Here is a 144,179-nt window from a genome sequence, read left to right on the forward strand (position 1 = left end):
TTTAGCACCAAGCACTGATATATTTGTAATTTTCAAAAAAAAGAGTGAAATCATTTTATATGTGAGATACCAAGGACACCATTTTACACATTCTTTCTTTTCACATCTATAATTTTCCCTTGGCTCTATCTGTACAAAACCACAAGGAAAAAAAAAACACAAGGATTTACTCCCTCTTCTCCCATACAAAATTCTTTTTCTCCTCTTATTTTTTCCCTAAAATAATTCATGAAATTATTTTATGTTTTATCCTTGTAGTGATAGGTCAGCAAGTGCTGAGGACTGAGGAAGGAGTTGTAAGGAGGGAAATATTGATATGTGTCCTTAAGAAGGATGCCTTCAAGTGAAAGAGGCAGGATTTAACACAACTGGAAGGACACTCAACAATGCTGGATTGCTTGTATTTGTAGAAGAGTAAAGTGTCAATTTATGCATGGGGCTAGATTGATTTTATTTACATTCATGAGAAAATATTTATGTGTAGTTTTCTTAGATTTTCTTTGTATGATTTTGGTATCAGGGTAATGCTAATCTCATAGAATGGGTTAGGAAGTATTCCTTCCTCTTCAATTTTATGAAGAAGTTTGTTAAGAATTTTTTTTCTTTAAATATCTAGTGGAATTGAAGCCATCTGGATCTAGAGTTTTCATTATGGGGTGGGGGCTAAGTGCAGTTTCAATTCTTTTAATAGCTATGTAGCTGTTCAGTTTATCTGTTTCTTTGTAGGTGATCTTTGTATCTTTCAGATAATTTGTTATTATTTAAGTTGTTTAACTTACTCATAAAATTGTTCATAATAGTCCCTCATTATCTGTGAGGTCTGTAGTGATGCTCCCTCTCTTTTTTGATATTGTGTCTTCTTTCTTTTAACTTGTGTTTTTTTTTTTCTCAATGAATCTGGCCAGAGTTGTATTAATCTTTCTCTTCTCAAAGAACTAGCTTGTCAATTTTTCTCTATATATTTTTTTGCTTTCTAGTGCATTGATCTATGCTTTTATCTTATTTTCTTTCTTTTGCTTGCTTTGGGTTTAATTTGTTCAACTTTTTCTAGTTTTCTAAGGTGTAGGCTGAGGTCATTGATTTGAGACCTTTTTTTTCTATTATTTTCTATATCTTCTATATTGTTTTATGTTATTCATTTCCCTTTAAGCACTATTTTAGCTGCATCCCACAGATAGATCACAACATAGAGTAAAACAAAAAACTAATTAAAAGCAAAGAAATACTACCCTTGAAAATCCTCAGGAAGACTAAAAGAAAAGGATTTTTTTTGTCTCTGCTCACACTTCAAATAAAGGAAAACCCTGTTTCCTCTTCCCATGGAATACTTCTCACACCAAATGTATGGGAGTTTTTCCCACACCAACCAATTCTCCAGTACTCTCTGGATATCTTGGTGTCCTACAACCCAGTTCTGATGCTACCTGGAATTAGCGTAGACCCCACAGGTTAAGGGCTCAGTCCATTAGACTGCTTCCACTTCAGATACTAACTGCAAATTGTGTTCAATAATTTGCTAGTACAGCTCATACAACTTTGGAAAATGAATTACTTGCTAGATTACTGGTTAATTATAAAAGGATACAACCCAGGAGCAGCCAGATGACAGAAATGCATGGAGCAAGGTATGGGGGGGAGGGATGTGGAGATTCCATGTCCTCTCGGGATGTGCCATCCTCCCAGCAGCTCAATGTATTCACCAATTTGGAAGCTCTCCAAACTCCTTTGGTTAGGGTTTTTAAGGAGACTTTCTTATATAGGCATGGTTGATTAGAACATTGGCTATTGGTGATTGAAATCAATCTCCAGCCCCTCTCTGATCCCAGGAGTTGAGGTGTGAAGGAGAACAGAGAGGATATGTAGAGGGTTGGACAAAAAGTTCCAACCTTCTAATCTAGGGAATCATGATTGGTTCCCTGGCAACCATCACCTCATCCTTAGAGGTTTTCCAAAAGTCACCTCATTACCATAAACTCAGGTGCGGTTGAAAGGAGTTTGTTATGAATAACAAAAATACTCCTTTCAGCTTTCTCATTCCTGTGCTATTTCAGGAACTGGGAACAAAAATCAAATGTTATAATGAAAGATATCTTCTTATCTTTCTTATCACTTAGGAAATTACAAGGGGTTTAGGATCCCTGGCCAGAAGCCAGGAAGAAGATCAAACATCTATATTCTTATTATATCACAATATGACTGAGGGCAAACTGAACAATTTGTTGGGAAATGCAACATTCAGGAACTCTGAGAATGATTGTGTGGTTGGGGTGCTACTGGAAGTTGAAATACAGCCCTGCCTCTGCTCATCAAGCTGAATGCCAACTGTGGCTCATTAGAAGAAATAGCTTTTTCTAATTTGCCTGAAGGTGCTAGCTAGCTGCTCCACCAATATTTTCCTTCACTATTGGAACAGATCTTTTTTATTTTTATTTTTATTTTTATTTTTATTTTCAGCTTTGCTCAAAATGAAGCAGTTGGTTTGCTTTGAGGATCCATGTGGGACAAATTAAAGAGGCATCTTTATGTTGAGGTGTTCTTATCATATGAGGCTGGATAATAATCTTCAGTCTATTAAACGAACATTTTCTTCTGCTCTATTGCCTTTTAAATGGATTTATTGTGTCTGACTGTTTTCCTTTATTACTATGATTTTATGTTTTTGTTAGTAAGGCCTTCTGTACCCTAAAGGAATAAAAATATTCTATATTTTTTCAAGTACTTACAGAGTTTTATTTCATACATTTCTATATTTAAGCTGTCTATATTTTTTCTTTTTCTTCTTAAAGATTGTATTTATTTATTTATGAGAGACACAGAGAGGCAGAGACATAGGCAGAGGGAGAAGCAGGCTCCCTGTAGGGATCCCGGTGGGGGACTCCATCCCAGGACTCTGGGATCACACCCTGAGCCAAAGGCAGAGAGGCTCAACTGCTTAGCCACCCAGGCATCCCTGGAATTTGTTTCTTATATATTGTATGGAGAGTTGAACTATTTCTTTCCAATGTATAACAAGTTTTCCCAACACCACTTATTAAATAACCCATCTCTTCTTGACTAATTTGAAATACTCCTCTTAGTATATATTAAATCTCTATATACATGTAAGTTTGTTTTGACTATTTCATTTCATTTGTTTGCCTACTTCTGCACCGGTATCCCCCATTTTCATTATTTGTCACGAGCACACTAGAAAGGTGCCTACACAAGTTGTGACTTTACAACATCAGCTTTATTCACTCATAAAGTAAGTTTAGCTTAACTGTTAAGCAGGTTCAGGATTGTCATTTCAAGCTCAATGACATTTCACTAGGCATTTAACTTGGCTTCATACATGTCACACAAAAGAAAGTACACTACAAAGTCACACAACAAACAAGGTACAACAGTAAGTAAGAACTTCATGAGCAAAAAAAAAAAAAAAAAAAAGAACTTCATGAGCAAACTTGAAGTCAGCCCCTGAAGGCCCTATGATAGGGAGGCCTTGGTCTAGTCCAGGTCGGCTCTCACTCTAGGTGCCTACAGCTTATGATGTTCAAGCAATGGAGGGTCTCTTATGTTTGGAGATCAGTCAGAGCCTTTGGTGTGATTGCCTATTTATTTATTTATTTATTTATTTATTTATTTTTGAGAGAAAGAGAGCATGAGCAAGTGATAAAGCACGAGGTGAGTGAGAGGCAGAGAGAGAGGAAGAAGCAGACTTCTGATTGAGCAGGGAGCTAATATGGGGCTTGATCCCGGGACCCTGGGCACACAACTTGAGCCAAAGGCAGACACTTAACTGACTGAGCTGCCCAGGCACCCAGTATTCTCATTTTAAACATAAGAAACTTAAGGCTCAGATAGTTTTGTAGTTTGTCTGAGGCAAATACTACAAGAAGTAAGCTCTATCAGATATCAATACCTTTTCTATTATACCTCGTTATCAGTCTTTTGTTCTTCATATTAAAAATATTGATCAGATACTTTACTGAATAGCCTAACACAGATTGCTTTCATTTTTCTGTTTTTGTGCAATTCTTGTTTATAATTCTCATTCAAAATATACATAAGCACATCTAACTTTGCAACTGAACACACAGAATAGGAAATAATTAATCTTATGTTTTTATCGTGTACTGTAAGATCTTTTCCTGTTGCTATATTGTCTTTAGAATAACACCCCTTCCTTTTAAAACTTCCTTTTTAAAAGCTGCACAATGTGGTTGACATACATATCAAATTACTAAATATTATCATTGTTGTTGAACCTTCATCTCCTGGTTTTTCCTATTATAAATAGTGCTGTCATAAGTCTTTTTGTATTTAACATTTTCCTCTTTTTAGATATTTTTATGAAATTCATACTCATAAACTATTTTTTGCAGGATAAAGTCCTAGGAATGGAGTTACTGTGTCAAAGAGGAAAAATAGTTTGTGAGTATTGAAACATTTGTTCAGTAACTTTCCAATGATGTTTATGAATTTTCAGTGAAATATGAATTTCATAAAAATTTATGAAATATGAATGGGTCATGTTTACTACAAACTCATAAACATTAGCTATTACTACATTTGATGTTTTGAGAGGTTAGTTCTTATGCCTCTAAAACCAGATTTTACATTTATTTATTCCAATTACAGTTTATCCTCTTAGTTTTAACTAGTTATTTCAGGCTGTCAAGATGTTTTTTGAAATCTGTTTCTGTTACTTAACTCATTAGCTATCATTCCCAACTGTGCCAATTGTCACTCCAATAAGGCACAGCTTTAGTGTCCTCATTCAAGTAACTGACAAATCACTGACTAGGAAATAGTTCAATATGATGCATTTTAACTTACCCTTAAAGACCTTCTTTGAGGGTAAGATTAGCCCATTAATCAACTACTATTAGAGACCAGTGTCGAACCAGTCAGTCTTCATTCACCTTTAAGCTATCCCATAGGCTCTACTCAATCCAATCCAATGCAATTAAATTTATTTTGTCAAGATTTAAGCCTCAAATGCCAAAATACATACTAAGCAGCAGGAAGTCTGCCAAATAACTTGTTGGCACTGAGGTTCATCAGGCATTCCTGGATTTACCAATTGAGTAACTTCGTTAAAAAAGGGAAATGTGGTTGGTGTGGTGTGAACTGTTGTTAGGGGATTTATGTTGTCTTATGGTGGAGGAGCTGGTTGCTCTGCCAAAGGAGGGGAGTGGCAATAGGCCAAGGGATTAAGCAACAACAAAACCAGAGGTGGGCAAGTGGGGTGGAACTGAGAAGCTATTGCTTAAGCACGTACAAGAGGGGCTAAACCAGAGAGTTCATAAGAATGGTGGAATCATTGCAAGGAAGTTTAGGCCAGAGATTGGAGGTGGAAATTAAAAAATGATATCCAAGTTATGATATTCACAAACTTACAGTCTGGTCTTACAGTCTAGCTGTGGGAAAAAGACATAAAAGTATACAAACAGAAACTTCCAAGGAGTTGAAGCAAGAGTATTTTTTCCCTATTCCTCACACTAAGTATGACTAAACCCCAATGATCATCATATAAAAAACAAACATAAGGAAACTCTCAAAGGTGGAGAGAAAGCAGACCAGCTTGAGACCTCAGGATTTGCAAGGAACAATACAGTGGTGAGTTCTCTGGCTTTTTCTTGTGTCTCATATATCCCCAGGTGCTGGAGAAGCTAGAAACCTGGAAATGATAACAGACACAGACAAAAAATAACTCCAACAAAAGCTGACTCTCTCTAGCCAAAGGACTACAAAGACAAAAAAATTTTAGGCATTAAATGCTCTACTCCAGCCAAACACCACATAAAAAGCTATGTCCCAACCCCACCCATGCTATTAAAGGCCACTGGGGACCAGAGACTTTCATCTTCCACAGGGTATAAGGAGACTGCCCAAACCTCCCCTCCTCCCATGGTGGTATTGTGTCAGAGAAGGCCAGCTAAAAAGCAAGGACTTTCATCCCAGCCAGGTGGTAATGAGGTTCATCTCCTCCTTCCTGCAGGGTCAGCAGAGACTGTGTGAGGAGCCTGGACTTCAACTCCCACCCAGCAGTAAAATAAAACCATTCGGGATCCCTGGGTGGCGCAGCGGTTTGGCGCCTGCCTTTGGCCCAGGGCGCGATCCTGGAGACCCGGGATCGAGTCCCACGTCGGGCTCCCGGTGCATGGAGCCTGCTTCTCCCTCTGCCTGAGTCTCTGCCTCTCTCTCTCTCTCTCTGTGACTATCATAAATAAATAAAAATTAAAAAATAAAAAATAAAACCATTCCTCTCACTCCCCATTGGGGTGGTGTCAGAGGATAGCTAGTGGGAAGGCAGGACTTTTATCACCACTCATCAGTAACAAGGTCCGGTGGTAATGTGGTGTCAGCAGAGACTGCATGGGAGAACAGTAATGAGCCACACCCAACCCTCCCATCCAGAATGGTATTAACTGAAACCCAGTAGGAACTCCCAGTTCCACCTAGCAATACAAGAGCCCCTCTTCCGCCTTGGGTGTCAATGGAAACCAGAAAAATCTCCTACCCCTACCTGACAGTAACAAAGCAGCACTCTTTGCCACTAGACTAGTGTCAAAGGAAAACAGCTAAAACGGAGGGTTTAAATAAGATTCAGTCTTATATTATGCTACTCAAAATGTCCAGCTTTCATTAGATGGTCATTTGTCATACCACAAACCAGTAAAATCTCAACTTGAATGAAAAAAAGATAATCAATGGCTTCCAACACCAAAATGGAAGTGGTGTTAGAAATACAAATATTTATAAGTAGCCATCATATAAAGGCTTCAAAGAGCACTTATGAACACACTAGAAGCATATGAATAAATCAAATAACTCAGCAAAGAAACAGAAAGTCTCAGCAAAGAAGGGCACCTGGGTGGTTCAGTTGGTTAAGTGTCTGCCTTTGGCTCTGGTTCAGGTCAATATCTCAGGGTCCTGGAATAGAGCCCTGCATCGGGTTCCTTGCTGAGCAGGAAGTCTGCTTCTCCCTCCCCACCACCCATCTCCCTTGCTTATGCTCTCTTTCTCAAATAAATAAAATCCTTTTTGAAAAATCCTTCAGCAAAGAAATAGAATATATAGAGAAGAATCACAGGATAATTACAGAATTCAAAATTACAACAAAAATCTTGCTAGAAGGACTCAACAGCATAAAGATAGTAACAAAGAAAATAAAGTGAACCTGAAGAATGAACAAAGAAATGACCTATGTTGAACAACAAAGAGAAAAAAGATTGAGAAAAAAAGAACAGACCTTCATGACTTGGCAGCAGATCTAACATTCACAGCATCAAAGTCCCAAAAGAAGATAAAGAGGAGGAGGCTGAAAAAGGTACTCAAAGAAATAACAGGTGAAAGTTTTATAAACTTAGCAAAAAACCTAGTTTGAAACTCACAGATTCAAGAAGCTGAGAAAATTACAACAAGATATACCCCCCAAAATCCACACCAAGACACATCATTGTCAAACTTCTGAAAATTAAAGATGAAGAAAATATTTTGAAAGCAACTTTATCTATAGGGGCAAACAATTAGGATGATAGTAAATTTCTCATCAGAAATCATAAAGGTCCAAGTGAGTGGCACAACATTTTCAAGTGCTAAATACAAAAACAAACAAATAAATAAACTGGAGAATCCCTGGGTGGCTCAGCGGTTTAGTGCCTGCCTTTGGCCCAGGACGTGATCCTGGAGTCCTGGGATCGAGTCCCACATCAGGCTCCCTGCATGGAGCCTGCTTCTCCCTCTGCCTGTGTCTCTGCCTCTCTCTCTCTCTCTCTCTCTCTCTGTCTTTCATGAATAAATAAATAAATAAAATCTTTTTTTAAAGAAAAGTATAAAAATAAAATAAAAACAAATAAACTCCCCTATTAATCTGGAATCCTATGTCCAGTGGAAATATCCTTCAGGGGTGAAGAAAAAAATCAAGACATCAGATGAGAGAAAAGAGAGAAAAGAGAGAGAAAAGAAAAGAAAAGGTCTGTTACCAGCAGACCACCATAAGAGGATGACTAAAGGAAATTCTCTAAACATAAAGGAAATAATGAAATAAGAAATCTTAGAACATTAAAAAGGGGGTGGGAACAATGAAAAGAGTGAAAATATGGGTCAAAACAATACATTTTCCTTCTGAGTTTCCTAAATGATGTTTGACACTCACAGCAGAAATTGTAACACTATTTGATGTGGTTTGAAATAATATGTAGAGGAAATATTTAAGATAATTTAAATATAAATAGGGAAGGATAAAGGGAAGTAAAAGGAAGTTTCTACATGTCATTTGAACTGGTGAAATGTCAGTACCAGTAAGCTGTGCTGTGATGCATATATCATGTAGTAACTGGAATGACCACCAAAAACAAAACAAAACAAAACAAAACAAAACACCCTATACAAAAAGAAATGCTTTCAAAAACATTGTAGTGAAATTCGAGAAAAATGTACAAAGGCCTCACAGAAAGGCAGAATAAGAAAATAAAGAAATGAAAAAAAAAGAAAATAAAGAAATGAGAGGCAGATTGAAAAAAAACAGGAAAAAAAATAAATTGCATGCATAACACGCTAATAATTACATTAAATGTCAATGGTGTAAATATACCTATTAAAGCACAAAGATTGGCATGATGGATTAAAAATATGACCCAACTATCTGGTCTTCTAAGAATCTCACTTCAAATATAACAATATGTGTAGATTGAAAATAAAGGGATGGAAAAAATATATGGCATGCAAACATCAGTCAAAAGAAGTAATAATGGGCTATCTTAATATCAGTTGAAGCAAAGTTCAGAGAAAGAAAATTAACAAGGACCGAGAGGGACAGAGAGGACAGAATGAGAAAAGGGACACTTCACCAAGAAGACACAGAAATCCTAAAGATGTATGTACCAAATCAGTGCCACAAAATAAATGAAGCAAAGACAGAAAGAACTGAAAGGAGAAATAGATCTATCCACAATTATAGCTGGACACTTCAACATCCTTCTCTCAACAATGGATAGAACAACCAGACCAAAAATCAGCAAGTTTACAGAAGGACTTAATAACAGCCTCACAGGGTGCCTGGAGGGCTCAGCAGTTGAGCATCTGCCTTCAGCTCAGGGCATGATCCTGGGACCCTGAGATCCTGCATTGGGCTCCTATAGGGAGCCTGCTTCTCCCTCTGCCTATGTCTCTGCCTCCAACTCTGTATCTCTCATGAATAAATAAATAAAGAAAATCTTTTTAAAAAAATCCTTTATAAAAAAAAATCCTTTATAAAAAAAAATAAATAAAAAAAATAAAATAAAATAAAAAATCCTTTATAAAAATACTATTCATTACCAGGATCTAATTTCGTTTAAAGTACACTCTACTGAACAACTGTAGGTACATATTTTTTTTTAAAGCATCCACAGGGCACATGTGAAGGTTGACTATGTCCTGGGCCATAAAACAAACCTCGACAAATTTAAAAGAGTTGAAATAATACAGAATGTGTTCTCAGACTACAGTGGAATCAAAATAGGAAGATAACAGGAAAATCAACAAATATATGGACCCTAAGCAATCTACTTTCAGAAAGTCCATGCATCAAAAAGGAAGACTCAAAGAAAATAAAAAAATACATTAAACAGAATGAAAAAGGGAACACAACATATCAAAATCTTTGGGACACTGCTTAAGGAGTGCCAAGAGGGAAATCTACAGCACTAAATGTTTATATTAGAAGAGAAATCTCCTATCAATTATCTAAGCATCCACCACAAGAAGCTAGAAAAAGAAGAGCTAAAAAACTCAAAACAAGAAGAGATAAGTAAAAATAAAAGTAGATATCAAGGAAATTGAAAAGAGAAAAACATAAAATCATCAAGACAAAAAAAATCAAGACAAAAGCTAGTTCTGAAAGATCAATAATATTGACAACCTCCAGGAAGACTAACAAAGAGCAAAATAGTACAGACAATTCTACAAACATCAATTTCATAGCATAGATAAAATGAACCAATTCTTTCAAAATCACAAACTATCACAATTCGCCCAATATGAAATTGATAATTTAAATATCCATATTACTATTAAGGAAATTAATTTAGTTTAAATTAATTTAAAATTTGAAAACTTCCCCAGGGGGGTAACTGGATGGCTCAGCGGGTTAAGTGTCTGCCTTCAGCTCAGGTTATGATCCCAGGGTTCTGGGATCAAACCCACATCAGGCTTCCTGATGAGCAGGGAGCCTGCTTCTCTCTTTCCTCCCCTGCTCACGCTCTCTTTTGCTATCTCTGTTGCTATCTCTGTCTTTCTCTTTCAAGTAAATAAATAAAATATTTATTATTTTTACAAAGTTTTTATTTATTTATTCATGAGAGATACAGAGAGTCAGAAACATAGGCAGAGGGAGAAGCAGGCTTCCTGCAGGGAGCCTGATGTGGGACTTGACCCGGATCATGACCTGAGCCAAAGGCAGATCTTCAACCACTTAGCCATCCAGGTGCCCCTAAATAAAATCTTAAAAATAAGTAAATTAAAAAAAAATAATTCCCCCTGAAAGAAATTTTCAGGTCCACATGATTTCAGTGGAGAATTAAACCAATTCTATGCACTTTCTGTCAAAAAATAGGAAAGGTGGAAACAGCTATAATCTTATATTGCTAGAATTACCTTTATAAAAAAAACAGAAAAAATCAATATAATTAAAGATAACTATAGACCAATATCTCTATGGATTATGGAATTCAAAAAACCCTTTAAAAATATTAACAAATAGAATTCAATAATATTTGAAAACAATTATACATCATGAGTACGTGGTTTATTCCAGGGATGCAAAATTAATCAATGTAACCCATTATATTAACAGGATAAAAAATAAAAATCACATGACTATATCAATAGATTCAGAAAAGCATTTAACAAAATTCAAAATGCACATGTGGAAAAAATCTCAGAAAACCAGAAATAGGGCAAAACTTCCTCAACTGATGAAGAGCTACTGCAAAAAAACCCTAAAACTAGCATCATATTTAACAGTAAATGGGTTAATGCTTTTCCAATAAAGTCAGGAACAAAGGCAAGAATGTCAACTTTTTCCACTCTTATTCAGCATTGCACTGGATCTTTTACCTAATGAATAAGACAAGAAAAAGAAATTTTTAAAACTGTGGATCTGAAAGTAAGAAATAAACTGTCCTTATTTGCTGATGATTTGATTGTCTACATAAGAAATCTGAAAAAATATACAAGAGAACACATAGAAGTAATAAGTGAGTTCAACAAGGTTGCAGGATACCAGATAAACAAATAAAATTCAACTCTGTTTCTATATACTAACCATGAACATGTGGACACAAAAACTGAAAGTTCAATACAATTTTACAATTCTTCAAAAATGAAATATTTAAGTATAAGTATCCTAAAACATGCATAGGATGCATATATTAATACTATAAAATGCTGATGAAGAGATCAAAAAAAGATCTTCATAAATGAAAAGACTTACTAGGTTCATGGATTAAAGGCTCAATGTAGTAATGATCTCAATTATCTCCAAAATTATACACAAGCTTAATGCAATTACATTCAAAATCCCAGTCGGATTATTTGTAGATATGAGCAAGATAAAGGAACTAGAATAGCTATAATGATTTTGAAAATGAAGAATAAAATGGGAGGAATTAGTCTACTAGATTTCAAGACTTACTATATTACTACAGTATCAATGTTGTATGGAATTAGCAGAGAAATAGATATCTAAGGTATAGATAAATGACACGGACTACAGAATCCAGAAATAGACCCATTACAAATATAAAGACATAAATATAACCAACTGATTATTGACAAAGGCACAAAAACAATTCAATGGAGGAAGAATTAACTTTTTAAGAAATAATAGTCAAATAGTCCCCCTCAAAAAAGATCCTTACACCTTATACAAAAATCAACTCAAAATGGATTATAGACTTAAATATTAAACATAAAACAATATAGCTTTTATATATATATAAAAATCTTATATTTATATAAGATTTTATATAAAATATATATTTATATATAAATATATCTTATCTTATATCTTATATATATCTTATATATTATATATAAATATATATATATATATATATATCTTTGGGATCTAGGGTTAAGTGGAGTTCTTAGACTTGACATTGAAAGCATGATCCATAAAAGGAAAAAATGGATAAATTGAACTTTATGTAAATGAAAAACTTTTGGTCTGCAAATGATTCTCTTAAGAGGATGAAAAGATAAGTTACAGAGTGGAGAAAATATTTGCAACTTACATACCTGACAAAGGCCTAGCATCTAAAATATACAAAGAATTCTCAAAACTTGACAGTAGAAAACCAAACAATCCAATTTTTAAAAGAACAAAAGACATTAACAGGCATTTCACCCAAGAGGATATATAGATGGCAAAAAAAGCTCATGAAAAGATGTTCAGTGTTGCTTCCTGTTAAGCCATGATGAACTATATCACTAAATACCTATCAAATTGGCCAAAATCAAATGCTGGTGACAATGCAGGAAAAGTGCTCATACCCTGCATTGCTGGTGAGAATGTAAAATCTCACAGCCATCCTGAAAAAACAGTTTGGAAGTTTCTTTAAAAATTAAACATGTGCAATTGCTGGGTCATAGGGCAGGTATATTTTTAACTGTTTGCGGAACCTCCACACAGTTTTCCAGAGTGGCTGCACCAGTTCACATTCCCACCAACAGTGTATGAGGGTTCCCTTTTCTCCATATCCTCTCCAGCATTTGTTGTTTCCTGCCTTGTTAATTTTCCCCATTCTCACTGGTGTGAGGTGGTATCTCATTGTGGTTTTGATTTGTATTTCCCTGATGGCAAGTGATGCAGAGCATTTTCTACCCACCATTTGCTTCAACGTGGATGGAACTGGAGGGTATTATGCTGAGTGAAGTAAGTCAGTCGGAGAAGGACAAACATTATATGTTCTCATTCATTTGGGGAATATAAATAATAGTGAAAGGGAATATAAGGGAAGGGAGAAGAAATGTGTGGGAAATATCAGAAAGGGAGACAGAACGTAAAGACTGCTAACTCTGGGAAACGAACTAGGAGTGGTAGAAGGGGAGGAGGGCGGGGGGTGGGAGTGAATGGGTGACGGGCACTGGGGGTTATTCTGTATGTTAGTAAATTGAACACCAATAAAAAAAAATAAAAAAATAAAAAATTAAACATGTAAGGATCTCTGGGTGGCGCAGCGGTTTGGCGCCTGCCTTTGGCCCAGGGAGCAATCCTGGAAACCCGGAATCGAATCCCACATCGGGCTCCCGGTGCGTGGAGCCTGCTTCTCCCTCTGCCTGTGTCTCTGCGCCTCTCTCTCTCTCTGTGACTATCATAAATAAATAAAAATTTTAAAAAAATCTTTTAAAAAAATTAAACATGTAAATACCATGTGTTGCAGCTTTGAAGACAAATGAAAACTTATCTTCATACTAAAACCTGTACATAAATATTCTTAGTAGCTTTATTCATAAGAGCAAAAAACTGGAAGCCATTCAGATGGCCTTCAGTGGTTGAATGGGGAAACACACTGTTGTTCTGTACCTTGACTGTATCCAAGTCAATATCCTGGCTGTAATACTGTATTTGACTTTCCTAGATGTTACCATAAAGGAAATGAGGTAAAGGGCACGTAAAATCTTTCTGCATTATTTCTTATAACTGCCTGTGAATCTACAATTATCTTGAAATAAAAAACTCTAATTTTAAAAAACCACACAAATGAATGAGTGATTGCACTGTGTGATTGAGGGTATGTAAATAAAGAAGTGTGTTTTATTAGAATAGCAACTGACACAAAGTTGGGAATGATAGCTGGTGATTTAAAAAACAAGATCAAAATTCAAACGCACATAATAGGCTGGAATAATGGGCCAAAACCAATGGGATAAAATATAGTGGATTTTAAGGTAAAGCCCTCTTTTTAGTCACATAAAGACTGTGTGCTCAGAAATTGAAGTAATGATAGGCCTGTCCTTAACCTTGAGAATTTAGGTCCTTTTAGTTATCAATTCCAAGTTTCGTTATCAATTCTGAAAATTGTCCAAGAAAAATTAGACTTAAGGAAGTCCTTCTCCCTTTCTCTTTCTCTACCAACCCCACTGTTCAGCAGCTGTAGAAGGCAAAGTTCTGAACCATAAAGATAGTTCAAGAGTCAGTTCTAAGTAATGTATTAAGTTGGAAACATTCACAAGAATATTGGTCCTACTCCTTTGTCTGTTAAGAAATAGAAAATTCGTTAACTTCGATCACCTTTTACACCTATCATAAAAAGTCATTCTTACTTTGCACTTCTAACAGATATTCATCTAGACATAACCATTGACATTACAATAGACAGTAGACATTATACTATTATCACTATCACTATCAAATGCAGCTTTAAGTATCTAAATGTCTGATTTGTGAATTGATTCTTTGCTTGATCATTTGTTGCCCTTGGTAATAATATTCATGGCTCTTATGATTTTGTAAAGTATAAATACTTATAATGAAAAAGGCATGTATAATTTCTTTATGAAGTAGAAGAATGTAGAAGGTAAAAGAAACTAATGATACAGGTAGATTTATCTTAAAGCATTGTGCATGGTTGGTTACTGTCAGGTCATTATCTTAGCTCTGGACCTCTAAAAGTATGAAATAATAACCCTCCTTATTGTTGAAGCTGTTATTTTGGTTGGCTTTTCTGTTAGTTGTGTCTAAAATTATGCTGCTTCAAATGTACTCTGGATGAAATTATTAATTAATTGAAAAAGACTTTAAAATAACTATATTTAGTAATTTACAGCAATATGTCTAGGCACATCTTGAATGGAACCAAAATATGTCCAATCATATTATTATGAAAGTGTAGCACATCAAGAGTCCAGAGGAACTCTTCCAAGGTGTCAGAGAGAAAAGATGGGTTTTAAGCCAGATGACAAAAGAATAATAACATCCAAGTGTTTACAGAAAATGACTGTCAACCTAGAGGTTTGATACCCTGCTAATTTATCATTCAAGACAAATTTAAAAGATCCCAAGACATACAAGGATTAAGGAATTTTACTATCTACAAACAATAAAAGGACTATCCGATAAAAATCTATCAGCAAATTTAAATTCTGATGGAAGAAAATTTGGTTGTTGTTTATAAATGAAAAACAAACATAGAAACAACACTCAAGGCAGTGATGATTACATAGTACAGAGGGGATAGATACTTGGTGAGTGAAAAGATTGTACAAAAACTATGTTGTGTTTAGGAGGAAGATAAAAATATTAAATAACTTTAGAATCTGTTGGAAAAATCTATAATTAAATATGCACGTTTAGGGGTACCTGGATGGCTCAGTCTGTTGGGCATCTATCTGCCTTTCAGCTGTCATGATCTTGGAGTCCTGGGATGGAGCCCCTGCTTTGGGCTTCTTGCTCAGTGGGGAGTCTGCTTCTCTCTCTTCCTTTGTCCTTCCTTCCTGTTCATGCTCTCTCTGTCTCTCTCAAATAAATAAAATCTTTTAAAAAACTATGCATATTTAAAAACATAAAAGGAACTTCAAAGAGAATTGAGTATGATCTCTAGCTTCCAAAATAACACAAGAGAAACAAACACTAAAGATGGGGAAAGAGATTTAAGGATGAGCTAAAAGGGAAAAGCTGGTAAACAAACAAAATAAGATGGCTTTGGTCAGTCTGATTATATTGGTAATCACAAAAAAAGATAAAAAGTAAATGAATTGACATCATTTGTCAAATGTCATAAATCATCAGGCACTGCTTACACAGAACTATAAGAAAACTACATAAGTTGAAAATAGAAGGAAAGAGATATTCTGGGATCCCTGGGTGGCTCAGCTGTTTAGTGCCTGCCTTCCGCCCAGGGCGTGATCCTGGAGATCTGGAATCGAGTCCCGTGTGGGGCTCCCTACAAGGAGCCTGCTTCTCCCTCTGCCTGTGTCTCTGCCTCTCTCTCTCTCTCTCTCTGTGTCTCTCACGAATAAATAAATTAAATCTTTAAATAAAAAAAAAAAAGGAAAGAGACATTCTGGAAAAAATTTAACCAAAAAACTCCACAAATGCTGAGGTAGAATGTTAAAATAGAACTTAAAGCAAAATCTTTAAGAAAAGCATAAAATTATATAATATTAAAAGAATGATCTATTAGGAAAGTAATACTCAATTTGTTAATATTGTAGTTATAAACAATGTAAAATTCACAATTATCATCTAATTAATTAGAAATTATTGTAACTTTATCTTCTTTTATAATTTTATTTGACTTTTAAATTTATTTTTATAACTGTATTATAAATATTATAAAATATAAAATATTGACTTTTTATCAGTTTTACAAATAGGGTATTTTCCCATTTTTAAACGAGAAATGAGGTTGCCCCTACAGACATAAGCCTTAATCATATTTTATGCTTGAGATTGGTGGACACATTGCAGATCAAGACTTTTTTTTTTTTTTTTTTTTTGCAGATCAAGACTTTTGATGAAATAATTTCAAATCCTTGATCATCAGCATCAATGAGAAATTCTATTCACTTAAGCAAGTGATAAAAATTAAAGCAAAATGGTTATAACCATACAAACTTTTGCAACAATTGAAATTATATTTGAGAAATCTGGTAGTTCTTTCACTTTCATTAACACATGTAATGTTGAAATTTCTTGTAATACTGAAATACAATGACTATCAGAGGCAACCAAATGTCATATACTAAGAGTTTGAAAAATGCTGCAGCTCTACTTTACAAATCATACATACATGGTGAGAACAGTCACCCCTGTGGCCAGTTTGGATGCCAGTAAAACAGCACATCAGCCACAAATGAGCAGAAGTGACCGAAAAAACGTAAAACAGAGAGTTGGTGCTATTGCCTAAAGCTGTGTCTGCCAGGGGCCCCAGCAAAGACTCTCTTGCCCCCTGACCTCTACCAACCATGAGGCTTTGGCTGTGCTCCACCTCCTGGGCACCTGGAACATGAATGAACTCTCCTATAATTCTGTAGACCCTTTGTCTTTGATGGGCAGCCATGAGCTCTGCAGCTGGCGGGCGATGTGGATGTCCACCGAGGGATGCCTCCTTGCCCAGGCTCAGCTCCTGACCTTAGAGTACAAAGGCTGCAGGGAGGTCGTGTGCTTGCTGCCCACGCGGGGCTGCCAGGTGAGCTTCTAGATGAGAGGCTGCCTGCCAGGAACCCCAGATGAGATTGCTTAGAATAAGGCCCCACCCATCTGTCCCCAGTGCTGAAGAAATCCATATGTTGCGACACACCCATAGCCCGTTCATGGCTCACTGGCTGGGAAGTTCTGAAACAGAATATATATGGAATTTTGATAAAAGCTGACCTTTTGCAAGTTCATAATAGACTTATTAGCAAATATGAACAAAATGGTATCACACAGACTGCATTCCCTGACTGTAATTTATTAAATTAAAAACCCTCCTTATATAAATCCTAAAAAAACCACATGTTTTTGAAAACGGGAAAATACATTTTTAAATGCATTATGAGTTCAAAATAAAAGCAGAACAAAAATCACCAAGAAATGAGAGCTGAATGAAAATGAAAGCAAAGATCTGTAATCCATGCAGTCTGCAATTTTGAAATCCAAAAGATTCTGAAAACTGAAACTTTAGTTCATAACTCGCCTGGTGGCAAAATCTGACCTGAGCCTACTCAGTCTTCATTTTCTCACCTCTAGCAAGACAATGAAGGGAAAAAAATAGAATAGGTACAAATAAGCCATATTAGCAACTACAACAACAAAATACATAACTACATAGGAGAGAGAATAGTCACCTTACGAGAATACCTGGCATGACTTTACGCCAAAACATTTGGAAATTCAGACAAAATGAGCAATTGTCTAGAAAATTATACATTGTCAGAATTAACCCCTGAAAATAGAAAAACAGAATAAACTTTTAAGAAACTGAATTGTTAAAATTTCCTCCCTACCCCAGCAGATTTCCAGAGTATTTGCTATCAACGGTCAGTAAACATGAAAATACACTAAACTTCCATCATAATGAAGAAAATATAAATTGAAACAGTATTGAGCTAACATTTCCCACCCATGTGATTAGTAAAATCTTTAATACCAAGTGCTACAGATGATGTGGAGAGCCAGTTCCCTCGATAACTTGGGTAAGAGAGCAATTTGGTAATATCTAGAAAATGTACAGATGCTCTGATTCGGCACTTCCATTTTTAGGTATGCCTCTGGCCTGGAGAAATGCAACACTGGTCCACAAGAAACAGCCAGGAGACCAGGGTAGCTGGAGCAGAGGGGAGCAAGGGGGAGCGTGGGGGGATCCACATTGGCAGAAGGGGAGGTGGAAGCTAGGTCAAGAGGAGCTGTTGGGCCCTGCGTGGGCGCTTTGCCCTTTACTGGGCACCAGCTGGGGGGCTACTGGAGGCGCTGGGTAGAGGAGGGACTGATGTTGTTACGGGATTGCTCTGGAAGCAGCACTGGACATAGCCTGATCAAGCACACAGAGAAACAAGTCCTACCCACGGTGGCAGTGGGGGCGTGGTGGCTTGGCAATGGAGGTGGGGGAGACGGGGTCAGATCCTGGATGACTGATGCTGAGCGCATGCAAATCCCTGGCCTCACTCCCACGCACTGTCCAGTTGGGTGGGTGAGAAATTTTCAAACAGCCAACAAGCCTCCTCCCTTCAGTATGTCCTTGTGGGAGGCCAGTTTCTCCCAAGGGGAGCAGCCTTCCCCTCCCACTCCCTGTGGAAGTGAGGAGGCCACTACTATTTCTGGTTGCTGGATTTCGATCATGGAGAGGGGACGTTCGAGAAGGATTTCCAAGAGTTGAAATGGTCTGACAACTCCTAGTCGCGTAAAGCATGGAGATGTCCTGGAAAGACATAAGAAAGCAAGTCCCCAAATCATCAAAATCCCTGAGATCTTGAAAATATTAGTTGCAGAAATAAACAAGATGACATTTTAAAAAATAATAATAATAGTAAGGAGAGTTTTGACTCTGGCTCCAGAAGCAGAAGGGCACCATCCTGTAGTTGGTGCCCCTTCCCTAGAGCAGATCTGGTCACTCACAGTGTTCTATCATTTTGTTCCGGCCCCAAGATATTGACTTGCTTAAATGGTTGCTTATATCTCCTGAGTTTGGGACTTTATAAAGAAAATACAGGTATTCTATGAAAAGAACCCAAATCATGTTTTGTTTATTTGTTCTTAGGTGAATGGGTTGCCGAGCAGTCACTTTGAACATACATACATCAAATTACAAATCTCAAAAAGGCAACCCAGCAGTGTTCAGGGTGCAACCTGCACAACTGTCCTTGCCCACCCCTCCTCTAGTCTGCATCTTGGTAAAACCCATTGCTAAGAGCTAACAGATATTTCTTGGTTTGGATTCAGTCTGCTTCCTCTTTTATCCTTGTTAAATTTTTTTTTCTTTTGTCTGCTCCTGTCTTTCTGCATCCCACACATGCCACACTGACCTACTGTAATTCGGACTGGACTTGCCACTTCCTTTTATTAAAGATGACACAATAACTGTCAAGAGTATTTTTCTTCTTATAGTTTCCCAAAGGTCAGATTTTTAAAGTAGATCATTTTCACTGCTCTGTCCACTGTGTTTCAGCTACTTGCCCCTGTGGAATATTTCCCAGATCCATTTAAATCTGAGAACTTAAAAATAATAATAATAATAACTGAGAACTTAGAAGCTTAGTTTTCTTTTGCTCTGCAAAATGCCTCTTCCTTTCTCTCTTTCCTCTCCTCTTCTCCTTCCCGTTCTTATAAAAGCTTTATGAATATTCTAATTTCGAGGTAGCCCTGGGTTTAGGCTTGCCCAATTTATGAAAAACTCTTAAACACAATGGTGGGATCTGAGGCTTGATAATGGATGTTGGTTGATCGCTTTGGCTAGGGATTCTACAAAATGACACTGTAGATGCAACCCTTACGCCAGCTCCACTGGCTGGTTCTGCGTGGCTCTTCATTATTCATGAAGGTCTCACGGGATTCTGTTCTGATCTACTTTCTCCGTGACTTTTCTCTCTGACCAAGAAAAATTCCATTGTTCATCATGATAAGTTGAAGCCAAGAGGCCTGAGCTTCAGTCCTCCTCTGTCGATGAATGAGAGACGTAGGGCGTGGCCTGTGACCTCTTAGAACCTCAGTTTCCCCAACAGTGCTGAAAGAACATCAGGCTCCATCCCAGCCCTGCCGGGTCCGTGGCATTGAGAAGCCAGCTCGGGCGATGCACGCTGCATTGGAGCAAGAAAAGTAAGGGGAAGCCTCCCCCGCCCCTGCCAGATGGTTTTTTTCTTCTGATGTCCTTTCTGCCTATTTCACTATGACTTTAAGGAAGTGGGGTGAGAGACAGATGAGGTTATAGATAGAGGTGATTCGTCCCTCTGATCAAATAGGGTTTTTGCACCCTTTCTGAGCCTGCCCTGAGAGTGGTTCTCTGACTCGTCCTTGCTAAGCACAGACTTTCAAGCCCACTGGAAAGTTTCTGGTTCCGTAGGTCTGGGGTGGTGGCTGACACCATTGCTCTGTTGGACTGAGCCCAAAGCTTGTAACTCTTAAATTTCATTCCCTCACCTTGACCTCTTTCCCACGCATGTGGCTGGCATTCCAAGCACAGGAGACTCACACTCCTTTCCATCCACTTAGGGGGGCTGGCGGTGGGGAGGTAACTGTGCTCAGATCAAGTGACTCAGTCTATCTCTGGCAGGGCCAGTGAGTCGCCTCCAAAATGACTTGTGTAAGAGTGGAGCCTCCTGGTCTGGCCACTCTGTGGCAGAAACCCCCGGCCTGTGGAAGGAGACTCAGAGGAAGCTCCTCTGCAGCTGCAGGAAGAGTGGGGCCCGAGGGTAAGAGAAGGGAGAGGAGGCTCCTGTTGCCTTGGGCTCCCATCTTGGCCGTCCATCTTTGAGGTCCTGTTGCATTTCTGTCCTTGGATCCCCTGACAAGCCCCCATATCCTTCAAATATATTCCTCTGTTGGCTGAAACCAGCAGTGCTGAGTTTTAATGCACCTCGGCTTCCCCAGAGGGCTGGTGAAGAGCATACTATGGGGTGCTGCCTCCAGAATTTCTGGTTGAATAGGGTGAAGGTGGGACCCTGAGAATCTGTCTCTCTAACCAGCTCCCAGGTAACAAGGTGCTGCTGGTCTGCAAACCTAACTTTGAGAACCCCTAGTTTAAATAGCCATGTCCTTAGTATTTCTTCTTGTGTGACAGTCAGTTTAGTCTCATGCTATTTCAGGCATCTCTGCAGTGCTTTACATATTGTAACTGCTTGACACGCCCCCCCCCAAACCCCTTGGGAAAAGGGGACGTGTCACTGCTGTTTTACAAAGTCCTGGTTGTGAATTAGAAACGACAAATACCCACCATTTGCTTCGACGTGGATGGAGCTGGAGGGTATTATGCTGAGCGAAATAAGTCATCAGAGAAGGACAAACATTCTATGGTCTCATTCATTTGGGGAATATAAAAAATAGTGAAAGGGAATAAAGGGGAAATAAGAGAAAATGAGTGGGAAATATCAGAGAGGGAGACAGAACATGAGACTCCTAACTCTGGGAAACGAACAAGGGGTGGTGGAAAGGGAGGTGGGCGGCAGGTGGGGGTGACTGGGTGACGGGCGCTGAGAGGGGCACTTGATGGGATGAGCACTGGGTGTTATGCTATATGTTGGCAAATTGAACTCCAATAAAATAAAAAAAAAAATTTAAAAAAACCAAGTCCACTCTTAGAGGACACAGAGCTGGGAGGCAAGCCCCCAGCTGTCTGACTCACTTGGAGCCTGGTGTTCTTAACTAGTACTCAATTTCACTTCCCACTCTGGCCAAACTGGATGTGTTGCTACCCTCTGGGCAGGGCCCTGCCTGGAGTGCTGCTTTGCCCTGTCATCCTCAGAGGCCATTTCAAAGGCTCCCTCTCCCGGGACGCTCCTCTGGATTTCCTAATCTCTGCCGATTTACGGTCCAAACTTGATAGCAACATCTGCAATTTAATTAGTTAACATATAGTGTCTTATTAGTTTCAGAGGTAGACTTCAGTGATTCATCAGTTGCACATAACACCCAGTGCTCATCACATCGTGTGCCCTCCTTATTGCCTGTCACCCAGCAACACCCATCCCTCTACCCAACCTCCCCCCCACCCCAGTAACCCTCAGTTTGTGTCCTATGGTTATGAGTCTTATGGTTTGTCTCTCCCTATTTTCCCCTCCCTTCCCCACCACCTCTTACCAGTCAGAAAGGCTAAAATTAACAAGTCAGGAAATGACAGATGTTGACGAGGATGCAGAGAAAGGGGAACTCTCCTACACTGTTGGTGGGAGTGCAAACCGGACAGCCACTCTGGAAAACAGTATGGAGGTTCCTCAAAAAAATAAAAAATAGAGCTACCCTATCCTATGACCCAGTAACTGCACTACTAGGTGTTTACCCAAAGGATATAAACCTAGTGATCCCAAGGAGCTCCTGCACCCCAATGTTTATAGCAGCAATATCCACAATAGCCAAACTATGGAGAGAGCCTAGATGTCCACCGACAGATGAACGGATAAAGGAGACGTGGTATCTTTACACAGTGGAATATGACTCAACCATCAACAAGGATGAAATCTTATCATCTGCAACGACATGGATGGAACTAGAGGGTATTATGCTTATGCAAAATAAGTCAACCAAAGAAAGACAAGCATCATATGATTTCATCCTCTGCACCTTACATTCGTCTTACGGTATTTTGTCTTGTGTCTTAGTTGCTTGTTTTCCCAGCTCCGTTGCATGAGCTTGAGCCTGTGAGCTCCTTGAAGAGGGCTGGTGGTGATGCTTCTTCAAGTTTGTGTTCACGGGTGCCTGCACTCCCAGCCCCGGCTCCAGGCTTCAGACATACCCTGCCTTCAGCAGATGTCTGTTAGGTGAACTAGAGAAAGAAAGAAGTGGCTCGTCCTTAGTGTGGGCTGTGCCCCTGCAGGTGTTTATCAGGAAAGCCTGGGGATGACCCTGGGGGTGGAGGAAGGGCCGGAGGCAGGACTGGGAAGAGGGAGCGGCCACAGAATCTGGGACTCTCGGCAAACCGCAGAGACTCAGCTGGAGCTGGCAGGCCTGGCAAAACCATGAAGCTCCAAGGCAGTGGAGGAGTGTTGTCCTGGGAAGAGGGTGGGACTCCTTTCAGCCAAGGATGTGCCAAGAAGTCTGACAGCTGAGCCTGCATTGGTAGAACTCCCCACAACAGGGGGCACGAGTCTTTCAGCTCTGCAGGGAGCTCGGGAAGCAGCATCCCCGTAGGTGACTCTGCCACCTTCTGGACCCTGGTGCTCTCCTTCCAGTCCCTGCCACCTGCTTTCTGTGTCTTGGACTCATCACAGGCATTTGAAGTGGTCTCAATTGGGGGGTGATCTCAAGTGTGCAGAGCACCCCACCTGACTGCCCCAACCCACCTCTCCTTCTTCCTTGCGAACTGTGATTATGTTCAGGACAGCCTCCCTTGCAGCTAGAGGTGGCTCCGGGCAGATTCCTGGCCCATGAGGCCAAAGTGGAGTCTTCTGGGGACCCCCTCCTGGGAAACTCATCTGTCCTCATGTTGTCACTGCCCAGTCCTTCTCTTGTAGCTGATTTCTTCTTCTTCCCTCCTGCTCAGAATGCAAATATGAGGCTGCCAGTGGACCGGCCATCTGCAGCCCATGTGGCAGCCAGGGCATGAAAACACTCCAGCGGTGCAGAGAGGAGAGCTGGCTGCAGCAGCTAGGGGGCCTGAATGAGTAAGACAAGACCATAACCAGCCAAGCTACCTGTGTGGCTGGGATTCTGTTGTGTGCAATTGGGAGAGACTCATTGGAATACACTGGAATGTTCTTCCTTGTTATGACCTGTGTCTGTGCTGAATGCTCAACACATTGGTACATCCGGTTATCCAGAAACACAAGGGCTGGATCTGTGGGGTCACAGATTATGGGTCTTGGACTTGGGGAGCTGATGAAAAGTTTTGGAAGATAGGGAAGGGGTTCTACAGGGTGGCTGTGGAGAGGGCTAGGCAGTGTGAAAGGAGCTAGGGAGAGGGAACGATTAAGTTCAGTCATTGTGGTTCAATCATGGTTGTTTCCAAGGGCTCCAGACAGGACTAGGGAGGAGGCATGGGAGAGTGTGGGCCTCACAGATGGGCAGAGCTGAGTCTGAATCTTGGATTCCTCACTGGCGAGCTGTGTGACCTTGGACAAGTCACATGGTCTCTCCGAGTCTTTGCTTGGAAAAAAGATTTAAGGTGATTTGCAGACAGAAGTAAAGCCCAGAAAAATACCTCAAGTAAATGAACAAGGAAATGGAGGGGAACAAGTAGATATCAGTGAGTCAGGCCACAGAGGGTGTACTCTGATGCACCACATGCTTGCTAGAGGACCGGCAAGCTGGGTCTCAGTCCAGCAGCCAATTAAAAGAGCCAAATGCATGTAGTTGCAGATTCGTTGCAGATTCTCAGGACTCACAAAATCGATCAAGGTGATACTGGATTCAAGGAGGGAAATGTCTCCATGGGGCTTCTTTGAGAAGATGTGGGCACTGGGGAAGCCTGTTCTGAAGTATTTTACACAAGAGCATCTTTAAAAAAGTGGCCAAGTAAGTTTGGAAAGCCCCATCTATCAGCCCTCCTCTTTGGAGAGTCCCACATCAATGTATTAAAGGCCCTGTAAATCTCACAGCAAACAAACTAGCTTCCAGAGCTTCTACAGCACAGGAGGGTGCCTTTGTCTTCTTTGTCCTGTCCTTGTTTTTCTGCAGCACCTGCTAACTGGGGCATCATAGCGCACACCACAGCAATGACTGGGGCAATGTAATCAACATCCTTAACAAAACCTACTGAGTACATATGGCAACGTACTGGAAGGAGCTATTTTAAAATGAGATGCTCCCCAGTGTAGGTCAGCGATGATGACACGCAGCAGCACGATTTAGGACTAGATGTTCCAAGTCGGGGAGATAGGGATGAAGGGCAGCACCTGCCTCACATCTGCCTCGTTATATGTATGCAGATTAATCTCCTCTTTCTGGGCCCAGAGGACAGGCTCCTGCTAAGGGATTAGGGCCATTCTTAGTGTATGAGCTATTCCTCTCTTTCTGTATTACGTGAGTTGAAATTTGTCTTTTATAGGTTTTCTCAAAGCAAAAGTAACAGTCTGGGACTCCTTAATGAAGAGGAAGTGTACCACTTACAACTACATATGGTTTTACCCTACAGGAAGATCACTCAATTAGGAGAAAGAGGCCTGGTGTGGCGGGCTCATGGCTGGGGCCTCCTGCAGGGACCCTGGGCACACTTCAGGAGTGTGGCTAGTGTGGAATGGCAGTCTGAAGCCTTAACCTTGGCAGCCCAGGCTGGTTTCTTTGGGTGGATCAGTTTGGGAGCTTCCACAGATGCAAGAGGCTGTCTCTCAAGCCTATTGTCTTACCGGGCTGGGGCTAACTAAGGCTCTTCTTCCCTTTAATCCCCAGAGGGTGAGGATGGAGTGCAAGTCATGTGGCCCTCAGGTAGGAGAGAAGCCTGGCAGGCATCTCCTGGGGGAAGGCGGGCGCTTGGTGAGGCACTCGATGCCCTGTCTCATCCAAGGAATGAACCAAAGGTTTAAAACAGTGGTGCCCAAAAGTATGAAACTCAGCGGTTGACAAAAAGTCAGATGTCCAGGCTTCACGTCAAACCTCTCTGAATCTGAATTTTCAGAGGGAAGATCCTGGGTATCTGTATTTTTGCAAGTCCCAGGTGGTTCTTGCTGACTGGGCAGGGCTGGGGCCTCATAGCTATCCAGCCCCTCATCTCTGCTGTGAAGATGGATCCCCATTATTGCCTCACATATGATAACCAGAGTCATTTCCTGGCTGAAAACATCCCAGGGAAGTTTGCTGGGTGGGGCGAGGGCAGGTGTCCTCCTGAGCTCTTACGTGTGCAGCGCTACCTCCACTCTTCCATCCCAGCCCTTCTCAGTTTATTCGACCATCTGCATCTGAGGTCTGCCCAGACCCAACGTGTCCACAGACCTTTCAGTAGGACCTGGACCCCAGGCACCCTCTCCCTTCCGCCTTACTGCCTAGCAGTGTGTCAAACTTGATCGCGACTTCCTGCCATCTGGGGATCTTGCTAGAATGCAGATTCTAATTCAGTCGGTGTGGGGTGGGGTTTGACAATCAGCCTTTCTGATTAGCTCCCAGGCGATGTGGATGATGTGGGTCCACCGACCTCAAGACCTCACGCTCAAGAGGGAGACCCTGGCCAGGTAGCACTGTTGTTTATTGCCTTCTGGTTGTGCCCTGTGAGAGTAGGTCTTCCATTACCCCCTCTTCCCGTGCCCCCCCACCCCCCCGGCACATCCCATATGCTTAGCTCGGTACTGCCTCCTTGGACATCTTCCTCGAGTTGATGGGAACCTGGGAAGCTATCAGAAAATCATAAACCCGCCTCAGTTGATCTTCAGGGTTCAATGGCCCAGAGTCAGGGCAGAGGGGAATTAGACGAAAGCTTCTTTGCTCCTATCTCAGCCCTAGGCTGCCTCAATTTTGATTCCTGTCTCTAAATCCCACGCCCCAGTCACGTATTCTTGGCCTTCCTGTCTTAACTTCTATAGAAGGATTGAAACTAACAATCTTCAATTTTCACTGCTTCATTTCCTTCTTGCAGGTTTTGAATTATCTATGCGATTCATCTCTCTCCCTCTGCTTTTTGAAAGTCTACCTCTCCCTGTCCCCTGCCCATGCCCACGCCCACTCAATCCCAGGTTGTGTCACCTTGCTTTGTCATGTCAACCTCTTCTCCAGAACACAGAGGCTGCTGTTGCTTCCCACACTCACCCCTTGTTAAACCCCACTCTGGGCTGTTTCCATGCCTGGCCTCAGCTGTCACTTTTCTGTCACTTGCTGTGCTTTCTGCAGAAGACCCACACAACCTCAGGAGAAAGGGGACAGAGGGTCCCCACACGGGCTGGGACCAGAATGCAGCTTAGAAACCCATGGATTCTTACCATTTTGTTGCTATTCACCTCACCTCATGTCACCGGGCAATGTCCAGGTCATCCTAACTGGCATCTGTGGATCAGCCCATAATGGGAGGAAGTGGGGACTGGCCCGGAGCAGGGGTCTAGGAAGTGGCTGTGCTGCCCAACTGCACCTGGAGAAAGGTCATGTGAAGTATCCTACCCAATGTCCATGAGAATGTCCTGACCTTGGTTCTGGATTCCACCCAAACAGCGCAGTGCAATGGTTGGTACCTGGTGGCTAAAGTCACAGACACCACCTAAATATGTATCCCAAACCCAGAGGATCTGTCCTGTAGGGCCACACTGTGGATCAGGAGCGTGAAGAAGGCTGGGGCATCCAGGGCAAGGGGAAAACACCTCCATAGCTCAGCAGGATTTCACATAGATGAACTACATAGATGAACTAGAATTTACAAGGTGTACTCTCAAGCCAGAGCCAGAAAACACTGCTCCAGAGACTTAAGGAGTAGAGGCCAGTGTTTCTCTTTTCTCTGCAGTGAAGACAGCCTGGTGCAGGATATGCGACTAGCATTTGAGGGCACACTATTTCAGGTGGTGTTGGTTGAATTTGAAAGGAGGTACATATGCTTTCCCCTTTATGCTATTATTTCCAGTATTATTTATTTACTATTTATGATATTATTATTTTTTTCTTATATTATTATTTTTTAAGTGTGTTAAAAGCAGAGTTGTAATCTGACTGATGATCTAGCACAGTTTGCTTTGCGAGAAGCCACCATCTGGGGGGAACCTGCTGTCTGTGGTGGAAAGACAAGCTCCTTATCTCATCAAGGTGTGACTTTCAGCACATGTTTCTGTTGGGGTGTTTATGCTTTTCTTGCAAATTTTTTAGACCACTCTACATTGTAGATTTCAACACTTTATTGGCATGTTAATGCATGTTTTTTTCCAATTATTTTTACACTGAGTTTGCTATGGCCTATGGTTTTCTGTAAAAATTTGAAAAACTTATACCATCAGATATGTTTATCTTTCTTCTATAGCTTCTGAATTCCTGGGCCACTATGGGTAGTCTAAGGAAAAGCTATTGATTTTTATGTGTTCCAGAAATTGCTTTCTCTTGGATTTTCTAGGTATCTCAACATGCAAAGTTTTATCAATGTTTTTACTTGTTGTACTCATAATATTTGTTACTCTCTAAGATAATATTAATTATAATGATGGTGGCAGGCATCTATATGTGGTTTCTGAACCTAATTGGCTTAGTTTTAATATTTTACCATTTGGAGGGATATTTTTGAGGATTTTTGGTAACAGATTTCATCACAAATAGTTTCATGATTTCCCCTATTTTGGAACTAGTTGCTACACTTTTATCAAATAATTTCTCAATTATTACAATCATTTGGGTCTTGCTCTTTAATTGTTTTTAAGTTTTTACTTATTTATTCCTTAATGCAATCTCTACATCCAATGTGGGGCTTGAACTCACAACCTCAAGGTCAAGGGTAACATGCTCTCCCGACTGAGCCAGCCAGGCACCCCTTGTTTTGATTCTTTAATTTGTCAAATACCTTAATACCTTGTCAAAGGTATTAAGAAAATGGAGCTCCTAATTTGTACCACTTTTCCATGTTTACGTAATATTACTTGATCTAGATTATTATTATTTAAAGATTTTATTTTATTATTTATTTTATTTTATTTTTAGTATTTAAAGATTTTATTTGTTTATTCTTGAGAGACACAGAGAGAGAGGCAGAGACACAGGCAGAGGGAGAAGCAGGCTCCTCGCAGGGAACCTGATGTGGGACTCCATCCCGGAACAGGATCATGCCCTGAGCTGAAGGCAGATAGATGCTCAACTGGTGAGCCACTCAGGAGCTCCATTGACCATAGATTATTATTCTTTTGACGAACTGCTGAATTTTATTCAATCATGTTTGGATTTCTACAAACTTAAAAGTAACATCGATATATAGTTGATTTTATCTGTACAACAGATTTACCCAGGGCAGCCCGGGTGGCTCAGTGGTTTAGCGCTGTCTTAACCCCAGGATGTGATCCTGGGGTCCCAGGACTGAGTCCCACGTCGGGCTCCCTGCATGGAGCCTGCTTCTCCCTCTGCCTGTGTCTCTGTCTCTCTCTCTCTCTTTCTCTCTGTGTCTGTCATGAATAAATAAATAAAATCTTAAGAACAAACAAACAAACAACAGACTGACCTCACAAAACTAAGTAGGAAGTCTTCTATCTTTTTCTATGGCTGCAAATATTGAAATATCATAAAAAATCTATTTTTTAAAGGTTAGGTTGAACTTGGCTGTGAAACCATCTGGTTCTTGTAGATTTTTTTAAAGTAGATATTACTTTACCTTCCAAATTTTCTATCATTAATTGATCTATTCATATTTCCCTCTTCTTGGCTGAATTTTGATAATTTAAAACTTTCTAGGTAGTTTTTCTACATCCTCAAGATTTTCAAATGTGTTACCATGGTGCTGTATATAGAATTCACCTGTAACTGTGCAATCCCCTTCCCAATTGTGGGTGTGTCTCTTTTCTTAGCACAGAACGGCAAATTCAAATGGCTAAAAATAAATACTGAAACATGTGCAAACACACAAAACGTTACATTAAAAGCAAAACACCATTTTATACCTATCAGCCTAAACACACTGGAAGGGGTAGAAATGTCTGGGGTAAGGAGAGTATGAAAGGGAGTCAGAAGTGGGAGCTTTCCTCATACACCATCGGTAGAAAAAGTAAATTATTGCAATGGTTTCAGAAAATAATGGGGCAGGGTCTTTCAAATTTAGAACACATATCCTGTGTCCTTTCCCCACCCCCAATCCCACTCCTGGAATTGATGCCACAGAAATAAAAGTACCAGTAATTTGTGTAAGGTTAGTTAAGTAGGGGAAAAAAAAAAAAGCCTGGAAAGTGATTAATTCTAAATTCTAGAAAGGTTTAATAAATTATGGCCCATCCACCCCAGAAGTATTATTATGCCATTAAAAAGAAGGAATTCAAGCTAAACCAGATGATTTGGAAAAATTTTCTGCAAGGTATTATTGGATGAAGAAGTTAGTTGCAAATAACTATGTATTATGGTTTTAAACAATGGCAACAAAACAAAACAAACAACCCTGTGTATGGAAGTGGGGCATTGAGACAGAGAACGTGGTCCTCCGTGAGACGTGAGGACTCTAGGTGCAAAGATAGGGGATGGAGAAACTGGTAGGAAAAAGAGAGAAGCAAAAACTATGCTTAAAAGGAAAACACACCCTCACTCTGCATGTATAATGTGAAACCATAAATGTAAAATTACATGTGCAAACGTGTATTTTTTTTTTTACAAAGAAACTAGGAGAAAGATGGAGAGTTAAATATCTATCTGTTGAATGGAGAGATCCCCGTAATTTACAATAAAGTGAAAAATTAGAAAGTTGAAGCAAAATAAGTACCATACAATGGTATATCCGTGAAAGCAGGCAAAGAGAATGCTGTATGTGTGCATATGGTTGTGCCTTTTTTTGTATGAGCAAGGGGAGGGCAGAAGGAGAGATGATCACCTTTGCTATTATTGTCCTTATACATCATTATATATTAAGATTTCACTTGCTACAGCATGTATGTATTATTTTTGTGATCTGTAAACCATCAAAAATGGAAAAGAAAAGCACAAAAAGAGAAAGAAAAATTAATCTGTAATTATTATTAATATTTTAAAATATACGCTTCTGGTCCTTTATTATAAAAGACTGTTGGATACTTTTTGATAGGAGTAGGTTGTCCCTCTTCTTGTGATGTTAGCAGCCACTGATGATTATTGCCTGCATGTACTGATTCATTATGGGTTACAAAGTGGTGAGATTATCATCCTATTGTTTCTTCTTTATCTATTAGCTGGACTAATAAATAGAAAGAGAAATGCCCTCTCCTCTACTATTTGATTGCAATAGTAATTTTAAGGACTCTACTGGTTAGGTCATCTTGCTGTGGCAGAAATCAGTATTTGTTTCTTTTTAATTTATTTATTCATAGAGACACAGCTAGAGAGAGAGGCAGAGACACAGGCAGAGGGAGAAGCAGGCACCATGCAGGGAGCCTGATGTGGGACTCGATCCCGGGTCTCCAGGATCATGCCCTTGGCTGCAGGCGGCGCTAAACCGCTACGCCATCGGGGCTGCCCCAGAAGTCAGTATTTAGTCTTTACACACACACACACACACACACACACACACACACACAAACATAAGCACACACAAACATACAAACATGCAAACACTCATGAACAAACATGCAAACATACACATAAATACACCCAAATATACAAACACGTATAAACATACAAACACACTTACAAACATACATATGCACACATACTGGGAAACATGCACAAACACACAGAGACACACACAAACACACCATGGCAGGTAAGGTAGCTGCAGATTCTTTGGCATTTTTCCCACTGAGACGTGAGTTCTATGTCCCCCCCCCTCCCCCGAGTCTGAATGGGCTCTGTCATTGCCTTGACCATTATTCTATGGCAGAAGTAATGCCGTGCCAGTTCCTGGGCCTCGGCCTCAGGAACTGGAGGCTTATCTCTTGGAACATTTGCTCTCAGAGCTGTGGGAAGTTATATAAGAAGTCTGGCTGCCCCGCTGAAGATGCCATGCACAGAAGCCCAGGAAACTGCCTGGGAAGAGAAAGCCCAGCTGAACCTGGCCTCTTGGCCATCCCTACTAAGAGGCCAGGCTAGGAGTGAAACTATCCTGGGTCCTCCAGACCAGCCTCACCACCAGCTGAACATCACCAGGTAATCCCAGTCAGTGCCACATGGGGAAGAATTGCTCAGCCAAGACTTTACCAAATTCCTGACCCACAAAATTGTGAGATACGACAGTGTTCGTTGTCTTAATCCACTCAGGAAAAAAAATCCACTCAGGTTTGGAGTTTTGTTGTGGAGCCCTGAAACACATCACAGACACACACACACACACACACACACACACCCCACTCAACACTTGTTCCTCAGAAGTTACATGTCCTGAAATCACTCTAGTCTGAGCACCATGCTTGACCACGTCCTTGTTTCTTATCCTACAAAAACTCTACAGTTTCTCTGAATCTACTACCGCCAGTCCAATCTGGTATCCTCTGTTATCAGCTCAAACTTCCTGAAATAACTCGCATCAGTTAAGTGTCTTCAGAAACCTACTGATACTGACATTTCTCCTCCAAATGGATTTGTTGGAAGAATGCACAGGAAGTTTACAGCATGGAAGCATGAGCTGAGCAGCCTGGTGTTGGGAAGAACAGCAACTGGGAAAACTCTGGAGTCCTCAGTAGCTGGAGTTCATGGACATGCTCTCCAGAGCCTTGAGATCACTCACTTCTACCCGCTTATGGTAAACCAGAATGGTTTCATTTGAAGGTTTAAAACAATTTTGTTTGAAATTCTCAAATCTGGTCATGCAGCATGGGTCAGTTCCATGGCCAGCAAGTAGAGTTGGCTGGCATGCCCACAGTCACTGTGGGAATTTTTTGTGAGCTGACTGACCCCTCTCTGGGAGGTCTTTATAGTCCACTCATTGGCTACATGCAGACACACACTTGGCCTTTCTTCCTGATTATCCAGAGGTGACCCTGGGTGATAGGTCAACCTCAAAAGCACTCAGCTCCTCCATGGCGGTGGCAGGGTACTGCCCAAAGTTGCCACCCACTACTGTACTTAGAAATACGTTCTTGAGTTCACTGTCCGTGCTGTCCCAGTGATGCCAGTTTCTACTGGAGTTTCACTGTGATCCTGTTGATAATCTGCAGCCTGGAAAACAGGTGTTAACCATAACCAACATAACTGATATACAATACAGTGAGTAGTAAAGAAAGAAGAGGAGCATAGGCAGAAACAAGACTTATTTTTGAAGCCGGTATTTAAGACCCTCCTCCACAAATGCTTCATGTTCCCCTTTCCTTTGGCCACCACCTCTTCCTTTGGAGTGGCCTAATGTGCCATTCCTCAGTCAGGGAGGATCTGAGACATCCCTAGACTGTGTATAGAACTATAGTAGTTTTGGTTAACTCTTTTTGGGGGATATAATAATGCAAGATATATAAAATGTTCCCCCAGATTTCGCAAATATAATCTTCCAGAATGCATATCTTTTTAGGGGGTGGGGCATTTTTCTAATTGTGCAAGGAAATGATGACAAGGTCAGGTGGCATTCTCAGTTTCCAATGAAGGGGAACTTTTTTGGGTCATTTGGGCACTAACACCTTGAGACCAGCAGGGCCTGGAGGTGTGAGGACAGGAAGTCACATTTATGAGTGGATCATTAGGTGAAAACATGAGATGTGTCACCATCTCCCACCTCTCTCCACCCATCTCCACCTTGTGGTTCCTGGACCTCTGCCTTCTGGCTTTGGTTCTGAGGTTAGACTATCTCAATCATCAAGATATTGTCTCAGCTGCGAACTCAGTTGAATGTTTATCCAAGTTTTAAAAATCTAGTGATTTTTCAGGCATAGTGAGGAAAAGAAAGGCATTCTACCAATGCATCTTTTAGGACTTCCTGATACATCTATAGTTCTTGAAATAACCACACAGATGGTACTCTCCTTTTTTCTATTTTAACTCCTTCTGAGTCACAAGAAACAAAACAGCACATAGAGATTTTTGACGAGTACCCAGGATGGATATGGTTTAGGTGAGAATTCAATGCCATTCAAAAATGTAGTTGAGGTACTACAGGGTGGGTAAAAAGCCTGGTTAAAAGAACCTAATTTTGACTTCAACTTTGACCTTAGTTACCGGAAGGGCAAAAATCTGGATGCCTGCCTCAGTGTCATTTTGGGGATTTCTGAACTTATGGCTGCTTAGTGGCCATGTGATCATGCCAGTTCCCATTGGAGCAATAAATGCAGTAGAAACACAAGTTCATTGTAAATAATAGGACATTCACTTCCAATATAAGGGAGCATTTGGGTGTCACTGACAGTGAAAAATCTCATCTGCTTTATGTGTTGAAGTCCTATTAACCAATTGAAATATGGACGTATGTTGACTATTGCAAGAGTAAAATGTGGCAAAAACTAATGATAATACCAGCTGTCAATTTTAAGTAAAAAATTAAGATGTTTCAAATGGTTAAACAAATGGGCACTGGGGGGGACACTTGACGGGATGAGCACTGGGTGTTATGCTATATGTTGGCAAATCGAACTTCAATAAAAAAAAATACAAAAATAAATAAATAAACACCTGGGTTCTAGAGTAAAAAAAAAAAAAAACCCAAATAGGCAAAATAAAATGCAGTTAAAACAAGTAATGAGTATATGTCCTTTGGACAATATAGTAAGCACACTGTCAGCTTTAGGCAGAGAGATATTTATTAGCATACAAATAACATTAAAAGGCAGATGAGAAAGAATGGAAGTCATGGAGATTCAGTGGAATCACGCTGAAGTCTCTTATGCTTTTATTTTGTTTGCTTGTCAAGAGATTTCCGGGTCTTGTACAGATAATAAAAAAGTGAATCTGAAGGAAAAAGTACATATTTAATGGAAAACTTTTATTGATGCCAAGTGTTAAGTAACTGTCAGTGGTAACAAAACATGAGGTAGTGCTATGAGTGGTTTAGGGATCACAAGCATATCATGTTTTGTTCACACCTTTCACCGAGTAACCACAACGCAGCATAATGCAGCAGAATCCTGGGCATAAACAAAATGATAGAAGACTGCTTGTATTATTCAGTTTTTTTAAAAAGATTTTATTTATTCATTCATGAAAGACACATAGAGGCAGAGACATAGGCAAAGGGAGAAGCAGGCTCCCTGTGGGGAACCTGATGCAGAACTCAATCCCAGGACCCCAGGATCATGACCTAAGTCAAAGGCAGACACTCAACTACTGAGCCACCCAGGCATCCCATATTATTCAGTTTTTAGCCAAAAGTAAATTATATGGCATCTCCAAAACAGTGAAATTGCTTTGATACACATTTATCCCAAATGCTCAAACAAATAGCATAGCATCCATAACGTGTTAGAAAGGCTGCTTGATCAAAAGACGTGTAATCAGGGGGTGTCTGGATGGCTCAGTCCATTAAGTGTCTGATTCTTGATTTTGGCCCAGGTCATGATCTTGGGACTGTGAGATTGAGGCCCACACTGGGCTCCTTGATGGGCATGGAGTCTGCTTAGGATTCTCTCTCTCAAAAAAAGAAAAAAAAGTGTAATCATATACTTGACAGATAACAGTACCGACATAGTAGAACTTGCTAACAATCAGTTGCTTGTGGAAAAATAACTGATTTACTGGAAGCCACTGAAGAAGTCATCTTGAAAGCACGAGTATTTTGGACTCAACATGTTGTAAAGTCCTATCCTTCCACTCCAGAGCTGTGTTTGCAAATGAGAGCTGAGATGCAAATAGAATCTGAGACAATTTTTTAAAATATTGAATAGTGGTCACATCGTTTCAGGGCACATTATTAGATTCAAGATTTAAGAACAAAGTCTTCTCAAGTGCTCATATGTAACTCCAAGTGCATGGGAAAATATTAGAAACTTAAAAATGAAAGTGAAGGTAATCACATTCCTGTGTCTTCACTTGGGTTCGCCAGAAGGCAGAGCCCGAGGTCCAGGCTTTTGAGCCAGAACTTCATCAGAGTACATGATCTCAGGTGACAGAGGTGAGGGACAGAGGTAAAGCAGGGAGGGAGCAATTAGTACAAGGATGCACCGTGGCCACTGCCATGGGTGCTGGAATTCAAGGTGCTTCTCAGGATTGTCCATCTGGGGGATAGAAGCAGACACATTTCTCTACCAAATTCTTTCTCCCATTGTTCAAAGCTCTTCCTGCTGGACCCCAAGTCCCCTGCACTTCCAGCTTGCACGTGTGTGGGTGCCTTGTGTGATGGACATGTCCTGGGATAGGTGGGGAGAGGCATGGCCTTGGCCTGGACCAGGTGCCACCAGGCTGCACCTGTTGTGAGGTAGACTGGAGCCCCCAGCAGAAAAAGCTGAGAAGATTGGAATTGGTTCTTACAAGGTATTCAGGTAGTCGGCTTCTGAGAATACTGTTCCAAAAGCATCTTCTTCAAACAGTGCTTGATGAAATTACATTATCACCAGTGATGGTATCTTTAATTCCAGGAATTGAAGAAGAGATAAACCTTGGTTGATAACCACGAGAGATAAAGAAAGGAAAGCTTAGTAATTTGGTGATGACGGCACTTCCATGGGCACTTCCCCCAAATGGAACAGCAAACACAAAATCTTGCTCCTCTACAAACCTCAGTTGGAGGCGGTAACTGTGTAGTACATGTGCCACATATTGACCACAGGGGCCATGGAACACTGATGGTGCAGAGGAGTGATTATCTCTGAACCATGATGTCAAACTTTAAGAATTAGAGCACTCACTTTGAAGAATACAACTGCAGTTATAATTACATGTTTCAATTAGTTCTTCAATCTCAGCAACTTTTTTCCTTCAGTGGTGCCCATCTACTTGGGCCTTGGATGTGGCTAACACTTGGAGTCTTAGCTAACATTGGACAGTTTGTTTGGTATTTGGGTTACTGAGAAGCATGTGGTCAAGTTTGTGTTCATATCTGTCAGTTGTCAGGGCCTTACAGTGCACAATAAGGAATTTTGTTATGGTTTAATCTCCCTCTCCTGCTTTTATTTTCTTTTTGCTCTTATTTCCTCATCTAATAACATGAAATATTTTTAAGATACTTTTCTTGAAAGTTGGAACAAATAGTTACAGAAATAACCTCTATCTACCCCTGCACATGTCTCCGAGGTGACCACTGACATTCCTACTGGCCATTTCTCCTGGAGCTTACTTATGTCATGTATCATGCTCTATCAATTTTAGACATTTTTTATCAATTTCCTGTTCTTGTAGGTGAGTTTCGCTCCCTTGCACTTCCTTTCCCTCCCTGTGTCTTCTCAGTAGGGTTATTTTCCAGTTTCTGGTTGAGTCGATACTTAATGTTCAAGTTATTATGACTACATTAATATTATTCACTATGGAGCCAATGTGTTGTATTCCTGGAATTGATAGCAGATTCTTTCCTACTCCTCCTTGAGCTGCTTGGGTTTTTTTTTTTTTTTTTTTTTGTACCTATCACCAATTTTCCACAATGCTCCAATTTGATCTGTTGATTATTGCCTAACAATAATTTTTCAGAATGCTCAAACCCCACAAATTCTACATTCTTTCTCAAGGCCGATCCAGATTGATTGCTCTGGGGGTCCTGAAGTTCTCTTTGCTGCTCTCCTATGTCGAATCTTGTTTCCAGGATCTGGGGATCCCCTCTTTCTTACCTACTCCTTCATTTTGCCAAAGCATTTATGCTGTCTCTTCTTGAGAAGGGGTAAACTGGAAGCAAATGTTAAAGTCCTTGCATGTCTCAAAGTATCTGTTCTCTCCCTTCATACTTGATCTTTACTTTGGCCCCAAATAGATTCCCAGGTTGAACTGGAAACTGCACAGTTGCTGCCCCACCATCTTTCATTGGTCAGCGTTGTCGAGTGCCTGACACTAGGTCCATTTCAATTCCTTTTATTGCCTCCCTTTTTATTCTCCTTGAAACTTCTCAATAGACTTGTCTACCCTGCTGTTCTAAAAGTTCCTAAGGGTGTGATTTGCAGAGAGTCCACATCCATTTATTGAGCTGGGCACCTGGAGTCCCCTTTATTCAAGAGAGCACTGTGCTTCCATTCTGGGAACTTCTTCTGGCTCACTAGTGCCCTGATGACATGATAATATGCTTTCCACCATTTTCCCCTCCTATTCCAAAATCTTTGGGTCAAATTTTGGACACCATCCTATATGCCACCCCCCTTCTTTCCTATGACTAGCCCCTGATTTTTCCCTTTTCTCTCACATTGCACAGTGGCTAAGCATGTGGTCTCTAAAGCCAGGCCTTTATTCTGATTATTACTATTGTCTGTTCACAGTTTATTTTTCTACTCAGCTTTATCTTCCAAGCCTTTAGTTAACTTTTATTATACAATTTCTGATATTATTGTTTTAATTTCCAAGAATGTTTTCCTATTGCTTTTTTTCTTAAAGATTTATTTATTTATTTGAGGGAGAGAGAGAATGCACATGTGCAGAGGGAGAAGGAACAGAGGAAGACTGAGATAATCTCAAGCAGACTCCACGCTGAGTGCAGAACCCAATGAGAGACTCAATCTCATGACCCTGCAATCATGACCTGAGCCAAAACCAAGAGTCAGCTGCTTAACTGAGTCACCCATGCACCCCATGTTTTCCAATTTCTACCTACCTGCTTACCTATTTATCTCTCTCTTACCCCCATTTCTCTTTGCTTTAGAGATCCACACTTTTCTTTTGTTTTTCTGAGAATGTATAATGGTTTTGTTTTTGTTTTTATGCCCTCATATTTCTCTCTCCTTTGAGTTCCTTTTCCCCCAGATGTTATTCCAGTTGCTATCTTCCATGTAGGTGGTTCTCCTCAAATGTTAGGCAATGCCTAACATTCTATTTATATTTAAGATAAGGCAACCACTGCTGACTGGAAGAAATGAGTGGGTGGGACTCCTCCCCTGCTGGGCTTTACATGAGTGATGGGGAGCTGGTCTTTATGTTGGGGGACCCTTTGAACATCAGTACCTATTGGTGTCTTCCTCTGGGGCCATTTGTTTCCACAGAGAAGACTCCTCTAATCTCTTTGTTGAGGGGCTTCTGCTTGACTGCAGAGTTTTTGAAGGTGGGGCTTAAGAAGGGGGCTGGCAGGCTCAACATTTGGCATAAGGCCCATTTGGGAAAGGCTGGGGCTGAGTGGCAATACAGTAATGCTCTTCCTCAAAGATGTGTGGTTTCAAGAGGCCCTGGCTTTATGAAATGACTCACTTCTGAGAATTTGGAGAGGCCATATTCCCTAGTGGGTGTTTTGTATTGTTGGTTTGTTTTTGTTTTTTTTTCCAGACCTGAAAATTTCTTGAATCAGACAGGATTTAATTTCTGGAGTTCCCATGATAAATGAACACAGTCAGAGGTTTCTGGATGTCAGATCACTCCTTTAGGTCTGATTACCATCTTTTTCCAGACAGCTTTTGTATTGGTCACACCTGCTGTTTCTGACAGGTAAAACATGCAGGCTTTGTAAGCTTTCTATCTCAAGGTCAAAGACTATATTTCAACTATAGTCCCTCCCACTACCATTCTAGATGACATTTCCTGTCTAATCTTGTATTCTGGGCTCTAGAGAGAACAAGAGTGAGGTAGATTGGTCAGAACCCACATGGTGGACATAATATAATGTTCTAGTCTTCCTCTAGGTTATTCCAAGGGATCCCTGACCTTTCACACTCACCTAACATGTACCAGCATTTGGTTCAAGTCTGTGTTAGTCCAATCAGCAAACTCTTAGAACCCTAGACATGGAGTTCAATATTTCTGATGAGTGCACATACCCATAAATCCAGCCCAAACCAAAATTCTGCTCTGCCCACTTTTACTAAGCACTTTCAAAATCCAAACCCAAACTTTTGATAATTAAACAATTAACTCAAACAATTTCTGTCATTTCTTCTGGAGTTTTCTTCCCTACTCTAATTCTGCATTTTATCTTCTGGCCCATGTGAAATTGAAACCCTACTTATTAGGAGAAACAACCGTGAGGAGTGGGCTGTGGGTTGAACTGTTAACTTTATCACGTTAAGGAAAAATGGTTTCCTGAGGAGAGAATGGTGTAGGAGGCAGTATGCCAGAGGGCAATGGAAGATCAGAGTTTCCCAAGTCCTCTGCATCCTTCCAAATACCCTCATTCCCACAGGTTCTCCGTCTGTCTCACTTCATGCTCTAATACTCACACATGCTATTTGGCAAATATGTGTATTCAACTCATATTATAATTAAGACATCTGACAATTTAGAGTGAATTGGTTTCCAATATTCTTAACCTGGCAGCTGCAAGTACTTGTTTCTTTCCAACACGGTCACAGAAAGGCTCTAAGTTTTACTCTAACTTGAAGATAAAAATTTCAGTATTTGGGTCCCCCCCCCCCTTATTTAAGTTGCTTGGTGCCTTCAGGAGCATCCATCCTACCTTCGGGCTCTGCCGGAACTCATCCTCTTTAGACTGGCGAATAACGGCATCTTCCTGCCACCCATCATCCACTGCTGGCCTGGCTCTGTCATCACTGGACAACTAATTGGTTCATTACCAGATCACAGGGGCTGCCATCTATCTACTCCGGAACATGGATGTGAGCCTCACCTCCACGGAAGTCTGTGTCTGCAATCTGCTCCCTAGCATTCACTTCCACCTCAGTTAGTTTTCTTGATTTACAAACAACCCCAGCTTCAGCTAAGAATGACTTCATGGGCGTGGTCTGGACAGCTCCCAGAATGGAAGAAGGAAGCGCCACCTAGCCTCAGGAGATCATGCAGCCTCTCCCTAAGCCATGGCCATGATAGGATCCATGCCTTCTGCCCATCTCCTTGTATCTTCATTGGAGTCTCTGAATTCCAAGTGGCCTAGCTTATGTAGGTTAGGATCAAAAGCTCTAGGATCAAACAAGTCGAGGGGACCTGGGAGGGACCTAGTGATGGTCACTGTGGGAATCATTATAAGCTAGGCAAACCCTTCAGGTTGTGCCTGGATCAATGTCACTTACTCCCCATCACTCACTCCACATTCAAATCTGTCACTTGAAGGTTCTTAATTCAGACCTCACAGTGCCCTTGCTTCAGAACTCCTACTCCTAATCTTCCCTATTTCTCCATTCCACACCCACTGTTTGTCTCTGCTTCTGGAACATTCCCCCTCATGCCAAGGCTGCCTTGCTTAGCCCCAGCTCTCCTCAGGGGTGTAGCTTCCTGCCTTTAAGATCCAGCCTCCTGCCTCCTTCTCCAGGAAGTCTTCCTAGAACTCTTACCTGACACCCTATTTTTCCTTTTTTTTGCCAACTTCTTCTGTTGTGCTATATATTGTCTCCTCATTGCTCAGGGTCTCTATGGGAAACAGGTGAAGCACTCAAATTGGGCAATTTGAGAAGAGTTTAATAAAGGGGGACATTTACAATAGTGATAGCAGAGTGAAGGGAGACGTTAGCCCCCTGCATGAAACTAGTAGCAGCGGGGCTCATTAGCAGCCGTGATGGGGTGAAGGGTGAGGGAAACAGTGTGGAGAGGTCCACCGCGGTCAGTTGGGGTGCACCTGGCCTAGCGCTGCCTCAGGAGGAACTGGGGAAATAAACACTCAGACCTTACTCTTTCCCTTTCTTCCAACCTCCTGCAGGTGCTCCCTATGGGCTCCATCTAGAGAGCAAGAGAGAATGCTGGCAGCATCCATGCAGGGCAGCTTCTCGGGCACAGGGCAGGGTAGAGAAGCACACAGAGTGCATCTAAGCGCATTGGCCAAGATGTCCGATACACTCTTTAATTAGGTAAAGTGTCCTCTTGTGGCCAGCAACCAACGTTTTATCTTTCCCTCCACTGCCCCCTCCACCCCAACCCCCACCCCCATAAAGACTAGGACAATGTAGCTGTCTATACATGTGACCAACTGGGATTTGACAGATGAGCAGCCTCTTGACTGAACAACAGAGGCTGGGCTCCTCCATTCCCCCTTGTCCTGGGCCAGAGAAGTTGCCATTCTCATTGCCAGATTTCTGAACATGGCTGGGGCCACCCACACTAGCAGCCGGGCCTCTGGGTATTAAAAGGTCCCACGCAGGGACTAGAAACTCTATTTTCACCTGCAAACAGCGATTGTGTTGAGTCAGGGTGTTTCTCACAGGGGCACTATCTTGCTTTTCTCTGTCCTCTTTTATTCACACGCATGTTCAGCGTTTCCATTGCTTTGGGCTTGGCCACGACCCTTTGGAATAAGGTTTGAATTTTGGTTTTGGAAGAGATAGTGGAATTTCATAAGCGTCGATTTATAACCACTTTGCCAAAATCCTACATCAAGGAACTAGAAATTAGCCCAAATAATAATAAATTGGAGCTGTGTTTCCCTTCTTCTGTGGCTCCTTCTGGGTCATTGCACCGCACAATTCTTAGAGATATAAATGGTATCCCCTAAAGTTTCCTGCAACAGAGTGGAACATCAGGTATAGGCATTACTAAGTTTCTTGCTGTAATATCAAAACCCCACCTCCCTCCTTGCACGCGGGTGTATTCTCGGCTTACTGAACCAGCACAGGGCTCTCTGCGCCTCTCGCATGGGCGGAGGCCGCCTAGTGTTCACATTTCCCACTGCAACTGTCACCAAAGCTGCTGTTAGCAAGCAAAGCCTGAGCTTCAGTTTACTGGGGTTGGTGCACCAGGACCTCAAACTAAACCAGGAAAAATTTTGTCCTACCTGAAAACTGAGAGGCTCTCCTCGGTTCCAAAAGTCTAGATTGCAAGAGGCAGCCGTTCTTCTGACGACCTGGGGCAGTGGCCAGTGGACTAGCTCTCCCTTAGCTGGCCAGATCCCGTGCGCCGGGCCTCTTTAATCAGGATGATTCATATCAAGCCGCAGGGCGGTGCCATTGGCATCATTCTTGCAGGCTTGAGGTAAGCCACAAGCACCCACCTGCCTCTCTCCTCTCCAGGGGAGGGGGGCGCTAGCCGCCTTCTACAAAGAACCCCTTTTCAACTATCTCCCTATTTTCATCAATGCAATCTCTTTGTTCCCAGTAGAGTTGAGGGGGTCTAAAGAGTCATAAAACCTGTTTTTACAGGTCCTGTGTCAGGTCTGCTTATAGTCTACTTTGGAATACGCATCTATGGAGTTCTGCTGCCTCAATAAAGCTTCCAGTGTACTGTCTCGGTACATACTGTTAGCGTTTTGCATGAGAGACCAGCATTTGGCTGCTACACCACCCAACCCTGTTTTGTGTATTTTGCACTGCTTCCAGGGTCAAGGTAGGACCAGCCTGGGCATTGAAGCAGCTTGTCTACAGACCTCACATCCCAAGTTCTCCCCTGCATTCTGGTCTCCCTTGCCATGGCTATGCATACCAGGGCCCTGGATCCTGTATGGGGGCATGGTTGGTCAGGGGTCAGGAAACTTATTCTGTAACGGATAAGGAGGTAAATTATTTTAGGATCTGTGGGCGGTATGGTCTCTGCCACAATTATTCAACTCTGTTGTGGTAGCGCAAAAGCAACCACAGACAATTTATAAACATAAGAGCATGGCTGTGTGCCAGTGAGACTTTATTTACAGAGAGGGCCTTGGGCCATTTTGGCTCCTGGAGGCATAATTCACAGACCCCTGGGAGAGATCAGTGGATGGAGAAAGACAACCCTAACTATACTGGGGACTTATCTGGGTAGAAATGGAAGAGAATCCCAGTGAAGTTATTGAAAACCCACAGCTATGAAGGACAGGAAGCTGCTTTGTTAAGAACCAGACTTGAGAATTTTAGCTCTGGAATTTGAAGGAAATCTCAGAAACTCAAGCTGGAAAAGGATCATCTTTTTTTTTAAAGTAGCAGAATGTGATGGGCACCTGGGTGGCTCAGTAGTTGAGCATCTGCCTTTGGCTCAGGGTCTGATCCTGGGGTCCTGGGATCAAGTCCTATATCAGGCTCCTTGCAGGGAACCTGCTTCTCCCTCTGCCTATATCTCTGCCTCTCTCTCTCTCTGTGTCTCTCATGAATGAATAAATAAAATCTTAAAAAAAAAAAAAAACTAGCAGAGTGTGATGCTCAACATGAAGGAGGAGCAGCAGCAGGGCTTGTTCAAGACCACCTGCCACTTTCAAGGTCGGTCATTCCAGGCTCGTCACAGCGGGCTCTCTCTGCAGTGCATTTTTGTGTGTTCCCACAAATTGACCTACTTGCCTGGACACCACTCTCACATCCACACTTTGCTTCATGGAAAAGTTGTTCACAAACCTGTTCAAGTAGGCAGCAAATTGTGTTATCCCTCAAGGCTTCATGGAGTGTGCCTGGCTGGCTTCCGATGCCCAGTATCTACACCATCATTTTGCCTGGGAGCTTTCCCCAAAGCTGGAAGGGTCTCTCTGCCAGAGCCAGTCAGGAATTAACATACCCCAGGAGCCACTATCAGCCAATGACTCACAGGAATGGAATGTAAACACCCCAACCTCCTTCCCCCTCCAGTGGGATAGCTGAGTGGGAGTTACCCTGTTGCCAGGCATTTTCTAGTGGTTTTGAGCTTCAGGCACCCCCAGTGGAAGGTACTTCATAATGAACCCTTTGTTGACATCTTCCTAGTCCTGTCTTACTTCCCCCTTTCCTACTGGAGTTCTCTGCACTTTCCAAATAAATTCTTTGCTCTCCAATCCTTGCTCAGGAAATGCTCTTGGGAGAAGCCAACCTAAGCAGAATGTGACTTTTTCTGGGTATTTTTCTTCAATTCTCCCTTTTACTTCCACCTGCAGGAGAAAGCACCTATTGTGTTTCATTATAGTTATTGGATTCGGATGAATCTCTTCCACCGAACTGTGAGTGAGTTTTCTAGAAGTGGGTCTTACTCATCTTTGCATCACTGGTATTTTCCCTAGTCTGTCATACAGTGTTCAAGCTGTGTGTTTGCTGGCTTCCAGAAGCTTGATAGATAGATAGAAGAGAGGCAGAAATGCAAGGTGGTGGGGGCAGTGCTGTGCAGCTGAGCATATGTTGCTGCTACTAGCCACTTGTGGCTATTTCAGTTAAAATTGAATAAAAATTAAAAATTCAGTTTCTCAGTCCCAATAGCCACATTTCCAGGGCTGCATGTGGCTAGCGGTGATCCTATTGGACAACACCGGTATAGAACATTTCTATCACTATAGTCAGTTCTACTGGACATGCAATCTAGACTTTTGGAACCGAGGAAAGCCTCTCAGTCTTCAGATAAGACAAAATTTTTCCTGATTTAGTTTGAGGATCTCACATAACCTGGATATCACACGGTTTGGTTATGTGCCATTCTGTGTGGGTCACAATACTCCTAAAGCTTTTAGGGATCTGGGTTTATGACCAAGTACCTGTATCCTACACTTTTACTTACCTAAGGACAGACATTACTTCACAAGACAAGAGAAAACCAATGATGTATAGTTAAGTCTTCAGATAATTGCTTTATTTACATTCTGACTGAACCACAAAAAAGACAAAAGGTGCTTCAGAGTTTCCAATGCTCTTATGGCTGGTAGAACGGATACCACGTCTAAAGAGCAGATTAGCTTTTTTTTTTTTTTTTTTTTTTTAATATATGATTCTAAAGTTTTGTTTGTATTTTTCATTGGTAACACATTCCCTTGGTTCAAAAGCCAAAAGGCACAGGGCATTCAGAGAAAAGTTATACTGCTCCTATTCTCCACCCATAACCCTCCCTAAAGAAAACCAAAGACTACTACTTTCTTTCCTGTCCTTTAAGGGATGGGCAATGCACTCAAGCACAGCAAATAATCTGTTTGTATCTCTTTTTTATTTCATTTTTTAACATAGGATACATTCTCCTTTGTCTTTGCTCTTTTCCCCCAGTCAATCCTATATTGCTCCCAGTGCTTTGACTCTCCCTTCACCATTGTCTCGTGGCCAAATTCCTCTCTGAGTTCTTCTGGCCCCTCTCTTATTAGTCATTGATCTCTCCTTGCCTCACACATACACTTCTAACCAACTTCCTACATAGTTCTGGGGTCTCTACTCCACCCTGTGTTACCAGATTTCTCTTCCTAATGCACCATGGTGATTATCCTTCTCCTCTACTCTTCTCCTTCAGTAGCTTTCTTTGCCTTCCCAGCAAAACCCAAAATGCCTTGCCTGAAATCTATGGCCCATCCCAACCTGCTCACCATCCCCCACACCGTCCATTCATGTTTAGCAATAGCTGGCTAAAATTAAGGTTTAAATTTAAAATGATTTATCTGTTTGTAACTACCTAACATTTAATGGCATTACTATGTATGTAACTCTTTGGAGAACCTAGCGAAGCTCTGCTTTTTGAGGTTAGCAGTTGAGTGAACTGACTAGCTAGTGACCCCTGGTCATGTCTGGGCCAACACACATATACTGATACGATTGTGTATATATTTTAATGTCTTTAAGGGTTACAGCATTGAGCTGGAAGTTTAAAGGGTTGGCGTTGAGGTCAACATGATTAACTTGAAATGTTTGCTTCATGGGTTCTGTGCATCTGCTTTAGGTGATTTTCCACATCTCTCTTAAAATACAAATGAGAATTCCTGCTCTCCTGTTGATGGGGATACAGAGCTGCTTCTCTCTAATTTCTCGCTGGGAAGGAACGGGATGTATTTGCCCAGGTAGGTGGCCACATTCCTGCGGAAGAAGTGGCAGAGGTGCTTCCGGAACCTCTCCCCGACAAATGCGTAGATAATGGGGTTGATACAGCAGTGTGTATAGGCAATCACCTCCGTGATCTGCATGGCCACGTCCAGCTGTTTGCTCTGCTCACAAGTGGTCTCAAAAAAGATTGTTTGAAAAGCAGAAAGGAGGAGGACCAGGTTGTAGGGTGTCCAGAAAATGAAAAAGACTACCATGATGACAAAAATGAGCCGGATGGCCTTGTACTTTTTCTTACTGGGGCATCTCAGCAACGTTTTAATAATTCCAGAGTAGCAGACAACCATGATGAGCAGAGGCAGAGCAAGACCCAGGATATTCATTCTCAGAGCATGGAAACGCTTCCAGTTGTCTTCTTGGTCTTTTGGGTAGAGAGGCGTGCAGACAAACTGTTCAGACTCCTTTTGGGACTCGTGGAAGATAAATTCAGGGAGGGCTGCTAGCCCTGCCAGGCCCCAGGTGAGAACACTCGTGATGATACCAAAAGTGACAGTCCGGGCTCGAAGGGCAAACACAGCATGGACGATGGCCAGGTACCGGTCTATGGTCAGCAGGATGATGAAAAAGATCTCACCGTATAAGCCCAAGTAATAAAGCCCAGAGATGAGCTTACACATGGAACGGCCAAAAACCCAATCATTCCATCCAGTATAATGAATCCAGAATACCAGAGTGAATAGAAAGAGCAAGTCAGAAATGGCCAAATTGAGCAGGAAGATGTTAGTCATAATCCAGAGTCTCTTGTATTTTGTGAGGATCACCACCACCACCACATTGCCCAGCAGACCAATCACGAACACCAGGGAATACAGTGGAGGCAAGAACTGGGCTCCCAGGTGCTTAATGTTGACTTTTTCACATGGCAGTGAATTCTCATAGTCAAACACTGTGGTCTGGATAGACTCATCCATGGTCTTAATCTCGGCTGTAGTGGCCTCCATCATTTTGTCCCTGTGTTAGAAAAGTGACAACAAAAATAACCGCACAATTAGGCATAATCACCCTTGATGGGCCACACCCATTGATTTATCCATTTACCCACAAAACCACATGTGATTAAACAGCCTAGACATTTAAAGTTTCTTCAGCATGTTTTTCAAAGTTGTGTCAGAGATGCTGGAAGGCGGGGAAGTGTCAGGGATGAAAGATGTGAAGTTTTGAAAGTCAACGCAATCCACCATGGGAAAAGAAACAGAAATGTGGCGGATGTTGGTAAAGAATGGGGATGTTGATTTCTGCAAGCATTTAAAGGAGGAAATACAAAGCAGGGAAAAGCAGGCTGGGGAATGAGAACAATAATTTTATGCTAATTATTATTGCTGTATCTTTTCAGGAATTTTGAATTTTAGGTTTTATAGTTTATATATGACTTTCAAAATCATCTTCCCTATATAAAAACCAAATACTACTACTGATAATAATAGTGATTGTTATTATTACAAATAACTTCCCCTCTCTGGGGTCCCTTAACAAGATACTGTTCATTAAAGCTGATGGGGAAATTGAACCTTAGAGAAATGGAGTAATTTATCCCAAGTCCTCTAACAAGTAAGTTTAAAAGTTCAGGCTAGGTCTTCAGTATCTATGAATAATTCTCATCTTACTATATTCTAATGCTGTGATTTTTAAGTTTAACTTTTTAAGACTGCACCATTATAATTAATATTAACTTGTGTGACAATTACATTCTAAACAACAGTAACCTAGGCTGCTGTCCTTTACCTGCTCCTGATAATGCTGAGATAAGCCACCCCTGTGCCAACAGCAAACCCCTCAGAGCTCCTCCTTCATAAAGGGACTGAGTGGGAGGGAGAGGCCAATGGAGTTTCTCAGCAGACTTGATATCTTCTAGACTAGGATCCCTAGGGCCCATGTCTGCACTTCTTAAGATTACAGACTTCACTGGAGAAGATGGAAAAACAGACAAGGTAGGAGTTCCAAGGAGGACAGTTGATCCCTGCACTGTTTCCTTGGAAGAAGTCCTCCTGACTTTCTCCTTTCTCTGAGGAAGGGACAAGTGTGAGGACATGAATATATATCAATGGGCATTTCTCAAAGTAAGTCTTAGAAATGCAATAATTAGAGCCAATGACAAGACTACTGGGACCCCAATGGTCAGCACCTGTCAGGGTCCTGTGTAGTCAAAATGAGAATAGACATGGGCAGCAGCCGTTCCCAGCCCTTCTTCTCACCAGCTGTAGGACTTGGGCAAGAATTGAACTTTGAGCCTCATTTACTCATGATACCACTTGAGGTATCATGATACCATGATGAGGATCATGATACCACTTGAAGTTATGTGCAGGATCAAATAAGATAAAAAAAAAACTATAAAATTGGTAGGAAGTGGAACTGAAAGAAAAGCACTAAGAGGGTGCCTGGGTGGCTCAGACAGTTGAGCATCTGCCTTTAGCCTAGGACATGATCTCGGGGTCCTGGGTTTGAGCCCCACATCGAGCTCCCTGCTCAGTGGGGAGTCTGTACCTCTCCCTCTGTCTGTTTGTGCTTTCTCTAGAGTATACACATACACACGCATGCTCTCTCAAGTAAAAAAGAAAATCTTAAAAAAAAAAAAGAAAGAAAGAAAAGCAATAAGAAACCATTTCATATAAAATTATGAAGGAAATTGGGTCTCTTGGATAGAACTTGATCTGTTTCCATGACTCTGTCCTACTATATCTCATTGATCAGTAACACATCCAGGCTTTTGAGGTGGAAGATGAGAGTGAAAACAACTGATTTGTATGATCTTATCATCATTTTTATTCTTAATCCCATAATCTACAGCTGCTGAGAAAAAAATACCCATTCATTATTTTGTCTGTTGCACAGTCACAATCACAGAGAACATCCCTCAAACTTTAATGGCTAACACAAAACAAAACAAAAAAAGACCTCAAAACAGAGCTGCTTGATCTAGAGAAGCAAAACTATAAAAGCCTCCATTTAACTATTGCTATTATCTTTCCTTTTCTCTGAGATTGATCTAAAAATTAGTCAAATTAAAAAAAATTGACTAAGATTTTGTTCAACTTGATGATCATGTCTTTAATTCATGAGTTACTTTCAACATGACTATGATAAAATTATAGGATCTTTTTGAGAGGCTCTAGACTGCAATGCATAGGGAAATATGCTGGTTCTTTGGGGTGAGAAGCCAAGTCCTCGACTCCCAGTTACATGGGTCAGAGATATGAAAACTGAAATTGTTTTCAGTCCAAATCAAAATAAATATTTAAGTCTGAAGTAGTCAAGAAGTTTGAATTAGGCTTTTAAAAGTGTCTTTTTTGCATTTAAAAAATGTGGTACAGTAATAGTAAACAGCACTGATAATAAAGGCAAAAACATAAAAGTAAGAACCACCCCAAATTCCCCCATGCAGTTTACCACTATTAACATTTCTCTACACAGATATGCATACACGGATACAAGTTTTATCAAAAAATAAGTTTATACTACTTTGCTGGCTCACTAAAATTGCTCATAGTACTACTCAGCCGTGCAATGCAAATGCAATTTCTTTAGTCTCCAAAACAATTTGGATCTTACCAACTTTCCACTGGGTAGCAGGAAAAAGGATTCACAAATTTTAGTCCGAAGTGGTTTAAACTTAGCTTGACCCATTCATTTGAAGGAGGACTTTAGTTTTGCTTATCCGCTTTACGGTACCAGCTCATTAATTTTGGTTTCTTGTCTTCTCTCATTGGTCCTTTCTAAGATGGCAGTGGAGATATGAGGGAGGGGCCAGCATGGGCAGAGGGCAAAGAAGATGCATTGGTCTCCTGCTGGTCCTGTTTTAGTGACCGGTGTCTGCTGAGGAAGGATGATGACTCGATCTTAACCCTGAACTTTTTGCTAGCATCTGCTGCTTTGTAGCTAATGGCCTCACAGTCCACTCATTCTCAGTTGTCCCTGGGCATAGAGACCCCTCTAGGCCTCACTGGAATGGAGGACCCTCTCTGCTCCTGCCACGTCATCAGGCTCCTGGCCCATGCTAGGCACCTCCTCCTGAACTGGCAGGCACCTAGGCAGACATACTGCTTCTTGACTCTATGTCCATGCCAGTTACAAACTAAGGAACACTCAAGGGTACAAACTAAATTATTTTCCTGCCTGACCACCAGCTTAACTGTGATGACCACCCATGAGGGTAAGGAAGTGACTTGCAGAGAGACATCCTCTTGGAGGGCCCCCCCTCAATTTATCAAACAGCCCTTCATATCCTCCAACTCTGGTCAAAGCTTGGATGGGGAAGATAGGAACCCAGAGTTGTGACTACTTCCATCTGCGACCTTTTACCCTTTTCTCACAATTCCTGGAGTCAGAGGAGAGAAGCCTCCTCCCCTGCCCCTTCCCTCTGCCCTCCAATCTCGCCTTGGCCAGGCTCAATACTGTGTGTGCAACCTCAGTTTTTACTGTGTAATATGTAATGGATTCTTCTCCATGGGAACAAGCAGAGTTCTACATTCATCAACTTAAAATTTCAATGAATGTCACAAGGCTGAATTGAGCATAAACATCTAGAATTAGAGATGCTTCTTTAAAAAAAAAGTTTTTGTTTAATTAATTTATTTATTTAGGACAGAGAATGAAAAGGGAAGAAGGGCAGAGGGAGAGAGAGAAGACTCCTTGTTGAACAGGGAACCTGACGCAGGACTCAATCCCAGGCCCCCAAGATGATGTCCTGAGCTGAAGGCAGATATTTAGCTGACCGAGCCACCCAGGCTTCCCTAGAGAGGGTTCTTTAGAAAATACATTGAGGTTTGAAACACCATTTCAATCATAAAAAAAAAAAAAAAAGTAAATGATGCCACCCCATGCTGGTGAGGTTGCAGTGGCCCTGCCTGGAGCAATTATGCATCCCTGGTGCAACATGACTTGGTTCAATATGTTTAGGAAATTTTGTACATAACAAGAACCAATAAGATACACATGACTTTGGTCCATTGGTTCTACTCTGAGGAATTTACCCTATGGGGAAGAAGTCCACCACCAAACCAAAACAGGATGTTCACTGTGGCCTCATTTTCTTGATAGGAAAAAACAAAAAAAAAGGTGGAAGCAGTTTAAATGACACTTTGACAAGTGAAGGAGACTTTGGATAAATTGTAGTCCACTTACTGCAATAGGTTATTATGTAGTCACTAAAACAGTTTTGGGGGGGTGCCTGGGTGGCTCAGTCCCCTAAGCTTAAGCATCAGACTCTTGATTTTAGTTCAGGTCATGATTTCAAGGTCATGATTTTAGGATCATGAGATTGAGCCTGGTGTCGGGCTCTGTGCTGGGCTTGGAACCTGCTTAAGCATCTCTTTCTCCTTCTCCCTCTACCCCTCTCTCTCCCTCTCCTAAAGAAAAAAAAAGGGGGGGGAATGGGCAAATAATAAAAATAGTTGTAGAAAGGAAATGGATGACAATTTTTAAAGTTGAAAGATGTGGAATTTTTCTATATTCCCTTGTGCATTAAACTGTAATGAAAAGCAAGTGCCTTCCAGCAGGCTCTGCTGGAGATTTGGCAACCACATTTTCTAAAGGTAACTGGGTTGAAAACGTGGGCAAATTACAAGATGAAGGGTTTAGTCATCAGAATCTGAAACCACAAACTGAGATCTAAGAAACTTGAAGTGGAAGTCACCCTAGGTAGAGTATTTAAATTTTGTTTTAAAGATCTTAATGTTTGTCTCTCTTGGGTCTTGGGTGGAGTTAACATACACCATAGGACTGGGGGAGGGACAGTTCCTCTTAGAAATTTCTCTTTAGGTCTTGAGACATGAACTGGTCAGCCTCCATGGAAGACAGAGATGCCCTTCAGATGACCTGGCACACACATGCATGTGGACATGTGGGCCATGTGGACCTGGGATCCCCGAATGCTTTCAGATTATCTGGTGTGTAATACTGTCACACTCATATTTTCTTTCCTCCTTCCTACTCTGCGATTCTTAGTGCTTTTGGCAAATACTGAGTAACCGCGGGGCCCTGCTCTTCTCTCCCTGGGCCCCAGACTTTCAACCTGTATGCTTGGACTCTGGGTTTAGATGTCCCTGAGGAAAGCTCAGAAGGGCACTTCCGTGGGTTTACAGTAATTCCCACCTCCCTGCCTTTGAAGTAGAGACCATTTCCCTGCACCCCCAAATACTTCCCAGATGCAAGCCAGAGCTTCTAATAAGTGTCAACTCAGAGAGGCTTGTCCTCTCTGATGTCCAAAGACATCCCAAATGAAACCAGTGAGCTGTGACTCCAACTCCTTAGTCTTGAGCACCAGCTCACACGATGCCTCTGAATGGAAGAAATACTCATTTTTTCAGCATGGATCAAATAATGAATGACATGGTCAAATTTTTAATGCATGTATTCCCCCCTTATTGTCAACAACCACCTGGGAAGGAACGAAATACCAGAGAGAAAATGGTCTCTGAATTCAGGAAGTTTACATTCTTTACACATAGCCAATGTGAGATAAGAGTCCATGACAAGTGAGCCTTCCACTTTACATGGTTACTCCATCTTACAACTTTACAAGGTAGATTTTTATATCCCCATTTTACCAATAAGCAAACAGAGACTCGGCAAGGCTCACTCACTTGCCTGAGGCTATTCTGTGCACAGCAGAGCTGAGACTTGATCCTGTGTGTCCTTTTGTCCTAAAGCCCTTGTTGTCATTGCCTTGGGGTTCCACTGAGTGAGGACCTCCACACCCCAAGATTGCATGAATGTTTATATATATTATGTACCCTGTGGTTCAGTATTTCATACATATAAATCTCTAATCCATTTTTAATTGAGTTTGATATATAGCATGAAGTGCATTTCCACCAGTCTCAAAACATCACCTTTGTTATAAATTCTTTAGTATTCCTTTTTTTTTTTTTTTAAGATTTTATTTATTTACTCATGATAGACATAGAGAGAGAGAGGCACAGACACAGACAGAGGGAGAAGCAGGCTTCATGTCGGGAGCAAAACAAGGCTGACATTATAACCTCCTTGTTCATATTCCTCATTTGTTTTTCTAATCCTGTTGCGTTGGTTGGAATTTCCACAGTGATGTTAAGTATCGATGGTTCCTGATTTTAATGAGACATGATCCTCCCCAGCCTTTCAAAGGCCCCAAAGCACAGACCAATTAACAGGCCCTTCATTGTCCTCTAGTCTGTGCTTTGGTAGATTTTTTTTATTATTCTTAGCATATGGCTCAAAAAAATTGAGTTCAGGAAAAAAAAAAAAAAGAGCTCAAAACAATTCCATAACTTAAGATCACACAGAGAACAAATGGCAAAGTTGGGACTTGAGCCCACGTGTTCCCGGCTTGAAGAAACCTAGGCTCTCTACAGCCACATCTGCCCATCAGCATCCACCCAATGAGTGGAGACCTTTGGTGTGATAATGATCACCTTTCTCAGTTGCAGCATCATTTCCTCGCTGTGGACATCTACTGTAAATGGAAGTCATGACCCCACCCCCCAACACACACACTCCAGTAGCATCAATGCTACAACCTGTGGTCTGTCTATGGCAGCCAAAGCCAGAGATACTCTGAGCTAATCGTTTGCAATATTTCTCGGGCTTGTCTGAATGCTTTTAGAGGTAAATGTCAACGAGGTCTTGTCAGATGCATGAAGAAAGACACTACGGATTTAAGATCTGTTTTATAACAAAACTTCACCAAAGTGGAAATCTGTTATGCTAATGATGGAGAGTGCTGATCCTTGACAGTAGGGGGAGTTTGGTTAAAACCAGGCCTGTCTGATAGAAGACCACATGCTGAATGATATCCCAGTTTAGTAAAGTCACTAATCTGGACTCTGTGTGTGTGTGTGTGTGTGTGTGTGTGTGTGTGTGTTTAAGTGCTTTGTCTCTTTGAGGGGATCAGCCTCTCAGGTGAACTTGATAAATCATCCAAAGAATATAGAGAAGAGAATATGTGTGAAGTCACTGCCTGCCACCCTGACTCTACCTGCCCATCTAGAAGAGCCCTGCCCACAGATAACTCCAGTGATCATTCCTGCAGGACCACCTGGTATTATGATCAGGTCCTGTCCCAAGACCTTAGATACTTTTGACTTCATTGATATCTGGTGCCAAGGGAGTCCATAGCTATAAGATTTTCTTTCTTATGTATCCTTCCTTATGTATACTCCTTGGTGTAGGATAATGATTCATTACCATGTCTGAAGAAATGACTGTGTGACCTAGAGCAAGTAGCTTAACTGCGCTATGCCTCAGGATTTTTACGTGCAACATGCTGATGAGAAGAGTTACTGCCTCATGGGGCTCTTCAGCCATTCATTCAGCAATTACTTATTAGCATCTATGATGGGCAAGGCACTGGTCCAGGAACACAGGCAACATCAGGGAACTGAACAGATCAAACTTCCTGACTCCATGGACCTTATTTTCTAGTTGGGGGGCACAGGGAATAAATAGCTAAAAGTGACAGGGTCTCAGATGGTCATGAGTGCTCTGGAAAGAGATAAAATAGGAGATGGGGAAAAGGAACCGGGTGAGATTGGAGGTGGACACTTTTAAATTGGAGGGGAGGCCAATAAGGAGCCTACTGAGGTGACATTTGAGAAAAGACTTGGAGGAAGCAACGGGATGAGTTAGATAGGTAGAGGGAGGATGAGGGCTCCAGGCAGAGAAATGACAAGTACAAGTGTCCTGAGATGACAGAGTGCCTGGATATGGTCTTAGAAAAGTAAGAAGCCCAGTGTGATCAGAGGAGGAGTGAGGGATGAATATCCGGAGAAATGTTCAAGACTTAGAGGTTCCAAGAGTCTTGACCTGCACTACTGGAAAGAAGAAGTTGCCATCAGCCAGGATAAAGAAGGCGGGGATATCAGTCCAAGATGCCTGTGTGCCATCTAAGTGGAGATGTCTGGTAGGCAGTTAGATATATGGCTCCAGGGGAGGTCTTGTTGAAGATCTAAAATTGACAGTTGTCATCATATAGATGGTGTTTAAAGTCCTGACACTGGGTAAAAGCACCAGAGAAGTGAGTACAGATAGTAAAGGGTGGTGTTCTCAGGTATATCAAAAATCAGAGGTCATAGGAACAAGGAGGACTCAGCAAGAGAGACTTAGAAGGAGTGGACAGTGAAGTAGGAGAAAAAAACACAGGAAAGCTGGTGTCCCAGAAGCCAAGTGAGGAAGGTGTCAAGGAGGGAGGAGTGGTGTGAGGATAACATGAACCAACACATGCAAGAGCATCTAGAACACACAGAGCCAGTTAAGTGTATGTTGTTCTTCTCCCATCCCCCAACCATTGACCTTCTTTACTTTTAAGTTCTCAGGGCTTTCCAAAATTTCTTAGATCTTGTCCAAGGTAGTATAATATGACTTCAGAGGAGCAAGTATCTCTTCCACCTAAACAGAAATGCTTATCTTTCCACAAATATCCAGTCAGTAGTTTGTTACCCAGAGTTCTAGAAAACCTACAATGATTAGTATCCAATAATTTGTTTTAACCAGACATTTCAGACTTCATTAAAATCTTTAGCTATTCTAAATGAAGTGTTTGAATTTCTACAAACAAGTTTGGATCTCAACCAAATTAAATAACCTAGTGGGAACCATGGATTATATTAGTCCATTTACTCACTGACACGTCCAATGGAGAGATATCCGAGGTCAGATTATCCTGACCTCGGCACGTGACAGGTAGGTGACAGGTAGAGAGAGATGATGATAGATAGCTATATAGATAGGTAGGTAGATGAATTCCCAGGACATTGAGGACAACCAGGAATCAAGGAGAATTCTACTGGGCACTTAATTCTGACCACTTTAGGATGCTAAGAAATTATCATTTCTCCTAATCTGCATATAATACTTCCATTGCCTTAATCTAAATTTACATGAAAGAAGTTGATTTTTACAAGAGTAACATTTTTATTTCAAATTACATGCTATTTACAATTGAGGAGGTAATACACACTATCATATGGTTCAAAACATAATATTATGAGAAGATACACAATAAGAAGTTTCATCCTGCTCCATCTCTGTACACCTCTTCCCCATCAAGAACTGTAGAGGATCTAGGGTACCCTACCTGTAAGCTAGCAAGTAAGATTGACACTTTTTTACGGCTACCACCAGAAGGCACATGACAATTAGATAATGGACAAAGGACTTATAACGGCACAGCAGGCATATGACTGAATGTTCCCACTGGTTCTCCATGCTGCCAAGTTGCCTGGAGGACATGTGGAGTGGCCCGGGTGGCTGCTGCACACACAGTAGGCTTGCCTCACAGCTGAGGAATCAGAGTGTAGGAACCCCCAATCTTTTACACTGGCTGACAACAAACCTACCCACTCTTTACCTGGCAGGGACACATTTCCATATGCAACTGTAAGCGAATATAAATATATTTACTAACTTTACCCTGTTGGTTGCATAAAAGCAGAATACTACATGCGTCATCACGCACCTTGCTTTTTCCATTTCACCACATAAGTTTTTCTTATTCTTTGTTACTGCTGAGAATCCATTGTGAGGATATACCAGTTTATTTAGCCAGTCCCCCTATAAACAGATACTTTTTGCTGTTTCAAATAATGCTGCAATTGATTATCTAACACAGGAAGTTTAAAAAAAATTCCAGAGGCACGTGAGTGGTGCCATGGGTTAAGGATCTCACTCTTGATTTCAGCTCAGGTCATGATCCCAGAGTTGTGAGATTGAGCCTGGCATTGGGCTCCACGCTCAGCTCAGAGTCTTCTTGAAATGCTCTCTCCCTCTCCCTCTGCCCCTCCCACTTGTGCATTCTCTCTCTCTTCAAAATAAACAAATAAATAAATCTTTAAAAGTAAATAAATAAAAATTAAAAACCCCATCACTTGCTAACTTTATGGTCAACTAGAATTACAGGTTAGCATGTGATGGGATTTTCAGGTGGTCTGAGACTACATCCAGAGCACCCTGCTAGGTCCCAGGCACGTGAACATTGCCAGCTGAAATGTAGGGGAGAGGAAACCCTACCCAAGGAAGATGAGTTAATAGAGCCAGATGTATCCACTCACCCAGGACAAAAGACACTTTGGAATAGGAAAGAGAGCAAGATACTAGTTTGTAGGTGAGAATCAGAATGTGATTCACAGAGGTGCCCTCCAGAGCCCGCAGGAGGTCATTCCAAGAGGCAAATTCAAACACTACATAAGAAAGAGCTTGAGTGGGATTACCCAAAATGAAATGGGTACCTCCTGAGGCGCCAAGCAAACAGTGCCTGGAGGTATCCAAGCAGAGCCTGGGTGACTGCCTGGCAGGAACTTTGCAGAAGGAGATTTCCACAATGAGAAGTTTCATTCCAGTGACGGTTCTCAGCCCTGGCTGCAGATGGGAACTGCGGGGGAGTTTTTGAAATCCCAATGCCAGGCTGTGCCCCATCCCCCAACAGTTAAATCAGAATTTCTGGAGGTGGGATCCAGAACACAGTGATTCTAAAAGCTCCCCTTTCATTATCCATCCAACTACCTTTCTAACTAGCTACTCAAATTGCTTCCCGCCTATACAGTTAAGCCAGGCCTCCTTTCCTTTTCCCTTTATTTTGTTTTATTTTACAGAGAATCTGCGGTAGTCAGAAAAAATAATTATCTGCTGCAGCACTATCCAAGAGAATTTTTCAGCAGCAATAGAAATGTTCTGTATCTGTGTTGCCCTATAAGGCACCACTAGCCAAGTGGCTGTTATGCACTTGAAATGTGGCTAGTGCTGTTGAGAAACTGAACTTTTCATTTTATTGAAATTCAGTGAATTTAAATTTAAGTACCCATGTGTGGCGGGTAACCATCATACTGGACAGTGCCAAACTAGTGACTAATGTCCATTTAATGCCTGACAATTTATAGCTGCTTAATAAACACTTCTGAAATGGACAGGAGGATGAACCAGAATAATTTTCACTCTGCTTTTCACTGTGCAGGCTACACATTTGAAATATTATGTTCTGCCCCAGGTGCCCTATTTTAAGAGGGTTAGTAACCATCTGGAGTACAGGACAGGCTAGAATGATAAAGGTCCAGAAATACCAGCCATAGTTAACAGAACTTAGAATGTTTTGTATGAAAAATATAAGTCTTCTAATGCTCAGATTAATATTAGTTTCTCCTTTTTTTTTTTTTTTTTTTTTTTTGGCCAGTGTTTGTATCTGTACCAAAGTTTTCTAATCTTTTTAATTAAAGGTTTGAATTAGGCAGTGTTTTAGGTCCCTTTGAGATAGAAGGATCCTTTTGATATAGATTGATGTGATAGCTTTTCCTATAGGAGAGGAAGTAGAGTCCCCAGAGCAGAGAAATCTGATAGCATTGGAAGAGACTGCATTCAGTCCCACAGGGGGAAAGACTTGCCAGGAATTACCAGGTTGTGGGAACAGAATAGGCTGCCTGGTGAGCCAGGAAGTTCCCTCCCTGGAAACACACAAGAACCTCTCAAGGATGCAATCATGAATAAATGCAAACTTCTTACTAGCTGCAGACACATACCAGCACTGTATTCTGGGGCAGCACATGGACTTCCCTGATGATTATTGTCATTAGTTACTAGAGCAAAGGCTACACCCCATTTTTGGAATATGGTCAGTTCATTAAGTGACTTGGTTTTGTTCACCTGCCAGGTGATTTTGGTTATTTTTTACCAATTTCCTTGTAAAAGACTAAATCTACTCCTTATATTTCAACATTAGGTTGAATTAAATGTGGTTGAATTTTAATTGTATACAGGCTGGTGGTATGTTATTTAGTTGAAGGAGATGATTATGAAGAATATGTTTTCATAGGGAAAGCATGACTATGTAGTCAAAATAACGTGGTTGGGGGGTGTTCAGCATGACCTGAGGGCTCAGCTTCCTGGCCATTGCTATTTCCACCTACACCTGTGCCATGGACAAAGCACTGCTGCCTCTGCCTCTTTTCTAGGTCTCACGTTTGTTAAAATTTTATATCATTTTTTTATTCTGATATTTTAAATTTTATATTCTGTACTTTGCTCCATGTAGTTAATAATTGTTTGAAAATATAATGTGTAGGGGATGGTCAGCTAAGCACTCAACTCTTGACTCTTGGTTTCAGCTCAGATCATGATCTCAGGGTTGTGAAGTCAAGCCCCACGTTAGGCTCCACGTTCATTGTGGAGTCTACTTGAGATTCTCTCTCCCTCTCCCTCTGCCCCTCCCACTTATGCTCTCTTTCTCTCTCTTTAAAATAAATAAATTTGGAGGGCTCCTAGGGGACTCAGTCAGTTAAGCATCTCCCTTTGGCCCAGGTCACAATCTCAGGATACTGGGATGGAGCCTCTGCTTGGCTGGGAGCCTGCTTCTCCCTCTCCCCTGCTTGTACTCTCTCTCTCTCATTCTCTCTCAAGTAAATGAAAAAATAATAATAAAATAAAACAAATAAATAAATATTTTTTAAAAGAAAATATAATTCGTAAAGATCCCCAACTATTGTATAAATATTCATGGTTATTTAATCACTGTCTTATTGTGTGACCATGTTGTTCCAGATTTACACTTTTATAAATGATGCTGCAATGAACATCTTTGTATTTTTAAATTACTTCCTTAAAGGAGATTTCCCGAAACACAATTTCTACCTGTGATCATATTTCTAAGTTTCTTGATGCATTTTCCCAAATTGCTTCCTGAAAGTGTGTAGCAATGTATATATTCTTGGCACTCATAGATGACGGTGCCAGTCTCAACAAGCATACATCAACACTAAGAAGACAGAAAAGAAAAAAAAAATTGGCCAATTATATGGGCAAAAGAGATGTCATGATTGTGTAACTAATATGTATTTAATTACTGAGAATCGTTTTTAACTGGAATTGGTAGTCATTCATTTTTCCTTTTCTGTGCTTGTGCCCTTTACCAATTTCATTCCACTGGGTACATCAGCTTTTTTCTTATTGAGTCATACAATTCTTCCCCCAGGAGAAATAACTCAGCCTGCATGGTTCAATGTCATCATCACCATCTTCTAAAAAGAGTGACAAGTACCCCTATCTCTTCCATATACCAAAGATATCATAGTCCCATCACCCTCCCTGGAGACATTTGTCAACAGTTAACTTCCATCCCCATCAATCCAAGTTTTTGAGATTGGAGGCATTTCTATCTTTACCCTCTAGTACAGGTCCAGGAAAAATAGTCAACCTTGTAAATCCAGACACAAAGACCAAATCAGTTGATTAACTGATTCATCTCATTGCCTTCGAGTGGATTTTCAATGAACACTTTATCTATGTCTATATACATATATATACACACACACTATATATGTATATACTATGTATGTATCACATAAATATGTTTTACATACATACCATAAATATGAAATTACAAATTATATACAAATGTAATATATAAACAAATGTTTATATACATATACACATATATGTAAATTCTATTTTCACTGTTTCTTACAAGTCAATATCCATAAACACAAAACTACTAAGTGTAATCCTTTTGGAGTGGTCACATTCTCAGCAGTTGAGAATTTATGAAAGCACAGGGAAACACACTGTGGGCACAGACATGGGCATGTTGACTAAAGAGGTAAAAGGGACCAAGTTTGGATGACTAGGAGAAGCAAGCATATCATATCTAATAGATGGGAGAAGGAAAAGGAAAATGGGAGAAAGCAAGAAGAAAATAGACATATGTCACAACAAATTCTCCCACTTTGGCCCCATACTACCTACTAAATTGCAGAGAGTCCCTTCTCCTCTGCCTCCTCAATTCAAGAGCACTCCTGGGAGGTACTACTTCCACCTGCCTAGACCCCTTTTCCATCTCCCTGTTCCTAGAAACCCAACGATATACCTGGAAATAACTTCTAAACAAACCACATCTATTGCATTTAATAAGTTCTTGCCTAGATGAGAACAGAAAGAAGATAAGCAGTACCTGTTGCTTTAGCAAAGTCCGTTATGCATCCAGTGACAGCTAAGGTCTCACCACTCATGAAATGGAGAAACCATCTGATCAGAGACATCAGTAAGGTAGGAAAAAATACAGCTTCCTCTTTTAAACAGACTAGCTGCTCAGGTTTTGCAAGTTTTCAGAAGATATCAAGTTTGGTACAGTTCTTCTTTTCTATGATTGACATGACATACTAAAGAACGCAGTTGAGTAATCTTCGAAATGAGCTCTGCTGATGTTCAACAGCTATTTCAGGGGTTCTGCATTCTCTTGGCATTGCTCTCTTGTTTTGTTTTTGCAAGGGGGAGAAAGTTCTCAAATAAGCATAGCCTTGAGCTGGGGGAGGCAGAGTAAAAAGTGAAATCGAGTGACGGATGGTAACTACATCTGACAGATGGTAGTGAGCATTACACAATGTATGGAATTGTTAAATCGCTGTTAGGCACCTGAAACTAATGTAGCATTATCTGCCAGTTGTTCTTCAATACTAAAAGGATTTTTAAAAATATTTTGTTTATTTATTTATTTGACAGAGAGAGAGAGAAAGAGAGAGCACAAGCAGGCAGAGCTGCAGGCAAAGGGAGAGGGAGAGGTAGGTTCCCTGCTGAGCAAGGAGCCCAATGTGGGGCTCAATCCCGGGTCCCTGGGATTGAAGGCAGAAGCTTAACTGACTGTGCCACCCAGGAGCCCCTAAAAGAATTTTTTAAATGAAATCAGAATTCTCCCATGAAATGTGGACTGCGGGATAACCTAATTGTTCTATAGAACTCAACAGGAGACTTGGATAAGTCATGATGGAAGCACAGGGTTAGATGTCCCAAGAAGACCTGAGAATGACTTACAGCTGTGGCCCGCACCGTGGCATAACCTTGTGTTCATCATTAGGTCTTGCTGGACCTCAGTCTTCTCATCTGTAAATCCATAGAGTAGACATGAAATCAACTAAAATTTGGGGGAAAACTCTGTCAAATACAGAGGGCTAAGCAAACATAAGCAATGAGTAGAATACCACCAAGACATGTGCTTGCTCTATTGCTGACATGTCCAGGGGACCTATCGTGGTGCTGGGCACAGAACCCGCATCACCCAGCATCTGTGGGAAGAGCTCTGATAAACTGGCTAAGTGGACATGTCAATGAAGTTCACCAAGTGTTTATCACACATCTGCTATGGATGCAGAGCTCTGTTACATGCTTCAAAGGACAAAGAAAAGATAGGGAAAAAAGAAAGGACTCTGCCAAAGAGGGCTCATGGGCATCCTGGAGGCTGGAGTTTGAGGGAGCTTGATAGCCAGGATTCAATGTCAGGTGGGTCTGCAGAAGCCCTGCCTGAGAAGAGTTAGAGGAACTGGAAGCTTCTGAAGAAGATAGGATGTTGTTCTACATTATAATGCAGTTGGCCTTTTCCTTGGACTCTCTAAGGCCAAGGTGGAGAGGCTGCCAGGAGACAGATTTCTGCCCCAGAGAACTAGAAGTCTCAGCAGGGTGTCCCACCAGGGAGGGGGTGTCCTGGGGGCCCCATAAAGGAGCTGGGGATGCATAGCCTGGGGCCCTCTGCAAGGGCAGCTCCCCGGGGGTCAGAAGCCAGGCCTGCCCTGCTTCCCCTGCTTGCCCTGCCACCCCATGCCTGCATACTGATGGCACCAGGTGAATACCTATTAAACAGGTAAAAGAATAAAGGAAGGACACATTTTTGTAATTGTTCTGGGAAAAAGACTCATAACAGCTATGTTTTCAATTTCAAAAAGGAAAAAAAATTATATCATTATCACAGAAACCTAATAGAAGAGGAAAGGAATCTACACGTAGATGAAGGGAATAGTAGGTAATACATGAGAATAAGGCAAAGTTTCATCAAATGCAGTACTTACAACATCCGACCTCAGCAGCTGGGGAAGCCTGGTGGAGTCAGTGCAGCTGGAGTCCTGATGGATCAAGAGGCCTGGGTGGAGCATCCTCCCCTCAGGTGAGAGACTTCCACCTGACCATCCCCATGAGGGCCATATTATGGGGCAAATGACAGGGTTGGAAGTTAAACACTTGTTGGCCTACATGCAGTTTGGAGCGAGTTGCATTTCTATGCAATCATAATTTTATAGTTTCAAGGAGCCTGGGCTGTGTGTGTCTGCCTTCCCGCATCCAGTTTCCTTTCACGGAGGTGGGGAGATAGGCAGCTCAGCCTGGATCAAGAGGGGATATGAGACCAGATTCGTAGCTCTTGGTGTCCAGAACAGAACTGGTGTCCCGGCCAGTTCTGACCTAGAAACCAGATAATATATTTTAACCAGGTTCCCAAGGTCATTTACATGGCACAAGTCTCATAAACAACATTTCTTAGCCTGCTTGTGTGCATGCAAGTCCAGGTGGTTGGTTACACGAGACAAATCACAGAAATAGCCATCCATAGAGAACAGTAATATAAATTTTACTTGAGAATAAGGAGAACTCTGTCTGCAGGTAGGAGGCTGGATTGGAAAATCCCAGAGGCCTCATCCAACTCCAGGGTTTCCAGTTGCATTTCTTGGGCCTCTCTTTCTGCCCCAAACCTCCCATTCAAGCCCCATGTGGGGCTCAGACCTGCCCGCCTCAGTCCCACCCTCTTCCCTCTCTGCTGGTCTACACCCCATCTGCAGTCAAGGCCCAGCCTCCCTGGGAAGATATCCCTTTCAGCTTCGAAGGACTGAACTCTGAGTCCAGGTCGTTGGCACTAAGCTTGGCTTCCTCTTCTGCAAACATCACACATGGACAGGGGGTCAGGTGAGGTGGCCCTGAAAGCACCTTGCACCCAGTACCTGCTTGTGGAAATGGTCCAACTGGTGCTGACCAGGACGACGGTGTCACCGCAACAGGTGCTTGGTCCTTGCCACCTCCGCAGAACTTCTGTGGTATTCATGGCTCACCCAGTTTTCTGAAGCTCCAAATCATCTGAAGAGAAGTAAGCACCCCTGCCCTCCTCACCTGTCCCCTTTGCTCTCTGGTTCTGAGCAAGTGAAGATATTGAGGGACCCAAAAGTAGCCTGTTCCCCAAACAGCAGAGCTGGATGCTTCATCTACCAAGGCGCAGTCAACACCAAGAGCCACAGGCAACTCTCCTTCCTGGGGAAAGAAGATAGAGCTGAGCCAAGCCTTCCCTGCCTCCAAATTCAAATGTCACCACGTTTCCTGTGGTGGGGAGAGGATGGAAGCTGGGTGTTCATACCAAGTGACCTTCAGGAGAAGGTGGGTGAGTGGCAGGGACAGGGCTGGGTAGGGAGTGGGCCCTCTATCTGGTACATGGCCGACCACCTCTCACTGTGGACTTAGAATTTCTTCTGGAGTGATTGAAGCAACCCAAGAACTTCCTTACCGGGTGGAACAAGCCAAGTGCTGGCAATGGTGGTAGAAGAAAGTCAACAGAAAGAGGTCTAAGAAGATGATGGTTCTCGGGCAGAAAACAGTAGTTTGGGGTATATGGCCGGGGAGTGTGGAGTTCAGCAGCAGCTTCACTCCTCTAGGAATGGACCCCACAGCGTGCTCCATGTGCACTCCTCTAGGAATGGACCCCACAGCGTGCTCCATGTGCAAGTGACCAACCACGGGAGCCTGTCCACTGGGTGCTCTGCTCAGTGGACCATTTTGTCATCAACTGGGAGATTAAGATTTAAAGAAAGTTCTGATGGGGGTTAATTTATGTAAGGATACATATGACCATATATGATTTTGGTGGAAACAGGACTCACAAGCCTCTATGTGGGCTGTGGAAGGGCATGTGGTGACTCTGGGAGATCCTGGTCAGACTCTTCCCATGTCAGGGATTCTCTTGGGCTGGTTTTGGTATCAAGAACCTCAGGTCCTGCAGGTTATGGCTCCCCGTTACCCGTGTGTTGATTAAACTAACTAATCCATCCAATGTGCTTGGTGACTCCTGTGATCCAGCGTTACCACAAGAGCTGGCACCAAAACTGATGCCTTCTGTCCTCCAGGATGGCTGTGTTATCTCAGACGGCATTTCTACTAGAGGGTGTTGTGTGCGAACCACAGGTTCCTACGTAAAGAAGATTCTCTCATGCACTGTTGGAAAACACTCAGGGAGATTCACAGCACATTGAAGTCTCTGAGAAATCCCGCAGTGTAGAACCACTTAAACTCTGTTAACCTAGCATTTCCCAAACCTATTTTTAATGTAGAAACAAAAATTGTTTTCTTTCAAAGAACACCTGTTAACATTCTTCAGGACCGGGATTCCTTAGAGCTCTGGGAGATGCTGGTCTGTGATGGCTTAGCATATAGACACAGCACACAGCGCAGCTGCAAATTGCTTTCTGGCCCATTCTATCATATTGATAGGGGGTCTTTATAGGAGCCCACTAGGTGGGCAGGGGTGGTCTTGTTACCCCCACATTGTAGATGAGAAAACAGAGATGTCAAGGGACTTGGCAAAAGCCACAGGGAGGGTAAAGGGCAAAGCTGGGCTCCACCCCAGAGTGTAGACTATCCACTGAGTACTTGCTTCTCCTCCACTATCCTACCATCTGAAGGAAAGGTGCACCAAGCTTCCACTGACCACAAGGATGACATGGTGTCCAAATGTACAGACAGAACCTGAGGAGGTTTCCCAGAGGTCCACAGGGGCTTGCTCTGTCTTGGCTCTCCCTAGAGGGGCAAGAGATTTCTGGAGCTTCTTTCAGGCCACTCAAAGTGCTCAGCTCACAGGAAAACCTGACCTCAAACACGAATACTCTGTGATCTTCCAGATTCTCAATGTCACAGAAACTAAAACAGAAACATTTTGGAGGAAAAACAACCAAACAACCAAAACAACAACAAACCAAAGAGAAGACAGCTTAGGAATATAGGAGCATGGGCAAGAGAAGCAAACAAACAAAACACCATCCGAAGCTATGAGAGGCCAAGAAGTTTTTTTGCAGGAGAGGTCAGGTCAACCTCAGCCTTGAGCGTGTGAAAGGAAGTGATTGGCAGAGCAGCAGAGAGCACACATTTCCTTGAATTGCACCTATCTTCTGGTCACCAGCTCCCAGGTACAAGGTCTCCGGGGCATGGAGACTGAGCTCAGACCATGCAGGTCTTTTCCGTAACATTTTCCCAGCGGGTTAGTGGAAGGGCCCAGATGGCCAGCCCTGCCTGCCTCTGGCTTACTGGTGGTCCACTGTACCTCTGAATCCCCTCTGTCCACAGCACACTGCTCTCCTGGGAAGCTCAAAAATCTACAGAAGCAAGCCTTTACCAACATGACTTTCCCCCTCCTGGATGGCTCACAAGAAGGGCCAGAGTGAACTCGTGGAAGCTGTTAGCTGGGGAGGTAGTGGACTTCTCGAGATGTGCAGAAAACAGGAAAGTGGAGTCTAGCCTCAGCATTGGCCTCCAACTCAAATCCAGAATTAAACCAGAAATGGAGCAAACCCTCCCTCGTGGTGGCCATGAGCACGTACCTCGCACACCTCCAGCTGCGTGGTGTGGAATTGACCAAGGCCCCGCTGCCGGGCTCTGAAGTCAGCGCTGTGCTTGTCCCAAGGCCACACGTCCCATGGTCCCCATCTGCCCCTGACCCAGCACAGTGGGGATGCTGATGCAGGCCCACTCCTGGGACACCTTCCTCCTCTGCTGGCTGACTTTAGGGCTAGGACTCCCCAGTGCTACGCCAAACATCCCTCAGTCTGTGAGATGGCCAGCACGCTTCTGCCATCCTGTTCCACTCTACGTGGGGCCTGACAGCCCTCCCCACCTCTCCTGGCCCTCACCCATGTCCCCTCATGGTGCTTACCCCAACAAACTCTGACCAGTATAAAACCTTCTTAGTGTCTGCTTCTCAGGGATCTGGACTAGCATTACCTGTGTATTTAGATTAGCCTGAAAACAGGCCCCAGGCCCTACGAGGCCATTTCCATGAGGCTCTGGGCTGGCACCATGGTCCATCTCACCATTTTATGTGTTTCATTTTGTTCCTTTTTATTCTTTGGCATAAACACCAAAAATCTAGTGTAAAAATTAGCAAATTAATAGGATAGTGAAGAAAAAGGTTTGCAAGGACTTAGAAATGATGCACAAAACACAGTTGTCTCTCCTGGGTATGGGATACAACACACTTGAAAATAAGCAGGAGCGAACATACCTAATGTCAGTGGAGTAGAATAAATGAAGTCCTTTCTTCTGTGTTACCTTACACTCTGAGATGGTCAAGAAATGCAAGAAAGGAGAGAGAAGGGGGAACTGGGAGGGGGAGGGGAGAAAAAGACAAGAGAAACAATCTGTAAGGGATGGTAGCTAATAGAACCTTAAGCTCATTTTTCTTTCTCCAAATAACAGCCAGCAATGTTTCTCCCATTCAAGAAAATTTCATTTCTGGCTTTGTTCACGACTCAGGAGTATGGTGAGGAGTATGGGAGGCTACCATGAACCCCAGTGGCTGGAAAGCTACCCACTGATAGTTCATTTTCACAAAACAAGGTTAATCTGGATACTTTTAAACGTGCCAAGCTTCTGTTTTGCACAGTGTGAATACTGAACGAATTAAAAAATGTGCCAAAGTCTCTTGGGGAGGCGGGTATAAAAGAGCCAGTGTAGGGGTGTTCTGAATACAAGAGGACATAGGGGACTCACAGCTACCAGGAGTGACAGAGGGTGGGGGCTGTTGTCCATAGTGGGGAAGTTGCAGGAGGGGGGGAAGGGCAGAGAAACGGTGGTTGAATGATAAAAACAGCTTTCTCTGAGCACTTGTGTCATGCGAGGGCCTCTGCTAAGGGCTTTACGTGGTTCATTTTGAGTAAACATCTCTCCGTGAGCCTGTGTGTCTGTTTTTACCATTTGCAGAGGAGGAACTGAAGTGAGTTGGTTAAGCAATGAGCCCAAGATCACACAGCCAGAACACAGTAGGGCTGGGCCTGGATTCCCCGGCCACCAGATCCCAGCCAAGCCCCCACACACACACTCCCCACCACCCTGCCCTGCTGCATCCCTAGAGCAGAGGGCGGGGCTGGGGGAGGCGTGGTGCAGCTGGCCTGGACCCCATCCAGCTCCAGGAGCCCATGCGCAAGATCCAGCAGCTGACTTTTATGTCAGAACATCTGTGCTTTAATTCTCCATTTCTTAAAAGACAATGGGGGACACCTGGGTGGCTCAGTGGTTGAGCATCTGCCTTTGGCTAAGGTTGTAAACCTAAGGTCCTGGGATCGAGTCCCACATTGCGCTCTCTGCATGGAGCCTGCTTCTCCCTCTGCCTGTGTCTCTGCCTCTCTCTCTCTCTCTGTGTCTCTCATGAATAAATAAATAAAATCTTTAAAAAAAAAAAAAAGACAATTGGAAGAAAACAAGCATTCTGCACATCGGGTGGAGGGGTGACTTTGCCTGAGGTCACTCCTGCCAGTTACCTCCCAGCCTGTCCTGCTTTCTCATTCCCTTGCTTGCTGGTGGTTTCTGAGAGCACTCAGAACAAACTGAGGGTTGACGTAGGTGGGGGGAGGGGGGGAAGGGGCTAGATGGGGGATGCATATTGAGGAGGGCACTTGTTGGGATCAGCACTGGGTGTTGTATGTAAGCAATGAATCCCTGAATTCTACTCCTGAAACCAGTATTGCACTGGCTGTTCACAAACTAAAATTTAAATTAAAACAATAAAAATAGGGATCCCTGGGTGGCGCAGCGGTTTGGCGCCTGCCTTTGGCCCAGGGCACGATCCTGGAGACCCGGGATCGAATCCCACATCGGGCTCCCGGTGCATGGAGCCTGCTTCTCCCTCTGCCTTCTCTCTCTGCCTCTCTCTCTCTCTCTCTCTCTCTCTCTCTCTCTCTCTCTCTCTCTCTCTGTGACTATCATAAATAAATTAAAAATTAAAAAAAAAATAAATAAAACAATAAAAATAAATCACTCCCATGTGGATCCTCACCTCAGGGTCTGGAAACCTGAGAGAAAATAGGAAGTTTACCATAGATGGCAGTTGCTTTTTGGCATCAACTTATTAAGGGGAAAGAGTATGAAAGTGTTTTGGACAATATACTGCATCCATTTGATGAATTTCGATGCTTATATGTATCTGGAAAACACCTGCCACAGTCAAGATATGGAACATTTGCATCCCCCCCCCACCAAGAGATTCCTTGAGCTCCTTTGCTGTCCATCCCTCCTTCTGCCCCCAACTCCAGGCAACCACATCTTTCCAGTTCTTGAGATCAGTTTCTCTGCCGCCCACTGCCTGAACATTAAGCCAATACTACATATTTTAGGTTTTTGTACAGCACCACTTCAAGGTACCCATTTCTACACCAGTTAGGAAAATGCTAGTTACTCACAAACTACAAAATGAATAATGAGCTTAAACATGCATTTCTTGGTCATGTATAGCTAGTCAAGATCACTGATCGGTGGCAGTCTGCCTCCAATTCTTATTTCAGGGAGTGAGGCACCTTATGTATGGTGAGTCTGATATCAATAAAGATCAAAATGTATACAGCTGCCTCACCCAAGAGGTAGGGGAAAGAGTATGAAAGTGTTTGTGAGAAGGCCCAGAAATTGCTCACATCACATTTGTACCAATTCCACAGGCTAGAACTCTGATTATGACCACACAAAAATGCAAGAGAGGCTCGACAGGTAGTCTCTTGGTGTACCCAGGAATTATTAACATTCACAGGTATGCATAGAGCTCTTGGAAGCTGAAAAGACAGTTAGGAAGTGGAAGGAGCAAGAAATACTGCCATATGATGTCACAGCAACAACCACAAAATAACACACAATGAGAACAATGATCATCTTTTGAACAGTCTCATGCCAAGGGTTTACCATGGCTTGTCAGGTTATCATCACGATTTATAGGTGTCCAAATTACAGGTGATGATGAAAGCAATGTGAGATTACATGACCCATCGTGGCCACACAGCCATCCAACGTGCCTCGATCCTTCTGGACTCCTAAATGCTCTGCTGTTAGCATGGAGAAGAACAAATTGACAGCATTTTCCCACTCCCATGGGAGCTATGGAATAGCAGAAGATTTCAAAATAACCCAAACCATCAAGATTACCAAGATTTCATTGTTGTTCAAAGATTCTAGAAGGATTCTAGACTCTAGAAAAAGCTTCCCACAACTTAGACCCCAGAGCAGATGGTCAAGAAGACGAATGCAAAAAAAAAAAAAAAAAAAAAAGGCGAATGCACCACCGATCCAAGGGTGCGGTCAACTCAGCCCAAGAGGTGGCAAGAGTTATTCTCTCCTTATAGTCTTCTCTGCATTCTCTCTGCATTCTAAGGAGAATGAATCACAAAGAAAGTTCTTAATGAGATGATGGGGGTGAGGAGGGCACAAATTTTTTTAATTTGACAGAGGAGAAATTTCTGTAGGTAAGAGAAGGATTGAGTGGCATGGGGAGGGTGTGTGACATGAGGTCTGGGAAGAGAGATGTGACTGTCACCAGGCTGTGCAGGGCCAAAAGGGAATACACTCAGCAATGGGACAGCAAATGAGAAAGAGTTTGGAGAAAAGAAGGTAGAAAGTACAGAAGGGATGGATTGCTGAGCAGTGTGGGATATAACCGTCCTCTATCAGTCAGAGTTTGGCCATGAAAAAAGGCTTCTGTAGGTAACTTTGGCCAGAAAGGGAATTAATATAGGATTTCAACTCCTTCGCAACCAGAAAAAATTTTTTAGTGCCCACTGAACATTTCCCAATATAAACCACATCCAGGGCCTCAAATATTTTTCAAAAGCTGGGAATTCTACAGAATTCCCATTCTCAGACCAAAATGGAATCAGCTAAAAATGAATCACAGAGAGATGACATGAACGTTTCTAAATACTTGAATTTAAAAACATGAGTCAACAAGGAAGTCTCAAAGGAAATTTTTAAAAAATACATAGAACTAGGTGAAAACAAAAATATAACCAGTCAACATCAGTGGGGGGTAGCTAAGGTGGCTCTGAGAAGCCAACAGACAACACGAAATGCTTATGTTAGAAGAGTGTCAAATCAGTAATCTATTTCCTTCTCAAGAAACTAGAAAAAGGGCAAAATAAACCCAAGTAAGCAGGAAGAAGAACAAAACAAATCAATAAAACTGAAAACAGAAACAACACACAAAATCAATGCAACAAAAATGTGTTTTCCCCCCAAAAAATCATTAAAAATGGTGAACCTCTAGCAAGACATAAAAGAGAGAAACAGAGACAGAGAGAGAAAGCAACCAATCACCAATCCATGTCAGGATTGAAGCAGGCAATATCACTACAGATTCTTCAGCCAAAAAAGGGGTCATGAGAAAATACCATGAACAACATCATGCTCATAAATGGAAAATCTTACAAGAAATGAACCTATTTGCAGAATAGTAACACAGAGAAAGCATTTGACAAGATAGTTGACTATTCATGGTAAACAATCTCAGTGAACTATGAATATTAACTTCCTTGACGTGATAAACGGCAACTACAGAGAGCCAGTGACTGCATCAAATTTGCGGGTGAGAGATTGAGTGCTTTCCTCTAGGATCAGGAAGGAGGCAAGATGTCCATTCTCACCACTCCTCCCGAACCATAGATCCTAGACAGCGATAAGGAAGAAAAGGAAATGAGAGACATGCCAATTGAAAAGGAGGAGATAAAAATTGAGTCCCTGTTGGAGGATGACACAGTCATCTGTGGAGAAAATCCTGAAGAATCTACAAAAGAACTCAGAACTAATAACTGAATGTAGCCAGGTTGCCAAGGGAAAGAAAAACCCAATGAAGAAAAATCAATCACATTTTTATATATTAATGAACACTTGGAAACCAAAATTGAAAACACAATTACACTTACAATTGCTCCTAAAGGCTTTTAGATTATACTTAAGTATCATTCTAACAATACATTTGCAGAACTCAATGCTGGAAACTGCAAAATGCTGGCGAAATAAGCCAAAGACCAAAATAAATGGAGAGAGACAGACTATGTTCATGGGTTGGGAAACTCAACATAGTAAAGAGGTCAGTTTTCCCCCCAATTGATCTATATACATAAAACAATTTAGATTAAAATCCTGCCAAGGTCTTTTTGTAGAAAAAGACATAGACAAGATGATTATTCTTACATTTGTATGGAAAGTCACAAGACTTCAAATCTCTAAAAACAAGTTTTGAAAACAAGGGCAAACCAGAGGAGTCACTTTATCTAATTTCAGGATTTGGAATTTGAGATGTCATACATACAGAGCTACAAGAATCCAGGCAGTGTGGTTTTGGCAGAAGGACAGACAGATAAATCAATGGAACAAAACACAAAATGTAGAACTGGACTCACAAAGATGTCCAACTGCTTTTTGACAAAGGCGCCATGACAGCCCTTCCAGCAAATGGTGCTAAAGCCAGTAGATATCCATGGGCACAAAGAAAATATAAGCCTCAGCCTCAATCTCACATCTCACACAAAAATTAACTCAAATCAATCACAGCCTTAATTGTAAATGTAAAACTGGAAGACTCCAGAAGATGACAAAGGAGCAATCTTTGGCATCTGGGCCAAGGTCAAGCATTCCTACACTTGACACCCAAAGTGCCATCCATAAAAAGAAAAACGGATAAATTAGCTTTCATCCAAATGAAAACCTTTCCTCTGTGACTCTATTCAGCAGATGGAAATACACGCTACAGACTCAGAGAAAATATTTGTAAACAACATATCCAGCGAAATATTTGTATCTCAAAGGTACAGCACTCTTAAAACTCAAAAGCAAAAAATCTAGTTAGAAAACGGGTAAAGACATAAATGGACACTTCCCTGGGAAGACATACAGAAGGCAAGTAAGCACATGAACACATCTTCAGTATCATAGGACATTAGAAAAATGTAAATGAAAACTACCACGAGATATCACCACATACCTGTCAGAATGCCTGAAATAAAAGTGACAAAATCAAATGCTGGGTCACTCACACATTGCTGGTGTAATTCTAAAATAATACAGCTACCCTGGGAAGGAGTTCGGCGGTTTCTTACAAAACTAGAACACGTGCTTACAGTATAACCCAGAAGTCACGTTCTGGGCAACTTATCTCAAATTTTTTTTTTTAAATAAAAGATTGTTAAGTTGAAATGCAGGATGCATCCAGTAAAATGCCTGAAGCACACTAATCTTAGAATTTTGCAGGTGTGTATACACCAATCAGGACGTTGCCAGAAGCCAGAACATTCCCTGACTGGGTAATTTCCAGTTAGTACCCAGGGAGGTAGTTACTATTTTATTTCCATCTCCATGGATTAGTTTTGACTGTTCTTGAACTCAATAGAAATGGAGTAATATACAATAGCAGCAGATTATTCTTTTATATTGTTGTGTAGCGTTTCATCATATGAATATATCACAATTTACCCATTTTAGGGGATCCCTGGGTGGCTCGGTGGTTTAGTGCCTGCCTTTGGCCCAGGGCATGATCCTGGAGTCCCAGGATCAAGTCCCGCATCGGGCTTCCTGCATGGAGCCTGCTTCTCCCCCTACCTGTGTCTCTGCTTCTCTCTCTGTGCCTCTCATGAATAAATAAATAAAATCTTTAAAAAAAAAATTTACCCATTTTATTGTTGACAGGAATTTGGGATTTTCAGTTTGGGACTATTCTGAATAAAGCTACTAGCAACAGTCTTGTGCTTATCTTTTGGATTCATATGTACTTCTTTCTCTTGGGTATATAGCTTGCAGTAGCATTTTCGGGTCATAAAGAAACCATATGTTTTACTTCACATACTGCTAAATGGTCTCCTCAGTGGTTGTGTCGATTTATACTTTTGCCAACGTGTGTGAGAGTTCCGGTTGACCCCACATTCTCGCCAACACCTGGTACTGACTGCTCCTAGGAATCCTTCCCTCCTTCCCTCCCTCTCTCTCTCTCCTTCTCTCTTCCCTCCTTCCCTCCTTCCTTTCTTCTTCCCTTAGTCATCCTAGTGGGTATGTGCTGCTATCTCTTTTTTTTTTATTTTTTTAATTTTTATTTATTTATGATAGTCACAGAGAGAGAGAGAGAGAGAGAGAGAGAGAGAGAGAGGCAGAGACATAGGCAGAGGGAGAAGCAGGCTCCATGCACCGGAAGCCCGACGTGGGATTCGATCCCGGGTCTCCAGGATCGTGCCCTGGGCCAAAGGCAGGCGCCAAACCGCTGTGCCACCCAGGGATCCCTGTGCTGCTATCTCTAATCTATTTATCTAAAACTGTGGTTTTAATTCGCATTTCTCAAATGAGCAGTGATATCAAGTACACTTTCATATATGTGTTGGTTAACTGGATATCCTCTTCTGTGAAGTCTTTGGCCTATTTAAAAGAAAATTAAGTTATCATTTCCAAATTGACTGCTAGGAGTTTTTAATCTATTCTATGAGTCCCTCATCCAAGGGGGGTACCTCGGCCTGTTTCTGGCTATGGGCACTCCTGCCCTTTCTACCCAGCTCCTGGCAACCCCCTGACGCTCATTCCAGTTGCAACAATGCCCAGGTTGAAGCTTCTGGACCCTGCTAGAGACACCAGCCATTCTCCCATACTTCTACCAGGGTCTCAGCCTTGGGCCAGCCCCTGCCTGGCCAGATTCTGGACCAGCCACAGGACACAAGTCTCTCCCACTTGTTGCTTCTCCCCTCAATTCTTCCTCAGGAGCAAGAAGATTTCTCACTCCCAGAACTGGGGCCAAATAAAATGGGACAAGGAATTTATTTAAGCAGATGCCTGACAATGTTACTCTGGACCAAAGATGTCAAACTCCACCCTCACCTGTGGTCATGCACACATAAAAGCTTCAACCTTAATGTGCAGGTCTGGATCTTGGCACCTCTTGTGCTGCAATTTAGTGCTAGGCACCATGGAAAACCCACGCAAAAGGACAGGGCATGGGGCCAGGTACTGAGAAGCTTTCAATCTAGTTGTAAAAAAAAGATGTAACACAGGCTCCATGAAATAATAAGATAGTGTGTGTTAGTCAATACATAAATAGGCTCAGAATCCAAGTTTTAAAACAACGCGTGCACAACCATAAGTGCTAATTTGGGCTGAGGCTGGAGGGGAAGTTTTTCGGGCACTTCCTTGAGATACTCTCTCCTTCCCCTTTTTGGCATGGAGGTGGGGGGGAAGGGAGTTCTTGGATAGTTTTTTTACACTCAGGAGGTACTCCACCCATGTTTGCTGCTTTGATTAAAGCTTGTGTTGAAGAAATAGAGAGCCACATAATTCCCACCAGCTGAACCAAGTGCCAGGCATGTAGTAAATCACACTTAATTCTTGCAATATTCTGAAGGAAGAGATATCAACATGCCCATTTTATAGATGGAGAGACTGAGGTTCAGACAAGTGGTAAAGAATATCACCCAAGATCATATGACTGGCATCTGATAGAGCCATAATTCGAACCAAAGGCTGGCATGCTGGGGTGCTCATTGCTTGCTGGGAGATGCTTAGACAGTGAGGCAAGGCAGGGGCAGTGTACAGTAGGAAAGTAGAACCCAAGCCCTGCAGAGCCAGTTCTCTGATGCAGCCCCAGAAAGCAAAGGGGCACCCTGGCTCTCTGCCGGCCTGGTGGCACCCTTCAAGGAGACAGCCTAAGGCTGTCTGGGTGGCTGGGCAGCAGCAAGAGAGAGACAAATGAGATAAGAGACAGCTACACAGCCAGGTGGGCAGCCCCTTTCCCTGTCACAACCCAGACTGGAGTGCTGCCTCACGTGCCCAACTGGGCTGGAAATACATCTGTCCCTGTAACGCCTCCATTTCTTTTCCTCTACCCTGCCCACCCAGGAATTCCAGAGACCACACTTTAGGGCCATGGCTAGGGAGCAGGGTGGCCGCATTGATGGGGATCCATGGTAGTGGTGTGGCATGGGATCCTGCTTCTTCTGACCTCACCCTTCTGAAATAGGCATTCTACTGCCTGGACCTCAGGAAGATGTTCAATGTCAGGCCTGTGTCAGGCCTGAGGAAGCCTGTGCCAGGGTCTGACTTACCCTCCAAAGGACTGGGTCATGGCAGGCCCTTCTAGCCAGAGCCATTGTCCTCTCTACATTTCAGTTTTTTTTTTTTTTAAGATTTTATTTATTCATGAGAGACACATAGAAAGAAGCAGAGACACAGGCAGAGGGAGAAGCAGGCTCCCTGTGGGGAGCCCAATGGGGTACTCAATCCCAGGACCCCAGGATCATGACCTGAGCCAAAGGTAGACACTCAACCACTGAGCCACCCAGGCACCCTCCTCTCTACTCCTGTATAACTCTGGGGAGGGCAGTCCCTTGGTTCTATCTCTGTCTCCCCCTGGTAATTTCTTTAGACCCCCAAGTAGGCCATACTGACAGACTTCCCTCCTTGAGCTTCGAGGATTAGAGGTCTTTGTCCCTTCTCCCAGGACAGTCCCTCCCCAGTACTCTCTGTCACTAAAACTCATGAGAAATGGAAGCCCAGGGTAGAGAGGTGTAACTGGCCTCAAATTCATCCAACCCGGAAGGGTCCCCAACAGCCATCTTTGTAAAGGCCTTTGAAGGGGCTCTGAGTCCTCTTTGCAGAGATCTCATGAAACAGGCACACCTGGAAGCATCAGAAAGAGGACAAGAGGGCAGACCGGGTGGCTCAGCGGTTTAGTGCCGCCTTCAGCCCAGGGCGTGATCCTGGAGACTGGATCCATGGATCGAGTCCCACACTGGGCTCCCTGCATGGAGCCTGCTTCTTCCTCTGCCTGTGTCTATGCTTTTCTCTCTGTGTGTGTCTTTCATGAATAAATAAATAAAATCTTAAAAAAAAAAAAAAAAGAAAAAGAAAGAGGACAAGAGGCTCAAAATGAGAATTAAAGATGAGAAAGTAGCACTGTCTGGACAGCAGTGAAGATGGGAGGGGAGGCCCCAGAGCTGGATGTGGAGGCCATGCCGGGGTGAGGGGCAGTCCCCTGATCAAGAGGTGGGGGGCACTCTGGTGGCACTTTGGAAGGAAGTGCTGTTATAGGACAAAGGAGGCAGGAAGTTGCTTCCCTTCATGGATCTTCCCCTTGGCCACCCTCAGTGACCTTGAGGAGGCCTGGTCCACAAGGGCTGAAAGAACCAAAGATTCTCAAAGAAAAAACTTGAACGTGATCTTCAATGACAGGGAAACTGCCAGCTGGTGCTTGGGCGGGGGGGCGGGGGGTTGCGGGGAGGGAAGCAAACACCAAAAATGAAGACCAGAAAACAGAACAAAATACCACCATCCCCTCCCCTGCAAAAACCCACAGAAGTTGGAAAGGAAGATGGGAGGGAGACCAGAAGTCCAGAAAAGGGAAGTATGAAGTGGGTACAAGAAGCCTGGCCCCAAGGCACAAGCTCCGGGCCATAGAACTTCCTTGAGCATGTGTGAGTGTGTGTGTGTGTGTGTGTGTGTGTGAGAGAGAGAGAGAGAGAGAGAGACAGAGACAGAGAGACAGAGAGACAGAGAGAGACATGGGCCAGACATGGCATTCCTCACCCCCCTAAAGGTCAGAGAGCCTGCTCAGCAACATGGGTCTGGGCTGCTGAGTGGTGGGTGGGTGCATCTGGAATGTGAAGGAACCCCCCTGCAATTAGGGAACTGGGCCCCAGCTCCGTGTGCAAAGGGCAGACGTTCAAATAAAAGCTCAATTCTGCCCAGACTGAAGGTCTGTATGCACTCAGATGCAGAATTTCTTATCAGGTCCCTCTGCCCTCACAAATGGAAGACTAAAGGGGGGCAAACACCTCCCCTGGTACATTCAGGGCCGTCGTTGCCCTGCGGTGGGGAGCCGGCCAACGTTCCACATCAGCTCTCCTGCAGGGAACAATGGAAAAGCCACCGATGTAGGTTCCCTGGTGTGAGGACCCTCCCCGTGGCCCAGTTCAAGCTGCCAACTGAACACCACTGAAAGTGCAGCAGGGTAGCCAGAGTCGGCTGTGGGCTTCAGGGACCCGTCATGACCGTGTTTACTGAGTATATGCCATGTGCTCAATGCTGAATGTGCACCGTTTTATTCACACGCCCCGTGTGCGGCTCAGAAAAATAGTTAACTTGCCCAGGTTCACTGACCACTAATGAGCGGAGCCAGGAACTTGGAAGGACTTCACTCTGTCGGTGTGCCCCGCACCAGCGGTTGGGCCTCAGGAACGCGTGCGCCGCACAGTGTGATGCCACACCAAAGAGCTTTCATGTACGTGGATTATTACTACCTACTGTTGCAGAAATCAAAACTGAGAACTTAAAAACATTTTCAGTGATTCACTTAAAGTAGCAGTGATGAAACTGTTACCTAGCAACATAAACCATACTTTTAGGAAAATAATTATATTTTCCCAGACGAAAAAAAATGTCATTGGGAAGAGTGGCCGGATCCCCACAGCTGCTTCTGCCCGGGTCGGTTGTGATTGCTGTCGCTGAATGAAGTTTAAGGGGGAAACCCAGCCACCCACAGATACATATCCGGAAAAGGGGAGACATTAGGGACGCCTCAGGTCGGGTGGGTTTGGGAGATCCCTAGGGGTCCTTGGGCCACATTTTGAGGACTGCCAGGCAGATAGATGGCAGTTGTACTTGGTACACAAGCCACGTGGTACAAAATAACATACAGTGAAAACTAAGGCCTCATCTCTCCCCTGGCCACCTGTTTCCCTCACCAGAGACCAGGAATATTAGCAGTTCACTGTGCTTCCCTCCAGAGACATGGCACCTGCAGCATCCACACCTCCCCGCTGGCAGTCCCTCCAGCCTGGGGTGTGTTTTGTACCAACACAGAAATTTGCACAATATGCCTTAACTAGTCCCCACAACACAGGGGACATTCTTGTAACCTTATCTCCTGCCACACGTGTAAATCTTTGGAAGATAAATTCCTACAAGTGGAATTAGAACAAAAGATGCCCACGCTCCAATTCTGATAGACATGGCCAAACAGCCCTCCGTGGAGGAGGACCCAATTTCTACTCCCGCCAGCAATAGGTAGGCATGATAGGCATGACTTTCCTCCTCAACCCCACCAACACAGCGTAAGGACCAGAGGTGAGGTCAGGACCCAGGGCGTCCCCACTAAGCCTCAGGCTGGGTCCCGGAAGTCGAGTCTATCTTGCAGCCCAGCTAGTGAGCTCCTTCTGTGCGACAAGCAGTCACCCAGTGTTGACCGAGCGTCTACACCCTGAGAGGCATCCTTCACCCATCTCCTGCCCCTGGCCACCTGACAGACTCCAGCTCATCTCTGTAGCCCAGACGAGGTGTGAATGTCTCTGCAGGATGTTTGGACTCCACTCACCTTCCTGTGAATCTCTTGAACCCTACACAGATATCCTGCTCGACCGTGACATTCTAGACCAGGGTGTCTTCACACCGTAAGATGCAAACAAATCCCTGGGGGGGATCTGGTGAAAACGCAGTTTCTCCTTCAGTGGGCCTCTAGTCTGCATTTCTGGATGTGTGTTCAGGTCTTGCCATCACACCCTAATCAGCGAGTGTCTGATTAGTCGAGTCTCAAACAGCAACGAGTCTCAAACTGCAGCATAAATGAGACGCACCAGAGGGCTTACAACTTCCTGGGTCGAAACCCGGCTCCTGAAAACTCTGATTCAGCAGGTCTGGGATGGGGCCTGACAATCTTTCTTCTCAACCAGCTCCCACATGGTGCCGATGCTAAGTTAGCACTAGTCCCAGGCCCTGCCTAACTCACCTGGGGCCCACAGCTGCCCAGGATCCGAGAGAGGCGGAGGGCACTGTAATGGGTGTGTGATGAATGAGGTGGGAGGGAATCCAGGGCCAGCCGGAGCCCACCACGGGGTTCAGCAAGAGGGGACACGTTCACACACCTCACTGCCTCCAGCTTAGATCTGAGGGATGGAGGGTATTGTCACCTTCTTCATTCCTCCCTGCCTCCTGACAGTGAGGTACCGCTCAGTTCTTGCGGGTGCTTAGCTCTGCGACCTGCTGTGGTCTGCTCAGCAGCTTATGTACCTCCCATTGCTGGTTTGTTCTAAGCTCTCAAACCCTGCCCTCCAGCGTCTGCTTCCTGCTAAGCATCGCCCTGTGGCAGAAGAAGAGCAAGAAGGAGTTCTCCCTCGAGGGGCTGTCACCCAGGCACTGCCCTAGACGGCCAAGGAGGGGTTGCCCTGGTCTCACTGGAGAGAAGCCACTTCTCTGGGGACGGTCTTTTTTTTTTTTTTTCAAAGTACTCGTCAGAGCTTCCTTCTTCCTATAAACTGACAAAAAAGAAGAAGCAGCCCTGTCTTCTGTTAGATGTCACAGTGCCTGGAGGTGACACCAGCAGCCCTCGCTGGGCGGGGAGCAGAGGCTGGTCTGAGCATGTCAGAAAGATGGGTGGCGTGGCACCGTAGCACCCCACACTGGCCACGGGTTACTGTGGCCCCTCCCGCAGGGCCATCATTCCTGCAGGAGGGTCCCAGGCTGGATGCTGGCATGGTTCCCTCCTACCGCCTTCAACTTTGTGGGTGTGTGTGTGGGACTATGACAATGGCCTATGGATTTAAGATGATGGCCAGCAAGGGCAGGAGGAGGCTGACGGTCTGGGGAAAGCACATACCCACAGTCCCGCTGGGGCTGGGGAACCAGTGGTGCTGAGTGGCAGGAGGGAGGAAAGATGGAAGTGGTGTCAGAAGCTGGGGTGCCAGGAACCGAGGTATGAAGGGCAGCGGACTGTGTGATAGTGAGATCCAGGATTTAGGATCCCGGGGTGAGCAGCTGAGGGACATGGAAGACATAGCTGTGGGGGATGGCCAGAGGGCTGCAGGAAACCTGCACTTTGGTGGAGGATAACATATGGTTTCCAGGCCCTCCTGTCCTGGAGCCCTCAGCCTCCTATAGTGTGACCCGACGGCTCTAGCTAAAATGATGCATCCCATCTCCTGACTCCTTGGTTGCAGCTGGGCTCTGTGACTTGCTTTCACTGACCGAATGCAGCTGAGGCGACATTAGGCAACCTCTGACACGATGCCTGAAGACACTGCGATCTCTGCTTATGTCCAGGACTCCCTCCACCCCTCCCCACCCCAAAGGCAATGAAGCTGGTGGGGCCAGCTCGAGGACAGGAGGCCACGTGGAATACTGGGGCACCCCAGTCAAGCCCCAGCCCCTTTGCCAGATGGGGACACCCATGCAACCCACAGATTTATACCATGATGTCATTGTGATATTTAGCCCCTAAGTGTGAGGGTGTCAGGCTGTAGACAGAGACGTGTAGATTGTGAAATCATTTAGAATGATTACAAGAGAATATTAGAGACTAATAACAAACCAGAGATAAGATCTAGGTTTGTGAGAAAAGAATAGTTTCTATTCTTTTTAATTTTTTTTGAGCTACTTTGAGTGGACTGCCTTGCTGTTCATTGCCAAAAGTATCCAACATACACAATTAAGTGTAAATAAAGGGACCTCCACCCCCTTGCCCACCCCCAGGAAAAACTTAAAACTCTCAGAGCTCCGGCATCTGCCCCTCTTAGATGACTTCCTGCTGCAGAAAGAGAAGGCTTCAAGGAGGAAGTGGCCTCTTGAATAGTCTAGGCAGTTTGAGAAGGGTCATGGATGTGCTCAACCACCTCAGTGACACCAGGACATGACCCAGCACAATAGGGCAGCCAAGCAGACCAGAGGGGAGAAAAGATGCTGGACTTATTTCCTCTGGTTTGCCAGGCTGGGTTTGTAGCATGCTGGAATGTGAGAGACAGATGGAGACTAAGGAGGAGAACTGACCACCTGGGAAGAAGAAATGTGGCGGGGGAGGGTGGTAGAAAGAGAGGCTAGGAAAGGAAATGAGACAAGGTGGAAGGGTCAGGTGGGGATGAAATGCAGTGGTGTGGAAGAGGCAAGGGTAGGCTGCTGCCTAGGAGCCACCCATGTCTCCCAAAGACCCTTTTGTCCATCTGTGGGCTACTCATCAGTCCAGCTTTGGTGTCCCGAAAGTGGCCTAGGGTCAGAAGCAACCTCTTTTGTCAAGTAGCCAGACATTGTGGCCTGGAATGGGCAGCAGAGAGAGCTCCTTGGTGATGGCACTGCCATCCTCCTGGAAATGTATTTACAGTATAGCACTTGAACCCGAAGGGTGAGCCTCAGTGAGAACCAGGCTCCACGCAGTCAAGGAGTCTGGCCTTGCCCTGTCTTGGCCAAACAGAGCATAAGATTTCTGGGATGTTGAGGTTGAGACAGGAAAGGAGCAGCAGAAATGGCTGAGTCAATATTAGATATCATGGGTGAAACACAAAATGGAAGTGTGCAAGATGAAAGAGGCTCGGCAGGCTAGGTGAGGGGTTGACACAAATTAAGGGGGTGCCGAATGAAGGAATCAGAGGTCAGGGCAAAGTCAAGGTTAGAATCTTGTGGTGTGCACCTTGCTGATTCTTCCATCCATCTCCACTACGTCTATGGCTATAGCCACTGCCTGGAATGCCCAGCCCTGCGCACTGGTGGAGAAGAAAGTCCTGGGGAGGATAGTCAGTGACACAAGCCATCGAGAAGCAGCCCTCACTCAGTGCTGGGCAGGTAGCGATTTGCTAGATACACGCGAGGTCTCCTCACCCCTGGCCTCCCCAGTGGGAGGCTCCCTGAGCTCCCCAGGAGGCCCTTCTATAATGCTCCCCTCATGGTCACGTTCCTTTCCCTGGCCCATTTTCCCCACCCCTGCAGGGCTTCCTGGGATTCCCCTGCAAATGCACTACTTGTATCTGCATTCCGTTCCAGGGTTTGCACCTAAAAGGGAACCCTAAGTTAAAACAGAGCATCAATGGGGTACAGTGGTTTAGCACTGCCTTCAGTCCAGGGTGTGATCCTGGAGACCCGGGATCGAGTCCCACGTCGGGCTCCCTGCATGGAGCCTGCTTCTCCCTCTGCCTGTGTCTCTGCTTCTCTCTCTGTCTCTCTCTCTCTCTCTCTCTCTCTGTCTTTCATGAATAAATAAATAAAAATCTAAAAAAAACAAAAACAAAAACAAAAACAAAAAACAGAGCATCAATAATATCCAAAGCAATCCCAAGCACTCCACCAAATCATTTATTCAGATGCCTGTATATATCTTCATTCAATCCTTTATAAAGTCAACCTAATTAGCCTCGTTTTTACAGAAGAGGAAAGAGACGATCAAAGCATAAAGATTGCAGCCAAAGTTACCAAGAGGTAGACCCCAGGATGTGATACAGGACTGTCTGATTTGCCAGGCCCATCACAGTGCTCCCGCATGCCCTGCTCTCCACACAAAGGCAGCAAGTTCTTAGGCCTGTATCCCTCTTCGTCAGTCTGTCGCCTTTTGCATCCCTCCACCCCCATCTCTCTGGACAGGCTGCCAAAGAGGGGAGACCCGACCCCAGAAGACTCACGGAATGTTCCTTTGAAGATCTTGCCTCAAGTCTTCACTATACAGATGAGGAAACAGCCTTGAAAGGGCAAGTGACATTTTCAAAGCACCCTGGCATTCCTTTCTGAAATGGTGCTTTGTACCATCTGTGAGGAAGGCTAGTGGGGTCCTGTGTTAAGGAAAAGGAGTAGAACCTGAGGGGGACGCAAGCACAGGAGCAGAGTAGGTGTTGACTGTGGGGAGACTTGCAGGAAGCATCCTTCACCAGACACTTTCCCTTGGGCCAGGTGCTCCATGACACTCTTCACCTACGAGCTGACCGTGTACACCTGCTCCGAGCGAGTGTTCAGTCATCTCATCTGATGGAGTGAGAAGCCAAGACTTCTCAAGGCACAGTTGTCTGCCCTTGTCTCAAGGAGAGAGCTGAGACTTGGCCATGGCCAAGTTGTACTCTTGCAGAAAACAGGAACGTGAGATCAGAAAGGAATGGCCAAAATCCAACGCAGAGACCTGGATTCACTCCAGGCCGAGGTTCCTTGAGGTGAAACTGTTCAGTGGGGTCTGATGAGGTAGAGAATGGGGAACAGAGAGGGACAGCAAGTGGTCAGAGGTGAAGGACATAGGGGGCACCAGAGAGAAGCCGCTGCCTCTCTCGGGCTCTCTGCCAGTTCATTTTGAGGAACAGGATCCAGGTTCTGGTTTAAATCCTTCCATTTGCGAGCTTTAAGAAAAAAAAAAAGGGCCACTCACTGACCACAAGACCTCTATGCCCTGCCCTCCCTCAACCCCCAAAACACACGTAAGCTCAGCCTTTGATTGCTTCACAAATTCTGGGAACACCTCACACCATCTCTCCCCCACTCAACTCCACCCAACCCCACCCTCCCCAGTCCCCTTAAGGCAGAGCTCCCCAGGGAGGAGCACAGCTGAGAGCGAACCCAGCCTCGAGGAACTGCCGCTGGCGGGTATCGTGGCCATTCACGGACACCCAACCATACGAAAAAGAAGAACTTTGTCCCTTTCTTGTCATTCTGAGACTGTGAACCCTGGAGTCCTAAATCATCATACAGGAAGCTGAGGACTTCCTGCTCAATCAGGACGTTGAAACTTGATTTCATGAAGATTCTACAAGCTCCAGAAATAGAGACTTCGTGGACAAAATCCTTAGAGATCAGAGTAAGTGTCACTTGTCTTTCCTGTCTTGTCAGTGACAGCTGAGGGCAATCTCGTTTGAAGACATGTGTGTCGCCAGGCGGAACTGTGGGCCTCATGTTGAGGGCATTATTTACTTGTCTCCTCAAAGGTGAAGAATTCTTTGAGGGCCAAGCAAATGTCTAAGTAGCCCATCGATGCATCTATAAGGCGATTAATTGTATAGCAATGCTGACAATGGGTGAATTTATAAGACTAGGTGCTCAGATAGTAAAATAGGGTGGGGTGGGTTTTTTTTTGCTAAAAAAAGGGAAGCTTTCCTGAAAGATTGGTTGTTGGCAAGTGATTGAGAAAAATCAGCCTTTCTAAAGTCAGTTAAGAAACAAGAGGCTCTCTGTGAAAAATGATTCAAGAGGAAATCACTTGCCAAATTGCCCTACAAAAACAAAAACCAAACATGGTGTATGAAGAAATTGTAGCAAAAGGGAAATATGAATTAGGAAAAAAAAAAAAAAACATTGCAGATGCAAGGATGATTTGATGGTGGACCAATCTCTTGAGAAGGCTAGAGCCAAGGAGCCTCACAATCAGGACTGCTGATCTGTCCTTGGAGAAGGTAGGATTTTACCCTCCTGAAGGCAGGCGAGGTCTTCTTGGGATGCATCCATTCTGTTCTAACAAAGAGGCAGGTCAGAATTTGTTCTGAGGATGGAGGGGCGTGGGGGCTACTTGGAGGTATCTACTTCAACTGTTCCTCCATAAAATGTGGAGTGCCCCAGATTCTCAGAGTTAGAAACTCTCAGAAGTTTGCGTAGCTTGTCAGCAGGCTGTGTACCAACTCACTGACCCTTGAGTCTCCACTCTAACGGAACAATCTGGGCTATTCAGCTGTGGGGAGGGAAGTGCCAGTAAATGTTTAACAACTAGCTCTACACACACACACACACACACACACACACACACCCCTGATTTCTAGTGTTTGTGGATTTCTATGGTGTAAACATCCCCACTATGATTGATTTCAAGCTACCGACCCCGCGAATGCAGAGTTGGGGAAAGATGCACACGATTGGTTTTTATGAACCAGTATAAATCAGCCCCTGCACACCACCAGGCGTAGGTGTCTTATCATCAGACTGCCCTTTCTTGGCTCAAAGACTTCACCAACTCCCGGTTTGGAGGATGCTGGCACTGCAAGGTTCCGGGCTCCAGGCTCCCAAAGGCCTTGGGGCAGACTTTGCAGCAGACTCCAGCGGGGCTAGATGGCAAGAGGGTCCTTGTGTCTTCCTCCACTGCCCCACACCAGGTCATCCCTCTCCTAGAGCTGTTGTGGGGTGCCTGGCAAGTTGGGAAAACAGTAAATGGAGTTGGAGGTGGGGGGCGGGGAGGGGGCTGGTGAAGGCGATCCTCTGTTCAAATGGCATGAGCAATGCTGACTCAGTTTGCCTTCGCCTTTGCCAGAATTCCCCAGAAACTGGGCTCATGAGCTCGTGGGTCTTGCACCAGGTGCTCTCTGTGCTTCCAAGCTGCTTGTAGCTTCTGCAGTAGACCTGCCAGCCCACCCAAAAGGGCTGTCTCCCAAACTGACCTGTCAGCCCTGGAGGGCTGGTGAGGAACAGACAAGTTCAGAGCTGGAGGCGTCAGACACAGGGATGGATTTGACTGGAAACGACAGTCCCCCAGGCAGGGTGTATGACACTGACCAGCCCCCCCCCCGCCCACCAATGTGCTTAATGTTCTAATGGCCACTGCAGAAATGTGAATTGTGTACGAAGGAAACATTCATTAAGCAATTGAGAAGAAAGAGTGCTAGAGACTCCAGATTCTGGATGGGAATGATAATGTAGGAACCAGCTACCTTACTGATCGGTCTTTATGTCAAATCAACTCAAACTGGTGGCTACTGAAAATTTCAAAGTGCGCTTCACGTGGAAGGGACTGTCACCGTCCCCCACTGTCAAGCAGAATTCATCTGCCAGATTAACTACGAAGAAAAATGGTGGGGGACTTGGGGAGAAGGGTACATCAACCAGAATAGGACTGGAGCCTGGGACTGGCCTCAGGGAAGGGTCAGTGCAAGGAAGGAGGAGCCCTAATATTTACTGAGGATCCGCTAAGTACAAGGGGCTGGCTTTTCTCATACACGATATTAGCCATGCAAGATGTTACTTTCCTACATGACAGATGAGGAAATGAGGCTCAGAGAAGTAGATTAACTTACTCAAAGTCACACAGCTGGTAGGTTACACAAAAACCCATGGTCCCTTTGGGGAGGTGTCTTTAGAAGTGGAAAGGAGCACTGAAAATCGGGGGCTGGGGGAGTCCTACAAAGGCAAGCTATCTAGTGGTTCTTTTTTGTTTTTCTTTGTTTCAAGACAACCTTGGGTAAAAATATCTAAGATATCCAAGCTGACCCAGTCTGGTGCCCTCAGGGTCCTCATCTACTAAGGAATGGGGCTGGCCTTTAGAATTTCACTGTGGCAGCACTATGGGTCTTTGGGGTAGGATAATGTTTGTATTACAGGACATCCTTGGCCCTGCCTACTCAATGACCAGACAGTAGCATCCCCTAGTCTCTGTGGCAACTAAAACAAACAAACAAATCCCGCATATTTTCCTGTGCCCCCACCATGCTACATCATTACTGCCTGAGAATCTTTTTAGTCTCCGTAGCCATGAAGACCCATTTGTATGTTTGGGGCTTGAGAGCTTCTTCCTGGAGACCCCCCAATGCAAATCCATTGCTCCATGAAAGCAACTCCAGCTCTCATTCTCATAAATACCTTACCACTTCGAACTCCTCCATCATCACCTCAAAACTGAGGAACAGTGGCACCCCCTCTGTGGGGGTGGGGGAGAGTTGTCTTGCACTAAGTCCAATGCCAAGACCTCGGGCAGCGCTGCTTCACAGAAGTGTGGTGAGATCTCCCTCTGTCTGTGCTCTCCAGCCATGGACTTGTCCTTCACCACCCTGAGTGCCCAAGTAATTGGATTAACAATGGGTGGGCTCCTCCCTTTACCGCCTATGCCCTCTGTTAGATTCCAGGTTCCCCGAAAGGCGGAGAGGACTTGGATCCCCCTCGCTCTAGGGCCTGATACGCAGTAGGTACTCAGTAATCAGTTGTCAGGTGGTCGAAGACCTATAATCACTAACATTGTTGTCCACAGCCCACTGCCTTTCCCAGCAGAGTAAACAGACACCGTTTGCCTTGACTAGTGCAAGAAGCCAGGATGGAAACCACAGCGCCCAGCAGGGACTATGACCAGTCGACAATGTATGACTATGAGGGCATAACCCCATGCCAGAAGGGAGAGGTACGGACCTTTGGAGCTCAGCTGCTTCCCCCCTTGTATTCCCTGGTGTTCATCATTGGCCTGGTTGGCAACATCCTGGTGCTCCTGGTCCTCATGCAATACAGGAGGCTCAAGAGCATGACCAGCATCTACCTTCTCAACCTGGCCATATCGGACCTGCTCTTCCTCTTCACGCTGCCCTTCTGGATCGACTACAAGCTAAAGGATGACTGGATTTTCGGTGATGGCACCTGTAAGTTGCTCTCGGGGCTTTATTACACAGGCTTATACAGCGAGATCCTTTTCATCATCCTGCTGACCGTCGACAGGTACCTGGCCATCGTCCACGCTGTGTTTGCCCTGCGGGTTCGGACTGTCATCTTTGGTATTATCAGCAGCATTGGTGCCTGGGTCCTGGCCCTCTTGGCCTCCATCCCAGGCTTCTACTTTTCCAAGACCCAGCGAGAACTCTCCCACACTACCTGCAGCCTCCACTTCCCTTATGAAGACCTAAAAGCCTGGAAACAGTTCCAGGCTCTGAAACTGAACTTACTGGGGCTGGTTTTGCCTCTGTCGGTCATGATTATCTGCTACACAGCGATCATACAGATTCTGCTCAAGCGACCCAACGAGAAGAAGGCCAAAGCCGTCCGGCTCATTTTTGTCATCATGATCGTCTTCTTTCTCTTTTGGACTCCCTACAACCTGACCGTGTTGGTCTCTGCTTTCCAAGACAGCCTGTTCACCGATGAGTGTAGGCAGAGCAAACAGCTGGACCTGGCGATGCAGGTGACCGAGGTGATCGCCTACACGCACTGCTGCGTTAACCCTGTCATCTATGCCTTCGTCGGGGAGAGGTTCCGCAGGTACCTGCACCAGCTGTTCCACAGGCTGGTGGCCAGGCATCTGGCTAAAAGGTTCCCCTTCCTCTCCACGGACAGACTCGAGAGGGCCAGCTCCATGTCTCCCTCCACGGCGGAGCATGAGCTTTCTGCTGGGTTCTGACTCGGGCTCAACAAGGGTGACCCGCCAGTCACTCTGACCCAAGCTGAGGCAGGTTGGGTCTCCCCACCAGGTTCAGACACCTGGCACAGCATGGAATTGCAGCCATGTGGGGGTGAGGGAGTTTAAGGGCAGTCTAGACGAAATCACCTCCGGAGTTTGCATCCTCTCCAAGAACTCCTCCCTGGTAGGAAGGAGGGGAGTGAGCAAAATGGAACATTCCAGAAGACTAGGAGGGTGGGTGCAGAGGAAAAGCTTGGGCCCCAACAGGATTTCAGATTTGTGATCATTAACATTTGTAAACAAAGCCACTGAGCATCCCTGCCCACGTCCCTGTCCCTACTATCAGTGAACTTGGAGTCAGTGATTTCCTACTGACTCTACTCTGAGCAAGGAGCCAAACAGGAACCAGCAGCCTCCTCCCCACCCTCACCTACCCCCACTCCGCCCCCACTGCAGGATTTAGACCCTTGGAAACCCTGAGAAATAACTCAAGCCCCAGTGGGAAATAGGATTGGGGAACTGTCCTTGGCAGTGGAACTGAGAAAGCCCTTGGCGAGAATTGTTACATTTGCAAAAATCAAACAATTCAGGCAGTGGACTAGTCACGGATCACACGCATACTATGTTTTACTTCTTGAAATCGCCACAGAGGGGAGGGACTCATTATTTCCAGTTTCTTCTTTCTGAATATTTTCCAGAATCTCCCTTCTTTGTAAGTTGGATGATGTGGGAGTACATTCTGATGGCTTTATTGCAGAAATTAATATCAGGCTCTGCTTCCCCACCCAAGCCTTCTGGTTTTACAGGTCAGAGTTCTAGCTGCCACCTGGGACACATCCACAATAAAATGACCTGGTGTGCAGCTAACAGTGTTTGAGGCTGAGAGGGAGGAGGGTGAGGAGGGGACTCACGTTGATGTGGAAGGTTGAGAGGATCCTAAACTCAAAGGAACATATTTCCCCTAAATGTCCTTAACACTTGATCTCTCACCAGGGACCTTCTGGTCATCACAAATTTCTTCCCTTTTCCCTAGGATGTGTATTTCTTTAAAAAAAATTTTCCCAATAACAAAAGCAGCTTAAAAACACAAAGGGAAAAAGAAAACACCAAAATCACCCAATTCTCACTACCCAAAGACAACTACCGTGCACTCTTGGATGTTTTTTCTTTTAGCTTGGTGTCTTTCCTGTGTGTATTTACGATGGCGACAAAGATGGACTTCAACTGTACTCTTGTTGTTTTTAAGTAGAAGTATGTTGGGGTCACTTTCCTAGGTGAATAAATCATGTTAAAACATTGTTTCTGAAGGCTGCGCTGAATTCCACAGCAGGGCTATATCCTAATTTATCCCACCCATTTCCCCACTATTGCTTGCACAAATCGATTCCATCTGGAAGTGACCAGTGTTGACTGACTGAGGATCTGCTTCCTTCAAAGCGAGTTCTCTGAGCCCTGAGAGGCACACAGGCATAGGGATGTTGGGAGACCCCAGGCAGGATGGGTGGGGCTGCCCTGGAGCCTGTGGTGCTGGGTAGCAAAGGGGAGGAAGGGATCCATCGGTCAGGAAGTACCCTTAGTGAGTGGCTGTCCCATCTTATAACACAGTGACATCATTGGGCTGGCTGCTCTTTTTTTGGGTCTTAGAGTTATGCTTTTATCAAGCCACCCTCCCCTTCAGTCAGAGACCTACTATGTGCCCAGGCTTTTTTTTTTTTTTTTTTTTTTGTATGAAGAGGCCGGTACCATGATGGTTTGGGAAATTTTTGTCTGGAGAGGAGGTGGTCACACTGCACTGGGCTTATGTTTCCACATACAAAATGTGAACAAACCCATGCCTTGAGAGTCAAGGAGGGTGGGGAGTCAGCTTTCTACTTGTAAACCTGCCAGTCTCTGTAGGGTGGAGAGAAGAAGTCATGACAGAATGAAGAAACATTTGTCTACCATTTTGGTAAATTAAGACTGCATCATGAAACAGCATTTGACCCACAAAACTATCCTAATGAGAAAGGTTGTCGTGATAACCTCCTCCAGGTCCATTTATGAAATAATGCTTATGTTTTAACTGGTCATAAAGGTGACAATGTTCATTGTAGAAAACCAGAAACAGATAAAGAAGCCAAAGAAGAAACCGGAAGCACATGTAGTCACTACCCACAACCCACACAGGGCGGTCTCTCTTAGCCCATTAATGTCACGGTGTGTCCCCTGGGTTGCTTTCTTTCCAAATGTACACACACACATCTGCAATCACACTTTACATTTTTTTGTGTGTAGCCGTGGTCACATTGGACCATAGTGAGCGCTTGTAAATGCTGGTGGAATGGATCGATCTCTGAGCCCCCAGTTTCTTTATAAAGTGAGGCTAAGACTAATATCTACCCCTGTGGGGCAGATTTAACCTGAGGATTAAATGAAGCCAAGCAAGGCAAGTAGGTGATCTCTTTTTTTTTTTTTTTAAGATTTTATTTTAATTCAGGTCAGTTAACATATGGCATAACATTGGTTTCAAGGGTACAACAGAGTGATTCAGCACTTCCATACATCCCCGCATCACAAGTGCCCTCCCTCATCCCCATCACCTGTTTCCCCCACCCCTCTCCCCTCTGGTAACCAGCAGTGTATTCTCTGTAGTTGAGTCTGTTTCTTGGGTGATATTTCTTCCAAGTCTGTCAGATAAGACATCTGACTCTCCCTGCCAGTGCCCCTCCTCATTCACTCAGGGCATTTATGGTTGTTTCTAGCATTTCATCTTCAGAAAGGTTGCCAGAGGAGCCCAAAGAACTTCCGTAACTCTCATCCAGATTTCCCAGCTGTCAGCATTTTACCACATTTGCTCTAATTCATCTCTCTCTCTCTCTCTCTCTCTCTCTCTCTCAAAAGACAGGCAGGCAGATAGATAGATATAAATGTACTATTTTTCTCCAGGACCATCTGAGAGCAGGGTGCAAAGATGATGCCGCGTCAGCCTTTTGTGCTTCAGAATGATTTTACTAGCAACAAGGATGCTCTCCCACATAATCAAAGCAGAAACTAACTGACACAATATCATCATGGAATATGTAGCCTTCTTTCCAATTTTGCCCACTTTGCAAATAATGTCCTTCGTAGTCCCAGGATCTAGAATCATCGTTTACTTAGTCATGATGCCTTCCTAGTTTCCTGCAATCAGGAGCAATTCTTCAGACTTTTCTGGTCCTTCCTGACCTCAACATCTTGAACGCCACAGTCATCTGGCAGATGATTCCTTGTTGTGGGTTTCCTGATGTTTCCTGATGATTAGATTCCGGTTATACAACTAGAGCAGGAACCAACTAGAGCATCACAGAAGTTGATGCTGGGTTGTTCTCAGTGCATCATATTTGGAGGCGTTTGGTGCCAACCTGCCCCCTGACTAAAGATGTTGAACTTTATCACTTGCTTCAGAAAGTCTCCACTAGGTTTCTCCACTGTCAAGTATATTGTACTGATTAATCAATAAGTGCCCATTAGTGGGCATTTCACCATATAGTAAAAGCATCTTTTCTCCTCCACTTATGTGTTTATTCATTTATTTGCTTATAACATCATGACCTCACAGGTTCCCTTTATATCAATGGGATAGAATATGATATTATTTTTATTGTTTTGATGTACAAATTGTCCCAGATTTACCTAATGGGAGCCCTTCGAGTAGGATCCTACACGCTGTTGCTATTTTTTCCATCAGTTTTTGAGCTTTCTTACTTTTTGGCATATATGGTGTTAGGTTCTGCACAGCACAAGTAAGCATCAACAAAATAAAAAGGCCACCTATGGAGTAGAAGAAAATATTTGCAAACCACATATCAGTAAGGAGTTAATATGCAACATATACAAGGAACTCATATAACTCAAAAGTAAAAAAAAACAAATAACCCAATTTAAAAATAAGCAAAGAACCTATTCAATAGACATTTTTTCAAAGAAGACATACAAATAACCAACAAATACATGAAAAGGTGCTCAACATCACTCAGGAAACATCATCACCAAGGAAATGCAAGTTGAAACCATCTCACACCCATTAGAATATCTATTACCAAAAAGATAAGAGATAACAAGTATTGGTGAGGATGTGGGGAAAAACGGAACTCTGTACACTGTTGGTGGGAATGTCAGGTGGTACAATCACTATAAAACACAGTATGGAGGGTTCCTCAAGAAATTAAAAGTAGAACTATCATATGATCCAGCAATTCCAATTCTGTGTATTTACCCAAAGGAAACAAAATATTTATCTCAAAGAGGCATCTGTATTCCCCTGTTTGCTGCAGCATTATTCACAATAGTCAAGGCATGGAAACAACAGAGGTCTCCATCAACAGATGATTGAAGAAAGTGGACAACCCAAAGTGGAAGCCCCATTCTAAGGTTTTTTTTCTCCCAGTTTTATTGAGAAATAATTGATATATAATCACTATGCATGTGTAAAGCATATAGCATGATGGTTTCATTTACATACATTGTGACATGATGACTACAATAGGTTTAGCCAACACTTACCTTCTCATACAGATACAGTTTTTTAAAAGGAGACAAAAAGAGGAAAAAATCTTCTCCTTGTGATGAGAACTCTTGGGATCTACTCTCTTAACACCTTTGCTGTATATCCTATAGCAGTGTTATCTGTGGTCATTATGTCACACATCACATCCCTAGGACTCACTAATCCTTTAACTGCAAGTTTGTACCCTTTGACCCCCTTCCTCTGATTCCTTCTCTTCCACCCTCTGCCTCTGATGACCACAAGTCTCAGCTCTTTTTCCATGAGTTTGTTGTTGCTGTTGTTTTTAGATTCCACATATAGGTGAGATCATACAATATTTGTCTTTCTCTGTCTGACTTATTTCATTTAGTGTCGTGCCTTCAAGGTCTATCCATGTTGTCACACGTGGTGGGATTTCCTTGTTTTTAATGGTTGAATTATATATATGTAATATATACATATAAAATATTTTAATATAATTTCTCATGTGAAAGTTGGTTTAATGTTTTTGAATTATATATATCTATATCTATCTATCTATCTATCTATATATCTCACAATTCTTGATCTATTCATCCACTGATGGACACTTACTTAGGTTGTTTCCAAGCCTTGCCCATTATAAATAATGCTGCTATGAACATGAGGATGCAGATATATTTTCAAGCTAGTTTTTTCATTTCCTTTGGATATATTCTGAAAAGTGGAATTGCTGGACCATATGATGGTTCTATTTTTAATTTTGTGAGGAAGCTCCATACTGTTTTCCATAGTGGCTATTCCCATTTACAATCCCAACAGTGCACAAGTGTTCTCTTTCCTCCACACCCACACCAGCATTTGTTATCTCTTGTCTTTTTGATGATGGTCTTTAAAACAGGTATGAGGGCAGCCTAGGTGGCTCAGAAGTTTAGCGCCACCTTTGGCCCAGGGCGTGATCCTGGAGACCTGAGATGGAGTCCCACGTTGGGCTCCCTGCATGAAGCCTGCTTCTCCCTCTGCCTGTCTCTCTCTCTCTCTCTCTCTCTCATGAATACGTAAATAAAAATTAAAAAATAAAACAGATGTGAAGTGATATCTCACGGTGATTTTAATTTGCGTCTCCCTGATGACGAGTAATGTTGAGCATATTTTCATGCACTTGTTGGCCTTGCATACATCTTCTTTGGAGAAATATCTATTCAAGTACTTTGCCTATTTTTTAACTGGGTGATTTATTTTTGTGATTGAGTTCTATGAGTTCTTTATATGTTTTGGATATTCACCCCTTTCAGACATATAGTTTGCAAATACTTTTCTCCATTCCGTAGTTTGTTTTTTCACTTTGTTGATAGTTTCTTTTGCTGTGCAGAATCTTTTTAGTTTGATGTGGATCCATTTGTTTTTTATTTTGTTACTTATGCTTAGATATCATATTTTAAAAAATAATTTTCAAGTCTTATGTCAAGAACTTTTATTCCAGTGTTTTCTTTTAGGAGTTCCATGTTTCAGGTCTTATATTTAAGTCTTTAATCCATTTTGAGTTAATTTTTGTGAGTGGTATAAGATAAGGATTCAGTTTCACCTTTCTATGTGTAATATCCATTAAGTTCTGGTATGTTGTTTTCATTTGTATTTGTCTTAGGGAACTTTTGTATCTCCCCCTTTAATTTCTTCCTTGATCCACTGGATGTTCAGGACAGTGCTGTTTAATTTCTATGTGTTTGTGAATTTTGCAGTTTTCTTCTTGTTGCTGATTTCTAGTTTCGTGCCATTGTGGTCAGAGAAGATACTTGGTATTATTTCAATCGTATCTTATTTCTTAAGACTTGTTTGTGTCCTAACATATGATCTGTCCTTGAAAATGTTTTTTGTACACTTGTATTCTGTTGTTGCTGGATGGAATGTTCTGTATATGTCTGTTAGGTCCATTTGGTCTACAATGTTGTTCAAGGAGTCTCTGTCTGGATGATATATCCATTGTTCAGAGTGGGGCAGTAAAATCCCCAACTATTACTGTATTCCTATTTATTTCTCCTTTTAGCTCTGTTAATGTTTGCTTTATATAATTAAATGCTCCGATGTTGGACATATAAATGTGTACAATTGTTTTACCTTATTGATGTATTGACCACTTTGTCATTATATAATGACCTTCTTGTCTCTTTTTGTCATTTTCAGTTTAAGGTCTATTTTGTATGATAGGGTAGCTACTCCTGTATTTTGTTTTGGTCACCATTTGTTTGAAGTGTCTTTTTCTATCCCTTTACTCACAGTTTGTGAATGTCTGTAAGACTACAGTGAGTTTCTTGCAGGCAGTATATTGTTGGATTTTGTTTTTTATGCATTCAGCCATTCTATGTCTTTTAATTGGAGAATTTAATCCATCTATGTTTAAAGTAATTTTTAATAGGTGAGGATTTGATATTATCACTTTGTTGTCTGGCTGTTTTATAGATCCATTGTTCCTTGTTTCTTATACTGCTGTCAGTTTTAGTGGTTTGATGTATCAGTATCTTTAAATATCAGTATCTTTGATTCCTTTATCATGTTCTTCCGTGTAATTACTTTAGGATTTTCCCTTGTGGTTACCATATGGCTTACATAAAGCATCTTAAACTAACAACACCCTATTTTATTTTTTTTTTAATTTTTTTTTTAACAACACCCTATTTTAAACTGATGATAATTTAACTTCAATAAAATTCATAAATCTTACATTTTTACCCCCCCCATATTATAAGGTATTGCTATTATAATTTACATGTTTTTGTATTGTGTAACTAATAACAAACTATTGTAGTTATAGTTCTTTTCTTGCACCTTTTAAAAAAAAACATTTAAACAAGAGTTGTAGGTGAGTTATGCACCACTATTACCATATTGCAGAATCTAACTATGACTATATCTTTATCATTACCATGAAATTTATGTTACTTTTTTATGTTTTTGTGATGTTAATTAGCATTCTTTTACTTCTGCTGAAAGAATTTCCTTTAGTATTTCTTGGAAGATAGGTCTGGTGGTTAAGGCTTTTAATGGGTATCATTTTCTTTTTTTCTTCCCCATTTAAAAAATTGTGGTAAAATACATATAAAATTTACTATCTTAACCATTTTTAAGTGTAAAGTTCAGTGGTATTAAAAACATTTATAGTGTTGTGCAGCCATCACTACCATCCATCGCCAGAACTCTTGTAAAAATTAAACTTCAAACCCATTAAACAACAATGTCCTATTCCTCCATCCCCTCAGATCCTCATATATTTAGAATCATGCTGTTTTTTGTCCTTTTGTGACTGGCTATTTCACTCAACATAATGTCCTCAAGGTTCATCCATGTTGTAGTTAAGTCAGAATTCTCTTCCTTTCTAAGGCTGAATAATATTCCCTTATATGGATGGACTTCTTTCACTTACTCCTTCGTTTGTTGACATGAGTTGTTTCCACACTTTAGCTATTGTCAATAATGCTGCTATGAACATGAAGATCCTGCTTTCAGTTCATTTGACTATATACTCAAGTGGAAATACTCAGAAGTGGAAATGCTAGTAATTCCATTTCATTTTCTTTTTGTGTGTTAAGAATTTGTATTATTGGTTTTTTAATGCCAATTTTTTATTTAAGCAAGTGATATGTTTCTCATTTTTAAATATCGTATGTGGTTTGCAAGCTTATCTATTGCTATGTAGAATATCCAATCCATTTCTTTCACTTCCTGCTTAGTACACCATAGTGTATTTTGCATATTTTACTGATCTACTCTCCTAGGGATGGGTGCCAAGATGGCCTCCAACTCTGCGATATTGTAAATAAAGCTGCAATATCCTCATACAGACTTAGATTTGAAATGCTGGATCATAAAGAGATATAAATGAGATGAGTCTACATTCTTACTCACTGTGCCTGAAGGTTCCTCTCCCCGCATCCTTACCAACACTGTGTTATACTGCTTTCTAATCTTTGCTAATTTAACAAGTACATGGATACTCACAATTGTTTCATATTACATTTCTCCAATTATTGATGAGTTAGAATATCTCTTTATATGTTTGCCAGGGTTTTGAGTTACTTCTTCTGTAAGTTACTTTTATCTTTGATCATTTTTTCAATTGAATTGAAAAATGCTTTAAATGATCTGGTTTTCTGTCATTTGTTGTTGATTTGCAAAAGTTCTTTGTATATTCTGGATTTTAATTTCTTAATGCTTTATTTTTTTTAATTTCTTAATGCTTTAGACATGTCAAATGACTTCTATCATTGTCTCAGCTGTATTATTTTATGTATAGCATCTTCTGTTGAATAGAAATTCTCAATCTTGATGTAATAAAATCCATGCCACATTTAGTAAGTTACTAAAAGTGTGAAAATGTAGTAAAAATCAAAAAGGTGATTCTAATAACTAAAGCTTGAGAAACACCAGCAAGATGGAATAGATTTTGATTTTTTCACATGTAGAGGACTCAGTATTGGCAGGGGCAAATAGAAACCCTGATGTTAGCTGATTTTTACATTTCCTTCCCTGTCATACTCATTTCTCCTCTTAATGGGGTGCTTCAAACTCAGTGCGATAACTAATACTTTGTACCATAAAATTCTCTGGATAAAATTTTGAAAAAAGAAAACTGATTTTTAAGTCCATTGCTGTCACTCTGTTCAGACAGAGTTCAGTGCAATCAGATCTCTATCATGCAAGAATTTCCTGCTTTGAAGTTGTCCAGTATTTATTCTGGTCTTTCATTTCCCATTCCCATTTTTTTTTTTGTGTTAGGAGCTGAGGAACGGTGTAAAAACTAATAACTGGATGGCAGGAAAGGAACTAGGGTCATGACTGTTAAAGGAAAAATGGTAGGGCTTCCATTCTGTCCCCACCCCTGGGCACTGTGCCTCTTAGAAGAAGGAAGGGGTTATTCAGATCTCCCCCATCTCCTTGCCATACCCCAGGGGAGAGAGGGCCTGCCCATGTGCACTTCCTCAACTAGAGCTTCCCTCCAGCTTTAGCCACATGCAGCTGCTACACTCACTGCCCCATCCCCGTGGAGCATCTCCAGCCTCCAGCCATGGGTGGCTTGGCTTACTTGCCTTGTGCCAAGGGTTTGGGATCATTTAAAGCAGAGGGACACTGGAAGCCTGGAGCTGTGAGATGTTCTGAAACCATCAGCGAGAGTTTTGGACACCACTACATTATAGAAACCCTGTAAGTCTCTTTTGCTACCTGTCCTTGTAGGAAAGCAAGAAGAAACAATCCCTGGAACAGAGCACTGAAGGGGGAAAAGAAGAGCTACCAGTAAATTTCATTCATCCACTTGTGTGTTTATTCATTCATCCAAATGCCAGTATTCAATCATGCATTAATTCATCATCCCTTCATTCAGTACAACCTCTTTGAGCCGGACACCTGGGGTACATAGACCACTGGGAGAAGCACCTGCCACTCCCACAGGCACTGGAGCCTTCAATGTGCCAGAATGGGGGCAGATGCTGCATGATGTGGTCAGTTCAACAGAGGGGAAACAGGGCCAATGAATTGATTTTGACCAAAGACTTGCGAGGCCAGCACCAAATTACTTTGTAGCTTTTGTTCAACCTCCAGAGTATTTTGTCTTGGCTCTTAGTTTAACAAATCTAAAATTCACTTGGAGAAACAAGGTGTGAGACATTCTAAGCAAATTTCAAAAAAGTATTTTACTGAGGGAGAAACATGCCCGATTGTATACCAACACACAATACAAAGTGTGCATACAAAGATGTTAAGCAAAAAACAAAAATAAAAACAAAAAACCCCACCAAAACTAAAAATTAGACGCCAAAGGTCAAAACCCATAATACATAAGGGAATCTTATAAAACCAATAGGAAAACCATTGGGATTTTCCTATCACACAATTATTCCATATACCCAACAGTTTTATGAAATGAAAGGAGATATAAATACATAGGTCATAGAAGAAATGCATTAACCATTAATATAAAAATATAATCACAATAGTAATAAGAGAAACATTAATTAAAATGAGATGCTTCTTTTCCCTGATAAGATGGTGTTTATTTAATTCCATTAATGAAAATACCCAATGCAGATAAGGATGTGGCAAATGATGTTTAACAATAATCTATGAAAGGCAACTGCCCCAGAGCAGCCCCTCCTTTTCTTTGCTTTTCTTACAAGTTTTCCTCAGAAGGAAGGTTTGGTGCATTTTCTTTGAAACCATGTCACACTCCAGTGATTTCCTCCGGTTACTTTGATGCCTCAGACACCTTCAGGAAGCTGATGCAGTGTGGTGTTCACACTTGACCTCACCTCAGTGCCTGTCAAGACAATTCTTTCACCCTGCAGCATTTGCTTTACTTGATTCCCAAAAGGGAGAGAAAAAAAGGAGAAGTCACTCCTATAATTTAAATTTTGAACATGTATCTGTAAAATTGCAGAAGTTCAAGCAGCTTCGTACTTCTCCTGTTTTGGCAAAACTCAATTTTCTTTATCTTCACCAGGAAGCAAGGCTCAGAGTTGTCCTGAAGGTAAATATAATGGACATCACGAAGTGTGATCAAAGAAAAGCTGCAAGGATGTAGTCCACAGCTGTGCTCATTATGAGGGAGAACCAGAAACTCCCTAGAGAGCCAGCATTCATTTATAGCAGTGAATAAAATAGACTGCTTCTTCCTGCCTTGGGGAGCCTTTTGTATACTGAGGGTAAACAAGGGGACAAACAAGAAGCAAACCAAAACCAGAAAAAAAACAAAAAACAAACCCATCATGTGCTACAGTCAGCTTGTAACGGCTCACAAGAACCAATTGGGTAATCTCGTCCCAATTCCATAAGTCATGTAACATCAGTACCTTGAAATTAGATGTGGTTGGAGTATTTACACCAGGGAAATTGGCAAATGCTACAAATCAGGACATACTTTGAAAGACAGTTGTTAAACACTTCCCAGGCCCCCAGTGTTTATAGTATGTTTGTGAAATGGAATATTAAGCTGATACTGATACTCACGTGCTGGAAAAAGTCTCATCATGAAACAGTATATGCATGTAAAAAAATGAACTTAGACCCTCATCTCACACCATGCACAAATATTTTTTAAAAGATTTTATTTATTCATAAGAGAGAGAGAGAGAGAGGCAGGGACACAGGCAGAGGGAGAAGCAGGCCCCATGCAGGGAGCCTGACGAGATATTCCATCCGAGGACTCCAGGATCACGTCGTGGCCTGAAGGCGACACTAAACCACTGAGCCACCTGGGCTGCCCCCATACACAAATATTAATTCAAAATGAATCATAGACTTAAATGTAAGAACGAAAACAATACTCTTGTAGAAGAAAACACAGAAAGAAATCTTCAGACTTTGGATTTGGCCAAGGAAACAATCCCGTTTACAATAGCATCAAAAAAGAATGAAATACTTAGGAATAAATTTAACCAAGGAGGTGAAATATCTGTACATTGAAAATTACATGAAATTGGAAAGTAAACGAAAAGATAACCTGTGTTCATGGATCGGAGGAATTAAAGTTCATTAAAATGTTCATTTTACTCAAAGTCATCTACAGATTGTCCAAATCAATCCCTATCAAAATCCCAATGGCATTGTTTACAGAAATAGAAAAAAAAGTTTTTAATTTGTACAAGAACCATAAAAAACCCTGAATAGCCAAAGCAATCCTGAGAAAGCAGAATAAAGCTGGAGGCATCACAACTCTTGATTTCAAGCTTTATTACAGAGCTATAGTAACCAAAACAGTATGGTATTGGCACAAAAACAGACACACAGACCAATAGAACAGAATCAAGAATTCAGAAATAAACCCATATATACATGATCAACTAACAAGTATTAAATAGTCAATACTTTAATAAGCAGTGCTGGGAAAACTGGACATTCACATGCAAAAGGATGAAACTGGACCCCTACCTTGCATCATTCACAAAAATCAACTTGAAATGGATTAGAGACCTAAAACATCAGGCCTGACACTGTAAAACTAGTAGAAGAAAACATACAGGACGTTGGTCTTGACAAGAATGTTTTGGATGACATGAAAAGCACAAGCAACAAAGCAAAAATCAACAAATGGAACTACATCACACTTAATTGCTTCTGCACAGGAAAAGAAATAGCAAAATGAAAAGGCAACCTACTGAATGGGAGAAAATGTTTGCAAACCATCTACCTGATAAGAGGTTAATATCTGATATATACAGGGAACCCCTATAACTCAATCAATCGCAACATGAATATTCATATATTGGAGGTCTTTGCTCAGCACTGTTATTGACAGGAGCCTAGCCTTTAGTCAAAAGTGTGAAGCCCTTTGCTTCCTATTTTATCCTGCTGCCTCCCTTTCTGAGAAGAAAGCTTCTCGTCTGTGAGGTACAGGGACAGCTCTGCCTAGGGGTCCGAGCTGGGACGCCAAGAGTCTTCTTCCTGCCTTGATTGCTTTGGCTTTACCTACCTACATCAACTTTCATGCCTCTACCTCCCCTCCTCTTTGAGTTGATATTTCTGCAAAGGATCTTAGAGTTGCAGAGGCTCTTCTCCTTCACTCTACAGGACTTGAAAAAACAAAACAAAACAAAACAAAACAAAACAGACTCCTTTCCAAAGACTATGACATATCAGAACACAAGGAAACAGCAGATAAAACTAACATTATGATTGATAAGCTGACAAATAAAATGTGGTATGTCTATACAAAGCTATGTTGTTCAACAATAAAAAATGAAGTTCTGATACATGAACCCTCGAAATATGTTAGATTAAAGAAGCCGAAAAAAAAAAAAAAAAAAAAAGAAGCCGGTCACAAAAGACCACTTATCGTCTGATTCCATTTATGCTAAATGTCTGGAATAGGCCAATCTATAGGGACAGAAAGTAGACATAGACGAGTGGTTGCCTAAGGCTAGGGCAGGGGTGGAGGGTTGTTGATGAGAAAGGAGTGACTGCTAAAAAGTATAGGGCTTCTCTTTAGGATGATGAGCATGCTCTAAAATTGATTGTGGAAATGATGGCACAACTCTGAATATACTCAAAAGTATATTCTAAAGTATAATAATATAATATTAAAAATATATACTAAAAAAAGTTTTATATTTTATATGGATGAATTATATGGCATGTGAATCATATATAAATAAAGTTGTTATATTAAAAGGAAGGAAGGAAGGGAGGGATAGAGGGAAGGGAGTGGGGAAGGAGGGGGGAATGGAGGATAGGGCACCAGTTCGCAGGAGTTGAGATACAAAGAACATGGCAATAAGCGGGGTAGAGTGAAGGATGTGCCATATCTGCAGATGCAAACACCTGGAAGTGATAGGGAGCTTGGCTCATTTCAAGAAATAGAAGCACCCCACAAAGATAGCAGCACACAGTGGAGTGGGATGAGCCAGGAAACAGAGGGGACCAGGGGTCCAACAGGGGCCTGATCACAAGAAGCCTTATAGACCAAAGGAAGGTTAGGACCTTAGCCAATTAGCAAATGAGTGTTAAGCTTGGGAGTGCCATGATCAGACTTGCATTTTAGAAAGAGCATTTTGTCTGTAGAAAAGATTAAGGGAAAGTAAGACAGGAACTGGGGACTCTTTATTGGGAGGATGTTTTGGTTCCCAAGGGATGAAATGAGGGTGGTCCAACATATGGAAGTGGCACTGAGGACAGAGCCAAGGGGACAGGAAATCAGGAAGAAGGATCAGCAACACTGTGCTAATGAGGTAGGGGTGAGGAGTAGGGACCCCCGGGTGTCTGTTTCTAGTAGAAGGTGTCGCCATTTGCTGAGACTGTGAACTCAGCTGGGTGGGGGCGTACTGATGAACTGGGCTCTGGATGGACATGTTTCCAGTAGCTGCAAGATGCTCAGGGGTTACCTGGAGACAGGCTATCCCAGAAGATCTTCTCTGTCAGCATTTGGTAACCAAAAGATTTCAAACAAAATCTGGATTTCTGGCCTCCCTGGAAAACCAGGAGGTCTAGCCACTGTGGATTTGCACTCACTCTTTACTCGGGCTCAGCAAACTACAGTCTGCCCACCAAACCTGACCCATGGCTTGTGTTTATATGACTCAGAGAGCTTAGAATTTTCTTTTTTTTTTTTTTTTTACACATTTGTATAGGGTTTTTAAAACAAAGAGGACTAAGTGACAGAGATGACACATGGCCTACAAGTTTACAACACTCGCTGTCTGGCCCTTTAGAAAAACGTTTGCCAACCCTGCTCTTGGCACTCATCTGCTCATGTGGACTTGTTGCCACCACCTTTCCGAGGCTCTCATGCTCCCTGGTTGTCCCAGTCCCCACTGATCCCTAATACTCCCACCCAGCCTGACTCATTTTTTCTCCCTGGCTCCCGGGGCTGAACTCTGACCAAGGTATTGTGATGAGTGAGGATAGAGCCAGAAGCCAAAACAAACAACCTTCCAGAAATAGGCAGGGAGAAAGCCTGAAAGAACATTCAGAGAGGTAGGAAGAACTCCAGGAGGGTAGTCTTCTATGTAAGAAGATAGAGTGTTTCAGGACAGGGTGTCAGGTCAGCTGAGCAGCTGGGCTGGGGGAGCCTTGCTAAGGAAGTGTGGGGCCATGAGCCTCTATGGGATGGGGAACAACTGGGAGCAAAGATGTCAGATTGGAGTGGGTTGGGGGACAGGTGTCTTGAAGTGTAGTTATGAAGAGCAGAGGAGGTTGGGCAGCAACTGAAGGGATCAAGGGAAAGACTTCATCAAATGGGAGAGGCTGGGGCTCAGAGAGGGAAAGGTGGAAGTTGGGGGCAGAGCTGAAGAGGCGGTGTCTGCGGAGGGGACAAGGACAGGCAGGACTCACTCTCACCCTGTGCTGGGTCAGAACAAGGCTGGGAGGGGTGAAGGTGCAGGCGATGTGGGAGGGTTTCTAGCAAAAGTTAAGAGGGCTTTATCCTGATGGCTACTATTTTCTTGGTGAAATAAATGATGGGACAGGGGGGCAGCAGGAGAATTCTAGGGTGAGAAGGTTTGAAACACATGTGACACAGAATGGGGAAACTCAGAAGTGTTGCTGGGGGGGCTCTGAGAAGCCCACCAAGCCTGGAGGCTGTGGCTCATGGGGACTCCTACTCTTCTGGGCTTCATGATTTTCCCCTGTGCCCAGGAAGCAGCCTGGGCATGGTAGACAAGAGCCTTTGGGTCACCAAGACATGACCGTCGCCCCCACCCTCCCTCCAGGGACGCTGTAAGTGTGAACCGGCAGGAAGTCAGAGTTATTGGCAAACACAAACGTTTGAATCCATATACTTTATCCACATCCACATCTTTTTCATTGGTCTTCCTATGTACAAATGGTTGTTTATATTTATTTATTTGTAATTCAAGTATAATTGACATACAGTATTATATTAATTTCAGGTGGACAAATAGTGATCCAACATTATATACATTATGAAATGCTCACGATGGCAAGTATAATTGTCATTTGTCACCGCGCAAAGTTACTACAATAGTATTTACTATATTCCCTACTCTGTACTTCACACCCCTGTGACTTATTTATTTTATAACTGGAAGATTACAGATCTTAATTCCCTCCACCTATTTTGCCCATTCCCCCAAAACCTTCCCCTCTGGCAACCACCAATTTTTCTCTGGATCTGTGAGTCTGTTTCTGATCTGGTTTGTTGGTTCATTTATTTTTAGATACCAAGCATAAGTGAAATCATACCATATTTGTTTTGTCTGACTTATTTCACTTAGCGCAACGCCCTCTAGGTGCACCCATATTGTCACAAATGGCAAGACTTCATTCTTGAATATTCCGAGTAATATTCTATTGCAAATATCCCACATCTCCCTTATCCACTCATCTTTTGATGGACACTCAGGTTGTTTCCATATTTTGGCTGCTGTAGATAATGCTGCGATGAACATGGGGATGCAGATACCTCTTCAGATTGGTGATTTTGTTTTCTTTGCATAGATGCCCAGAAGTGGAACCGATGGCATTTTCTCTCTACATTTTTTGAGGAGCCTCCATTATCTCTTTGCTTTAACCAGAGTGGTCACACTTACTGACAATCACACAGATCTCATAGCACCTCACTTTGCCATTTCACCTCACAGTGGCTTTGCGAGCCAGAGAAGGTGGCAGGGACAGGGGTGGGGGGGGAGAGGCAGAGGCACAGATGGAAGTAGTGTGCAAACACCATATGTGATATGCCACAGCCAGTGATGTTAGGCTTCGGATAAACATGAGTTATCCCAAGCTATCCTGTGAAGGGAAAGCTAAAATCAGAATTCTGAACACACACACCCCCATCCTCCATGATACAGGAAAAGACAGACAGGGTACAGGTGACATTGGGAACCCCGAGATCAAATTCCAGCTCCACTTTCTTAGCTATGCAACCTCGGTCTGAGCCTTGGTTTCCTGGTCTCAGAGGTGGGTATTGACCTCAGGATTGACCACAGAGGGTGCAGGGGCGTTCAAAGGCCATGGAGTGCATGGCATGTGGCAAACAGTCAATATGAGCTGATGTTTCAAACTATAATATGGAGAAAGGCCAAAGGGATTTCAGAAGCCATGGCCTTCTGGTGAGCGAGCACTAACACCAGCTCCGTGACCCGAGGGGCTCATTTCCCCCACCCTGGGCTCCAGTTTCTTCATTTACAAGAGGAAGCCACTGGACCCAGCACTGACACCTCTGGGTCTCTGAGTCCCAGGCTCGAAAGCTGCAGGCGAAGGAACAGAGATCAGAGCTGTCCTGAGCCCTTGTAGGTAAATAAACAGGTGCAGTCTGTCACCAAGCCTTAAGCGGCTCTTTATATTCCCTTTCTCATTCACCTGAACCCACTTACAATACACATTGTCAGTCGCCATGCTAAAACAACAACAAAAACCCCCTAAAACTTTGCGGCTTAAAATAACCAAACCATCATCTGTCACGATTCCGCAGGTGGCAGAGAGGCTCTTCTGCTTCATGAGCTACTGGCCAGGGTGCCGGGATGGCTGGAAGGTCCAAACTGACCTCCCTCCCATCACTGGTGAGATGGTGCGGGCTGCCTCCCAGGAGGTCAGTCCTCCGCATGGCCTCTCTGTGAGGCTAGCTGGGCTTCTCATGGCTGGGCACTGGCTTCCAGGGGCAGCAGCTAAGAGTGAATGCTCTAGGAGGACAAAAGCAGAAGTTGCCAGGCCTGAAACCCCAGAAGTCCCACCACATTTGGCCAAAGCAGTCACAGGGCCAGCCCGCATGTGGGGCAGGGGAAACACGCTCCATGCCTGGATACATGCAGGGAAGGAGAGAACTGATATTGACTGTTTTGAGGACTGGCTACCACCTGGGACAAATGCATATATATATAATATATTATACGTATAATTATATTATACGTATAATATATATTATATAATATATATATTATATATACGACCAAACATATATATATATTTATATATATATAATATTTCTTTATTCCCCCAATTAATAGTCAAGAAGAGTAGGACACAGCATCTCCTGTCTGAAGCTCCACCTCAAATAATGTAAGAATCCCAAGGGCTGGGGCACCAGGGTGGCTCAGTGGTTGAGCATCTGCCTGTGGCTCAGGTTGTGAGTCCCGCATCGGGGTCCCCGCAGGGAGCCTGCTTCTCCCTCTGCCTGTGGCTCTGACTCTCTCTGTGTCTCTCATGAATAAATAAATGAAATCTTTAAAAAACAAAGAAAGAACCCCAAAGACTTGAAAAGCGTTAGCCCTTCTTCCGAACCCAGGCTAGGAGAAAACTGAAAGGGACACATTGGCCACTGCTACTCTGCTCTAGAGATCCCCCACAGGTGACTGTGGAAGCCTGACAGGCTCAGCGCCAGGGATACCTGCCTGTTCCTGAGGTGGTGCCCTGGCTGCTCTGGGTCGGTCTAGACCACTATACAGGGTGCCATACACTGGCCTCCAAGACTGTGGCTCCTTCAACTCACACATGCTCAGCCATCGTTCCTAACACATGACACTGTCACCATGCCAGGGTTATTTGTCCCTGGGGCTGCTAGCCTCAGCTGCATGCTATTCCAGAATCACACACACCACCTACAGACCCACACACGTACACACCAGAGACTTAAGCTCTTGCCTTAAGTTCCGATCTCCTTCCCCCTGGTGAATTTGCCTTTGACCTTGGTGCCCTTGTCCTTTCCTGTCATCCTGGCCACTTTGCCAGATCTTCTCAACTTTTAAAATCTGCAGTTTGTCCTCTCCCGGGGCTGTTGGCTCCTTATATGGACTCCCTACAGCTCCAGGCATCAAGGAGCCCCAGAAGGGCTGCCTTCATCAAGTCCCACAAAGCACACGTATGTTGCACCTTCTCCAAAAGCAACATTCCTTGCTGCCATCAGTTTGCATGACTAAAGAGGACACTCTGGAAAAACTGCTCCCAGGTCATCATTCTGGAAGCTTCTGGTCCAAAACTAATATATAACGTAAACTCTGTGAAGACAATAGCAGAAACAAAACCCCATGGTAGTCAGTTAATTATTAATATTTGCAGAATACATTTAAGTTGATCTTCCATGGAGGATGATATTTAAGAAGATAATGCAAACCCTCCCCCCGCAAAAACAAAAACTCACCATTGGTTCCATTGTCCCCCTCAGAGATTTAGTTTATTCTCAGCCCTGAATTTAAGTTCCAGCCACAAACAATCCAACCCCGAACTTTGCCTTTGTTTTCTTCTAAGTTCAACATTTGACATTTCAAATTTACACACAAATTTCAAGAATAGTTCAAGAACTCACATTCAAAGAACATTTTATCCAGATTCACCAACTGTTAATCTTTTGCCTCTTTTTGTGTTTTCATCCTCCTCCTCCTCCGTATTGAACAGGTGTATGATTTTCCTGGACTGCTTGAGAGTAAGTTGCACACATCAACGTCCCCAAAGACTTTCTATAGATTCCAGTGTGTGCTTTCGAAGAACAAGGACATTCTCTTAATGTAGTCACAGAGCAATGACTGAAATGGGGGAAATTTAACATCCATCCAATGTGGCTTTCAACCATTCGCCCATATTCACATTTTGCCAGTTGCCCTAAAACACTCCTTTGTGATGGGTGCCTCCCCACTACCCAGCTCCAATCGGGGACCATGCTGCACATCAAGTTGCCATGTCTCTTCAGTAACATCTGGCTGGAGGAACCCTGAGCCTCTCTTGGCTCACGCCTTGTCTTTCCGCAGGTGGGTTTCTATGCTTAGAGCCCCTTACCTTCCTGCCACACCCACAGCTGGCCCCAAATACAGCCAATGTGTTAGTTCCCTTATCTTTTGTGGGACGTGGCAGGAAGTCCCCCAGCAGCCTCACCTTGGGGTGAGAGAGGAGATGCAGCCCCAAGTGTTCTGCATTTTGCTGTGACTTCTTTCCAGCCAGGAACATGTGATTCTGGTAAACCCATACTTGTTCCCTTTTTTGTTTTAGCCACATTTTGTTGTAAAAACAATGAGCTGGCCATAGTGAAGGAAACTTCCTGAAAAGGAAGAAGAACATAATCCTCTATGAACCTGTCTAGCATTTTATATAGTTGGTCACAATGCTTTTTTTTTTTTCATCTGCTTTTTCATGTTTTCTAAAATGCGTATTGTTCCCTGTTCTCCCCTCCACACCCAACACTCAGGCTGAGGTGCCGACGTGACGCAGATGGCTGGCAAAGGCCCTGCCTGCCCTCATCCCTCAGTGCATGGCTCCTGTGCTCGCCACGCTAGGCCACTTGGGAGGCTCTGAACACACTCTGGGTTGCGTCCTTCCACTGCAGCGCCCACTGGGTAATGTCCCCCAAGGTGGCCTGAGCATCACCTCTTTGCTGCAGCAGCTGTGGCTCCCAGAAGTGGTTATTCTGTTTGGTGATTATGTTCCTCAATGTGCCACACGCCTGCCTCGCGCACCAGGCTCTGAGTTCCACCTCCCTGTGCAGGGCACAGCCCACAGAGGTGCTAGGAGTGTGTGATGCAGATGTGAGTCCAGTCCCAGCACCTCCCTGATTGCACATCCCAATGCTGCTTTCAAACGCCCCCCTTTGGGAGTCTCCATCTATCTGCCCTGTGCCTCCCTCCTCTGCTCCTAATCATTCCCACCGCCCTTCTCCTTTTGACATCTTTTTCTGGATTCTCAGTGGGGTTTAAATCTTACAAAGACTCTTTCTCTGCTTGACCTAATCCTGGACCTTCTCCTAGGCCTGCCTGTGCCCTTCCTCATAAGATCCAGTTTGAGCAAGAACTGCAAAGTCATTTTAGTAAAGACTTCCACCCTGCACATCTGACTGAGTCCCTCTTCTTCCATCATTCCCCACTGCCATCTGGTCACCCTGAACTGCCTCTGCAAGAATCTCCCAACCCCCATGTTTCCTCTTTGTAAATCTCCACCCATCCACCCGCTCCTCCACTCTAAACTCCCACTTGCCTATGCTGTATTTGGACTTGAGCCTTATCTTTCTCCCTCACTGCAAAATTCCATCACATCTATCTGGAGAACCTCCCTGGAGTAAAGTCTGTCTCCCTGTGCTTGAAAGAGTCATTGAATGTTCTTTGTCCTCTTGAACAAATCCCACCTCTCCCAGTGAACAGCTGCATCATCTTGGGCAAGTGACTTTATCCTCCACCATTGAGATTGTTGACCTCAAATCCTCCCCCACCCTCAGCCACCCACACTCTTAGACCTTGTCACCTCTAGGATCTGCCTTACCAAGAAATCTTTAAGTTAACCCCTTCTTTCTAACCACAACTTCCTATACTTCCTGTTCTCTCATACCAGTACCCTTATCCCACATATGTTCCACCCTATCAGGAGTTCTGGTCACCATTTTTCCTATTATCATCCCCTGGTTGTCTCAACTTAATTCTTTTTTTTTTTTTTAATTTATTTATGATAGTCACACAGAGAGAGAGAGAGAGGCAGAGACACAGGCAGAGGGAGAAGCAGGCTCCATGCACCGGGAGCCCGATGTGGGATTCGATCCCGGGTCTCCAGGATCGCGCCCTGGGCCAAAGGCAGGCACCAAACCGCTGCACCACCCAGGGATCCCTTCAACTTAATTCTTGATCCAACAAGGACACAAGTCCATCTCTTGCCAATATCCTCTGCACACTGTCCTTCTGACACACCTACCAGGAAGAGCCCCAACCTGGACTCTATCTAGCAATTCCACTTCTGTTTTGACACTCAGCCTCCTAGAGAAATTTACCCAGGTGTAAGGACACCAAAGATTCAGTCTCTAATTTCAGCTGGGCCCTGAGCACCCAAGAGAGCAGGATCTAGAATTAGAAACCATGTGGCCACGTCCTAGCTCTGCCATTTCAGGCCATGAAATGGCTTGTTACTTCATCTCTGCAAGGCTTGATTTCCTTACTGGCAAGTGGGAATCCCTCAAACATGCTCCGCTCTGGAGCCTCTGTGAAGATCAGGGCCTGGCACACAGTTCACCTTTGGTAATGTCAGCATCAGTGATTGTGATCACCATTGCTGGCCAGCCTGCTGCACATAAGCAAGCAGAGTCTTGAAACAACTCACAGCTGTTCCTAGGCTTCGTCATCCTTCTATAGCCCCTCATCTTGCCTCTTCCTTCATCCTCTACCACTAACTTCTGCCTTCGTGGAGGAGACAGTCACTAAAGCAAGGCTTGGCAACCTGTCTCATTCCCATTTCTCTGCACCCTCTGCCCATTCTTACTTCCACTTTCAGAGTTTGTCCTCCCCCTACCCAAGATTAATCCCTTCCCATGGCCTGCAGATCTGACCTGCCCATTTCCCCCTGCATCGGCTCCAGCAGCAGACCCCCTCTTCTACGAAGATGGAATCAATATACTTTTTCCTATTAAGTACAACTAAAAGCCCAGGGCATTGTATATAAGACAGACATAAGACTCTGGAAGGTAGAGAGAAGAAGGCAGACGGGGTAGGAATGTCAGGACCACAGGAAGGAAATGGTGGTGAGTTCCTGGGTTTTCTCTTTGACTTATATATCCCCAAATTAAAGCTGAAAAGGCTGGTAACCAGAAAACAACAGCAGGCAAGGGGAGGAGGGGGGGAAGCCCTGGCCAAAATCTGTTCTCCCTAACTCCCTTACTGGGGTGGGGCCAAGTAGGGAGCAGGGATTCTCATCCCCATTGAGCTACAACGAGACACCCCCCCACTCTTCCTTAGGTGACAATGGAGACTGTGTGGGGATCCTGGATTTCCACTCCATCTGCCAGGAACCAGGTGGCCCTTCCCCTCCCCACTATCCTGATGAAGGGCACCTCCTGAAGAGTCAGGACTCTCACCATTGCCCAGGGGTAAGGAGGCTACCACCCTATACCCCTGTTGTCAGTGAAGGCCACATGGGGGGCAATAAGGAGGCACCTCAGAGCCAGGGGTATCAGTGGAGTCTCTCAGGAAGCTAGAATTCCCACCTCTGCCTAGTAATGAGAAGCCTCACCCACTCTGGTATCAACAGAGGCCTAGTGGGGAGCCTGGGCTTCCACACCACTTGGTATAAACCAGGAGTTACTGTCCCTCTCCCTGCTAAAGCCAGTTCACACAGTAGGTTTAAAGAAGTTCCAGGGCACCCCAGGTGGCTCAGCGGCTTAGCGCCACCTTCAGCCCAGGGCGTGATCCTAGAGACCCAGGATCCAGTCCCAGGCTCCCTGCATGGAGCCTGCTTCTCCCTCTGCCTCTTTCTCTCTCTCTCTCCTCTCTTTCTCATGAATAAATAAATAAAAATCTTAAAAAATTAAAATAAATAAATAAGTTCCAAAGTCTCCTAACATAATGCCCCAAGTTTTCAGATTTTAGAAACTGTGATAAAATATGTATAAGACTTACCACTTAATCATTTTTATGTGTATAGTTCAGTGACCTTAAGTACTTTCAAATGATTGTACAACTCTCACCACCATCCAACCCCAGAGGTTCTTCATACTCCTCATGAACTCTATACCCATTAAACACTAACAAGTAAAACATTAAAAATCCCCATTACCAGCCCCCGGCACCCATCATTCTACTTTCTGTCTCTATGAAAATGAGTATTCTAGGGACCTCACATAAGTAGAATTGTACAGTATTTGTTTTTTGTATCAGATTTAGTTTCACTCAACATAATGTTTTCAAGGTTCAACTCCGTTGTAGCCTGAGTCAGAAGTTCCTTCCTTTTTGAGGTTGAATAATATATCCCGTCCTATGTATACCATTTTGCTTATTTGTTCATCCATCTGACATTGGAGTTTTTTCTACTTTGGAGATTATGAATAATGCTGCCGTGAACATGGCTGTACAAATCTCTGAGACCCTGCTTTCAATTCTTTTGGATATACACGCACACGTAGAATTGTGTCACAGGTCATGCCCCTCCCCCTCAACCTTCCGATGAATCTTCCTCTTCTTACAAGGACACTAGTCATGTTGAATTACAAGGCCCACTTTAAAGGCCTCGTGTTAACTTAACCCCCTCTTTAAAGACTTTCCAATTTGAAGGTTACCTTCTTAGGTACAGGGTTGGGGGCGGTTGGGACTTCAACATATGAATTTACAGGGGACAAAACTCAGCACTCTGGTTGAAAAGCCTTTGTGAGAGTTTAATCTTAGGTTCTCTACTCTATTCAACTGATCTATATGGCCGTCTTTATGCCATTATGGTTCTGTTTCAATTATTGGAGCCTTGTAATAAGTTTCAAAATCAGGAAGTGTGAGACTTCCAACTTTGTGCTCCTTTTTCTTCAAAATTATTTGGCTATTTAAGGTCCCTTGAGATTCCATAGGAATTTTAGGGTAAAATTTTCTGCTTCTGCAAAAAAAAGTCTTTGGGATTTTGGTAGGGCTTGTATTGAATCTGTAGATCTTGGGTAGTTACTGACCTGTCAACAATATTAACTATTCCAATCCATGACCACGGGATGTCTTTCCATTTTTTTGTGTCTTCTTTAATTTTCTTTTAGTGATGTTTGTAGTTTTCAGCGTGTAAGTCTCTTGCCTCCTTCGTTAATTCTTAAGTGTTTTATTCTTCTTGATGCTACTGTGAATACAGTTGTGTTCTTAATTTCTTTTTCAGGTTGTTCATTGTTAGTGTGTGCAACTAATTTGGGGTATTGATTTTATAACCTGCAACTTTGCTGAATTCATTTATTAGTCCTTACAGTTTTAGAGCTTTCTACTTATAAGATTATGTCACCTGTGAACAGAGATAATTTCAATTCTTTTCCAGTTTGGGTGGCTTTTATTTCTTCCTTTGTCTTGCCTATTTGCTGTGGTGAGGACTTCCAGGACTATGTTAAAGTGAAATGGCAAAAGCAAGCATCCTTATCTTGTTCCTGATCTTTAAGAAAAAACTTTATTTTTTTCACCATTGAGTCTGATGTTAGCTGTGAGTTTTCATACATGGCCTTTGTTATGTTGAGGTACTTCTATTTCTAGTTTCTTGGGTATTTTTATAATGAAAGGGTATTGAATTTTGTCAAATGCTTGTTCTGCACCAATTGAGATGATTGCGTGGGTTGTTTCCTTAATTCTGTGAATGTGATATACTATTATTGATTGAGTTTTGTATCTTGAGCATCCTTGCATTCCAGGAATAAATCCCATGGCATATAATGGTATATGGCCATGGTATATAATCTTTTTAATATGCTGCTGAATTCAGTTTGCTAGCATTTTGTTGAGGATTTTCACAGCATAGATACACAAGAATATTGGTCTGTAGTTTTCTTGTCTCTTCTGGCTTTGGTTTTGGAATAATGCTGGCCTTATAGATATGAGTTAAGAGTTATTCCTTCCTCTTCAATTTTTTTGGAAAGGTCAAGAAGGATTGGTGTTACTTCTTCTTTAAATGGTTGAATTAACCAGTTAAGCCATCTGGTTCAGGGCTTTTCTTTGTTGAGAGGCTTTTGATGACTGATTCAATCTCTTTACTAGTTCTAGGTCTATTCAGGTTTTCTATTTCTTCATGATTCAGTTTTGGTAGTTTGTTATGTCTTTAGGAATTTATCCATTTGATCTAGGTTATCAAAATTTCTGGCATGCAGTTGTTTATACTACTTTCTCTATAATCCTTTTATTTCTGTAAAATTGGTAATAATGTCCCCACTTCCATTTCTGATTTTAGTTATTTAAGCTTGTTCTCTTTTCACTTCTCAATGTAGCTAAAGATTTGTCAATTTTGATTTTCTTTTTGAAGAACTAAATCTTGGTTTTGTTGATTTTCTCTATTGTTTTTCTATTCTCTTTTAAAAAAATGTATCTCTACCCTTATCTTTATGATTTCCTTCCTTCTGCTAGCTTTGGGTTTAGTTTGCTTTTTTTTCTAATTCCTTAAGGTGTAAAGTTAGGTTGTTGATGTGAGATCTTTCATCTATTTTAATGTAAGCACTTATAGTTATCAAAAATTCTAGGGTTTTTTTTAAGATTTTATTTATTCATTCATGAGAGACACAGAGAGAGAGGGGGGCAGAGACACAGGCAGAGAGAGAAGCAGGCTCCATGCAGGGAGCCAGATGTGGGACTTGATCCCAGGTCTCCAAGATCAGCCCCTGGGCTAAAAGCGGTGCTAAACCGCTGAGCCACCCAGGCTGCCCAAATTCTAGGTTTTAATTTGAAAAAAAAATCACTGGTCCTACCAAGGATCAGGAAGACCTGAAACCGAATTTTTAAAGAGATATTATAATTATTTGACAATTATTTCAAGCAGCTATCATAAAAATGCTTCAACAAGAATTATGAAAAGAAGAAATATAGAAAGTCTCAGCAAAGAAACAGAAAACATAAGAACCACATGGAAATTTCAGAGCTGAAAAATACAAGTAAGAAAAATTAAAACACACACACACATACACACACACACACCTCAGAAGATGAGTTCAACAGTAGATTGGAAGATGTCAAAGAAAAATTGCCAGGCAGAGATAAAGAGGCAAGAAAGATTTTATTCAAGACAATTCTATTAGAAATCAAAACTTTTGCATTAGGGAACGCTGATTGAATTCAACTCTATTAAAATGAAAAGCAGGAGAGTTTTTTAGTGCTGGAGTGAGACAGTGAAAAAGTACTGGAGGATGTAGCTGATGACTGGTCAATGGGATTAAGACTGTGTATGTTTGCAATTGGTGTATATCAAGGTTAAGCTCCTACCCTCTCACAGAGACTGGGAGATAGATGCCTCGTCTTTCTTGATGATAACATTTCAAAAGGATGGCTCCCAGGTCCTTGAGACAGACATTGCTGGTTTATAAAATGCATGAGGTTGGGAGAAGATTTATATAGGAAGTTTTTCTATATAGTTTGTTTCAGCATATTTCTGTTGGTGACATACTAAGTGAATAGTGTTAAGATCTAACAATGCAAGGAAGCAGGCATCACTGAAAGGGGTTTCTATGGGAAAAAAAGATTAATGATTGGAGCATCATAAACCCAGTTTCTGAGTTCAGGGGACAGCCAGTTGAGGAGACTTTTCAACACTGGACTCAAATAGTCTTTGGACAGTTGAATGAGGATAGCAATGTGATAGATTTCCCTGTTTGCAGCTTGAATGCTTTTGGTGATGGCATCAACATCAAAGAAATTTTGGTAAAATTATCCAGTCATAAGTATTTCCTAGAACAGTGCATAGATGAGGTGGGAGGTGACCTTTTTGAGTGGCCCACAGAGCAGTAGTCCAGGCACAAAGATTGTCCACAGGGTCTGCTGTGGTGATGAGTCCTGTATCAAGACATCCAGCTTCAGCTCAAGAGGCTTCTTTAGATCCTGAGGGTAAAGCCCAGCTACACGGCAATCGAGACTCCCAGAAAAGATCTTGGTCGTTATGTATTAGTTCTCACTGACACCAATTCAGGAGGATGGGAGAAAAATTGGAAACATTAGTTTGAAGAGTTGTATACAGACACTGAAGGATAGTAGAAGAAATGAGAAGATAGTAATGACTGACAAAATGTATAAGATAACAAGTTCTAATCCAATTTATAGGTAGGTAACAAAACTACCTAGTTTACAAAGAGGTGGAAAACAGCTAAAAGACAGTAAAGGATCTGATAACCCATAAGGTTATGAGGCTCTGATAACCCATAGGGTGTGCTATAAAATATATAGGGTGTGTTTTCTATTAAAACATAACATTTTTGTGATCACTTCCCCTTTGGATCAGATAACCAAAATAAGATTATTCTTGTTTACAAAGCATGTACAGTCTCATTAGATGGCCTGATTATTTACACAAGTGCAAAAAGAAAGGTTATTGACCACATAGACTTTTTGCAGTTTGCTAAAGCTTTTCATGAGAAATCTCAGATTGGACTTTTTTTTTATTTTTATTTATTTATGATAGTCACAGAGAGAGAGAGAGAGGCAGAGACACAGGCAGAGGGAGAAGCAGGCTCCATGCACCAGGAGCCCGATGTGGGATTCGATCCCGGGTCTCCAGGATCACGCCCTGGGCCAAAGGCAGGCGCCAAACCACTGCGCCATGCAGGGATCCCTCAGATTGGACTTTTAAAAGTCATTTAAGGCTAGGACATTGATCTAAGAACTCACCACTGGGCTTCACCTGAAATGCCTACAGATTTAGGTGAATTCCTCACTTCCTGCGTCCCCCAAAATATCCTGGTCCTGCCAGGAAGTGACCTTTTTACTCACTCATAAGGCTCAAGAACCCTTAGGCAAGTTTTCCCAAGTGAGTTTTGTAAACCAGGACAGTTTACTCAAGAGGGCTTTGCAAACATTGGTTTCATAAAGTCTTCATTAGTTTCTTAAAACTGCCAGGTCATATCTTATTCTATCCATCCTTCTTAAATATGACATTTTAGTCTAAGTCTTGGTTGTATAATCATTTTCCCCCCAATAATTACAAGGAAGGCAGATTCTTATTGAACCTAAGGAAATAATTATATTGAGTAAATAAGAATACTCAATAAAAGTTTCTGAATTGTCTCAAGGAGAAAAGATAAATGTTTCATTTCTGTTTTAAAAAGTATAATCTAGGGGCACTTGAGTGGCTCAGTGGTTAAGCATCTGTCTTTGGCTTAGGTCATGATCCCAGAGTCCTGGCATCGAATCCCACTTCGGGCTCCCTGCAGGGATCTTGTTTCTCCCTCTGCCTATGTCTCTGCCTCTCTCTCTCTCTCTCTCTCTCTCTCTCTGTGTGTCTCCCATGAATAAATAAAAAAAAAATCTAAAAAAAAAAAAAAAAGATTTTGTGGGATTGGCATGAGAGACACATAAGATGATCCAAGAGAAAAAAAAGAACCTAGAAAGAATTCACCCAAGTATAGCCAACTGATTTTGACAAAGGTGTCAAGGCAACTATTAGAAGAAAGACTGTCTTTTCAACAGACTGAGGTCGAGTAATTGTATACTATAGGCAAAAAACTAACCCAACCTAACTTCACATTTATTTAAAAAGTAACTCAAAATAGATTCCTAGATTTAATGTAAAACATAAAACTATAAAACTTTTAGAAAATAACATAAAATCTTTGAAACCTATAAGTTGTGAAGAGTTCTCAGGCATGATACCAAAGCATAATCCATAGAATGAAGAATGGAAAGGCTGGGCTTCATCCAAGTGAAAAAACTCTTAGTCTTCAAAAGACTCTATTACGAAATGCAAAGTCAAGCTACAGACCGGGAGGAAATTGGCAAACCATGTATCTGATACAACTCCTATCTCCAGTGTATAAAGCTCTCTCACAATTCAACATTAAAAAAAAAAATCAAATTGGAAAATGGGCAGAGACATGAGGATACAGTTCACTGAAGGGGATACAGAGATAGCAAGTAAGCATATGAAAAGATATTCAACATCACTAGCCATTAGGGAAATACAAATTCAGACCATGAGAAACTTTGCCCATACCTCCTGCTGGCCAGAATACAGAGAAACTGGATGGCTCCCTAGCCTGCTCATCACTGAAAAAGTAAATGTTGCAGCCACCCTGGAAAATAGTTTGTTAGTTTCTTTTAAAACTACACATGCAACCATCATATGACATATCAAAGGAAATACTTGGCATTTATCCCAGAGATATAAAAACTTATGCCCACACAAAAACCTGTACACCATTGTTAACAGGGGTTTTATTTGTAATAGCCCCCAAATGAAAAACAAAAACAAAATGTCCCTTAATGGGTTAAATGGTTAAATTGTGGAATGTCCACACCATGGGGTGCTACTTAGCAGTCACTAAGAATGGACCACTGATACACATAACAGCTTGGTTATGGACCTACAGGGCTGTATGCTGAGGAGGGGAATAATCTCAAACTCTTCTATGCTCTAGGATTGCATTTGTATAACATTCTTGAAATGAGAAAGGTATAGAGATGGAAAACAAATTAGTAGTTACCAGAGGTTTGGGGTAGAGGAAGGGAGGGGGCTCAGTGTGATTATCAAGGAGTAGGCTTTTTGTGGTTTACAGTGATAAAACAGTTCTGTAACTTGATTGTGATGGTGATTTAATGACTCCACACATACAATTAAAATGGCATAAAAACGTTACATAGTTTTTTTTTAATGATTGTAGCATTGTACCAGAATCAGATTTCTGCTATTGCTATTATGCTACAATTATGTACTGTGCAACGATTGGAGAAACTGAATGAAGAGTCCTTGGACTTCTCAGTACTTACCATTCGCTACTTGGGAATCTACAATTATCTTGAAATAAAAAGTTTTTTTTAAAAACCTTTTTAAAAGAGCAGTAGTTTTGGAATCAGATAGACCTAATTTTTTTCAAGTCACCTTCCTTTTCCTAAGTTACAACCCAAACTCTTGCTTTTTTTCTTCAGTGTTCTTAAAAGAGTTGTCCACATTCTGCCTCTACTTCACAGCCCACTGACTTTTCCATCTTCATACTCAACACTTCACTGGCAACTTCCTTGTTGCAAAATAGGACTGAAACTGCTTGGTACTTGTTGCACCCCATTGGTGTAGTAAGAGAAAAGAAGAAGCAAGCCAGACAGAGCTGCCTAAAGTGCAAATCCAATGGTTTCTCTCCAGACTAAAGTCTCTTCAATGGATCCTCATCGTCTTTATGACAGAATTCAATCTTTTGTTCGACAAATCCGTATGAAGCACCTACTATGCATCAGAAAATGTTGTAGGCACAGGGAATAGACTATCTGATGGGTTTTATTTGGTTGGACAATGAAAAAGCAAAGTCCTTATCTTTGTGGAGCTCACGTTCTAGTAGATGGTAAGCATGGGAGGCAGAAAGTAAACAGAAGAAAAATAAAGCAGGGTAAGGGGACAGAGAACTACAGAGTAGGTGGCCAGAGTGACATGCTACATGATATGTTTGTCAGAGGAAGTGTTTCTGCTTAGGTGATGATATTTGGGGCAGAAGTCTGAGGGAAGTGAGGAAGAAGACCTTAATCTACCTGGGGGAAGAACATGCTGGGCAGAGAGAAGAGCAAGTGCAGAGGTCAAGATGGAGTGTGCTTGCAGAACAGCAGAGAGACCAATGTGGCTAGAGTAGGGTTTGATGTTTTGGGAGTGGCTGAGGAGGGATGGGCTCAGCAGGATGGTAGGACCAGATTTACAGGACACGCCATAAGAAGGTTCCCATGACTCAGCCTCTTCCACCAAGAGCTCATACCCTGCAGTCTGGCTGCCCTGTAGTTACCTCAAACACCTGTTCTACTCTCTGCCTGGCTAAGCCATACTTACTCAAAGATCTGCCTGGATACCCACACACTCTTCTGGGAGGCTGTCCCTGACACCCAGGCTACTTTCTTAGTTTCCTACAGTTGGATCCTATAAGAGCTCTCCTCTATGACGGGGAATTTTCTCTCTAGGCTGGTCATTTTGTGTTCCCAGCTTCTGGTGTGAGGGCTAGTAACAGACACTGATATGTTTGAATGAAAGACCACATGGCCCCTCTGGCATCTCCTGAGCAGAGGCAGATGCCCCAGTGTGTTCCTCTTTTGCTCTGAGCAATAGCTCACTTGGAATCCTTTCTATGTCCCAAATATCTGTGCCTGACTTTTGGTTCAGACCGTGTATAATAGGGTGCTGTCCAGGGCAGGAATGCCCTCTACGTACTGATGCAATTTTCTGTGTGTATGTCAAATAAATTTAAGAGGAGGAACTGAAGCTGCTATGTTAATAAATTATTACAGGCTTTTCCTCTTGCTATGTGCTTCTTCCAAATTTTGAGTTCTTTTTTTTTTCTTTTTTTTTTTAATTTATTTTTTATTGGTGTTCAATTTACTAACATACAGAATAACCCCCAGTGCCCGTCACCCATTCACTCCCACCCCCCGCCCTTCTCCCCTTCTACCACCCCTAGTTCGTTTCCCAGAGTTAGCAGTCTTTACGTTCTGTCTCCCTTTCTGATATTTCCCACACATTTCTTCTCCCTTCCCTTATATTCCCTTTCACTATTATTTATATTCCCCAAATGAATGAGAACATATAATGTTTGTCCTTCTCCGACTGACTTACTTCACTCAGCATAATACCCTCCAGTTCCACCCACGTTGAAGCAAATGGTGGGTATTTGTCATTTCTAATAGCTGAGTAATATTCCATTGTATACATAAACCACATCTTCTTTATCCATTCATCTTTCGTTGGACACCGAGGCTCCTTCCACAGTTTGGCTATCGTGGCCATTGCTGCTATAAACATCGGGGTGCAGGTGTCCCGGCGTTTCATTGCATTTGTATCTTTGGGGTAAATCCCCAACAGTGCAATTGCTGGGTCATAGGGCAGGTATATTTTTAACTGTTTGAGAAACCTCCACAGTTTTCCAGAGTGGCTGCACCAGTTCACATTCCCACCAACAGTGTAAGAGGGTTCCCTTTTCTCCGCATCCTCTCCAACATTTGTGGTTTCCTGCCTTGTTAATTTTCCCCATTCTCACTGGTGTGAGGTGGTATCTCATTGTGGTTTTGATTTGTATTTCCCTGATGGCAAGTGATGCAGAGCATTTTCTCATGTGCTTGTTGGCCATGTCTATGTCTTCCTCTGTGAGATTTCTGTTCATGTCTTTTGCCCATTTCATGATTGGATTGTTTGTTTCTTTGGTGTTGAGTTTAATAAGTTCTTTATAGATCTTGGAAACTAGCCCTTTATCTGATATGTCATTTGCAAATATCTTCTCCCATTCTGTAGGTTGTCTTTTAGTTTTGTTGACTGTATCCTTTGCTGTGCAAAAGCTTCTTATCTTGATGAAGTCCCAATAGTTCATTTTTGCTTTTGTTTCTTTTGCCTTCGTGGATGTATCTTGCAAGAAGTTACTATGGCCGAGCTCAAAAAGGGTGTTGCCTGTGTTCTTCTCTAGGATTTTGATTTTTGATGGAATCTTGTCTCACATTTAGATCTTTCATCCATTTTGAGTTTATCTTTGTGTATGATGAAAGAGAGTGGTCTAGTTTCATTCTTCTGCATGTGGATGTCCAATTTTCCCAGCACCATTTATTGAAGAGACTGTCTTTCTTCCAATGGATAGTCTTTCCTCCTTTATCGAATATTAGTTGACCATAAAGTTCAGGGTCCACTTCTGGATTCTCTATTCTGTTCCACTGATCTATGTGTCTGTTTTTGTGCCAGTACCACACTGTCTTGATGACCACAGCTTTGTAGTACAACCTGAAATCTGGCATTGTGATGCCCCAGATATGGTTTTCTTTTTTAAAATTCCCCTGGCTATTCGGGGTCTTTTCTGATTCCACACAAATCTTAAAATAATTTGTTCTAACTCTCTGAAGAAAGCCCATGGTATTTTGATAGGGATTGCATTAAACGTGTATATTGCCCTGGGTAACATTGACATTTTCACAATATTAATTCTGCCAATCCATGAGCATGGAATATTTTTCCATCTCTTTGTGTCTTCCTCAATTTCTTTCAGAAGTGTTCTATAGTTTTGAGGGTATAGATCCTTTACATCTTTGGTTAGGTTTATTCCTAGGTATCTTATGCTTTTGGGTGCAATTGTAAATGGGATTGACTCCTTAATTTCTCATTAGCATGTGATCCTGTTCTGACTTGATGAATCATCTGAATTGGATTATTCATTTACTTCAGCAAAAGTATGAGGATGAAGCATGGGGTTGAATGAATCCACTCATGTGCAGCTAGTCGAGGCGGGTGGGAACCAGCACACTCTCTCTAGAGAGTGTCTTTCTTGAATTTCATTTTATTTTTTTTATTTTTAAGATTTTATTTATTCATGCATGAGAGACACAGAGAGAGGCAGAGACATAGGCAGAGGGAGAAGCTGGCTCCCTGTGGGGAGCCCAATGCAGGACTCGATCCCAGAACCCCAGAATCATGACCTGAGCCAAAGACAGACACTCAACCACTGAGCCACCCAGGTTCCCCTGAACTGCATTTTAGATCTTAAAAGTTTTGGTACTTTTTTACCCCAAAGCTTCATTTCTAGCTACGATCCTAGAACTAATCAGAAATATGTGCACATGAATATTCAGTGCTGTGGAGCATGTGGGTGTCTCAGTCATTTAAATATCTGAAAGCTCAGGTCATTTAAATAATGAATCAGGCTCTATGCTCAATGAGGAGTCTGCTTGAGAATCTCTCTCTCCCTCTCCCTTTGCCCCTCGCACACACGCTCTCTCTCTCAAATAAATAAATAAATAAATAAATAAATAAATAAACAAAATCTTTAAAAAGATAGAAAAAGAATAGTCAGTGCTGTATTAGTATTCTTACTGAAAAGTAGGAGACAGACTAAGTGCCTCACAGTAAGTGCCTGGTTAAGTAAATATGGTATACCCCTAGGACAAACTACATGTAATCCTCAAAAATTAACTTGGATAATTGGGTATAGGGAAATACAATGCAATGCTATGTGAGAAAAATGGAAAACAGTTTGATCTCAATTTTACCCCTCCCCCTTCACAACATTATAAGTGGTTATTGCTAAGTTGTGTTATTATTGGTGGAATTTTGTTTTTATTTTTGTTGTAAATCTATGACAGTGATATTTTTTTAAATGACTAACATTTATTATGAAATATTTCAAATATTTAAAAATATTCGAAAAAAATCGAATTAGAAGAAATGCTTTAGGTCTCTACCTCACACAAGAAAAAATTGGGAATCCTGGGTGGCACAGCGGTTTAGCCCTGTCTTTAGTCCAGGGTGTGATCCTGGAGGCCCGGGATCGAGCCCCGCATTGGGCTCCCTGCATGGAGCCTGCTTCTCCCTCTGCCTGTGTCTCTGCCTCTCTCTCTCTCAATCTCTCTCTCTCTGTCTCTCATGAATAAATAAATAAAATATTTTTTTTAAAAAAGAAAAAGTTAATTCCAGGTCAATTATAGCATATAACTATGAAAAGCAAAATGGAAAAAGCTTGAGAACATAGAAGATGCTTTCGGATTTCAAGATAGGGAGGACTGTCTTTAACAGAACATGTCTTGTTTGCATATTGTTGCCTAACGAACCAGCCCAAAACCTATGGGCTTAACAGCCATTTGTAATTATTGGTGATTCTGCAGGTCAGCAATTTTGGCTGGGCTTAGCTGGGCAGTTCTCATAGTCTTTGCTGGGCTCACTCAGGCAACCATGGCCAGCTGCCAGGTTGGCTGGGAACTGGCTGTTGGCTGGGGCCACTGGGGTGACAGGGCCACATATCTCATCCAGTAGGCTACCGTGGGTTCCTCTACATGGCAGTTGGCAGAGCTCCAAGAGGGAGGAGTACCAAGGTCGTCTGTGCTCAGAGCAGCCTCAGCATCACTTTGCTGCCTTCCTTTGGTTGAGGGAATTATGGAAACTCAAGGATAGAGAAAGATCATACCTCTTAACAGGAGGAGCTCCAGGTCCTGACATTGCAGCGACATGAATACCTACAGCAAAAATATCGCAGCTATTTACACAATCTACCAGGAGAAATAAAATACATAGATCATAAAGGGAAAGACCAATACAGTCAGATACATTAAAATTTAAAACTCCTGGATGAAAAAAGATACCTTGAATATGAATTATTTTTATAACATTAAAGATTTTCAGGATACTGTACCAGAACACATTGTTTTTTTTTAAAGCATTGAACAAAACATTCCTGTAAATATCTGAACTTTAAATTGGGAAAATGACTGGATCAAGAACTTCACTATATCTGGATGCTTTCTCTGCAAACAGATATATTACAAGACTAAGTTAAATAGTAAAATCCACTTCCTTCATTTGAAAAAGAATTCCTTCCACAGAAATTGTTATTTCCAGGACATATCTATTGTACATAATAAGGTGTGCCTATTTGAAATTGTGTTTATCTTTCTCCTTTCAGAAAGATTCCCGAATCAATCACCAAAATCTTGAGAGGAAGTTCTCTTTTTAAAGAAGCAGAAAAATTGAGGGAATGGATCTTTTCTGTCTCTAGGAGAGAGGGCAGAGAAAGGAACTGAGTCTGGGAACAGACAGAAGGAGCCCCGATATTTTTTCCGAAGCTAATACTCAAGAGTCCAACCTCCCCCTTTCATGTGACTCCGGATGTGACCCAAACACAAGAGCCGCTGTGGCCACTCTGAGGCCAGATATGAACAGTTTGGGATCACACTGTGTAATGAGTCATCCTAGTGGCTTATGCCTCTTAACAGTGTGAGGAGATGGGGAAGAGATTTCTCAAGGACATCAACACAAATGTACCTCTGCAGGCAAAAAGAAGTTGTTGGGTGTGTCCAAATGACTAGAAGGGAAGCTTTTGGCTGAAAAAACCAACCTTAGTTTCCATCTGGCTTGTCACCATGGAAGAGAAAAGAGAAAGTAAAAACCAAAGAGAGAACGAGAGGAGGGGGCACAGAATCTTCCAGATGCCTCTGTTTCCTCTGCTGCCCTCCCTTCATATTGATCCACTACAGTGGCCAACATCCTGGGAAGAGCCAGGTTTAGGCTCAGGGACTTCTATGTAAAGAACACATGGGGTAGTGAGTCACCTCTGACTCTAAAGGGCCAAAAGAGGTGACAGCTGAGAGCCGACGTGGTCTCTTTACCAGCCATGCACAGCCTCTTCCCGCCAAAGTGGGATGTGATTCACATCACACCCCCTTACTACCTGCGGGTCCAGCTCTCCTAGCGGGGCGGGCAGGATGCTGCCTCATTTGTATACGTCAGGGCCCTGTTTGAAGGGATCTTTGGCAGCATCATGGCTCTAGAAGAGCTGGCTCGGGCCAGAGAGGCCTTCAAACACTGTGGGGAAGGCCTGAGAAACAAAGGAGGGCCTGGTTACTGACCCAGACACACAGAGCTGCTCCCAGACACATGGTCCTGTCTGTGCAAGGCCAGAAAGCAGGGGTCCCAGGCTGGCCCAAGGCAGTGGGTAGAGAAAGTAGGTGAGGAGAGGCATTGATGTGCTCGCAAGCTCAGAAGCACCCCGTGCTGGAGAACTGTCCACAAATTGTCATTGTTTGTACCAGGTCATGGATGGCCTTTGTGCCCAGATAAAAAGCTGGTGCTTGTGAGTGTCAGGGACAGTGAAAATCCTGCCAACCCAGAGAGCCTTCTCCACAAAAGTGAGAAAAGAAAAGAAAAAAAGAAAATAGTTTTATTATTGAATAAGCATCAAAACAGATTACAGTGGGTGTACACATATGCTCTGATAAAATTACAAAGCCGGAAAAGGAGCTTGCCATTTCTATGCCACCAAGTAGCTACAATCCATTATGAACACGTGCCCAGGACTAAGGGAAACTTGTCTTCCCATGGGAGGGCCTGATGGTGCCATGTGAATTCTCCCATGGTTCACCCAGTTTCACCTGCCAACTGGAGGAGCCAGCTGTGCTAGGGAATCACCTTTGCCTCTATGACAAGCAGGTGGTTACAGCTTGCATCGTGGTGACAGGCAATGCCTGACCACAGACACTGAGGTTTGCATTTCAAAGAGATACAAGAAACATTAAGTCCTTAAAGAACACTCTGGGGTTTTAAAGCTGGCAAGAAGTTTACAAATAATTACCTTCATGTCAAAGGGACAGAGGAAGAATTCACAACACTAGGTTTCTCCTGGGAACGTTCTGTGAAGGGGAAGGGAAGTCTCCCTTTCCCTTTGGGCCACTCGGAAAGGCCAGTTTTAAATTTACCCTTACATGGCTGATGGCATGAGCCTCCTTCCCCAAGCTCTGGGAGATTCCACAGCCAGCTACCTTACACATTTCCAGAAGGAAATGACTGGAAAGCATGCGTTGACCAACAGCTGACATAAGGGGAATTTCTTCATGATCTGGGAAATGGGAACTGCTTTCCTGCTGGAGAGAAGGATGCCTCTGGTTGGGTTAGTGGTGATGTTTTATTTCCAAGGAACTTGCCAAATACAGTTCAGTGTCATTCCTGTGAACAATGCCTACAGTCTTCTATGGGGTCCAGAGGCACTGGATGCTCTTGCAGGAACCCTGTGCACTAGAAGTGCTTGGCCAGGTGTGAAACTCACTCTCATCACAGAGCCAGCCTCACAGAAGGACCATTCCATGGGCCCCTAATGGTCTCTTTCTATGGGCTCAGAGTTCCCGTGGCAGGGTGTGCTTTTTGACATTTAAGCCATCCCACTTCTGCGTGGAGTACAGTCATTTCCAGCAGTAGAAAATTGCAGAGGCCTCTAAAGTGGCTTCTGCAGACCACAGACATTGTCCACTGTACCCCAACCTACTACCTCGAACAATCATGGATGTCATGCTACTGTGTCCTGACCTCAGCAGGGGGAACATTCTCTCTCAAGGACCAGAGGAGCCTCAATCACCACCCCCTCCCTGGTGATTATGGAAATCACTCTCGCATCCTGGGAGCCCCTCCTCAAGACAAACCATGCAGACTTGGCAACACATCGAAGACTCCAGTGGGGGAGAACATGGCCCTAGGACTCCAAAAACAAGAGGATGTGTTCAGAAGCAGCAGAAAACCATCATTCTGTCCTTGTTTTTCTTCTGTGTTAATTTCACACCATTTCAAGGCCCAATTCAAACACCCCCTCTTCCCTGAAGTCCTCTTGCTTTCTCCCCATCTCCCCGCCCCCAGCCCAGAGCCCACATTTGCCTTCATCTACGGCACCTTCCTCTCAACTGAATAACTAACAGACAGTGATTCTTTAAAATTTCTGAATTCAAAAGCAAGAATTGGTCATTATAGAAACATCTGGAAAAGCACAAAGAAAAAAATTAAAAAAACAAATAATAACCCCATCCTGATGGATATTTTCTTTATCCTGTGCATTTTACAAATACTTTAAAGGAAAAAAAAAAAGAACCAAACTGAATGTATTGCTTTCAAAGTTGCTTTTGTCCTCTTAATCTTACTATGTACATTTTCCTGTGTTCTCCTATAACATCATTTTGTTAATTATGGACCACAATTTATTGGGGGCACTAGAACAAATCGATTAAAAGTGTGGGGTCTAGAGTTTGATCACCTGAGTTGAAATCCTGGCTCAGTGACCTTTGGCAAATCACTTAGCTTTTTCGAGCTTCAGCTTCCTTATCTGTAAAATGGGGATATTCCTCACAGCAAATGCAAAGAAGAAAATGAGCATTGCTTACAATCTCTTGTACGATATGCATTACAATATAATCTGTACATTTTATCAGATTATTAACCTCTACTTTCATAACATGAGTATCCTCTCTGTTTATCAAAATCTCCAAGGAAAGGCTAAAAGAGAAGTGTATCTCTGGAAAACCACAGGTAGGACACAAAGTGGTTTATTGATAAGTTATTTATAATATTGAAAAACCAGGAGAAATAACCAGCAATAAGGAAGTAAGTAAATTATATATAGTCAACAAACACTATATAGTTCTTAAAATGATGTTTGTGGATAATTTCTAATGATGTGGGATAATTTTTATGATGGAATACTCAGTGAAGAAAAGGATAAAAATTGCACGTAGCACATGATTTTGGTAATATAAAATAAAAACGTGTAAAATATTAGTGTTATTAGTTATGGCAGATATTATAGGCAATGCTTGTTTCTTCTTTATACTTGCTATATGTTTGTTTTTATTCTCGATATGCTGGTAGGAAGGGTGTCTCCTCTAGAACTTGCCCTTTCCCATCTGCTGCCTTACAACTGGGGATTTCAGTTGTCTTTCTCAGATTCTGTGCCCTCAGCTTCCAGTCCACAGCACCCTGCTCCCTGACCCCCTACTCCCATCCATACCATTTTTGCTGGGAAGCCACTTGATGATGTCAAGGATTTTCCAGCTCTTCTTTTGACAGTCCTTTACAAAGTAGCGTGTGTTGTAGTGTTTGCTTCTTTGTTGGTTTGAGACCTGCAAGGGTATTTCTGCTTATTTAAAAAATAAAACAAAATAAAAACTTTTGGTGTTTATTAGATGTGCAAGAGAAGGAGAATTTCAGATCTGTTTCTTTTTTTTTTAATAAATTTATTTTTTATTGGTGTTCAATTTACCAACATACAGAATAACACCCAGTGCTCATCCCGTCAAGTGCCCCCCTCAGTGTCAGATCTGTTTCAATTCCCATGCCTTCCCTGCCACATCATGTAATTAATATTGAAAAGCACAGACAACTCTCACTTCCCTCTTCCAATGAGAAGAAGTCCTTTTTGTGTTGGCTTTATTTTGTTTGGTTCTCTTTGTGTAACAGCTGTTTACACAAGTGTACTAGCCTGAATGGGGTCTTGATTTTTCCTATAAATAAATAGGTGCATGAAGAGGACACTAAGGAGCTTTCTCCTGATTATGACAGGACCTGGTGGGTGGCCCAGAGAGTCAGGCCATTGCTCTGGGTCTGAAAGATGACTCAGTCCAGGGCAGGAAGTGATGAAATGGAGTGGCATCTGGTTGCCTGGAGACCTGAGTTCTAGTTCCATGTCACCTATTTATCAAGTGTGCAATGGTGGGGTTGGGGTAGCTAGTAGGCTAGCTCTAATGTTCCCTTAGATTCCTTTCAGGTTCTAAAACTTCATGAGTCCTTCTCAAGCTGGAGAGTAAGGGAGCAGGTACGGGGTGAGAGAGGGTGTGAAGGGGAAGATTTTGAAGGTCTTAATTTTTTAATAGGGTTTCATTAATAATGGATATAACAATTACCATTGATAAGAATCATTTATGTTTCTGGGCCAGAAACAATTCCTACTCTTGGAGTTACTGGTACCAAAGAAGTAATTTTTCCAGGGAGTTCAAACCAGAAGCATACAAAAAGGACCCAAATTATAGGACACTACCATGATTTTTTTTCTATAAACTATTATTAAATGCATTAATAAGGTGTGTTCTGATTAGTTATTGCTAATGCATGCTAATGTATAACAAACCACCCCAAATGGCAGCTTAAAGCAAAAGCCATCCGGAGTGGACTGGGCTAGGCAAAGTGGTTCTTGCTTTGTCTGTCACGCAGTTGCAGAAAAACAGAGGCTAGGCCAGGGTCATCCTAAAGTTTCCTCACTCACATGTTTAGAGCCTAGGATGACTGAAATAACTAGGGGTTCAATCTGTTCATCCAGCCACCTATGGATCTATCTAGCCACCTAAGGATCTATTCATCCATTTCTGGATCTATTGATCTACCTACCTATCTACCTATCTTTCCATGTGGTCTCTCCCCAAGGAGGCTTCAGAGTAGCCAGACCTCTTATGTGGCACCTCTTTAGGAGTCAATGTCCTAAAGACTGGCAGAAACTCTTTTCTGATCAGACTTCAGAAGTCACACAGCACCACTCTTGCCACATTCTGTTCATTGAACAGTCAGTCATTAGAGCTTGCCCAGGTTCAAGAGGAGAGGACACAGACTCTACCCTTCACTATGAGGAGTGTCAAAGAATTATAAGCATGTTTCAAAACCACCACAAAGTGCAAGGATGAATTAATCAGCATCAACAAATATAATACTGATATTATAAATTTACCAGATGAAACCTACAAATTCTGACAATCATGTAGCGATTATGCCAAAGATGAGGCTCGAATAACAATTTCTTAAAAAATAAACAAAAACTGGCCCAAAGAGCTAGGGCTTACAGCGCAGGGATGGGGGACAGTGGTAGGGGTGGATCAGGAGTGGGGCAGGGGTGAAGAATATGTGCCTCTGCACACTCTCCAGCTTATACTGAGCCCTATTGGTCAATGCCTCCTCCACAACTGGAGAATTTAAATCAGCTCTCTTACTCAGAGAAGAGGAAACACTCCCTAGTTATACCAATTACAACACCCAGCCTGGCATATGTAAAAAGATAAGGGCTGTCCCGAAACATCATCACACAGGAAAATAAAAGACAAGGACCAAGATAAGTAAACAAAAATAAATGACCCTCAAGGAGGTAGAGCTAAGTAATAGAAAAAGAATTAAGCAAAAATCCCAAATTCTATGCTTTTGGAGAGTCAAGATGATACACCCACAATGCAAAAACAATCTATTTAAAAGAAGCCCCCACTGGAAACTAAGAGCCTGTTTTAAATCTCTTTTGAAACATACTTTTAAATTCTTATAATAGGGGATCCCTGGGTGGCTCAGCAGTTTGGTGCCTGCCTTTGGTCCAGGGCGCGATCCTGGAGTCCCGGGATCGAGTCCCACGTCGGGCTCCCGGCATGGAGCCTACTTCTCCCTCTGCCTGTGTCTCTGCCTCTCTCTCTCTCTCTCTCTCTCTCTCTCTCTATGTCTATCATGAATAAATAAATAAATCTTTAAAAAAATAAAAATAAATAAATTATTATAATAATGTTTGTATTTTATTAAATAATTTATTATAAAATAATTTGCTTTAATTATTTCAAATAAATTTACATAATTTTAATTGTATAAAATAATTTGCTAGTCTAATTATTATAATATACTTCATGCGATCAAAAAAAACCTCAAACAATAAAAAGATGACACCAAAACATCAAGAAGATCTTGTAGAATAGATAGTAAAATGACAAAAGGTGGATAGTTGGAGATAAAGAGACAGAAAGGGTCAGTTGAGGTGGGCCAACACTTATAGGACAGGGGCTTCAGAGAGGGAGAAAAGTGAAAATGGAGAGGAGGGAACTATCAAAGAAATAATTGAAGAAAATCTCCCAGAGTGAAAGGAAGACAAACGTTTTAGATGGACAGACCCCAGGGACCCAGCACAGTGAACAGAGAATGATCCACAGAAATCACCTCATGGACTTTCAGAGCACTGATAATAAAGATGATCCTAAATACACTCCAAGAGAGATGAGAAACAGATAGCCAACAAAAGATTAAGAACAAGATTGGCATTATTCTCCACAGCAGCACCTGATGTTGGAAGCCAATGGAACAATTATTTTCAGAGTCCAAAGAAATCATTTTCTACCTAGAATGTAACATTTTGCCAAATTATCCATCCAGTGTGGAAGAGAAATAAAGGCTTGTTAGACATGCAAGAACTCAGGGAATTGGCTCCTATATATTCTTTGTGGAAATAAATAAAATTACTTGATGATGTGCTACCTAAGAAAGTGGAAGACAAGGGAACATTTTTAAAAATTAAACCAGCCTAGAAATACAATTAAAAGAAACTTGAACTTTAGTACAGATGTGCAGTTGGCTTAGCCATAAGTCCGTTTGTTTTGGAGCACTCAATAAATGATACAATGAAAGAAATGGAAGGTATTTATGATATTATGAAGAAGACATATGCTTCTATTGTCAACTAACTAAAAATTTCAGAAAACAACAAGCTGTGGAGATAACCTATATGTTTTACTTAAAATATATAATATATACTTATAAATAATATAATATACACTTATATATACTCATATATGTATTTGTATATTAGAATATGATATATACACCTACGTCATGGCTCAAATATAAAACCAACCCCCTAAAATCATGATTTTGTATAGTTGATGGGCTCTAAGCAAAGAAGGTCCACTTGATCTTGACATTGGAACAGTTCCCTCACCTATCAATGATTTAGAGGTGGGAGACGGTGATTGATAAGTGAATCAGTTATTCACCTGTCATGGCTGAAAGCCTGCCCTATGAAGCCATGATGACGTACGTTATTTAGCATTATCAGTCAAGGTAAATATCCAAAGAAATAGAAATAGAAACAATCAAAAGAAGGTACCAATCAGAAGGAAACTAGCAAAGGATTGGGGGAAGATTTACTTTTTACGGCATTCTATACAATTGGAATTTTTACTTTCAAGCACCTATATTTTAATAATTAAAAAACAAAATAAGAAAAATATCAAAGAATGTGAAAGTTATAGTTAGATAGGCATCAGGTCAAAAAAAAGATTGTGTGGGTCATTTATTTCCCTCTGTTTCCCAATAGACTGTAATATGGTTTGTGTTATTTCCATAGTGGAAAAACTCATAAGGAGAGAAATGGTTAATACATTACTCTTATCACATTGTGGTTAGAAGTTGTGGGAAATGGGTGTGACCAAGCAGAGAAATTTACCTGAAGTATTTGTGGGGTGATCCTAAATGACCATGAAATCCAGGCTAGCTGTATGACCATGGGCAAGTCATTTAACCTCTCTGGACTTTAGTTTCCATCTCTGAAACATAGAGGAGTTGGCTTTAGAAGTTCCCAGGCCCTGTTCAGCTCCAATAGTATTTGAGTCTCTGAATTTCTAGCAACTGTGAGCACTGCAATTGAAATTATGTTACCCAGGTAATCTCAACTACAGACATCATCACTGAGGGGCTAAGCATCTTTCCACTTGAAATCTGAAGCTGTGAGATGTTCCTAACCTCACATTCCTCTAACAGAATTGCAATCATTTGCTCCAAAAGAAAGTAAAATCTATGCTAATCTTAACCCCACTGTTCAAACAGAAAAAGGCCAAAGGCCTCACACACAGACCACCTAGGATGTGTCCCCAGGCTCTGCTTCAGCCCTTGAGGAAACCTGTAACCATTTGGGCTTTGGCCACCAACAGAGGGGTAAGTAGTCTTTGTTTTGCAAGAAAAGCAGGAAGTATGTTGAAAGATATAACCACAGCAAAACTGCCACATCAAACCGAGAGATATCCTCTAAACATGAAGAAATTGTGCATCACAAGAAACCCAGAGTGAGCTGAATCCCACTGTCGTCTCTCCCTGTCTTGGCCAGGGTACAGGCATTTTATCCAAAAAGAAGTTCTATCTTTAGTAGATTATTAACAACAAAACGGAAACAGAAACCTTGTGGCTGGTCCATGCAACAAATGGCAGCCCTTTGCTTTTTGTAACTATAGCCTCTGAGACTGCAGGGCCAAGGTTTGAATAGCTGAGGAGCCAGCAATAAAGAATACCCAAAAGTCACTGGTAGAGAGTCTACAATCTTGCTGTCTGTGGTGGGGTCACCAGCAGCACAGGATGTTTTCAGAGATGTGCAGAATCTTAGGCTCCAAGCCAGACCACCCAATCAGAAACTGTCTTTGACCAAAATCTCCAGGTGATGCATTTGGGCATTACTGTTTGAGAGGCACAGGTGAAGCTAGACCCGTGAAGCTAGCACGCCTGCCCCTATCAAAAACTGAGGATTTAGCAATGCACAAGGTCAAGTACCTGAGCCCATGGCAACCCTCCAAAAAGATGCTGTTGTTGTTTTATAATTGTTATTACGCTGTGTACAGATGAGGAAACTCAGGCCAACTTCAGCAGGACTAGGATTTATCTGGCTACCCAGTGCTCTGGGAGAAGGCTTAGAGAAATTAGAGACTTTCCAAGGTCAGATGGTAGTAAAGGGCAGAACCAGGGCTTGAAACCCAATCTCCTGGAATCCTAGACTCTGCTTCTTAAGCATTACTTTCAGTTGCCTCACTAGAATTGAATGCTCTCCAGGGACTCGTTTGAATAGTTGCATCCGGTTGGTAGCATGTTGAGAACCATTTTCCAGAATGTCATCCTCAGGAGCTTCCTTTCTCCCCCTCTCCCACCCATATGGGCAGATATGGATGAGCTGGGAGTTCTGTACCAGAGAGTATGACCCTCCTAGGCCATTAAGTCTGAATCACAGAGGGGCCGGGTATGACAGCAGCCCCAGAAACAAAGCCTAGAAACGCCTGTTTAAAAACAGAAGGCCAAGGTTTCTGGGAAAGATTATCTATTTTGTGATGCCTTAAGGTTTCAAAATGACTCTGGGTCCCCTCACCTACCTCCTCTGAGCTAACACCATCATCTGTCTTCTGACACCCCTGAGTCTGCAGACAGGAGGTTGAGGTAGAGGCAATAGCAGTTGATAGGAGCCTTGCTTTTCAAGAACTTGAGCCCCAGGACAACCCTGGTCAGGGCTTCCTGAGCCCCTCATGGTAGGACTTGGGGAAATGAGGGTTTTCTGAAAAGTCATGCATACTATTCCTGGAAGCAGGGAAGGGACAAGTGGGAGATCCCAGTGGTGGGCTTCCCAGTAGATTCATCCTTCAGCCCCATTTTCCTGGTGACCTTCATGAGAATCATCTTCTCTATCCACAAGAATGAGATTCAGCTACAAAACAACAGGATAAACACTAATAATAGTGGCTTAAACCAGCATTTCTCAAACCATCATATGCATATACATGAATCACCTATGGACTTTGTTAAAATACAGATTCTATTTCAAAAGGGTGGGCCCTGAGCTTCAGCATTTCTAACAAGCTCCTGAGGGGTGCTCATGCTGCTGGTCCACAAAGCACTGAGTGCTGAGGGCTTCCACAAAATGGAAATTCATTCCTCACTTAGGAATGAAAAACCTGGAGGCTGACCCCCAGGCTATATGGGACCCATAGCAGCATCAGAGATTCTAACTCTGACCTCTCTGTTCCTCCATCTTCAATTTGTGCTTCTCATCCATCACCCTGTGATCCTAGACAGCCCCTGGAGATGCAGCCTCCATCCATGCTCCAAGCCAGCAGCAGGAGGAAGCGGGAGAGGAAATAACAGTGGTTCTACCAGCCAAGCCAGCTTCTCTGAAAGATTTTTCTAACAAGCCATTCCTCCTCCCTCATCATTTGGCTACCCCAAGCTGCAGAGAGGGCTAAAATTGGGTTTCTCTTCCTAAGAAAGAAGAAGAGAATGGGTAGGGCTGGTGGGCCATTAGAATGTCTATTCCAACTCTGCAGCCCACTCATCATTTTGAAACCTCAAGGTGAAGAAGCATGACCTTAGTAGCCTCTCTGTTCCAGCAGTTATTCTGAAAGAGGAAGAAGCTGGATTCCACTGTGCCTTGTCTGGCTGGCTGGTGAGACATGATTAGGAGCCACAGTGAGAATAAATGAAAAAATGCTGACAGCAGGGCAAGAGGGAGAATGAATTGAGCAGAGAGGATTGGGACTCTTCTACAAGCTTAGAATCTGGAGTCTGGTCTATGATCTGGACTCTGACTATAGTCTTGCTTCTGACACTTAGACCTATCTTGTACCCCAAGGAGTGGGCCTTTTCCCCTGGGCCTGACAGCCTCTTTAGGTCCCCCTGGAACAGAATTCCTCTCTGCAATGTCAGAGTTAGAGTCTCCCATCCTCTCTCCCTGCTCAGACACAGAGGACTGCTGTGCATGTCCAGTTGAAGCCAGGGACCTCATTCTTGGCTCATGCCTCACCTGGCCTCACCCATTCCCGGGTCCCTTCTCTCACTTTGAATAGAACCCACTCAGTGTAAAACCTGCCAGAATCACTGGACGTGATTGCTGCCAATTCCTTGATGCTTTAGGTATATTTCTTCATGTCCAATGTCTCCTTTAACCAAAACTACCTGGCCTACAGTCCCACTCACCCTCCTAGAGAAAACAGTTTGGGGATGACATTTGGACAGGGGTGCCCACTGCAGGGACCAGGAGTGGACACCCTATCATAAACTGCTAGTGGCTCATGACATGACCTGATGAAAAGAGAACTAATCAAACAAAAGTGATGCATTAGCTAAGCCAATCAGAGTCTCTCACCTGGAAATCTGACATGGAGTTACAGAACAGAAAGAGGCCGACACGTGGCTGCCACTGAGTCAGATTAAAGATGCCACCAAATCCTCCTGTTACTGATGTCCCCAGATGCCAGTGTCATTGAGCCTACATTTCTGGATGTCCAATCTGATGGTGTTTTATCTTGCTTGCCATCTAGGAACTCCAAAGATTTGCAAACAAGCCCAGCTGACCTCCTTTTCTATTCACCTAGTGAAAACAACACATGACATCTCACTATATGTGACTAATGCCATGCAAGGTTCTTGTTTTGATGCTTGCCCTGCTATGCTGAAACTGCGTTTCCCATTCCCCTATCCCAGAAAGCAGTACTAAACTATTTTCTGTGGAAAGGTGGCTACTGATGGAATCAAGGGTGGGCATCAACCTAAGGGAGTCCAACTGTAGGTTTTCCAGCTGAGGCAGCTGGCTCAAAGGCAATAATGATTTTCTAAGTTAACACGGGCTCAGCTGCCAAAACCAAACCCCAGTGACATGACTGAAACAAATGTATGTTTACTTTTTTCTCATGTGAAGTCTACGCTGGTATGGCAGGTCTAGTCTGCAAAGGTAGCAGGGGCCCAGGCTCTTTCTATCTTGTTGCTCTGCCAACTGTGGTGTTGTCCTCACCTGCACTGTCCAAGATGGCCCACAGCATTCCACTTTCTGCCAGGTGGGAAAGGAAAAAGGACCCAGAGGACATGCCTCTTCCCTTTAAAAGCCAAGCCTGGAAGTCATACAGATTACTTTCACTTGTATGAATCACTGGCCAAAATGTGGTTATGTGGCCACATGCAGGTGCAAGGAATGCTGGGAGGTGTCAGTCCTATTCTAGGCAGCTATGTGTCTGCCTAAAAGCCCAGGACTTTATCACATGAGAGAGAATGAGCAGTAGGGGACATCTCCAGTCTCCCTTCAGAATGTGGGGCTGGAGAAACCAGAGTTGACTGGCTTCTTGGGAGTAAGAGGAAGGGAGGGTAACATGCAGCCATGAGGCCTTGAGAGAAGTCAAGAGCATGGATGGGCCCCAAACCACCTGTGATACGAGACACTGCTGTCCTCTCAGGAAACCCCATCTCCCAAGGGCCCTGAGGCACTCCGAAGTCTCTGCTGCGTGTCCAGGATATTCACTCCTACTGGAGGAGAGGTCCGAGCAATGTTTTAATAGTTGTTCCAATCTATAGATGGGAAAACTAAACCTTAGGTTCTTCATCAGCTGTCCTGGGGCCCCTGGCCCTAATCAATTAAAGAAGAAAAGATGCAGCAAAATCTGTTGCTTTCAGCCCCTTGATCAGTGAGATGGAAACAAACCATCAACACATGATGCTATCTGGCTTCCTCTGTGTAGAAAGGTATAGATACTTATCGAGAGGGTCCTGATGCTGAGCCTACAGCTCAAGGGCAAATCAGCCATGTACTGCGTCTGTAGCAGAAACATGAGGCTGGGGTGTTCACACAGGCACAGAGCACGAGACACATGGGCCTCACTGAGCTCCCACAGTATGAGGCCTGTCTTGGAGATCACAGATGAATTAGCCACAGCACACACTGAGGTCTAGGGATGCACAGGAAAGGAGAGTAGGCTAGCGCTGAGGAGAGAGACTTGACCTCAGGTCCTAGGGGGAGGACATCCTTCCGAGGAGGCAGAAATCATTTCTGAAGAGGATGACAGTGTGATACTTTGCCTGGCAATATAACTTTTGAAAATAAGAAACCAAAATTATTAATCAGGACTCCAAGGATCTACGATGTGCATGAATTATTGCAAGCAAGCCCAGAGGTGTGCACACCTTGCAAACCCCAAGAGTGGGCATCTACCAAAGATGCTGGCTGGCCATAAGCCAACTGCAGTGCAAAACTGGGTCTCTGTTTTTGGCCTAGATGGTCCTCCAGTTAGGATGTGGACATTTTGGGCAGCATTAGAAGGGCACAGTGGGGGACTGATCCATAGTAGCAAGCACCAGAGGCCCAGCAGCACGGGGCTCCCCCGAGGAGTGAAAGTTTTGTCCTGTAAAGCAACTGCTGACCAGTGATGGTGGACAAATTAATCAGAAACTTAGTTCAAACCAGCATAAGCAAAAAAAGGGAATCTGTGGGCTGCATAACCAAACCACACAAAGTGCAGAGTTACAGCTGGACCAGAGAGGACTGGATTCAGAGATTCAATTGTGAGGACTTCCTCCCTCCATTACATCTCTGTGCTTTGGGTGCTACAACAAAGTGCCACAGACTGGGGGGTCTGACCAGCAGGCATCTGTCTCTCACAGCCCTGGAAGTAGAGAAGTCCAAGATGAAAGCCCTGGCATACTCATTCTGGGTGAGGGCCTGCCTCCAGGCTCATAGACAGTCATCTTTTCACCTGCCCTCACATGAGATCTGCTTTGCATGATTGCACATGGGCGCAGAGACAGCAAGCTCTGGGCTCTCTTCCTTTTCTTGTAAGGGCACTAATCCCATCCTGGGGGCTCCATCCTGAGGGCCCCAACCTCATGATCTCATCTACCTACTTACCTCCTAAAGGTCCCACCTCCTAATACTATCACCTTGGGGATCAGAACTTCAAATGTGAATTCGGTGGGGAGGAGATATTTAGTCCTCCACAATCTATGCCTCTGATTCTGCTTATTGGATTCATTCTTACAAGGTAGCTGATACCACAAAGTCAATGTCACCCAGGCAGATAGCACCAGACCTGAACCCTAGCCAGGTGAGCGTCCTCTCCTGCTCTGGGCTGAAAAAACCAGGAGCTCTCCTGATTGGCTTCGCAGATCACATGCCCTTTTCTTGGCCAATCACTTTGGCCAAAAGGACAAGACCACTACCATAGGCTGAGGTAGGTCAGTTCATGTGGTCACATGGCCACAGAGAGGGTGGGAGTGGGGAAGAAGAAGCCTGCCTCTGAAATGGTGAGTGTGGTTGTAGGTGCCTCGAGCAAGGCATACGGGTTGCAAAACGGAGCTGGAAGTGGAAAGGGATGAAGTGGGACTGTGTGGAGCCATAGCTAGTGGCACTATTGGTGAGTCCGTTGGAGACTCCTGGGCCAGAGGGCCTAGAAATAACTGAGGCTACTCTGCAAGGGGCTGAAAGCCATGGAATGGCCTCTTATAAAGCTAGAAATGCTGTTTATTGCTATTAATATGGAGGCAACTAATGGCAACTGCTAATACTAACCAGAAGAACCTCATGGTTGTACTTGATCAAACTGGGAAGTGAGATGTACCCTTGCGAGCCCAGGGGCCCATCAGTTTTCATCAGAAAGATCTGACATCCTTTAAGTCTCAAGGTCCCAGCTGGGCTGGAGCCTGGCACAGGAATTCAACCCCCAAAGACATGGAGAAGGTCTGGAGGGACAACAAGGCAGGGCCCATTCATGGGAAGACTGAGGATTGAGCAAGATTCCATGGGGGAGAAAGGAGAAGATCCAAGAAACGAGGCAAAGACCCGGCAGCCAGAACTGGAGCATGGTTGGAACCTGAGCACACAAAGGGCTCCACGGATCTGAGCCTCATGGTCTGGGCTGCAGCCTCCTTAGAAACCTGGCAGAAGGGAACTTAGAGGTGATGTCAGCTTCAGAAAGGAGGAGGATGCAGAGACAGGGAACCAGTCCAAGCCATTGTTGACACCCCAGAACCACTACAAGGAGATGCAGAGATTAGAACTCATAATGCCTGTCTTTATCAAGAACCTTGAATCATCACCCTTTATTTTCACTGATCAGCACTTTCAAAGTTATTGTAAAGACTACCAGCTGGTATGAACATTGCTTTGAGAAGTTCACTGTTCAAGGGGTAGAAAGGAGCTTCCGGCCTGGACTTGAGCTGCAAATTTTCTGCAGAATAAAGGAGTTTTTCCAGAATATGAAAGAGGAAGAAGGAGGGTAGGGCTGGGTACTGTGAGCCAAAGGCCAGGGAAGAAGGGGGGACATGCCACCATAGCCCAGAGGAAGATTTCAAGGGACTTGCTGGACACATACATGTGAGGTTAAGTTTCCCTGGCCCCTCCCTCACTTTGCTGGCTATTAATTCATGTGCATCTCCTACTACCCAGTGTCAGAACTGACCTAAGCTGGTCTTTTTAGTCATGCATAACTGAGCAGTTCCTTTGGTCAGTACCAACAGTTGTCATTATTTAAAGGAATTGAAAGTCACCTACCACCCTGTAACCTCATTCCAACTCCAAAATTACCATAAAAACAAGTCTCAGAATGAATTCTGCCCTAAATACAGACTTCTTTGTAACAAGCAGGCAATACTTTCAAGTGCAAGGGGATCATATTGGGCCACAAAGAGGTGGTGAGAGTGCAAGCAAGAGTGGTGTCTTAGTGAGAACTAATATAAGTGGATTTTCTTGTTTTGCTTTCAGAATCCTCATGTGACCAACCATCAGGGAAGAAATATGATAAAATATGTGCCTCGTGCACTGTGAAATATTTGCAGATGTAAATATGGGATGTTGCACTTGTGAAACCAAACATTTTCCCCCAGAGTGTCCCAGGAAGATCTACAAGGAGACCCCCAACCTCATGAAGATCCCTCTCATGAATTGTCAGAGGACAGGCCTCATCTGTCCAGCTGCAGATGCAGGGGGGAAGTCCAGCCCAGTAGACAGGACTTGGGATCTACACAGTACAACAGACCTAAAGCAGGTGAGCATCCAGCTAGCCATGTATCAAGAGGGACAGAACTCAGAACTTAACACAGAAGACCCCAAGAGCGGTGATCCTCACAAACCCAGGAAGATGGGCTACAGATAGGAGGGCACCTGGGACAACTGTGGGTCATAGAGCTATAGCCACTGGTGTGGAATTTTGGAAGAGAAGAGAATTACACCCCTGAGCAGGAACTGAAAATAACAGAGTATTAAGAGTGGGTTCTGGAGGGACTGAGTCACTGTCAGGTAGAGACTGGGCACAGAGAGTGAGAGAAAATCCGTTATCAGAAATCAAGTTCAGGTCAGGACACACTGGCCATACCTGAAGCTTAAGTGTTGAGTGTTGAGCTATATGTCCTTAAATGCCCCTTCCAAAGTCAGAAGTAATCCCAGAGATAGAAGTATTTCAATTAGGATGCATTCAGCTGCAAGTAACTGGAACCTAAACAAAGTGGCTTTATGGGAAGTTCAGCAGAGCAGGACTATGGCTGACCTCATCCAGCAGCAGCAGCAGCAACTCCATTTTTGGGTGACTTTCTAGGCACCGCCTCTCTTGGGATGGTGGCTTCATTTGCAGGCTGGTGTCACAATGGCTCCTGCCATGCTGACCTTGGGTATGGACAGAGCAATACCACAGGGTGAGCTCCTTTTGAGGCCATAAGTCTTGTGGGCAGGGTAGCTACCTGAGCAAAATCATTCTCCTTTTAAGAAGAAAGAAGGGGATGCCCGCAAACACCACAGTTTGCCAAGGGCGGGATGGAGCACAGGTGGATAGAAAACTGGGATTCTCAGTGCTACTGCCCCTCCAATCAGCTGTGGGGTCTAGAGCAAGTGACTTCAGCTCTTGAGTCCTTACTTTTCCTCATTTTAAAATAAAGTGATTAAACTAGAGAATCTTTAAGACTCTATCCAGCTCTAAATAGTCTTTGACTCTATGAAACAAGTTGCTTGTGGATTACTCAATGCAGGCCTTCAAGTATGAGAAATGACTGTCATCCTTTGTGGGAGATTATACTTTTGAGAAATGGCCACAGCAACCTGTCCCATCCCACATGCCCATCTGCAGTGGGACCTTGTCACTCTGCCTTCAGGAAATGGAGTCTAGTTCTCCTCAAGTCTGTGCTAGTCTGGTGGCTTGCTTGTACCCAGGGGGCCATGGTACTGTGTCACTAGTAAACTGTGGGAGAAGTTACCCTGACAGCCTTCCCAAAAGGCTATGCAGATGTCACTTCTCTTAGAACATTAGCTGCAGAAGAATCGAGCACCATATAAGAAATCCAACAGCTCCGAGACTGCCATGTTGGAGAAGCTATGTGTAGGCATCCATGTGGACAACCCAGCTGAACTTCCAGCCTACAGCCAGCCTCAGTTACCAGCCATGTGCATGCGCCATCTTGGACATCTGGCCCAAGCTGACTCTCAGATGACTGAAGCTTCAGCTGACATTATACTACAACCACATGAGAAATCCCAGAAGTGAAGGGTCCAACTGAGCCTTTTCAGAGTTCCTAACCCAAAAAATCATGAGCAAAATGAAATGGTTGCTGTTCTACACTTCTGTGTTTTGGAGCAATTTATTATGCAGCAGTAATAACCAGAATACCCATCTGGAGAAGTGGATATCAATGAACCAGGAAAGATTTGGGGTCAACTTTGAGATGTTTCTGATTGTTGCAAAACATGGAAAATCTCTCATTTCTTTCTGTGCCTATTTAAGTAATTGGGTGGAGAGATTCTTTGAGGAATGATCTGGCAGTCTTGACAGGAGGTAATGACAATGGACCTCCACATTTATGCAGCTGACTATAGTTCATGAAGAACGTACTAACTCTTTGGAACATCAGAACTAAGGGCTAGGGCATAATTCAACCTCCATCTTGGCCTAGCCTCCCTCCTGGAATTCCTGAGACTGTGACCCACCTATTTTCCTTACAGAGAACACTAATGAGTGAGCAAAACTTTACTGTGGTCAGCACCCATATGCAATGAGTACACCCATATTTAGTGAGTACATTACCAGACACTCTCTCAAGTGTCTCCACATCGTACCCTCATATGGGACAACAAAGAGGGCTGGAGTCCTCTGAGCTATCAAGTTTCTCAGTTGGCCCTCCCTTGTGCTCCTCATGGAGCTCCATCTGACAGTCTTGGGGTCCAGCCCCAACAGCCCCCTTTAACAGCTGTTTTCACAGCTGCTGCCTTGACTCTTAGCAGATGCATCCTCTGGTTAATGGTTTTCCTTGCAGCGGGTATGCAAACAAAACCTCATGGTGGCTTGATGAGATGGGCATGGCAGATACTGCTGCTGTAGCATTCAAGATGACCCCCAATAGTATGTACCTTGTGATACTCACATCCATGCACCATGTGGACTTGTGTAACAAATAGGATAGAAATGACAGGGCTTGACTTCAGAGACTGGGATATGAAAGATAATGTGGCTCCTGTCTTGCTCTCAGATTGCTCACTCAGAGACGCCAGCTATCCTGTCAGGAGGACACTCAAGCAGCCCAAGGAGAACTCATGTGGCCAGGAACTAAGGGTTCCTGCCGGTAGCCGTGTGAATAAGCCGCCTTGAAAGCAGATCCTCCAGCCCTAGTCAAGCCTTCAGGTAACTACAGCCCCAGTGAACATCTAGGCCTCCTGCCATGAAAGCTCATGAGCCCAAACGACCAGCCAAGTTCCTCCCAAATGCCTGAGTCACAGAAAGAGCGTAACATAATCGATGTTTATTGTTTAAGGCACTAAGTTTCGAAGGAGTTATTTTTTAAGTGATAGATAATTCATATAAACATCATCTGAGAAGCTGAGCCTCAGAGATGTACAGTGATTAGCCCAGTGTTGTGCAGCTAGAGCTCCAGGAGAACTGGGAAGAGAGCTCTCGTCTTATGACTGCTGATCCACACGACACGGGTTCTCTTATGGCCTCATGATTCAGCTGTTCTCCCTTTGGCCCCAGAGCAAGGAGAGATGAGGTTGCAGACATGGTATAAGCAATCCTGGCCATGATCAGGGCCTAGAACCACACGGCAACTTGACCAGGAATCCAGGGTTGGGGGTGAAGGGTGGGGGGTGGAGAGGCTGGCTGAGGCCCTTTTTTCCCCCTTGCATAGGGCCTGTGTGATGAGGAAAAACAAGCCAGCGACAGGGACGTCTTCTCACCTGGGTGGACACACACACACGTACACATGCACACATTCACACATATGTCCTGGGCTTCAGCCCCTACCACAAATACCACTCCCCTGACCCAGGATGCCGCAGATCTGCCGGGCTGTGGTGGAGAAGGTTTGTGGTGCAGGAACCTGTGCTTCAGATCCCTGACTGCAACTCAGGGTCAGTCTCGCCTCCCCGTTTCCCTGCTGCTGATTCACATGTCCACTTTCGAGAAGTCGCTATGGCAA

At 43.0% G+C, this 144,179-nt stretch overlaps 2 protein-coding genes and 2 long non-coding RNA genes across 7 annotated transcripts in view; 2 read left to right on the forward strand and 2 right to left on the reverse strand.

Moving 5' to 3' along the window:
• Positions 1–6,209, forward strand: part of LOC112666957 (uncharacterized) — a 6,872-nt gene extending 663 nt beyond the window's left edge. Inside the window, exons 2-3 of the long non-coding RNA XR_003140993.3 lie at positions 4,365–4,413; positions 5,984–6,209. This is a non-coding gene — a long non-coding RNA (uncharacterized LOC112666957). The remainder of the gene's footprint in view (positions 1–4,364; positions 4,414–5,983) is intronic.
• A 28,516-nt stretch (positions 6,210–34,725) lies between these two features.
• Positions 34,726–41,431, reverse strand: LOC125753162 (uncharacterized). Its single transcript, XR_007404291.1, has 2 exons — positions 40,077–41,431; positions 34,726–36,161 (listed from the first exon to the last, which is right to left on the reverse strand). It is a non-coding gene; the product is annotated as an uncharacterized LOC125753162 (long non-coding RNA).
• A 3,955-nt stretch (positions 41,432–45,386) lies between these two features.
• On the reverse strand, positions 45,387–80,197 carry LOC112666827 (C-C chemokine receptor type 3). Of its 3 annotated transcripts, XM_035703127.2 has the most exons (5): positions 79,397–80,197; positions 63,990–64,293; positions 63,069–63,456; positions 62,041–62,109; positions 45,387–47,229 (listed from the first exon to the last, which is right to left on the reverse strand). In XM_035703127.2, exons 4-5 carry the CDS (start codon positions 62,061–62,063, stop codon positions 46,140–46,142), a joined length of 1,113 nt encoding a protein of 370 aa, XP_035559020.1. In that variant the 5' UTR covers positions 62,064–62,109; positions 63,069–63,456; positions 63,990–64,293; positions 79,397–80,197; the 3' UTR covers positions 45,387–46,139. The 3 variants fall into 3 exon arrangements, with proteins under 3 accessions (XP_035559020.1, XP_025314048.1, XP_035559023.1); XM_025458263.3 differs by lacking the exons at positions 62,041–62,109; positions 63,069–63,456; positions 63,990–64,293; positions 79,397–80,197 and adding an exon at positions 61,184–61,545; XM_035703130.2 differs by lacking the exons at positions 62,041–62,109; positions 63,069–63,456; positions 63,990–64,293; positions 79,397–80,197 and adding an exon at positions 49,828–50,321.
• A 4,085-nt stretch (positions 80,198–84,282) lies between these two features.
• Positions 84,283–90,184, forward strand: LOC112666826 (C-C chemokine receptor type 1-like). Of its 2 annotated transcripts, none has more exons than XM_025458261.3 (2): positions 84,283–84,610; positions 87,755–90,184. In XM_025458261.3, the coding sequence occupies exon 2, from the start codon at positions 87,818–87,820 to the stop codon at positions 88,883–88,885; it is 1,068 nt and encodes a 355-aa protein (XP_025314046.1). In that variant the 5' UTR covers positions 84,283–84,610; positions 87,755–87,817; the 3' UTR covers positions 88,886–90,184. The 2 variants fall into 2 exon arrangements, with proteins under 2 accessions (XP_025314046.1, XP_025314047.1); XM_025458262.3 differs by lacking the exon at positions 84,283–84,610 and adding an exon at positions 84,654–85,202.
• The last annotated feature ends 53,995 nt before the right edge of the window (positions 90,185–144,179 follow it).

The sequence above is a fragment of the Canis lupus genome, chromosome 20, assembly GCF_003254725.2.
Source record: "Canis lupus dingo isolate Sandy chromosome 20, ASM325472v2, whole genome shotgun sequence".
NCBI lineage: Eukaryota > Metazoa > Chordata > Mammalia > Carnivora > Canidae > Canis > Canis lupus.

Excerpts from the sequence above, each read along its gene's own strand:
- LOC112666826 (XM_025458261.3), top strand. The coding sequence starts at position 87,818 with ATGGAAACCACAGCGCCCAGCAGGGACTATGACCAGTCGACAATGTAT.
- LOC112666827 (XM_035703127.2), bottom strand. The coding sequence starts at position 62,063 with ATGCCACGGTGCGGGCCACAGCT. Across the intron at positions 47,230-62,040 it reads CCACGGTGCGGGCCACAGCT|GGACAAAATGATGGAGGCCA; the intron begins GTAAGTCATTCT and ends TTTCTAACACAG.